This window comes from Myodes glareolus, chromosome 14 (genome assembly GCF_982192425.1).
Source record: "Myodes glareolus chromosome 14, mMyoGla1.1, whole genome shotgun sequence".
Taxonomy (NCBI): domain Eukaryota; kingdom Metazoa; phylum Chordata; class Mammalia; order Rodentia; family Cricetidae; genus Myodes; species Myodes glareolus.
In genome coordinates, this window is record NC_142039.1 from 37,581,753 (window position 1) to 37,703,648 (window position 121,896).

At 40.3% G+C, this 121,896-nt stretch overlaps 3 protein-coding genes across 3 annotated transcripts; 1 reads left to right on the forward strand and 2 right to left on the reverse strand.

Annotated features, from left to right (window-relative positions):
• Window positions 1–5,926: 5,926 nt before the first annotated feature.
• On the reverse strand, window positions 5,927–37,733 carry Epdr1 (ependymin related 1). Its single transcript, XM_048460876.3, has 3 exons — window positions 37,204–37,733; window positions 8,665–8,873; window positions 5,927–7,547 (listed from the first exon to the last, which is right to left on the reverse strand). Exons 1-3 carry the CDS (start codon window positions 37,479–37,481, stop codon window positions 7,351–7,353), a joined length of 684 nt encoding a protein of 227 aa, XP_048316833.3. The 5' UTR covers window positions 37,482–37,733; the 3' UTR covers window positions 5,927–7,350.
• A 2,395-nt stretch (window positions 37,734–40,128) lies between these two features.
• On the forward strand, window positions 40,129–50,181 carry Sfrp4 (secreted frizzled related protein 4). Its single transcript, XM_048460875.3, has 6 exons — window positions 40,129–40,890; window positions 42,130–42,210; window positions 42,296–42,361; window positions 44,279–44,477; window positions 47,197–47,260; window positions 49,357–50,181. The coding sequence occupies exons 1-6, from the start codon at window positions 40,446–40,448 to the stop codon at window positions 49,546–49,548; spliced, it is 1,047 nt and encodes a 348-aa protein (XP_048316832.1). The 5' UTR covers window positions 40,129–40,445; the 3' UTR covers window positions 49,549–50,181.
• Window positions 50,182–71,550: 21,369 nt separating this feature from the next.
• Nme8 (NME/NM23 family member 8) lies at window positions 71,551–121,213 on the reverse strand. Its single transcript, XM_048460987.3, has 17 exons — window positions 121,035–121,213; window positions 120,252–120,294; window positions 120,121–120,178; window positions 119,841–119,947; window positions 118,160–118,231; window positions 115,074–115,190; window positions 114,402–114,468; window positions 107,584–107,657; window positions 104,167–104,259; window positions 102,082–102,278; window positions 100,508–100,683; window positions 85,096–85,240; window positions 84,291–84,398; window positions 83,408–83,559; window positions 79,040–79,184; window positions 77,853–78,087; window positions 71,551–71,697 (listed from the first exon to the last, which is right to left on the reverse strand). Exons 2-16 carry the CDS (start codon window positions 120,282–120,284, stop codon window positions 77,862–77,864), a joined length of 1,770 nt encoding a protein of 589 aa, XP_048316944.1. The 5' UTR covers window positions 120,285–120,294; window positions 121,035–121,213; the 3' UTR covers window positions 71,551–71,697; window positions 77,853–77,861.
• Between the last annotated feature and the right edge of the window lie 683 nt (window positions 121,214–121,896).

Genomic DNA, 121,896 nt, shown 5'->3' on the forward strand with positions numbered 1-121,896 from the left:
AACAACGCTGGCTAACTTGTAGAAAGTGCTTACTGATCACCCAGTACCAGTATTCATTCAGCCCAAGAGTCTCACTAGGCATTTGGTGTTCATTCACAGTAAAGAACTATAAAATGAGATGAAGTCTCCTGTTTAATGTCACTGAGCCAGTGAGGAATAGAACCTTTCACACAGTTCAGCCTGTGTTGACTGTTGAGAGCTGGGACATGAATCTATAGAGTTACACAGGCGTTCTGAGGACCCATAGGCTTTGGAGAGCAGGCACATCTGTGAAATCAAACACAATGAGTATCGACAAGAACCGTGTGTGACTCACACTGTCACCTTGAAAATCTCTAAAAACTACATCCGAAACAGAAAAGACAGAGTCCTCAAGTGAGTTGGTTGTATTTTTCTGAAAGGGTAAAACAGAACAACATCATAAAACATGGCCTTCGTCTGGTCCCATGGAAGCAAAACCAAAAACCTTCAAGGCTTTTCATAACATGCAAAAACAGAAGAGCATGACATCAAGATTCAGGCACTTCTAAATATATATATATATATATATATATATATATATATATATATATATACACTACTTCTTCAAACTACAAATAAAACAGGCCCTGGGGAGGCCCAAGAGGGAATGGAAGCAGAGCTCCAAGGCCACTGATGCCAGCTCAGCACTGAATGCGCAGTCCCACGGTCATTCCTGCTGCCCTTGCCTACCTGCGGACATCTCACCTTCCCTTCTGAGAGACCTTACCTGATGGTGATGAAAGTTAAAATAAAGTCTGCAGGAAAGCTTGCTCATCCTTCTATGAGGTCTGGAAGACTGTTGCCCTGGGACCACTGCCCGACTGATCACCGGGAGCAATTTGAAGAGCAAACGAGACAAAGGTGTAGCTTAGAGTACTGCACATGGAAGTCGCCAGCAGGCCGCTCTGCTCCAGTCACGCTGACAGCTCTTTCTCCTGGGCTTCTGCTCTGAACGCACTGTGTTAAATGACTCATTTATTCTTCACAGTGGCCCTAATTATCCCTTACTCTAAGACCACTGAGACACAGAAAGATTTACAGACTTGCTCAATTCCCACAGCCAGTAATACCTTCCACTGAGCTCCCTCTGCAGATCACTATTGGTTTCCCCTGCTCTCCAAAGGACATCAGTCTCTAACGTACAGGAGTCTGTTCCCCTATGTTTCTGCCCTTCATGCCTGTTAGTAGCTTGCACAGAATGGTGCTTATAGCTTCAAAGGGGTTGCACTCTGTTGCCTTGGAAACCTGCCATGCATTCTCTGCTTGAATCTCCTTTCCCACTTCCCATTCAGGGCAGTCACTACTCAGAATCCAGTTCCTCCTGAGGAGCAGTGACCGCCACCCCATCATCTGTTCTTACAGTACACAGCTCTCAGACTGTTTGACTGTTTTATTTAAAGACTCCTCCAGGGAAGCATTTGGTCTCACCCTCTACACTGGAAGCCCCATGCTCCTAACTGTTCACAGAGCATGGGAGATGGCTCTATCTGGGCGATCAACAGTGCTCCAGGGAAATGAGAAGCTCAATTTTCTTTTACTTATTTTCCTATTCTTGTACCTATTCCCATTTTAGGCCTGAAAATTCTGACACTTCTGCTCATAACACCATCAGTCTGATTTAGTTTTATTTAACTAACACAGTTTTGATCTCTAAGCTTACCTAGCAAGGAAGGAAATGCCTGTGTATTAAAATCCTTGGTGATTACAGGATCCCATGCTGCCATGGAATGAAAAAAAAGAAGCAGAGAAGACAAAGGGATGATCTCTATATGACCCTTCTTAATTTTATTCTACAGTCCTCCTGTTCGCTCAGAAGCAGCCGAAATGTCTTTAAACACGGTTCTTCCTTAGTTCCTCTGCCTGGGAATCACACATCATGTGCCAGGGATCTGAAAGATTGCACATGCTCTGAGCTCTTTCACAAACCGAAAAGGACTGCCATCAGAGGAAAGCAAGCACAGTCCCGCCCCCAGCCCAGCTGTGCACTAGAGAAGGGTATCTGGGCATGGCACTAAGTCTTGGAGAGTCTAAATGAGGATGCATCATTGCTTGCATGGATTATTATTGCTTATGAAGATTTGATCAAGAAACAAATGTTAAGTGCATAGCTAATGTGATTGGTGGTAGGCAGTCGCTGCTGCTAGGTCTCTTCTTCCCTTTGCCTTTATCATGGGAGATTTTGAAATAGGCAGGCTTCAGAGGCTCCTTCATCCCGAAAAATTACATCTAAGTTGGTTATATCCACAAGGGATCTTATTTTTAGAGAGAGTATGTGTATGTATTTCCCCGGGTTGTCTTAACCAAGCACCATATGTCTAGCCAACAGAAACATATTACCTTACAGAACTTCTAACATAAAGGTATTGGCAGGGCTGGTTTCTTTTATGTGGAGAAGCTATTTTAAGCTTCTTGCATAGAACCTAGTGGGAGACCAGATGGGATTCTCCATGTGACTTGTCTGTACATGTACTCCTTCATTTCCCCTTTACATAAGAACACTAGTTTTCCTGCATCAGGGTCTGCCATGATGACTTCATCTGATCACTTAAAAACACTCTATTTCTAAATAAGTTCTCATTCACACAGTTCTGAGGTCAACCCTTTCCTCCCCAGGTTGTTTTTGGCCATGGTGCTTACAGCAGCAGTAGAAGAAAAATAGGAAGATTTGATTCGCATGTATTAAACACACCATAAAGCCAAACTTGAGTGCTTACTATGTGTAACATAAAAGTCATTTAAAAATTAACAGTCTGAACATGTTTTTTTTTTCTTAAAGTCTTTTCCTTCTTCATTAAAGAACAATCTACACTGTGATATATATGGGTCCTCAGACAATGGAAATGATTCTGAACTGCTAGCAAAAGAAGCCTGTGGATGTGATTTAGGGTAGATCTTTCAGTTTGACCTACTCCATGGCAAGATACCTTAAGAGGGAGGTACCTGAATCAAAATTTTCTAAGATGCTGCTTTTGTATTATCCATTTCAATGTGCACAACTTTTCTGGACTGAGAATTTATGATGACAAACACAATGTTCCCTTCTTCATATATTTTAGATTTCTTTGCTCTTTAGGACATAGATAGTTTGAGTTGAAATCAAAGCCTTTAAGTTCCACATCAGGACTTCTATAATCATACTGCTGTCATTGATGAGTTAAGCAAGGCCACTGATGCAACTGATACCAGAAATGTTGGAATCTATCTTAATTCCTCTGCAGAGCTATTGTTCACTTGTCATGTGGTCTGAGTTACAGTGTCAGGAGTCTATTTGTGGTAGGCATGTCCTGGATAGTTTTATGTCTACTTGATGCAAGCTAGAGTCATTTTGGAACAGAGAACCTCAGCTGAGAAAATCCTCCCCAAGACTGGTTTATAGATAAGACCGTGATTTATTTCCTTGATTGATAGTTGATGTTGGAAGGCTTAGCTCACTATGGGTAATAGAAAACAGACTGAGCAAGCCATGAGAAGCAAGCCAATAAGCACTCCTCCGTGACCTTTTTATCAGCTGCTGCCTCCAGGTTCATGCCTTCGGTTTCTGTCCTGAATTTCCTTAATGATACACTGTGATGTAGAACTGTAATCTGAAGCAAACACTTTGCTTCTCAAGTTGCTTCCAATCATAGTGTTTTATCACACCAACAGAAGCACTAACTAATGCACGGTAGATGAATGGGGAGGAGAGAGTAGAGTCTGGCAAATGGACATTCTCTGTGTAAGAAACTTAATAAAGCACATACTTATGTTGGGTTTAAGTTGGTTTTCTGATTGCTTCCACAACGTTAATGTGTACAGTCACTGGCATCTCCAATAATCACATAAATCAAAAAAGACACATACATAAGTAGGTGCCTTGTCTTTTACCACTCCATGCTCTATGCCACCTCAGGACTCTGCCAGAAAGACCATGATCACCCAGGGCCTCTTATCTCTGCTCTTCTAGAACTGTAAACAAATAAAACCCCCTTTCTTTCTAAGCAGCCTGCCTCGGTTACTTCATCCTACTAATGTAGAAAAAACAAAACAACAGACCAATACACCAAATACCACTGAGAGGCTATTCATTCATGCTTGTTGAGTTTGAAAAATGATTTCACGTAGTAGCAAACAATCTTAGCTCTAACATATGCTTAAAGGGGTGGTTTTCTGAATGAAAACTATAGAAATCATGTTTTAGCAAGAAGAAAACATGTTTTACTATCATGTATTACCCTGCTGGAGGAAATGAAGATTTAGCTACGTAACTGAGCAGCTGTGTTTTAAAATATACAGCAAGTCGCCAGCAATTACACAACGGCAGTCACAGCACAGAATACAGGCGCTTATACTCAGATGGCTTGAATGCTACGTGTGCTGCACTCACTACAAATTATTCTTTAATTGATGGTACTAATCTATATCTTACAATATTAAATATGAAACAAATAGAAAGGCATGTGTCAATGTTTGCTCAAATAAAAACAACACGTATTTAAAATTAAAAATATTATAGAGATAAGTATCATTCTTCATGCATAAAATACACAATGAGTTCCGGGCCCAGCATGCTTCTGCATATGGTAACTGAGTTTGTAATTCTATCCTAAAGCAAATAAAAATGTATTTCTATTATTACTATCTTGCAATGTTTATAAAAGAGATGGCTATTGATGACAGAATGTCTATAAAATTCAATTTGTTTTTAAAGTGGCATTTAAAGATTATTCACAAATCTTGGGCTGAAGGGACTCATTCTCATCCAGCTGAAACTGGGGAATTATTTTGACTAGAAATGAATGGCAGATGCATTGTTTCTTCAGCTGAGGTACTTTTGTGGCTAAAGAAAAGCTAGATCTATGCATCTGGAGAAGTTGAAAACACCATGGGTGGTATGGGCAATATACAGGCACAGTGCCTGAAAGGAATCATGGGAATGCTGAGGGTAGAGGTGGTAGAAGAATCCAGCAAGAGTTAAGTGGGGGCTTTTGAGCGATGTGATCCTAGTGTAGTAGGCATTGTCTGTGCCTCATGGAACATTTCCACTGAGATACAACTTTTGGTCCTCTTTAAATGTTTGAATAGCTTTTAGGTGCGTCCCAAGTTCCAATTTTTAAAAAGTTACACGTGGCAGAGTTTCCAATAAGAAAGTCATCTTCGTAAGAGAATGATTGGAATCAGACTGTCCACGCAGGCACCTTGACTCCAATAGCCTGCTGTAGAAAGCAGGTGACAGCTCTACGTATGGCTTTTCATTGGTTCTTGTGAAGGGGTTTAACCACTAAAATGGATCAAATGAAAAAGGAAAACACACTCACTTCCTGTGTCCATGAGTAAGATAGGTTTTGATTTGCTTTGATTGTGAACATGGCCAGGGATGTGCCCAGAGTCTTAGGACTGAGCAAAGATCTGTGGTTCGAACTGGACAAAAGGTTTTCTGTGGGTGGGGATATGGGAAGCGAGCAAACACCGCCACAAACTGTTTGTAGGCTGGAACTCTTGGAATGCAGCAGTGCCATTCTTGGTCTTTGGCTGGCCTCCACTTCTCCTTTGTGATCCCAGGCATCAGAATGGCTACTGTAGAGGGCAGGTGCTTGGTGTTGGCTTATAATTATGAATGTATTACAGATAATGAGAACAGGGCAGTTCCTAGAAAATAGATCAGAGGAATGCTAGTAGGTGAAAATACTCTTCCCAAAACCAAGGATGGCAAGAACCCAGATCTCAAGATAGCTGAGGAGATGGATACCAATGTTAGTTGTAAGAACTACACTCTCACATTAGCGGGGATCCTGATCTGCGGTGAAGACGGAAGAAGAAAAACAGATCAAGACTGGCTTTGAAACTTCCTTCTGAGCCAGGCAACTGAAAACTGTACGTTAGAGAAGATGAGGCTTAGTGCACTCTGAAGAGAGGATAACCAATCTGGTTTTCATTATGGGAAGTGTTTTATTCACTAATTACAGAAGAGTTTTAACTTCCTTATAATTGAGTTCATCCATATTTATTACAGAAACAAATGAATGAAAGAACAATTTGTTAGATGTCATTAACCTTGTTTAAGTGTATAATAAATTACAATGTAGGTTGTTTTCAGCATAAAGCAAGCATCACACATTTCTCTTGATAACTAAAGATAATACATGGCCAAATAAAACACAGATATAGAAGAATCTAGAATAGTAAGTCTTCCTAGCAATCAGAAAACCCAACCCTGCTTAATAGATGAGGAAACTGAACACCAACGGTTGGTGAGCTCCTCTACAAACGTTGAGGGCACTGACTATGTGCCAGGCACTTGCTTGGTGCTGGAAATATTAAAGTAAACAGAAAGAACATGGTACCCGTACTCAGGGAGCTCTTAGCCAGGATAGTGGAGAGCTTAATGAGAATTGTGAGCAAGGCATGCCAAACTGCAAGATGCAATGAATGCAGGCATGGGAGCAGCTTGTACAGGTCACATGGGAGCTGACCTTAGATGCATGAGCAGAGGTTATGCTGACACAGCTTTAGTGTAAGAGTCAAGGCAAGAACAGGCATAGTGCATTTAATACTTAAAGGAGTTAAGCGTAAAAGAGAATTCTAGTCCTGACTTAGGGGGTCTCCCAGCTCAGTGCTGTTTTAGGAGCCTGTCTCCCGTAAGAAAATATATGAAGGTTCACCTCACTAATCAGTACTCTAGCAAGGCAACACACACGGCTCTCACTTCATCTCACATGGGAATACTAAGATTGCCTAAGCCTCCTGCTTAAAACTTGCTTTTCCTTTCAGAGCAACCATTACTCCCTATTACAAATTTCTGCTTCCTTGCAGAGCATCTACATTCATTGGGTCATGCCACAAAATTCAAGTCTGGAAGGAATCTTAAAGGATCATTTTGCAGTAGCCAAAGGTAGGGGTGGGGTCAGCGGGAACTGTTGCCATCCTGATGCAAGCAAGGGACTTCCTTTGTAAGGAGAGAACTGATCTAAATCATTCTATACTTTGCTATCACCTTCAGTTCTTTGTGGCAGTAACAAATCATTCATCCCTGCAGAGGCAAACTCTGTGTACCTACTCTCATCCCTTCCTTCTCTACTGCATGTACTACATACACACCTGCACAGAGAAAGGGTGGCCCCAGATGGCACTAGAAGTGTACCAACTGTCGCTGCCAGGCAGTGGAGGCTAACATGAGTTCTCCACTGAAAATGGAGTTGAGCAGTTGGCATCAGATGTACAAGAAACCCCATATCAGTGTTTATCCTCCTAAAATGATCTATTTCTATTGAAGAGTTGCATCCAAAGCAGTCTCTAATCCATTTCCAGACAGATTCACTAAGGTCCGAGATGGTCGCTTCTGTCCCAGCAGCTTCACCAGGAGCAGTCCTCGCTCATCTTCTCTGGCTGTGCTGTCTGGCACGTCTTCGGTGGGGTGAACACAGAGGGGTCCTTAATTCCTAGCTGTACATCAAAAAACCGAGTTGACAGGACGACCGTGTAATTCCTGATGAAAGTCTCCTGGACTGGGTAACAATCCTTGGCTGTATACACGCCGATCCAGGTTTCATCTAAAGAGGAAAAAAGTTGGCCTTTTCAGAGAGAGGATAGGCAAAATTCCTGTGCGTTTCTATTTGTGATAAAACACAACTGACATAGAACGCACCTTTTAACTTTGTAAGGATGCATTTTGGAGGAATCCACGCTGTTTTACAATTATCACCGCTTACTTTGCAACTTTCCCAAACTGAAAACTCTTACTTGTTCAATGGTTTCCCATCTTCCTCTCCCCCAATCCCTTTCAACCAGCATGTTACTGACTGACTGATACTGATTTGGGTACTTCATGTACACAGTATTTGGGTACTTCATGTACACAGTCACATTTGTGACTGGCTTATTTCCCTTAACATAATATCCTTAAAATTTATTCATTTATTACACATGCCAGAATTCATATCCTTTCCTTCCAAAGGATGAACACTAGTCTACCAAAGACATGCATCACATTTTGTTTATCCACTTATCTGCTGATGGTATCTGGGTTGTTTCCAACAGTTTGATGCTAGGAATGAACCTACTATAAACAGAGCTGTACAAATAACTGTTTGAGTCTTTGTAATCATTCTTTTGACTCAATCTTCGGAGTTGGATGCTCTGGACCATATGGCAATGTGGTTGATGTTTTGGTTAAATTCCATACTATTTCTCACAGACTGAATGTCTACTCTTCGTGTTTTAAAACAACTTCAGAATTAAAAGGAATCACTTTGTCTTAAGGCAGGCCTGTTTGTATGTAGACTAATGGAGCAAGTCTGGATATTGCGGCTTTAGGAAGGGATGGTGGGGAAGGAAATGTTGGTATCGAATTCAGGAGTATTCTTGGAAAAAAATCCCTTCAGGTCACAGTCGTCATGGAGATCACGAAAAGTCTACAGCAAAGGGTGAGGCCAAATGTTTCAAAGTGCCAGAGACATGAAAGTAACGCTGGAAGATAGAGATGTCTCAAGAACCCTCTAAGAAAGCAGTTATACATAGTTGTAAAACACACAAGGGGACTTACCTGGGCTTTAAAACTCATCTAAGTATGCAAGTTCCCAAACAACTACCTTGCTGAAGTAGTATCAGAAGATACTACTCCCCCAACATACACCCTAAAATGAAATACATGAATTCTTCCATCCTTACAGGATCTGGCTGTCTTTCTGTCAGACCACTCCTGGACTGTGATCTGCTCCTGTGGCCCCCCAATGGAGTACTGATCTTCAAAAGTAGAATTCTGGGGAATGTCGAGAGGGTCCCAGGGTTCTGTCAAGGAGATCTTTGCACACTGTTTGGTGGCTTGTTCAATCTGAAACATCACTCCATCCTTATAGAGCAAAATGTATTCAAATAATCTGAAATGTGGATTAAAAGAGAAACAGTTAAGGGCTTTTATGTTAAAACCATCATGGCTTCCATCAGCACAGATCCCAAAGGCTTGTGATACAAATTATTATATAAATTGCTTTAAAATTATTGCAAATCATTTGTTCTCTAAAACTTCATTCACATCAAACAACCAACTGTGGAAAAAAAAACTTAGAAGTTAAACTTGACAGTTGATGAGGTGAATTCTTGTCAGTGAACAATTGCATGCTTAGTTGTTCACTAGGCTTAGGCTACCCCAGGCTTAGGCTACCAACACGAGGAGGACATGTGGGTTTCACAGCTGCTTATGAGAATTTGTTTAGTCGGACAAAGAATGACTTCCTTTGTTTGGGATCCTGGAGCATTATATCAAGAAATTAAAGAAATATCCAATAAGACAGCACTCGCTGCAGATGAGTAGACCAAGCACCTACACTCACTGCCCAGAAAACCTTCACAGTTATTTGTTCTGCTGACAGAAGGCACTCTGTGTAGCCTGAGGAGCCTGGTGCAGTAAGGACAAAGGTCATGGAACCCCTATAGTAAAGAACTCATAAAGCAAGCTTGCCTACCTGCTTTCTATCTCCTCCAGTGACTTCATGCACTGAAGGTGCATGGCGCGAGGAAGGTGTCCTGAGCCTTATCCCGCCTTACATCTATATCTGAGCCAGAAGTCTCTAGGTATGCTGTGTTGTATCTCTTAAAGCTAAGCAGTTTTGATACTTTGTAAAGCCGCTGGGCCATGGTCAGTTCAAAACTCAGGACACTAGTGCTGCTTGAGCAGAATGGGACATGGAACAGGGCATTACAGAATGTATTTAAAAAGTGAAAGGAAACTGCCAGCTATGGTAGAAGACCCTCCTGCCATGGGTTCAATCCCAGAGCCACAAGGAAAATGGGTGGCCAACCAATGATCTCTACTGAATGAGCCTTAGGCTGTAGCATGAAGGCTGGCTTGTTGGGGTATCTATCCCACCCAGTACGCCACAGTCGGCAAGCCCCAAAGAAAATTACACACAGGACTCCATAAGATTATAAACTGATTGGCCCTTAGCTCTGGCTACTTATTAGCTCTTATAACACATATCATCCCATTATCCTTATCCGCATTAGCCACATGGCTCAGTACCTTTTCTAGCTGTCAGCTCACATGTAGCTTCTTCGGTGATCCGGGCAGGAATGGCGGAGGGAGCTTCCTGCTTCCCAAAATACTCCCAGTCTCTTTGCTCCACCTCTACTTTCTGTCTGCTTTCCCGCCTATACTGCCTGCCTGCCTGGCCAATCAGTGTTTTATAAAAACGTGATTGACAGAATACAGACAATTCTCCCACATCATTGCTTTAAATGGAGCCAATCTCTTATGATATGCATGTAGGGTCCACATAGAATGGTCAGCGTTTTGCAGTGTGGGGTTGGAATACCAATACTATCTCACATTCACTTAAGTCTCCAACACAATAGAACCTAAACATTCATTGGCTAAACTTAGAAATGGCAACAACAGATTTGAGAACACAGTCCAGGACTAAACACAAGAGCCTCTGCCCATAAGCCAATCATAATCTATGGTGTGTACCCTTAGAGACATACAGCTGAATCATTTCCCCCCACTGCTAGCTTCGTTCTATGTTTTCCAAGGCCTGTAGTGTGCAAACAGTGATAACTCTTTCCCGAAGGGCTCATTACCATGTGTATGGTGATGTGTCCTTAAGACCACTGACATCAACCCCCAAACCCACCCTAGCATTCATATTTCCCATAAGGACCTTGCCACCCACGCCAGGGCTTACCAGTCTACCTGAGAATATTTACCTTGTGTGCCATAACCAGACTTTCCCGGTTGTGTAGTATTGGGACTGAATTCCTACTGGTCAGATTCTCTGAGTACCTGAACTGTCATGTGAACTCAGAAGCTATGGAGGTAATTTCCACCATGTGAGACAAATAAGACTGAAGAACAGTGCAGCAAAAAGAAAGAACTAGGAGGTTGGCTGGGGTTCTAACAGTTGCATTATTTATTTTCTGGAGTGTTCAGAGATGCCCCTGGAGGATTATGATAACCTTCCTTTGTGCTTATAAAGCTTCATTTTTTTGGCCTGTGATTTTGTGCTGCCCATGACCAGTGCACATTTCTGATAGAGTCAAAAAAAAAAAATGGGAGCTCCATACAGAGTCCCCAATAAGAGCTATGTTTAATCAGCTGTCAGTTGCACGGTGAAGGTCTGAGTCAACACCTTGTGAGAAAAAAATGGTCACTTTGGCTCACAGCTCCAGATATATCAGTCCAGTCAGTATACCGCTGCTCTGGGATCTGTGACGAAGCAGGAATCACAGTGGGAGCATGTGGCTCAGCAACTCAAAGTTTAGAACAAGGACCACTTCTACAGACTCGTGGCAAATGGTCTCTCCATGGAACATCTACAAAGAACACCCCCAGAGTCTACAGTCGCCTGACAGCATCTCTTTTCTGGATTTCCTGGACAGCTCCCTTGAGCATCATTAAATTTGTGCCTCTAGTTTCTGTCACCCTCACACATGACATTGTGTCTAAGTTTCGATGAGAGTTTGGCTCAAGAGATTAGGAAGGAACACATGAGTGCTGAGGCGTGTGCTTCTAGCATTAAAACATCAGAAAACAAGCGATCCAGTTTCACTGTTCAGTTGCCGACTTTGATCACCAAGATAGGCGATAAGACAGATGTCTCCATGAGAAATTAGCCATCAATGTTGGATTATATTTTGTGATGCTAAGAATGTCCTTATCCAGTGTTGGTTTTTAAATTTTATTGCCCATTAGGTGCTTTAACCAATTTTAGAAGAGTTTATCTTATTTATTGCTCAGGTGCAGCATGCATGTGTGCATGTATGTGTGGTATGTGTGTGTGAGATGTCTCACATGCACACACAGAGGGAGGGAGGGAGAGAGACAGAGACACAGAGAGAGAGAGAGAGGAAGGGAGAAAGAGGGCTAGCTAGGTAGTTTGTACGTACAAATTCATGTTCCTATAGAGGTCAGAGGACAACTTGCTGAAGCTGGCACTCTGTGAGAAGTTTCCAGTGAGAAAAAGCAAGGGATCAGGCTTGGTAGTAAATAAATGCCTTTAGCTGTTGTAATACCTTGGTACCCTTCACCTAGAAATTTTGGGTAAAAATCATTTCCTAGATCAATTATTTTGTGAGAAGTTGGTATAATAAGACCAAGGGCAGAATAAATGACAGATGCCTATGCTGTCTAATCCCTGCAGGATAACACTACTCTCAAGGCTCCGTGTGTTAGGTGTATCAAGCACCATCTCCAGCTCAGCCACTAAGAAGTCCTTCCAGGCAGTGTCTGCTCACACTGACCCCGTTGACCTTCGAACGCTTGATGACGTTCTGAGATAGCAGGTATCCCAGGCTGGCTGTGGAAATTCTGGTCAGACTTGATGCGAAGCAACCTAGAATTCAGCGTGAGGCAACAGACATCATTGCTGGCATGGCCTTTCAGCTATCAGAGCTTCTTATGCTGACAAATACATATCATAAATATGTATTGCTATTTCCAGTTGAAACTTAATATTGTAGATTTTCATTACCGCTTTTACATTTATCTTTTCCATTAAAAATCACGTTTCCAGAATTATTAACAAATCGATGTATGTGCTTTAAACTATAATCAAACTATTATAAAAACAAAAATGTGGAACAGAGTTGGAATTGTCATTACAGAAATTTTGTCCTTAGACTGGAGTTTTGGGGGCCTTGAAATCAATACTGTGCTAAAATGTTCAGGCAGAATAAGTCGACTCCCTGTGTGGTTATGCTTCCAGATTAATAATCGTTAGCTTCCTTTGTTTCAGCTTCTTCTAAATTTAGGGACTCTATACTCCTCTCTTTTGGTTTAATTTTCCTATTTAAACATGATAAAATGTCATGTTTTGAAACTCAAACTGCTCTAGAGAAGCCTTCTGAGGGAATCTCTCTTCTATTCCAATCGCTCTCCTTCACATCCCTACGGATAACACTTTTCATCAGCGTCCATCTTATTTTCTGTTTCTTTCCCATTCTTACACAGACCAAAGCACGACTTGGCTCTCTGCTGTTTGGGAGATGCAACGTCATCTGAAACAGAACACCCGGGTCAGAAGGTAAGAGACCACGAGTGGTTATTTTAAACATTACCAGATTTCTCTCCTGAGTGCCTGCTTCCTTTACAGTCTTGCCAAAAGAGGACGCTGCCAAACTTGTATTTGTGCCCATCTGATAAGTCAGGGAATCAGAATCCCAAGGCTATTTTTTAGACCTTAAAAATGTAGAATGTCCTGACAAAAGATGACACAAACCTAAAGGATAACGCTTCAGAAAACTTACACAGTGCATAGTCTAGGAGCTCAGACCCAGATCAGGGCAACACAGCTCAGAAGTCAGGTTCCTCCTCATCCCAGGCTCTGCCCTTCTGAGGAGCGGGATGCTTTTCACTCACACAGAGCAGCTGCACAAACTTACACCTGTCAAAACATCGCCCTTTGTTTTCTCGTGAAAAACAAGTCTGCTATCAAGTTTGAGGACTTTTTATCTGCTGTTTTCTGTCTGTCTGTCTGTTTATTACTTTACCTTTTATTCCTAAATTATAGATATTCTTGGCTATCATTTTACAATGGAAAGAATTTTTACAATTTAAGTAAGATTTCTTTGATTGTTTCTGAATTTTTTTCACTCCTAAAAAACTATCCCTGACCTCATGTTTATGAAGCGATGACTCCATGCTCTGTTTTTATATTTATAACTTTAAACCAAAGTGCAGTTTATATTTATATATGGTGTAATATCTAAAAACTAAGCTTATTATGTTACAGTTGCTCCAACAGCATCATTGAACAGTCTATCTTTCCTTGGCGATGGGAGGTGGACCACCACGTACTCAGTCTCCAGCTGTACCTGGATCTACTTCAGGGTTTTCCCTTTTAGCCTGCTGGATTGCACGTCTGTTCACCAGAACCACATTGGTTTATTTAGGAAACTCAAAGTAGGCATCAGCTATTGCTTTCTTCTTTGTCAGAGTTTTGATGGATATGTGGGATCTAACACTTTTCCAAATGAGGTGAGAATGAACTGTTTAGCTCGAATCAACTAAGCCTCAGCTGCTGGCATTTTTATCTTGCTTGACTTAAACATACAGATTGTTGTTAAAAGAATAATACCTTATCATGTAAATTTATCCTATCCTTTCCAAATATATATGCCCACTTTTTATATTTATGATTTAGTAATTTAAAAAATTTTCCCTAACAAGTCATTCATTTTTCTTTTAATTCCTTTTTATCTGTTGCTAAAATAAATGGAACTTTCCCTTGCCTGTTATTTTATAGCAAGTCATTGTATATATATCCATATATATATGGATTACAGGTTTTTTGCTTGTTTCGGATAGAGTTTCTCTGTGTATCAGCTCTGGCTATCCTAGAACTTGCTCTGTAGACCATCCTGGCCTCGAACTCACAGATATCCACCTGATTCTGCCTCCTGAGTCATGGACAACCACCATACAGCTAAAATTATAGGTTTTTATTGTTAAATTTATACTTAACCATCTTACTGAATTCTCTTATTGCTTAAATTCAGTTTTAGTTTTTATTTTCCAAGCTGAGTACAAGAATTTCTTTGAAAAATATGTCTCTTTCCTAACTCTCATCCTCTAAGCATTTTCTCTGACTATGCTGTCTATAAAACCAACATTATTAAGCAGAGTAGAAGTGATGGGTGTCTTTCCTTGTCCTTAGCTAAGTGGGAGAAAGACTACGACCCCAATACTAAAATACATGGGTTTTATTTGTCATGATAAGAAACTGTCATTATTTCCTACAAAATACTTTCTACCAATCATGTTTATTGAATTTGATCAACTGCTTTTCCATCAGACTGAGAATATTTTCATATGTATCTTGTCTTAAATGTTTTTTTCAAGAAAAAGAAACTATTATTGCATCCCCATGATAAATGTCTCTTGATTATGTTATATTTTTAATGTACTATTGGACTCTATTAGCTAGTTAGGAATTTTGATAAACAGTAATTATATATATATATATGTGGGAAATTGCAACACTTTTAATAGATTCCCATTTATCTTGTATATAATCCATGAACTGGTTCTTAATTCACTGTCATTTAAATGATTCCCATAGTTCTGTTGATATCAATGGTGCTAACTACACTTTGGAGGTTGTAATTTGCTTTGCCTTCTGTTTTAAAACCTCTAATGGGAATACAGAAGGATTGCTGAATCATAAAAATCATCCTTTTTATAAAACGTTACTGCTTCTCCCAAATGGGTCTTAGAGTTTCGAATTGGATGTAGAGGCTTACACATATCTCTGCACCCAAGTATGTACTAGAAGGTTATCATATCAAGAGGAGGGAGAAAACTCGCTAATGTTTTCCTTTGGTGTAAAGTTGTTGAACAAAGTGAAAGGCCTTGCAGAAAGCTGAGGCATGGAGCTTGGCTGTCTGGTTACAGTTTTAGTCTCCTCATTTCTAATATCTGAGTGTTGCAAAAATTTGAATCTCAGCGTGCTTTAATGAAGATTATGGAAACAATGGACATTCAATGGTTGTACAAGTGTCAGCCATCATTATTCTGATTAAAAAATAATGGATTTGTGTATACTGCCACTAGATAATATCCAACAAAGAAATCATTCTAATAACATGCACAGGTAAATAACTTACAATGTGGCATTGGGTGTTAATTGGTGTGGGTGGGATTGAGGGCTGGAGGAACAATTCTTGACTGCTTTGGCAAATATCTTCATAAGAGGTACAGCAGGCATTTCTGCCCCTTCCTCTCATCTTTTCTCAAACTGGAAGCAGAGGGAATCGTATAATTTATTCTTTGTTGCCTTTTGGGCTCTGGCCAAAGACCTTAGGGAAAACCTATAAAGAAAGGAATACTGACGCTTTCTCTCAGAAAGAAAGAGAGTGCCTGTCAAATTCTGCTTTATGTACTTCTTGTCTTTGAGTGTAGTCGGATGCAGACATGGGGCATGAAAGTCAGCGTGCCAGCTGGCAACTCTGAGACAACATTCTGGAAAGGGCCTAGCAACAGACAGGAAAGCTTAGGGTTTAGAAGAAGTTTTTACGAGAAACTTAGGAACATGTGTCACAAATACAACCCAAGGGTTCTTAACTGCAAATCTCTCCCGGTGTCAGCTTTTCTGACGTCAGTTGATGATCACTACTGAGGCAGTTAATAACCCCACATCACAAACACTGTATATGGACCCTTCTGAAAGCTGCATGAGCGTCTTCCCTTGCAGAATGAGCAAGGTTCAAGTACTTGGCGAGTCTTAGAATCTAAAATATTGAGGTCTAGCCTGAGAGCGAGCTGACATAAGTAGCCACTACTTGAAGAGTTAAAAAGAAAATTATTCTCTGGCTTGAACTGGGGTCCTCAGGAGAAAGGGAAGTGACCTGAGGTGGAGCCTACAGATCGACAGATTCAGCTGGCTTACTGTCACTAGCAATTTTATCTTTATCGATGTATTAAAGTATGTATGTTTCTGTATCTGCTCCCATCAGCTGCTGGAGGAAGCCTCTCTCATGAGGACTGGGCTAGGCACTGATCTTATGAATGGAGCAGAATATCATTAGGAATCATTTCGCTGACTTTTTTGTCAGTGTGTTTGGTTCTACCCTAGGTATCTGAGCATCCCACTTCTGGATCCTGGCCCTTTAGACAGTGTCGGCATGGGCTCCTTCTTGTGGGGTGGGCCTCAGGTGAGATCAGTTGGGCACTCCCACCAGATCTGAGTCACCAGCACATTTTGCAGGCAGGGCAGGTTGTGGGTCACAGATTTTGTGGCTGGGTTGGTGTTCCAGTACCATCACTGGAGGTCTAGCCTGGTCACAGAAGTCTGGTTCAGGTTCCTTTTTCTCCATTAGGAGTCCTTGCTAAGGTCAATCTCCTAAGTTCTAGGATGCTTCCACTGCACTAGGTTTCCACATTGCCTCCTAAATGCCCACCTATTTTATTTAACTCTTCCTGTACTATCTTGCTCATACTTCCCTCCCCCACCTAATACTTCCTGTTCTCATGTCCCCTGTCCCAGGTTCAGCCACAAAAACCTATTCCATTTTCCCTTCCCAGGAATATATATACATCCTACCTAAACCTCTTCTCTTCATCTAACTTCTCTGGATCCACAGTCGAACATTCGGTGGCACGAACGGATCCTTACAGAAGATGGAGAGGATGGATTATAGAAGTCAGAGGTTTTACAAGAAGATGGCCCATAGAGTCAGCGAAGGAGGGCTCATAGGGGCACAGAGACTAAAGTGACAACCACAGAGCCTGAATGGGTCTGCACTAGGTACTGTTGTGGATATTTTCACACTGTGTGAAGATCTATAGCTGTGATTGTTCCAATAAAGAGTTGTACGGCCAATAACTAGGCAGGAGGTATAGTTCAGATGTACAGGTAGAGAGAGAGGAGGAGAAATCTAAGCTTGCAAGAGAGACACTAGGATGCATGGAAAAGACAGGGTAGGCAGTACATGACAGAATTCATTAATGAATAGAAATGGGTTAGTTTAAGGTTTTAGAGCTAGTTTTAAACAAGCCTTAGCTAAGGTTAAACTTGCATAATTAATAATGTCTCCATGTTTCTATTTGTGAGCTGGTGGCCCAAAGAAAATTCCAACTACATATGGCGTCCAATGTGAAGACTTGAATATCCAAACATAGAGTCTGAGAAAGCTAAGAGAAATAATGGACAAGGAACCAGGTTTGAATTTGTAGTTCTGCAGTCTCTGAGGCAGGCCAGTGCTCAGTAGCACACAGAGATACAGCTCTTAGGCACTGCCTGCATGCTAGAGAGAGCACCATGCTCCAGTACCATGTGCTAAGCTAAGTTGTGGGGAGAGTTACACGACAGTCTAAGATTTGTCTCCCACCTTCAGAAAATGCCACAAATGCAAGGGTGAAGATGCATCAAAATACAGTCCAGATGCAGAAAACCTCTTAAAAGAACAGTATGTTTAAAAATGTGTTTAGATGTTGTAAAAAAGGAGGGAAAAGTGGGCACAGACAGTCATAGAAAAATATTTTTAAAATAATAAAATAAAGTATTTAAAGAGAGTAAAATAATATTAAAAAGCCATGAAAAGTTGGGAAATATAGAGAAAGTATAAATCCTGTATTATGTTTTAATGACTTTGAAATTTTTAAATGTTAATGTACAAAAATAACAATAGCTGCTGAGAGACATTGAATTATGGAAACTGCCAAATTAAACCAGCCTATATTTTAAAAATATCTTGACTTGAAGTTGGATAATGTGTTGTTTGGGGGGAGAGGTTATTCCTTTATTTCCACAGGAAACAAAAAGTTATGGCAATCTTCAAAAATAATAAAGAGCATACTTGATTGGGAAAACCACTTGAAAATCTTGGTTACAGACACACACACACACAAACAAAAACAATAAAGATTACAGGACAGGTAATATATATGCTGATCCCTCTACTATGGAAACAGCTCTGAGACTGAATGAGACATAATACATCTTGTTGGTTATAGTGTCCTCACGACAGTTTGGTTAAGTAGTCCAAATGGACTTATGAAGTTGACAGATGCTTTTAACCTGCTCAAACATAGAACAAAAAAATCATTTTTAACTGACTTGTGCACACTACATACTCCATACATGTGTTAATATAGTATATATATGTGTGTGTGTGTGTGTGTATGTATGTATGTAAAGGATATATATCCTTTAAAATTTTATGTGTTTTCAAAAAAGAAACTAGAACCAATAAAGACAAATAGCCTAGGTGATTCTGTGCAGTTTGCTCAAAATTATGCATCCAGAACAACTTCAAAGCTGCTAGCTGAGATGGTCCAGCCTCACAGACTATTCAGCCATGACTCCAGATAAGCTCTCCACGTTCTCATCACACATAGACCAAACAAAAAATAATAAAGCTACCTCTCCTGGTACTTAACCATTATCTCAATTTTCTCAGGGTCCCCTAAAGGTGATGTCAGACAATAGGAAGCAGTCTGGAGATCATAATGTCCTCATTCCCAAGAGGTGGGGTAGTTTATGGTTTATCATTGTTTAGAGGGGTTCGTTACAAGTTGTTATCAGTTGTGGTCAGAACAAAAAAAGCTGAAAAATGGAGATTAGATTCAGGGACCTCTTTCTGAAGAAAAAAAAGGGGGAATACAGTATAGAAATGGTGGGATAAAGGGATGGATCATTGAGTCTACTTTTGAACAACTACTAGTCTCAAATATTTTACATTGGAATGGGTTTTTGTAGTAGCTTTGAAGTTGTTCTGGATGCAGAATTTCGAGAAACTGATACAAACGGATACAAATTTAAGGTAATTTTTGTTAGAACATACTCTCTATATTGTTTTTTACTCTTATTTAAGATATTTTTGTTTACTGATACAAATTTAAGGTTATTTTTGTCATACTGCATGTATGTTTCTATTTGTGTTTAAGGTATTATACCTATGCAGTTCATTTAACAATGCAAATTTCTAGTCCTTGAAAGTTATTACTACAAACTATTTAAGATAATTAAGAAATAAAGATTAGTAGTTAGTCATCTATAACAATCAAACTTATAGTCATGCTGTTTAAGGTCAAACAGAGATATGTTTTAAATAGATGATAGTCTCCTGATGGAGGAGGGTTAACTGTCCATGTGTTACTTTCATTGGTTAGTAAAGAAACTGCCTTGGCTTTTGATAGGACAGCAGCTTAGATAGGTGGAGTAGACAGAACAGAATGCTGGGAAGAAGACAATGAGGTAGTCACCATTACTCTCCTCTCCGAGACAGCTGCAGGTTAGAATCCTCCTGGTAAGCCACCACCTCGTGGTGCTACACAGATTATTAGAAATGGGTTAAATCAATATGTAAGAGTTAGCTAATAAGAGGCTACAGATAATGGGCCAAGCAGTGTTTAAAAGAATACGGTTTCCGTGTAATTATTTCAGGGGTAAAGCTAGCTGGGAGGCAGGCGGCGGGTGGCAGTGGGAAGCAGCCCACTGCTCCTTCTACAGTCTCCAAACCTTTCAAAGACCCATAGAATATGGCATTTAAAATACTTAAATAACATAAAACTTTTCATGACAGTGAGATATGTCTGCTTCTCACAGCACTAATTTATCTTAGGAAGGATGATGGAAATCAAAGACTATCCATATGGAGTCTGTTTTATTACGGCAAAGTTAGCAACTGGGCAAGAAACGGCCCTTGCTCATCTATTGACAGTACACCTGCAACCTGGAAAAGAGGGGCAAAAAAGAAGGCAACTGTCAAACTCTGCCAAGAAAAGGGAGAACAGTCCTTCAAAACTGCTGCTTCACAGAAAAGTCTATCAGATATTCTAGGCCAAAGGTCAAAGACTGATTCCTCAATGTTATGGAGGAACCCTAGGCGATTGTTCAGGCAGCCAGCTGTCTCTGTTGTTTCTATAGTTTTGAAAGTTGTTTGCTCTGCACTTGCTGTTTACTCAGGTAATATTATATCCTTCTCAGATCTCTGATGGAGTTGAAGATGAGATAGTTATAGCTACAGTTTTCCTTGTTATGAAATTTTAAAAAAACTTACATAAGAGATATAAAGTTTATAAGGTTGAAAAACATAAAAGTTTAAGGTATTTATCTAAGAAGATGTTTTTAGGTCTAAAAAGATACTTTTAGGATGGTAATACAAGTTATGCTAAAAATGGTTTAGGTATAAGACTTTGTACTCATTAAGATAGGATAGATCAGACATATTATCTGAATGTGCCAAATCCAAATGGACTAGGCATTGTGAGTATACTTTTCACCTGGCATTTGCTCTTACTGTATATAGTTTTATGATGCTAGAGTTAAAACCTTTCCTTTTTATTTAGACACAAAGGAGGAAATGTTGTGGAATAATTGTACACTGTGTGACGATCTATTGCTGTGATTGGTTTAATAAAGAGCTTAACAGCCAACAGTTAGGCAGGAGGTATAGGTGGGACTTCTGGGCAGAGAAAGGAAGTAGGAGGAGATAAGAGAGATGCAGGGGAGACACCAATGAAATGGAGAAGAAGTTGGGCATACAGAATGAAAAGATGGGTAACAAGTTACAGGGTAAAATGTAAATTAACAGAAATGGGTTAATTTAAGTTATAAGAGCTAGCTAGAAACAAACCTATGCTATGGGCTGAGATTTCTTAATTAATAAAAAGTCTCCATGTCATTATTTGGGAGCTGGATGACAGGACAGAAAAAGACTCATTACAAGGTCCTCTGCATACATCCTGTGGTTTAGCTTGGGGTTTTTGTTGGACTCCTAACAATGGGAATGGGAGTATCCCTGACTTTTTGCCTGTTTGTGGGACTTTTTTCATCCTCTTAGGTTATCTCCTTGAGCCTTAATGTGAGGGTCTGTGCCTAGTCTTATTGTATCTTGTTATGCCAAGGTTGGTTGATATCACTAGGAGGTCTGCTCCTTTCTGAAGGGAAATGGGAAAAACGGGGAAGTCGTGGAACTTGGGGAGAGGCAAAGTCAGAGGAGACTGACTGTAGTTAGGATGTATTATATGAGAAAATGAAATAAATAAATAAAATTTAAAGTGTGCATTTTACACTAAAACTTAATAGTGAATACCAGGGTCAGGATTAGATTCAAAGTCTGCTCATTTATTAGACTTATTCCCATTCTCTAATGCTATGTCCCATTCTAGTCTCCACAATGAGAGCAGTGATTCTCATCTACTCAGAAGTATGTGATCATCTCAGACACACTAAATTACAGACCAGGGAGTGCAATGATATTATATTTTGATTACAAAAGATCTTTGGCTTTTATGGAAGATATTGGTCAAATCTTGGATTGTTTAACCTGCAGTATAATAGATTAGTAACCTTCTGACTCTCAGGAGGAAAATCTGAGCTACAGCCACTTGTATTTTGGCATACATGAAGTGTGAGTTACACCCTACAGTAATTACTAGACACAAAAGAGAAAAACACTTGCAAAATTCACTGTGAACTTTCTGCCAATCATATACAACTAAAAGAAAACTAGATTACTTAAGAATGTAGTCTGAGGTAAAGTTAAATCAAAGTATAATTTATGTGTGTAATGTAAGAAGCCACAGGTGACAGACCTTCAGTACTTGGACACTAGTTCAAAAGAGAAAAAAAATGCTCAAGAAATTGAAGTGCTTTCTCTTCCAAAATTTTAGCTTGATGGATACTGGCAACATGTACAAATATTCTTTCATCTGATGGGAGACAAAGCATTTTTTCCTTGAGGCAATAGTTCAAGCTAGTTACAGATACACAAAGGAATGACCCTCATTATTACTGAGGAGCCCATGTTGCCATGAGGCATGGTGTTTTCTATAGTTATATGATATGGGGAGTAGAAAGGAGTTTGAGGCTGGGCTAGCAGTCACCCTTTCTTTTTTAAGTAGGTAAGTATCCTTTCCCATCAGGCTGAAGTAGAAACTCACACACTTTCAGAGAACATTTAATGAAATACTTAAAAAGAAAGTCAAGATAAAAATGCAGTGGTGTTAGTGTAAGCCAATCCAGAGAAGAAGAAGAGGAAGCAAAAGATGAAGAGGAGAAGATTTAAAGCCGATTATTTAGGTAACAGAAATTTAAAGATGAATAAGTGGATGAAAATGTTAAAGACAAAATAACAAACTATAAAAATGCATGTAAGAGAACCAAAATATAAGTAAAGAGACTATTCAAAGAACAAGGAAATAAGATTAAACTTCTAGAAATAGAAGATACAGAGACAGGGGAATAACTCAAAGGTAGAGCAGTTGCCTAGCATACTCAAGCCCTTGGGGTCAATCCAGAAAACTGAAAAAAAAATTTAATTTGGAAGAGAATGAGATTTAAATTTTTTATAGTGGTAGACATAACTTAGACATCAAATTCAAGAATAAAGTGAGGAAAAAGCTTCAAAATGTGGGCCAGAGAAAAACAAGTTAACTAAACTCAGGGCTAGAGAGATGTCTCAGGTGGTGAAATGTTTGCTGTACAAGAATGAGGACCTGGGTTTAATTCCCAGCATCTGCTCTAAAGAGCTGAGCCCAACAGAGTGTTTGTAATCCCAATGTTGGGGAACATAGACAGGAGGATCCTGTTAAAACTGTAGGTAATCTAGGCAAATTGAAGAGATTCAGGTACAATGGCATACAAATGTTGTCTCAAAAATAGAAAGAAAGGAAATAAGGAAGGCAGAAAAAAAGGAAGGAAGGGAGGAAGGAAGGAAGATAGGAAGGAAGGAAGGAAAGAAGGAAGAAAGAAAGGAAGGAAGGAAGGAAGGAAGGAAGGAAGGAAGGAAGGAAGGGAGAGATCAAGGAAGAACCCTAGTGTTGACCTCTACATAGCATTCACATTCACATACACACCAAAAAACTAAACTAAAGTTAGTTTGGTGTAAGACTTTGGTTCTAGAGCTGTGGATGTCATAAAAATATTTAAACAAAAAATGACTTTTACCCTCTGATTTTTATGTACCTATAGCTACCAGTATGCAACAGCAACAAATAGATACTGTCAGACATTAGCAATCACAGATGTAAGAAAACAACCACAGCTCTCTCTATGAAAAAAAGTAACCATAAATTCTTTAGCTGACTGAAACATGAATCAAGGCAGAGTTCAGATCTGGGGGAAACAGGCATGGAAGACATTTCAGTGAACAACAATAAAGTAACATGGTTCATGCTTCTCCAGAAGACAATGTGACCAAACAAGCTCCTTAGACCTGAGAGCATACATACACTACAAAAATACCTGGGCTATGTTTAATGAAGGAGCTGACCTTTCCAAATCTGGATTCATGATGGTGAAAGAGGAAAGATGACAAAGTACCAAAGCACTTTTAAATTCTTCTCAACACCCTAAGTGGAACTTAACTAAATGTCTGCCTTGTTCAATGGTAACCATTCTAATGTTAGGAAGGCAGGACCCCAAACTTCCTTTTCAGACTCCTGAAGGAGAGTTAAGATCTCATAATGATGGATTCTCTGGGGCCTCAAGAGTCTACAGATCAGACCTGGAGCAGGCAAAAGCACCACTATTCACAATCACAGAGTGTGTAACAGAGTGAACAGATAGAGGACAGGGTTCTGAAAGGGAAGAGCTCCCATAACCACAAAATATACAGCGTAGAAGATCCAGCACCTAACAGGGCATCTCTATGGATGTTAAGGCTGGGGGTAGGTTCTTCCTTCAGAACTCTTTGCTCCTACAGATGTGAATCTGCAAGATCATTATTCCTGGTTCACGGTGATCTTTTTTTTGAAACGGAACTTCCATCTTCTCACACTGGACTCCACACTTCCATCAGGACGGATAGCACTAGTGAAGCCCAATCCTTCCTCAGAAGGCAAATTTGCCTTTCTCCACCGGAACACCACAATTGATCAGCATCTTGTGTAGGCACTCCAGGCAATAAGACTTGAGATTCCAGGAGATCCAAGAGGCGTCTCATCAAGACATGAAGTGGATGGTTTGGATGCTGTGGAGTCCATGCAGATCACAACCAGCCCTACAAGTGTGTGCAAGCTTGGCTATATTATTAAAAAGAATTGTGCATCATCACTTACCCAACGTCACTTCAGGAAAGGGGAGGTGATGTCATGGCAGGCAATCTATGATACAAATCACCAAGTTGGCCATGTTTTATCCACAGATTAGAATACTTTTCTTTATAAGATCAGTGAATTACTCACGACCAATGTCCTTGTTAAAGCAGCAGCCTGCCAGAGTCAATGGTGAGTTATGACCCTACTCTCCCTAGACACCATCACACCACAACAGTGTGACATCACCCATCTATTTCTTCTTTATAGTATTACAAATCACTACACTTAATTAATCTACTTAGAGATATAATGTGAAAAGTTGGACACTCATATTCTTCTGGTGGGAATAACTTTCCGGAAAATCTTGTTGAAAACTCTAAAAATGTACAAATCCATTTCTATTATTTTCATAAATAGGAACTTCTTAATATAAAATTTAAAATATTTAATATACATTGAATGAAATGTAAGGTTACATATTTTACTGTCAATTATAATAGTTAAAAGCAGAGAATATGGAAATGCTGTGGTCCCACGATAAGAGATGAGCTGAGTAAATTATGTTCTGTCATCAGCTAGTGGTTGATTATCATTTGGTAGCATGGGAAACATGAACGGTGACTTTTTAAATTTAAAAACTGCGTTGCATACTTGCGTTTTACATTTTTGTAACAAAGCTGGGGATTGAATACATGTAATATAGGTTTTCTAAACTGAACTAGACCTTAGTCCTTCATTTTCACTTTTAAAATGTAAACAGAGGAATAGAAAAAACACTGGCAAGCACATGTGTCAGGGCTGTAAATTCTGGCTGAAGTACTATGGATAAATGAGCCTCCTTTCATTTGCTTTTACCGTTGTCTAGATTTTGCTGTCATGAACATGCATAATGCCAATAATATAAAAGTTGTTGTGAGGGGGCTGCTAAGCCCCGAAATAATCACACAGAAACTATATTAATTAAATCACTTCTTGGTCCATTAGCTCTAGCTTCTTATTGGCTAACTCTTACATATTAATTTAGCCCATCTCCATTAATCTGTGTATCTCCATGTGGCTGTGGCTTACCAACTAAAGTTCCGGCATCTGTCTCCAGAGAGGCTACATGGCATCTCTCCAACTCCTCCTTTCTTCTCCCAGCATTTAGTTTAATTTTCCATGCCTACCTCTATTCCCTGTGCAGGCCCAAGACATTTTCTGTATTAACTAATGGTGTACATAGCATACAGAGGGGAATCCCACATCAAAAAGTCATAAAACAGTATATATCATGTTTGTATTTTTTTATATCACATTTGCACTTGACACATATTTATTGAAACTTACTGTTTGCCCAGAACTTCTTAGTCCAGGGATCCAACAGTATATCATACTAAACACAGATCCTCTTACTTCGGAAAATATCATGAAGGCCAGGCAACTTAACATACAAGACAATGGCAGACCATAAATAGTAGCCCGAAGAAAGAAGCACATGATGTAATGGAGAGGGCCTTGTGGGGAGGGTTGTGCTGGGTGGTTACAGAAGGTCTCTGTAAGGCTATGATGGGCTGAATTCTGAAGCAAAGAGGAGCCAGGACCTCTAAGATGACAGAATTGGACTAGTAAGCTTGAGTGAGCATGTACATGTACTACATCTAAAAAGCAACCAGTGATGACTGGATATGGGATGCATCCAGTATGCATTGTAGAAATCTCCTCTGATGTTCAGGTGGCATGGTAGTAAATGTGCTATGTGAGAAATTCTGGACAGTTTTCATTATTGTATTTCTGTTTGTCTGTTTTAAATCCTTCTCTCATGAGGATTATAGCGTCACTAGCACTCATTTCCTTACTGACTGGTTCAAACGATTTTAGTCTGGTTCTACTTAAGATCCTGAAGCGAGAGCAAGACCATGCAGAAATCCCTGAAATTTGTTTGAGACAAGGCTGATGCAAGAACAACAAAAATAATAAACAATACCTTGATTGTTTAAGGCACTGAGGTGGGTATATGAGGATGCTGAGCGGGGAGACAAAGCCTTTGAGAGTAGAGTGGTTCTGCAAGGAAAAAGACTTTCTAGGGAAGTGGGAATGGCCAATACAAGTTCCAAAGTTATTAACACGCGGAGGCCATGGGCTGGCAATGAAAGCAAAGAGATAGGCTGTGGAGGGGCCAGGGAGCAGAAACCACATAGATGGACATCTATGAATGGGGGCATTGAAGCTAAGGCAGATGGAGTTGTATGACACAGCATTTATCTGAACATAATCACTTAGGTTACCATGCTGGAAAACAGACTAAAGAAGGCCAGAGCAAAAGTATGGGTATTAACAGGAGGACACAAAAATCAGGTAAGAAACAGGGATGGTTAAGACTAGGAAAACAGAGAACATGTGATCAGATTCTGGGTATCTTTTGAAATTATAATCAGCTGAAGCCAGGCAGTGGTGGCACATGCCTTTATTCCACTTGGGAGGCACAGATAGGTGGATCTCTGTGAGTTCGAGGCCAGCCTGATCTACAGAGTGAGTTCCGGGACAGCTAGGGCTGTTATACAGAGAAACCCTGTCTTGAAAAACCAAGAAAAAAAATTTAGTCAAGTGGTAGTGGCACACATCTTTTATCCCAGCACTTGGGATGTAGAGGCAGGTGGATCTCTGTGAGTTCAAGGACAGCCTGGTCTACAAGAGCTAGTTCCAGGACAGGCTCCAAAGCTACAGAGAAACCCTGTCTCAAAGGAAGAAAAACCAGAAAAAAAAGAAAGAAGGAAGGAAAGAAAGAAAGAAAAGAAATTATAATCAATTGGATTTACATCATGTTCCTTTGGCAAGTGTACAAGAGAGAAGAGAAGGGTGACATCATAGGTTTATGCTGACCAACCAGAGCTGCTGTACCTAAGATAGGGGACGAAGTTTAGTTTATATGTGTTTGTTTCTTTGGTTTGGGTTTAGTTTTGGTTAGTTTGATTATATGCAGAGGAGACACTCATTTTAGAGATGTTGAGTTCAGAATGACCATACATTCCAGTAGAAGACATCAACTAGGCAATTAGATCCATGAGTGGAGATGTAGGAGATTTCTAAACAGAAGGTAGAAACATGATGGGCAACTCTCATGAAGAGGTGACATTTAAAACCATGACTTACATGACATCACCAAGTCAGAGGATCTAGACAAAAAGCAAATGGATGGGATGCCCCGCCTTCAATCACTGACAGTGTAGACAAAAGAAGAAAACAGACTAAGGGCATGAAGAGAGGACAAGGAGGAGGCAGAGTCTGGGGAGGGGCTGGAGTGGGAGAGTGTTCACTCTGCACGTATGAGGACGTGGGTTTGGATCTCAACACTAACATAAAACCTGGTCATGGTGCCACACTAAGAAGGTAGTGTGTTGAAAGACAAGTAGAAGAGGTACATCTAGGTGGAAGGTAGGTATTGAGAAGAAGAATCAGGGAGAATGAAAGAGGACCCAAGAGGAGTTTGGAGCTCCTGGTCCTGCTCAGAGCATTCTCCATGGAGCTGTGTGACAACAGTTTGTAGTGTTTGAGAGAGCCTTGCAGGACAGAGATTTGTATTAGTGTAAGATATGCTGTAAAGAGGAGGAAAATGAGTTTTCAGCTGTTATTCTTCAAGAGATTTTTTTCCTTAAAGATGGATAAAACAAAAAATTGTGAAGGAATGAAACAGGAGTTTTCACTGGGATCAGGAAATATATGACTGTCACATTTTCTTCCAGGAAGAATAAACTGCTAATTGACATATTTTCAGATCTTTGGGCATATGGTCCTTGACCACCTTCTTTAAGGTCAGGACTATGAAGAAACAGCTCAAGGTTGTTGGAAAGATGTTTTCCGAACAGTAAGGTGATTGCCTCTGATTCCCATTCATAAGTTAGTCTTGACTCTTCTTGACTTTGCTTGGCTATTCCTTTATTTGCATTGCCCTTTTCTATTTCCCCATCCTTGAACTCCAAGGTCTCTATACTCTCTTGAGGCAAACTCCAGTTCTTCCAAGAAAACACCTTTAGAAAGAAAGAAAGAAAGAAAGAAAGAAAGAAAGAAAGAAAGAAAGAAACATTGCAAATCAACACGGTTTATCCTGTGAGGCTCCAGATGCTACGAACAGTATTTTTTCCCGAGTCAATAAAACAAAACACTATCTTTAGCCATCAGAGATAAAAAGGTGGAGCACAGATCCAGGGAGGAGTCAGGCTCAAGCCTTAAAGTCAAGTTATGACTTCTTAAAATGAAAGTTCAATACATGCAGAACAGGGTTCATGCCAGTCGACCTCCCTAAGACTTACAGACACTCTCTGTGGGCTTGCAGTGATTCCAGGTTGATCAATTCAAGAGAAACAAATATCCAGAGAAAATGGAACTTCTCTTCTTTCTCTGCTTGGACAATACAAACTAATGCCTTTACAGAGGAGGCCTAAGAGTAGATTTCTGCAAGGCCTCTCTGGGGGACTGAGCCTCACTGTGAGGAGGGAACACCCTAGCTGAAAAATTGGTCTTCAGTGCATCTGAGGATGAAGTCTTCATGCAATATGGGAACAGGGAACCATAAACTTGACAGGGCCAAGAGGAGAATGCACCATGTGCTGTTGAACTGGAAATGGAAAGGACATTGAAATACTTTCATGGGTAAAGATGAAAATTTAGCGCAAGAGATTTAAATATGTGCATATCTGTGGATGAGTGCTTGAGAGTATGGCTGTGCAGGTGTGTGTATATGTGAGGTGTGTATGTACGTGTGATTGTGTTAAGACCCCTTGTTTTTGCCACAGCAAGACGGGTAACAGTGCTACCTAAGAGCAACGAGCACAACTAGACGAGGATTTTGATTTCCAAGTGTTTTTCTCCAGTATCAGTAACCAGGACTACTTGAGAAACAGTTCATTCCAAGGGAAATACAGATGGCTGTGGAATATCTTACTGTGCCTCAAAAGAATAAGAAATGTTCTAAAGAGTATCAAAGCCAACTGGAAGATGTTCCTCTGGCAAACTGGGGAATCAAAACAAACAGGGAATACAATGATATCCTTGAGTCTTACTGAAATAAATACTAAGTTTATAGTTTGATGAAGAATTGGAATGAAAAGGATGCAAAACTATCTTCCCATAAAGTTACTTATTAATTATAAAGCAAAAAGATGTCACTTTATGATGAAGCAATGTGACAGACAACGTTATGTGACTATAGTGATCATACAGGTACAATATAAATAGCATTAGTTTTGAGACACCTCATGCTGAGTAACGTGAACATGCCTAGAAGGCAACAGAGGAACAGTGAACAAAACACCAAGACAGTAATCTTTAAACATAGCAGCTTTGAGAAAGACCTGAGGAATTGTTCTAGCAGAAAGAAATCAGAGATTCAGTACATCAATATCATACTTAATCTATATTTTTTTCTGTAAACAGCAAATAAAAGTTAGCCAACAAAACCTGGAGATACCTGGGTTTCAGATGGCGAAATTGAGCCAGTATTGATGGTCTGTTTTATAGTTGTACTGAAGGAATAGAGAAGGTCCTTGCTTGTAGGAAATACACAATGGGGTATCTAAATATCATGAGCATTTCCGATTGCCCATGAACTCCACAATAAAAGAAAAACCTCTTTATACAGTATGGATAAGTAGGAGATAATTTCAAAATAAAGTGAGATAATGTGTTTGGGAAATAATCACCATCTTCATTTTCAAACATACGAGAACTGATTTTGAAGGTGCTTTCTCATAAGACCGTTTAGCAGGGAAGAGAAGTGGTTTCTGAGCTCAGTGTCAACGCACTGATGGCTACTTTTCCTTTTGTTCAAGCTTAAAAGAAAAGAAGGAGGAGAGAAAGAAGTTTAAATTTACACAAAAGGACAGGGTGAGAAACTCTTTAGAATCTGTGCCAAGTTTGCCAAAACATGGTAGAAGCAATGAGCTCAGTGTAACAGACGCACCAATATGTTCTCATGGTAACAGCAATCCTGTGTCTCCTAAAGAAAAATACTTAGACACTAGCTATTATTGAAATTAAATGATTCACACCTCATGGCTGCCTAACATCATTTCCCCACTGTTTCTAATACATACAGTTAGTTTGATTTTACAACAGAGAAGGTAAATGCTATTCTCTTCCCTGGGAACGACCAAGACAGATATAAATCAATCACAACTTTAAATGAGAATCCATTTGCTACTCCATCTGTGACATACATAGCATCACTTATAAATAAAAATTTCTGATGGCATATGTTAGATCAATTCCTGAGCAATCTATTAAAACAATATATCCATGCAAGTTCATCCAACGCCTGGTCTCTTGTGTGCAGCTTTATTAACCCCAACCCTGAAACCACCGTTTGTAAGCTACGGTGTGTTATGGAGGCCCTGCAGGATTCATTTGTGTCTACTTTGCTATCCCCACATAAAGATCACCATATTGACTGAATTATAAAAACAGCCTTCGTTTCCTTAAACCTCTCCAAATATAATTCCCATGAGTTTAATCCAATAATCAGAAGAAAAAGTTGGAAGCAGAAAACAAAATAATATCAATTGCTAATATTTCCCATTCTTGGTTCAGGCTTCTCTTATCTGAAGCTCATAAAGTATTTTAATTTATTCCATCATCTCAGGGAACAGAAATCCTGGAAAATCCTAGTCATTCCCCAGTAACTCTCACTGGGATTTTCCATAACTATCTAGATGTGGAAGAAGACTCTTAAGAAGTTGATCCAATTCTAAACCTACGTCTCAACCTATTAGTAAATTAAAAAAGACAAGCATTCCTATTTTCTTCAAATAACATCTGGTTGCTTGGCCGTACTGCTGTTATCTGAAACCATTTTGAAATTTTACCAACAAATCTACATTTAATGAATCTAAAGTATATTTATGCACAAAACACTCTCTTCTACACCTGACTTAGGGAAAGAGACAGATCTGTGAGAGAGAATCCAGACAAAAACTTGGGAAGAAATAGAACGCAACTGCCCCCTACAAGCTGTACTGTGAAACCATCACATGATGGTATAAAGACAGAGATGGGAACGCACCATGAGGACATGAAATCTAGGTCAGCAAGATTGGGCTGTGGCTTTCAAGTACAGTGTCGATGTTTGAAACCCACTAATTAGTTATGCAGTTACGAAGGAAAGAGACTTCCTGACTCAGGTTTGAATGGTGCCAACCTGTGTTCTATTCAGAGTGGGAGGAGTCTAGACCAGCAGATGGAATAACAGGGGGACCCAGAGGCACCACAACTGTGAAAAGAAACGGTTTCCCCTTCAGCTCCACAGGTATTTTAGCTGGAATTGCGTCGCTGTAACAGAACACGGTGGCCAAAGCCAACATGGGCAGGGAGGGGTTTCAATTTGCATCATTCAGGGAAGTCAGTGCAGGAACTGAGGGCAGGAATCTAGAAGCAAGAAGTGGAGCAGAGGCCATGTGTTTTGCTTCCTCGCCCACTTTCTTGTTCCACCCAGGACTGCCTGCCCAGGGGTTGCTCAGCCTCTAGTGTCCTGAGCCCTCCTATATCAATAATTAAATTGAGAGAATGTCCCACAGACTTCCCCACAGGCCAGTTTGGTGTGTGGGGAGGCATTTTTATCAACCAGGGGTCCCTCTTCTAGAATGACTTTATCTTGTGTTAAGTTGAGAAAACCTAGCTAGAACAATTGACACTTATCAACAACACACAACACACCACCATTCAATTGCAACTCTTCTCATTATAATATAAAACATCCCAACTTTTAAAAGTCCCACAATTCAAAAATTCACACACTTGAGAAGGTTGGTTGTTTTAAAAATATTTAAAAACTCAAAGTTCCAAGCCTTTCTAAAATAGCCTGTCTCTAAAATTCCAAAGTCTGTAAAATTCCAAACTTCGAGCTAAAAACAAAAACAAAAAAACCAAAACAAACAAATGAACAAAACTCCACCTTCTTTCAGAAAGGGAAAGCCAGGGCACAGCTACAACAGATTAAAGCAAAACTAAAATCCAACAGTGTCAGGAGCTCAGTGTGAGCACAATTTTCAGGATTTCCTGGGTTCCTCCAAGGACTCCATATCACTACCTCTACCATGGGCGGCACATACAATGTCTCATAGGTTGAAGCTGCCTCCACTCAGCAGCTGCAGCTGTTCTTAGCATCCTCCCCCAGGGTACTGCTCCAAAATCCTGCTGCAAGTGGGCACCTCACCAACTCTTCAAGGACTCTGACCCTGCCACATGCTGCCAAGTCTCAGCTTTTCTCCACGATCTCTTTAATCCTGGTGCTTCTACTATAACTGGGCCCGAACCTTCACCAGTGGTCTCTCCTGGCCTCTCACGGGGCCAAACCTTAACTTCTCCCCATGACCTCTTCATGCCTTCACAACCAGTAAAGCCTGAGAAACTTTATCCATCACCAGTTAAGCGGCCAGCATGGGGTAAAACCTTGGCCCCTCTGGAGCACCGCTTCTGTGTGCGGAACTTGAGGAAACCCTGCCCAGAAAATTTTGTCTCAAACATGTTGGTCTCTACTTAATCACAACTGATTCTTCTGCCTCAGCTGGCCAGTATCAATTCTACCAGCAAAGCAAAAGCTCCACATTAATTGCTATTGATTCAAAATACTGAACAGCCTTAGAGTCTTTAAGGGGCTCTCAAACTTTCCTCTAAAAACGTCACAAGCCAGTCCTTCATTGTCTACACTGCTCTGCACACTATGTTCTCAGGTTCCACATCAGGTCATTAAGCTCTGAGTACCCGATAGCTCTTCCATCCCAAGGTCCAAATGCTACCACAATCCTCCCAAAAACTGATGGTCAGGTCGGTCCCAGCAATACCCTCCTCCTCGTATAAATTTTTTAGTTAAGGTCTCTTGGGCTCTGATAAAACAGCATGACCAAAAGCAACTTGAGGAGAAAAGGATTGCTTGATCTTTCATTTTCATATCACAGCTCAGCACCAAAGTAAGGACAGGAACTCAAAAAAGGCGCCCAAAACCAGGAACTCAAGCAGTAGCCATGGAAGACACTGATAACTGGCTTGTTCCCCATGTTTTTCTCAATCCAACATTTTATCATCCAAGATCACCAGCCCAGGCATGGAGCTGCCCCCAGTGCGCTGGGTCCTCCCACATCAATCAGCAAGCAAGAAAATGCCTCACAAGTCAATCGGTTAAGTTTTCCTCTTCCCAAATGATATCAGCTTGTTTCAAGAGGACAAAAAAACTAGCCCACACAGCATGATAATTGGTAAATATTATTCTGTGATGAAACATTTATTTGTAGTGAAAATCTCATTGTTGTACATGAAAACTGAGCCTAAAACAACCACCAGGCTTTTATTCATGCATTTGTGCCAACTCTTTGCTCATCATCTCCTGATTGTAATTTGGCTCCTCACATGGTTTTGAACAAAAGGAGAGAATGATCTAGTCTATCTCTGTGGAGTTGAAATGACTGGTCTCTGTGCCAGCTATAAAACTTTTTGAAATACAGTTTAGCATTTGAGTCTGTGTACTGAGTCAGTTCCCAGAGGGAGGGTATTGGTGTGTTGTTAAATCCACGTGTATAAGTTCAGAGGGGCTGGCAGTGAGTCTTTAGCATATGGAAAACAAGATGCACAAAGATGATGATGGTGGATGGTAAGCAAACCAACTGTGACCACTCACTGCACACCTCTGTGCTATGAGATAAGGCAATGTGCTATGTGCTTTATATACTTCAGCTTACCGAGTGAATCATCACAGCCTTCTGATAAATTAGTTGCTATAAGATCCCTATTCTATAAAAGAATAAACCAAGTCCCATAATACTACATTAATTTACAAAAGCCCACTTTCAGGAACTAGAATCTGGCCTAGGTCTGTGGGATTATGTAGTCAAATCTCTTAAAGAGTTAAAAAATACTTTTTGGGTAAGAATGAACCCTCATCTTGTCCTGGTTACACTGCTTAGCATCAGCAGTGAACTCTGGTCATTCCAGCCCATGTTCTTCATGTCTACTCACCAACAGATAATCACTGTAGAGTCTTCCTATATGCAGTTAAGGAGTGGTGTCCCACCCTCACTCTGAATGGAGAGAGCAAGACCTGTTCCATGCCACCAGTGCAGTTGGTGTTAGGTGCCGTAGTGGCAACTGGCTTGACTCCTCCCTTTCTCTTCACACCCTGCTACCTCTGACCGCTCACACATCATTACCTCTTCAACACTTCCACAATGCAGCCACGTGTCCAGTGTCCCTACATCAGAAACCACCAGAAATCACTTGGGTTTAAGCTTCTCTGAGACTCATTCCACGCTGCTCTCATTTTCTTAAACCTCTTTAGGATGAAACCTCATTCATGTATCTGGCAATTTTTATGCCACCAAATGATGACGTCCCATTGTTCAAACTCCTTCAGCATGAGCTCTCTCCACACCCTGTACCTTCATCTCTCAGAGTGACTTGGCTGATGTTCTCAAAATATACTTGACCCTGCTTGAAAACTCCCAGATGACAACACACTGAGCCCAGAGTGCACATATACTGATGTCTCCTTTGCAAATAGTTTCTGCATGTCACCCTGGTGGATTCACTTAGGTTTTAGGGGACCATTAAACGGGGACGTCGCTTTCTCTGAAAGCCCTGGTTCTGTGCCATCATAGCTGTCTTCATCACACCTCTCTTAATCCTTCATCTTACCACACAATGATAATGAATTTATGAGACTTCATCCTCAGACTATAAGCTCCCTTAAAATCAAGGCCCACTCCATTGATAACTGTCATGGTGTCTGCCATGAGCAAAATCTTCCTGGACGAAGAGTGGATGATGGGATATGAACTTAGTATCTTACAGATGTAAGAATCTGTGCAGCTTTCATAAGCCTTGGTTGTGTGATAGAAGGAAAGTTTGCCAAGCTCCCTAGGTCTTAGCATCTCTATGTAAAATGGAAATCATAAAATCTATCTACCCTGTGATGTGTTGACAGTTAAACAAAATTATATAAAACAGACCTAGTTTCAGCACTACTACACTATATAACACACTCAAATGATGGATACTATTATGTCTGTCAAGACCCAATGAAAAACATTCGTTGTTCTTGAAAATCTTTGCACACATTCTGATTCTTTCATAAAGACACTGCTGTGTCATGCCTTCCAGACACAGAAGTAAAGCTGTCCCTCTATATCCAAGGAGGACTGGAACCAGGGTCTCTGTAGATACCAAAATCTATGCATGCTCATGTCGTTGATCTAAGAATAACAAAAAAATTGCATGCAGCTTACAAATATCCCTCCATCTATTCTCAGCTGCTTCCAATAACAAATATAATATGCTATGCAAGTCAGTTTTATATTATTTAAAGAACAAAGACAAAAAATAGGATGTATGTGCTCAGTACATGCAATGTGATTTCACGTATTTTCTGTCCATGATTGATTGAATTCTCAAAAGTAGATTCAAGAGTAAAGTGGGTTTCCTGACTTGGTAGTGTGTGGTCTTGTACTCTAAGTAGATGGTGTGGAAGATTCTGACTTTTCCCTATTTGTAGCCCAGAAGCCCGACACTTCAGTGGCAAATGATTCTAGGTGAAATGGTTTTCCCAAGCTTTGTTCTGTGCTAGAAATTAATGGTTCCCATTTACCACCAGTCGTACTGCCCACTGCAGCCTTCCACCGTGGTCATTCGTCATACCTTCCTGTGGCACAAATGCCAAGAGGAGACGCCAGCATGGCCACATGAAGCACGCTGGGAGACAGCAGAGGGTGGGGGCAGGGAGACAGGTGGCGATCTTAATTTAGAAACTGGGTCTTAAAGGGGCCAGAAAGGTGACATCCCAGGAAAAGTGCGTTGTCTGTCATCACAAAATGGAAAGATAACACTGTCAATCACGGGTTTGTGTGCATGTGCACATGTGCGTATGTGAGCATGTATATGAGCATGTGTGTGATAGAATGCCCTCCCATTTTGAAATTGGCCTGGTCATTAAAAACAGGGAACAACTGAAAAAATGACAAGAGAAGAGGATAGGTGAAAGGAGGATTCGGATGTTAGTACTTGTGTCTCGTTGGAATTTAACGGGGCATTGAGTACATATGCTCTAGCGAAAGTTTTAAGATGGCATTCAGTACATATGCTCTAATGAGAGGTTTAGGGTGACATGTATTAATACATGTATCTAATGGCAGTTTTAAAGTGACATTACCTTGCTTTCATGGGAGTTTTAACTAGTTTTTCCAAAAGACAAAATGTTCAAGGTTTAAACAAAAATGTTAATATTGTAATGAGGTAAAGAGTTTGTATACTTTTAAGAATCATTTCCCTCTTCTTTAACAGTGCTGTCCTATGAGCCACATGGTGGAAGGAGGGAGAAAACTGACTTGGTAAGTTGTCCCTTGGCCTCCACATGGACACACACGGACACACACACACACACACACACACACACACACACAAGGTTTTGTAATTGTAAACAAAATCATTAGAGTATATTTTGTGTCTCCCTTGAAGGCGACTTCTAGAGAAAACACGCCCTAAGCTGCAGGGGGCTCCAGGTGCCAGAAGGCTGACTCAGCAGTGAAGACTTGGGGCTAAGTTGGGTGTCTGGCTGGGTGAATCCTTTCTTTGCCTGCCTCTGCATCGCCGCCCCCAAGAGCCCCTGTAAATTTCTTGGGGGTCGGGAGGAGCCAGTCGCGGCTGGAGGTCTAGCTGGGGTGCCAAGCGCCTTGACCTGGCTTCCCCTGGCCGCCGCCATGCCCTTCCACGCCGCCTACCTCTTGCAGGGGATCAGCGCCTTCCTCTCGTCCAGCACCCGCACGCGCTGGTTGAGCCCATCGTAGGACAGCAGGGCGCGGCTGTTGTGCCCGCTGCTCTGCTGGTACAGAACCTGGCGTCCCTCCCACTGCTGGGGCGCCTGGCAAGGCTGCGGGGTCCCCGGTGAGCCCGCTGTCCCCAGGCCGCACAGGCCGCACAGCGCCCAGACCCAGAGGCCACCCAGCAGCCAGGTGCCCCGAGGCCCCCGGACCACCCGGCGGGGAGCGTGTGCGTGCATCACGATCAGCCGCCCCGGGGTCAGCCGAGCCCAAGAGAGCGCGGAGGCCGGGCGTGGGTGCGTGGTTCGTTCTCTCCGCGCTGGGCGGAAGGTGAGCTCCTGGAAGCCGGGCTCGGGAGTGCTGGCCTCTCCCGCTTTTCCGCTGTAGAGGCTCAGAAAGCGGGCCTGGAAAAGCCGCTAGAATCGCCCAGGAGCTCTAGCTGCCCTGGCGGCTGCTTACTAAAGCTTGTTTTCACTGCTCTCTGCTGCCAACAGGAAACGCAGCGGCAGTGCTGCCACTAGCATCCTGAAGGGCATTGAGATTTAAAAGGTTTGGGGCGGAGAAGCGGGAACGAGCTAAGCAGGGACTCCTTTCTCCAAGAGGCGCAGCATTCGACCCGCAAAGCCTCAGTGGGGCGATTTTGCGGGGTCCATCGGGAAAGCAGAGGTGGAGCACTTTCTCTGGCCACTGTAATTTGTCTATGGCAAGACTGCGACCTGTTTTTTTGTTTTGTTTTGTTTTGTTTTTTAAAAAAAATTTTAAATGTCGTGATGGACCCTGAAGAAAAGACACTACTGGTCGCGGGGCAATTTCCAGTCTCGAGGCCTTTATGTTGCCTCGAAGTCACCATTCAGTGAGATTCCTCTCTGTTCCTGCATGGCAAAGCTTCAGGACTAGAGAGGTTTGTGTGTCTTAGGGTTTAAATCTGTGTGAACAAATTGGGTTTGTGTTTAAGTAATGTTAGGATTAATACTATACAACCAAGTCCTGAGGAGACCATTTTCTTTTAAACGCTCTGGCTTTACAATTTGATTTACATTTGCACTGAATAGCAAATAAGTTGAAGAGTGAGCGAGTAGGAAGTGGTTGAGGGTGTTCCTGAGTGAGGGCTGCCTAAGAGTGAGCCCTCCCCAGATGGGCCCTGAGCAGGTCAGGCAAACCAGGCTGACAAACCAGGAGCATGGTCCCGGGTAAACGTGGACACTTTCCCACGTGGGCGCTAGATAAAGCAAACGCGTCAAATGGGAGGGGGAGAGTGCGAATTAAATAATCCCACATTAGCTTCAAATAGGGTATACTAAGGTTTTTCTCTATTAAAAGGGAAACTCACAAAACAGGAACGGGGGTCCTACATCCAGGTGTGGAGTGCGGGAAGAGAGGGGCAAGAGGGTGGGACCTTGGCTGTTTGGTGTCCAAAGCCAAGCCTCAATCTGGTCCAGCCTTTCAAAGGCCATTGACAGCTCAGGGGGAAATGGTGGGAAGTCCTGAGTCTCTTGCTCGCATTAGGAAGTTTAGGGGTTTAAACTTGGGATTTCGCCATTGGAAAAGTCTTGAGATGTTGTTTAGGCCACCCTCTCTGCTTGATATTTTCCTGGCATGGCTTGGCATCTTTGGAACTAGAGACCCATTCTGTAGGAAACAAGAATACCTATTTCGGTTGGCCTGAAGGAATCCTGGGGCAGCTTGCAAATAGTGTCAGAACGCTAAGGTGAATTAATGTCTTGAAAATACTTGTCCCCACACCTTACCCAATAAAGAGGACAAAAGCGATTGTGTTTTGTTTTGTTTCATTTTGCCCAGCTGTTTTAATCCTCAGCCAGATTTACAGCTAAGCTAATTTATGAGTCTCAACTTTGAAGAGGCAAAAGAACATCCTTAAGCCTGGATTTCAAGTTCAACCACAGCTTTAAAGATTAAAATTCAGGAACCATGTTTTTCTTCTTGTTCATGGGGACAGCAAATTTACACTAGAAGCCTTGCTGTCTGACTGCCAGACATTTGATAGAAGCTTGCATAAGTAACACCTCTTTTCTGGGAATAGTGAGACCAGTGTTGACTTTGCTGCCTTTCTCATGCAAATAAGAAAGTAAACCCAACCTGTATACTTGCTTTCCAAAGCTAGTGAATTCTTACTCAAGAAAAATAGTCTATAGTTTATCAAAGACCAGACTGTTGGATTGGGAAAATGTGGTGTCTCAAGTTGGCTCTGTTTTCTCCTGGCTTCCACTCAAGTTGGACTCAGGAATTAGTATTTAGAGAAAGGAAGCAAGCAGAGAAACTGCTCCAACCCAAGGATGCTCTTGCATTCCTGGGCAGTTCTAAGATCCTGGAACACGCACAAACCAAATGGCTGGTAAAACTTGAGCCAGAACTAAGTCCAGAGGCCATAGAACAGCTTCAGAAGCAACAACATCAACAACAAACCCCACACAACCGGGGGCGGGCTCGGGGAGGCTTATATAAACTGTCCTTTGGTGCTGGTTCCAACACCTACTTCGCTGGGCTTTGTAGGGTCCACACTGCTCTCACTACTCTCGCCCCCTACCGGAAAGGAAAAGCAAAAGTTTCTAAATTAAAGGACGATAGCAGGGTCACGTGGCTCCAGTTCTATACTTAGGAAAACTTTAAGGACGACTGAGCCTTTTCTTTAAAGAGAGTGTTTTTCTCTCTCTTTAAAGTCTTTCCTGCAGCGTCTTGTACTGAGTGTCCCAAATGACTGAATATAAGGTGCTCATTTTCTTGATCTGAAGAAAAAGGGACTAGTCACTCTAAAAAGGGGAGGGACTTTGGGGGAATGGCTGCCCAGTGGCAGAGATGATGTCACCGCTTCTGCACGAGAGGCTGGGGGTGGAGCAGCGAAGTCGGGAGCCGACTCTGCGCTCACAGCTGCCAAGGCAGCTGAGCCCACGTCAGGGGACGAGTCTGGATAAATAGGGTCCCACAATGGCTGTGTCCGATTGCGCTCCGAGCTGCGGGGTCCGAGACTGGCGCTTCCGGCGCCGGTCGGTGCTCTGGAAGTTGAACGCTAGCGCTACTGGTGCTCTCTGCGCCCAGGGGCTGTCGGTGGCCAAACCCCAGAACTATCCATCAGTGGGGGCCTGCAGGAAAGCTCATCCGCTGCTCCTAGGTAAAGAGATAGGGAGAGCAGGGGGACTGGAAGAGAAGGGCCCTTCCTGCCAGCAGCAGCGCGGGAGGACAGTGCCATGCTCCTCTCCATCCTGGTGGCTTTGTGCCTGTGGCTGCGCCTGGCGCTGGGCGTGCGGGGCGCGCCCTGCGAGGCTGTGCGCATCCCCATGTGCCGGCACATGCCCTGGAACATCACCCGGATGCCCAACCACCTGCACCACAGCACGCAGGAGAACGCCATCCTGGCTATCGAGCAGTACGAGGAGCTGGTAGATGTGAACTGCAGCTCTGTGCTGCGCTTCTTCCTCTGCGCCATGTATGCACCCATCTGTACCCTGGAGTTCCTGCACGACCCCATTAAGCCCTGCAAGTCTGTGTGCCAGCGCGCACGCGACGACTGTGAGCCTCTCATGAAGATGTACAACCACAGCTGGCCAGAGAGCCTGGCCTGCGACGAGCTACCCGTCTATGACCGTGGAGTGTGCATCTCTCCCGAGGCCATAGTCACAGACCTTCCAGAAGGTAAGGCAAGAGGAGGTACCCCCAGAGGCCGAGAGAGTCCAGGGGTCGACACAATCAGGTGAGAACCAGGCGGCCTCACGGACAGCTGAGCAGTTCTTGTCCCATCACTGTTCACCGAACCTTGAGGTCGATGAAAGGTCGGGAAAATTATTTTGCAGGGATTCCTCAAGGAAGGGGGATGTGCCCCGAGCTTCCTGAAGGACACAGGAAATAAGACTGCTTGGTGCAAACCATTTAGGCATTTTTTTTACTTAAGGGAGATAGCAGAAACAATTGTCAGGCAAACAGATGGTGTTAAACCCCTGTCCTTCACCTTACTTAAGCCTTGAATCAGTCCCACCATGTGATGGTTAACACACTCTGGGAAGTGGGTTAACACACACTTCCACCCATTTAGTGCTGGGTGGAAGTTCTTTCTCAAAGAGCAATAGTAGTTCTCAGTCCCCGCGAGGAGTAAAGTTTGTAAATGTAGTCGCCCTGTAAATTGAATAAACTCCACTCTGCTCCTATGTTGTGGTCACTGAGCCCAGCACTTCAGCATGTTGACTAATCCGATCACTGTGTCACTTCCTGCTTTTCTCACCCCTGCTGTTTTACTGGTTTTGTTGGAAGGAGCACTAGGAATTCACTTCTTGAATGAAACCTGAGAAAAGTGTTGCATTATTTACTGAGGCTTCTCCTAAGTCAGATCGGAGCTATTAAAAGAGACTGGGTCCCAAATGTGAATCAAGGGGGCTGGCGTGGTTTATGAGCCTTGCTTTAAACTCATCAATTACTGAGAATAGGAGAGAAAAAAATTAAATTAGACAACTGCTTAAATCTCATAAATGCCTGGGAGTTATGTTTAGTTTGGGCAATGCAGCTTCGGATTGTTTCTGCATGGCAGTTAGAGGTGGCAACACGGAAATTGTCTGGTTGTTCTGATAGGAGAACTGCCAACTTGTCAATTTGGAGCAACAGAATTGGGATGGCTGGGGTGGGTGAGACTGATACAGGTCGGTGTCATGGATGTTCATTCACATCAAGTTCTGTTTGAGTAAGCAAATTCTTGACTCACAGACTTCTTTCTTAAGCCTGAGGTGTCATGAGCAAAGTAGGGGATGACCACATTTTTTTTTTTACAGTGGTAATATTGTGTTGGATGTTTGTGTTGGCTTGTAGCCTCTGATAATTCCTTGTGCAATCTGGATTAAGGGACACAGTTGTTGACTACACCCTGCCACCCTGTTTGTGTTTCAGATGTGAAGTGGATAGACATCACACCAGACATGATGATGCAGGAGAGGCCCTTTGATGCTGACTGTAAACGCCTGAGCCCTGGTGAGTTCCAACCTCAGGCACCCCCTGCTCTCTTCCCGGAGTGATGTCTCTTCCCCACTTCCCATGTATTTTATGTCTCTTTTAGATCGGTGCAAGTGCAAAAAGGTGAAGCCGACTTTGGCAACATACCTGAGCAAAAACTACAGCTACGGTAAGTCTGCTGATAATGCTATTTTCTCTGGGGACTTGGCACACCGAGGCACCTAAATCACGTCAGGCTGAATGTACTAATCATGGAAAGAGAAATGATGGTTTTTCTTGCTGTTGTGGTTGTTAATTATATGGTTGCTGGAACTCTCAACAACAACTATAAAGCTTCTTGCTCTTCTGGGTACATCAAAGAAAAAAAACTAAATAAATCACTCACATAAAAATGGTCTCAGTGACCGTTTCTGCTGCACAGAGAGTGGCAGGGAGGGGGCCACTCTCCTCTTTCTCAGTTGTGTCACCATGGGAAGGATGAGGGTGCCCAGCAGGATTTGATTGTCTGAGGACCAGAGGATGAAGAGCTAACTGTGTGCTTTTTCCTCATCAATAGCTACAGATACTTAACCCTCTTCTTCTTTACTTGAACAAATCACTTAGTACCCCTACAAAGGAAAAACAAAGCAATCATGGTATTTTACAAGTTTCAACTACTTTTAATCCTACTCTGATCCCTTGTGTTCTTTTAAAATATGCACTTGAGATCTGAGGCAATTCAGTTGCTTGCACCAGCACATACATGCACCCACCTACATGTGACACATACACACACACACACACACACACACACACACACACGAAAAGGCGAAAAAATAAAAACAAATCGAGTATCTACTTGGGTTATTTAATCTTTTGTTGCATTTCTTAAATTATTCCTCTTAAAATAACAAGGACAAAGAAATGGCAGGTAAAGTGGTTTCTTTGTCGGCTTGGTTTTCATATTTTAAATGAAATTGTGTGTCCGTGGGAAGCTTTCGATTATTTACCATGTAAGAACGTAGGGAGGAAAAGAACTCTGGAAAAATAATCTGCAGTTCAGCTGTCTGATGTGAGAGTCACAAATAACAATATGGACAACTCGGCAACAAAAAGTCTCATTTTTTCCCAAGTAGCTTTTTTTTTTCCTTGAAATGTGTTCCATGAAGACGTTGTCTTAATCTTGTCTGCTTTGTTCCTTGTCTGCCAAGATCTGGCCCTTGGGTCTACCCGGAGCTATCTAAGCCCCACTACCATTATCTCTGGGGTGCCACATTTTAGTTCCCACTTGGCGATGAGCTGCTCAGTTGTTACACATTTGGATCCTCCTTAGGCCAGCTTCCTAGGGTGGGATTCAAAACAGATTTGTGTTGGGCTGATCAGTGACTCCGCTAGAATACTAAATAGCAAGGATCCAACGAATCTGAAACTCAAAACTCGACCAAGGTGATGACCTGAACATCCACCTGTAATAACAATTTCATGTCCACTCGCCCTGGGCCTTCACCGTCAGTCTGTGTCATTAATGAACGGAGAGCAGTAGCTTTTAGAGACGCCTTACAGTTGGAAACTGTTCATGTTAGGTCGCAGGCTGTCTAAATATTCAGAAATGAGTTCAACCTGGATGGTAGGAGGATTTTTTTGGTGGTTAGAGAAAAGTCAGCATTCTGTGGGGGACCTGGCAGTTATGACTAATGTTTTTCTGTAAAAAGAAAGTCAAATCTAAGACGAGTGACTGAAGGAATCCAAGCTTTACCTTGCCTTCCAAATCAGATCATATGGTCATCCTCCAACTCATAAGAGGGAACGTAAAAACAAATAAAAATGTTTACATGCAAGTTTTGGTAACCTGTTAGTCCAGGCTAATGCTGGCCTTCTGATTCCCCTTTCATTTTGCGATGTGATTCATGAATTTCAAGAGAATGTTGGCAAAATAGGATGCTTTGCATTTAGCAGTGTGGGCTTTCTGACTGCACCGGGACTGCTCGGACATGACCATAATTACAGGAGGAGCGCTTTAAGAGATGCTCTGGATTCGGCCCTAAAGCACTGTCTGGTTTCCCCCAAAGACTTCTATAACAACAGTTACTTGAGTTTTAAATTGCAGTGATTCATGCCAAAATAAAAGTCATCCAGAGGAGTGGTTGCAACGAAGTAACAACCGTGGTGGATGTGAAAGAGATCTTCAAGTCTTCCTCACCCATACCTCGAACCCAGGTCCCCCTCATCACGAATTCCTCCTGCCAGTGTCCACACATCCTGCCCCATCAAGATGTCCTCATTATGTGCTATGAGTGGCGCTCAAGGTAGGTTCCAGGGAGCAGAGGAACTGCACATGGAGCGTGAATCTCACTTAGCTGTCATGGTTGTAAAGGACAAAGCAATGCCAGTTGTCATTTAAAGAACATTTTAGTAGATGTCTCTTTTGGGATCCTGTGTTTCCTAAATATAATTTTATTCAATATCTGAATATTCTAAATTTCCAGTTAATAGAATGAGAGAAATCTAGAAAAATATTTAAATAGAACCTTAAAAGCCTATTTCAGAATCCATTAGGTGATTTAAAATACATCAACAAGTAAATTATTCTGAGTAAGAGCATGAAGAGGTCCGAATTTTAAAGTCGTGTCCAGTGCTTAGAGGCTACCTTGCAGTCATCCTAGGCTAAAGTTCTACGTGTTTCCTACTGTACACTTTCAAGTCCCTTTCATAGAACATTGCACACACAATCACACATAGAAACTTTAAGATTATTTCTGAATCTGAAAATATATAATGTCAAATCCAGTCATTACAAAGCAAAGCACAGTTGAATACAAACACACACACACACACACACACACATCTCTACTGGCGAGTGTTCATCTGCTCAATTTTTTCCCTAGTCGTGTTTTCTAGAAAACAGAGGTGAACTTTTCAGCTCTTGTCCCATGACAGGCCTGTGATTTACAGTAATTTTATCTAGGAAAAGCACACTTTTTTATATAACAACCCCCCAACTTTTCATTCTCTGGCATTTATGCTTCGATGTTGCTTTTGGATAAAGCCTAGGAGTCCATTCCTCTAAACTTAAAAAGCAAATGCATCTTTTGAAAATGTCATCATTTCAATGCACAGTTGTGTATTCCATTAGTTGTTGATTCCCCTGCCATAGGGCTGCACGTTCTTAGCTTTCAAACCATTCTTCTCCTCACAGTTGTTTCTCTCAGGCAGTGGCCAGTGCTTCGACTCTTCGCTATGTTTATATGTGCCGTAGCAAAGCAGGGTTCAGCCGAGGACATGCCGTATTATTAGTCATTCAGTTCTTTCTGAGCAGATGAGTGGATTGTAGACTCTTCCAGTGCAACTATTTTCAGATGACTGGGATTTTTGTAAAGAAGATTTTAAAAGTAATTAGAGATCTACCTTATGAAGAGATACAGAACTGGCATAAAGCTACTCTTTTTGAAACCACGTAGTTTAAGGACAGACATACAGATAAAGGAAAGGAAAATCTTTATTTTATTTATCTTCTGTGCTGAGGAGTGTACCTAGGGCCTTGAGTGCTCAGTGAGCCAAGTTCTCTATTACATAGTTAAGCCTTCAACCCTCAATTTGCTTTATATTTTAAGACATTGTCATATAGGCTGATCTTGAGATCATTCTATAGCCCAGGCAGATGTCAGACTTACAACCTTCCTCCATCAGTCTCAGTTCCAAATAGCAGGAGTTATAGGCCTGTGACAAGCAGACCCAGCTAATGGAAATGTTCTCAAAAATAATTATAACAAATAAAAGAATATTTTATGATGGAAGTGTTATTAAACAGTAGCATATGAATACATTAGTTACAAATATTTAGAAAATATTTAGAAAAAAGTATGTTTTTCACTATATTAAGAAGCACATTTAAAATGTATTAAATTGGTGAACATTTTAAAACTCATGGTCAAAAATGGCAAAATTGGTTGATTAGAAATATGGCAAATGAAATGCAAAGTGCTTGATAATCACAAAACCAATGCAAGGAACTGCATGGGAAAACGTCAGTGCACATTGTGACTGGTTGAAATGCTGTGCACAATAGTCACAAATGCAAACAGCAAAGGGCATGCCTCTGTAATGGGTATGATGAAAATGGAGATATTATTCTCTAAAATATGCCAGTTAAAGTGTTAAGAACACACTGCATAAATGTGTGCCTAAATCTACAAAGAAAATTTCCATAAGTATAAACAGTAAATAAACATTAAAGTTTACCTTTGTATTTCCCAGGTTCAAATAAACAGAAGATTTTACTTTTAATTAGTATTTTAATATGAGTAAATTAGATGAAAAAGAGGCTACTTTTAAAATGATTGGTACTCTATTGGAAATCCTTTTTAAAAAGATTTGCTTATTTTTACTTTGTGTGTGTGGCTGTTCTGCCACATGCATGTCCATGCATCATATGTGTACCATTCCCATGGAGAGCAGTAGAGACCATTACATCCTTTGGAACTGGAGTCGGCGGCTGGTTATTGGTCTCTGTGTTGTTCTGGGAACTAAACTCAGATCCTCTACAAGAGAAGTTGGTTCTCTTAACAACTGTACCACCTCTAAAATAAAAAAAAAAAAGCCCCCTTTGGACCAGCATCTAAACCCATCAGAACCCATCTAAAGGAAACAGTGAGCCAGTGCACACTATTCTGTGCAAGGATATTCAACACAATAAGAGTGAGTGATGTGAGATAAACAAATGGAAGCAGAGAACAGCTAAGTAGGTATCCACAGTCGTACTACATATGGATTATAGTTTATTTTATGTTTTCTAATCATCCCAAGAAACAACTATAACAATGAAAAGAAATGTAAAGAGTGGTTTACATATGCAGTGTGATCAGAAAAACATATAGGACCAAGAAAAATCCATGAATTATTAATAGTAGACACACAGGTTATGGGGATAAGAGTTATTTGAAAACAAGTATGATTTCATGTATTAGTAAATGTTTTGCTTTTATAATCTAAATTTAATTGCCAAGAAATTTACTTTTTTTTTCCTAGAATGATGCTTCTTGAAAATTGTTTAGTTGAAAAATGGAGAGATCAACTTAGTAGGAGGTCCATAGTAAGTATAATTAAGAACATGGTGGGCCTGGGTAGAAACGGCTGTAAGAAAAGTCTATAGATTGGGTATTTTCCTACAATGTCTTCTTTCCGAGCTCTCACAAGGGCCAGTAATGGCAAAAGCACTTGTCTTTTGAATCTGCAGCAGAGAATCACACCTAATTTACTCAGAATTGTTATCAGCAACTGTTATCCAACTTCACTGTTGATGCAGTGTGCTCCAATACAAGGCACCAGTTATTTACAGTTTCAATTAGGCATCCCCCCCCTTTTTTTTTCTTTCCAAGACAGGGTTTCTCTGTAGCTTTGGAGCCTGTCCTGGAACTAGCTCTTGTAGTTCCAGGCTGGCCTCAGAATCACAGAGATCTGCCTGCTTCTGCCTCCCAAGTGCTGGGGTTAAAGGTGTGCACCACTACTGCCTGGATGCATTTTTCTTTCTTTATTGTATTACAACTTAGTTAATAAAGCAAACAGTATAAAAATTCAGTATTCACTGGTGTTGAAATGAACATATATTTGTAGAAAAGCAGATACTTCTAAAACTCATACACAACTAATCATACTATTTAAAATAATGTAAGCTATGTCTCTAAGTAATCATAAGCAAAAGTAATTCATTTATGGCAAATGCATAATTTTAATTTAATATTACTCTCATATTGATAGTTTTGTTAGAGTTAGAATATTATCTTCACCCCAGATGAAAATCATCTATAATTAAAAATGGTAACTGGTTTGGAATTTTTAAAGCTGCCTTGATTTTCAAAATAAATAGACATATTGAAAATTTATATTTTAATTTCAAAAAAGAAATCATTACTATACAGTTTTTCAGTTTGGATGGATAAAAAAGCTTCAGCAAGTCTAAGGAACATACTAAGAATAACATAGGGAGAAAACAGCTAAACACTTAGCATGTCTGTTAAATAGAACCCAACACCATTGTATTAGACCTGGGCTAAAACTCCTACCAGAGACTCGGGAGTTACTCAGCAAGTCTGTTCACAGTAATGAGAAAGAATGTTCTAAAAGAATTGCATTTCTAGTTCCCAAGACAAAAATATAATTGAAAAATCAATGAAGAAATTCAACCTCTGACCTCCAAGCTTCACACATGTGTGTATGTACACACCAGAATAATACATACATACATACATGCCACAAGTTTTACTCTCAGGGAAACTTAATTACCCATAAGATGATTCATTCCCCAGTGGTCTGGGCATTTTAGTGAGCTACAACAGCTCTATTTTATCTGCCTCTCTGTGTCTCATGTTTTAGCTTTTGTTTGTTTGTTTGTTTGTCTTCCTGCAGGCAATCACAGTTCAAAAATACAAAACAATACAATACAAAATAACACATTTTGAGAGAGGCCACTTTTATTATAGTAAATGAATGAATAATTTTATTCTTGATATCATTGTCTTTTACTGTGCCTAACATATTAGTTAAGCTTTACCATAGGTGCATATATACAACAAAAGTTACGGCATCTATATAGAGAGCACAGTGCTGTGCATGGTCAGCATTGTGCACATGGGGTCTTGGAAGATCCAGTGAAGAAAGGGAAATCACTAATTTTCTTTTCCTTTGGATATAGTAATTTCTTCAATGCAGTAAAAAACTAGCTTTGCCAGAAGGCTACATAGATTTCTGCTTTTCGTGATGGCAGCACTATTTTAGAATGTTGTGTAGAGATGCTGTAATCTGAGGCTGGCCATTAGAAGCACACGGGTGAGGGGCATGCGCTCTAGAAACGGGTGGAGGACTTAAAGTCTGGCAAGGACTTTCAGCGGCTCTATGGACCTCTGCAAATAATATCTACATACTTGTTTACTGGTTGTGACAACGATGCTGAGAAGATCTGTGTGAGCTTCAAAGAAATGAGCTGAGTATTTAGATTTCTTTGCATACGGAGCTCTTTCCAGTCATGGAAGCCTAAGTGCCCAACCTAGGGAATGCACGGTAATGGCCGCAATATTACAGCTACAGTGGAGCTGCGCTAATGCAAAACCTCCCGGGTCCGTTCTTGTATCAGTTACGCTGCATAAAAGGGTGACGTGCATTTGATAGTTACATCTCCAAATTGCCTCCCAGCAGTGGGAAGAGAGGCTCCGTGAACAGCAGAGGACAGTTCAGGACAAGAAGCGAACAGCCAGCCGCACCAGTCGCAGTAACCCCCCCAAGCCGAAGGGAAAACCACCCGTTCCCAAAGCTGCCAGTCCTAAGAAGAACGTCAAAGCTAGAAGCGCCCCCAAAAAACCAAACCCGAAGAAAACTGCAAGTTAAGTACTTTCCCAGATGGAGCCACATGTACAGGATTAGGCGGTACTACCCGGGACAGCCTAGAGACGGTCACATGCCACTTGCCTTAAGAACTCACTCCAGTTCTACTCATAGACACATCTTGTAGCACTTTTTTAAATGATAGCTTCCGTTTTTCTCTTTAAGCCACACAGCCCTTTGGGTGGTTGGTCCTCTGGAAGGGAAGGAGCGAGAGGGAACTCTGGTGCACCGGTTTGCCCTCAGGGTGGCCTATGTGCATACTTTGTGATCTTCATGAGGTAGGAAAGGCGCTTTTGTTTTGAGAATTTGACCTAATATGTACATTTTAAAGTTCACATAATATGTCAAACGCAACAGTATTTTTGACAAAAGAAAAATATTTTATTTCTTTTGACTTCTGGTAGGAAGTTAGTGATTAAATGTGATTAAAAATATGGTTTTGATGAAGGCAGGAAAATGATACTTAACAGATCTTCATGTGTTTGTTGTCTGCAAACAAACAGATACTTTTCTGATGAATGAGATTGTGAGAAATTAGAGATACAGGAAATCGTCAGACTTTCAATGTTGTCTTTAGCCAGAAACTTTGAAAACTAAGCTGACAATGACAAATAAAAAGGAGAGGCAGACTGGCAAGGCCTACGTTCTTATTGTCTGGATGCCATACCATGCTGAAGATGCTCTGATCAAAATGCTTCTCACCAGTGTCCTGTGAGCCGCACCATAAAAAGGATGCTTTTTCCCCTTTATGAGTCAGGCACCAAGGAGCAGGTTAACCTGACAGAAGAGCTGGGAACTCATCTCACACCCGGGACATCTTAGTACTTCTGATCCCAAATAGGACAGGATATTCTCTGTACAGTTGCAGGTTCTCACAGTTATGTCTGTGAAGCGGATGTACCTGGAATTCCCAACCTGGTTCATACTGTGCTATGCACTCACTGTTCTCTTGGTTCAGGGTGCAGAGGTCACTTAGCTACTCACTACACATGGAATTAGCAGAACAATATGAAAGCTTAAGACTTAGATTTACCATTGTCTCTGCTTGTCATAGGAAAGGTAAGTGACATGTCACACTCATAGTCATTAGACACTGAGGTGAGCACAGCAGGGGCAAGAGGAAAAACGGTTCTATCGAGAAGTATTAAGTATACACTGATTGACTCCTGAAGGCTTAGCTTTGTTTGCATTGTGACCCTAAGCTGATAGCTGAAGAAATACAAGAGCATCAATAAAACACAAAGTATGTGATCCTGCTGTGTAAAATCTGACCCACTGACTCCTAGGAAATCCGGGTGGCACTGCTGACAGCCCATGCAACCTGTTAGCACAAAGAGGATTGATTGACAGAGAACAGTTAGAAATAGAACTCAGCACACTCAGCAGAAAAGGAAGTAAAATAATTCAATAAAAATATTTTAAGTATAGTTTCTCTCCCCTGGCTCCATATTCGATCCCACACCTCTGGCTCCTTTACCAGAGGCCAGGGGAGCCCTAGCAACCCCAGGTAAGGCATCACCCCCTGTCCACTAACACTTATTAAAGCCTGCCCAACAATCCCAAACTGCAGCACTTCCCTTGGGCTCCATATTGTGGCAAACACCTTAAACAGAAGATTTCTGCTTAACCCAAGGTGAAACACTGCCCACAGCCAGGATACACTCTCTAAAGCTGGCCCAACAGCCTCCAATAGCATCCCACCCCTGAACTCCATTCCCAGGCCACAGCTTTACTAGAAATCTTCTGCCGTGAGGCAGGTATGCTGTACGAGGAATCCCCAAGATTATATAGGTACCTAGAACCCCAGAGACCACAAAGATACTTGGAATCACAGGGGCAATATTGGTACCCAAAATCCAGAGGTCCCTTAGGCCACAAAACCACCACTGGAGACATCCTGTTGAACCTGAAAAGTTACTACATTAGAACTCCTGGCCACTTAGGCCAGAAGACCAGAGAGGGAGCAGAAACCAAAAAACAAAGCACCCGTCCAAAACAAAGACAAACTCAGGAACCAACACATAGACCAATAATCATGATGACTAAATGCCAGTGTAAGAACAAAATCAATAACAGGAAGAGCAGCATGTCACCACCAGAGCCCAGCTATCCTACAACAAACGGTAAGACCTGAACAATCCAGTGCAGGTGAACCGCAAGAAAACAATCCTAAAACAAACCTTACAAAGATAATAGAAGTCCTTAAAGAGGAAATGAAAAAAAAATCCCTTAAAGAAGGACAAGAAAACCAAGGAAAAAAATGAACAGGTGAAGAAAACTGTTCAATAAAGGAGTAAGTCACAAAACAATCCCACGCCAGTTTGGAATTATGATTAATAAAAGGGTTGTTTATTTAAAGGGAAAAACTTACAGATCACTGTCTTAGACAACAGTCCTCTGCACTCCAGGAAAAGAGTCTGGTAATCGGAAATGGAGTGTGAAGCAAGAGATGGAGCCAGGGCTCCTGCGGCTACTGCTGTTTTAGCAAGCCAAAGAGACCACGCCCAAGTGGGCTAGTATCTTAAAGGCTATTGGCTGAAGGAGCAGAAAGAGCTCCCAGAGCAGTTCAAGATTCAAACTTCCGGAAAATGGAAATAGAAGCAAAAGAATCCACAGGCAGAGGGAATTCTGGAAACGGAAAATCTAGATAAGCAAACAGAAACTACAGACGTTGAAGACATGACAGGAAAAATAAAATTGTTGGTCAAAGAGAATGTTTAATTTAAAAATTCCCTAACACAAACACCCAAGAAAACTGGGACACACCAGGAGAAGACCCAACCTAAGAACAGCAGAAACAGAAGAAAGAGAAGAATCCTAACTCAAAGGCCCAGAAAGAAATTTTACTAACCTAAAGAAGGACATCCCTGAGAAGATATAAGAAGCTTACAGAACAACAAATAGATTGGACCAGAAAAAAAGTTCCCACACCACATAATAAAACATCAAACACACAGAATAAAGAAAGGATATTCAAAGCTGCAAAGAAAAAAAGCCCAAGTAACATAAAAAGGCAGACCTAGTAGACTTCCACCTGAGTTCTCAATGGAGACTCTGAAAGTCAGAAGGGCCTGGATGGGTATCTTGCAAACCCTAAAAGACCACAGATGCCAACCCAGACTACTAGACTCAGCAAAATTTTCAATCACAATAGATGAAGAAAAGAAGATATTTCATGACAAAATCAAATTTAAAGAATATCTGTCCACAAATCCCACCCTACAAAAGGTACTAGAAGAAAATCTCTAACCTAAGGACATTAATTACACCCACAAAAACAAGACAATAAATAATCTCACACAAAACTCAAGGAAGAGAAACAAACATATGTACATGTGTGCACATGCATGCATGTGAGCTCGCACATGTACACACACACACACACACAACTACTTACCACCACCACCACTATAACACCAAAATAAAAGGAATTTAAAAATCATTATTCATTAATATCTCTCAACATCATTAGACTCAATTCCCCAATAAAAAGACACAGGCTAACAGAATAACAGGAAAACATGATCTCTTTCTTCTGCTGCATACAAGAAACACACTTCAACACAAAAGATTGACATTACCATACAGTAAAGGGTTGGAAAAAGATTTTCCAGTCAAATGGACCCAAGAAGAAAGCTGATGTAGCTATTCCAATATCGAACAGAATAGATTTCAAACTAAAATTAATCAAAAGAGATAGAGAAGGATATTTCATATTCAGAAAAATCCACCAAGAGGACACTGTAATATTTAACATCTATGCCCCAAATGCAAGGGCACCAATATTTGTACAAGAAACTAAAACTTAAATCATTTATTTATTGACCCTCACATATTTATTGTGGGAGATTTCAATACCCCACTCTCACCAATGGACAGGTGTTGTCTAAGTTTTTCTGTCCTGCCCAGTTCCCACAATCGTTAAGTCCCAAAGAAATCACACAGAGATCTACGTTAACTATAAACTGATTGGCCCATTAGCTCAGGCTTCTTATTAACTCTTATAACTTATAGTAGCCCATTATTCTTGTCTATGTTTGCCACGTGGCTTGGTACCTTATTCAGTAAGGCAGACACATTTTGATTCTTCTGTAGCTGGACCAGGATTGTGGACCAAGCTTTCTTCTTCCCAGAATTCTACTGTTTTTGTCAACCCACATCTACTTCCTGTCTTATTATCCTGCCTATACTTCCTGCATGGCTACTGGCTAATCAGCATTTATTTAAAATATAATTGACAGAATACAGACAATTGTCCCACACCAGACAGGAGAGGTTGGACTTATGTAAGTGAATTACCCATGAGTGAGACAAGAAAATAAGATCTAACGGCTTATAATTTTTGGCATCCCAGAAATTAAGTGAGGATCTAATTTTGAGAAGGCACAAGCTGCTAAATGATTTGTGAAGCACAGAGTAGGGGCCAGGGCTGAGCCCAAGGGATATGAGAGTCCGAGAGACATTTGGGTTGCATGGTACCAGACAAAGAGGGCTGAGATATGAGAAACTACAGCTGAGAAACAAGGCCTCACTCGTGGGTAATGATCAGAGGTGCTTGTTGGTGAAGGGGGCCAGCCATAGCCTTAAAGATGATGGCTGGGGGTTTCTCCACCTTCAAGAACACCAGTGGGGTGCCTGAGAATCTACTGTTGTACCCACAGGTCCAGGGAAGCATGTACGCCAACCAGGAAGAGGGAGATTCACCAGTCACAGCCGATGTTGTTCAGAGGGCCCAGTGGTCAAGAAGTTAAAAATTAGGCCATCAGGGCTGGATTGGGTTCATGGTGTACCTCACGGCACCAGGAGTGCCTGCCGAGTCTCACGGCATCAAATGTTGTAGTTTAGTGGCAAGGGGAACTGAACCACAACAAACCCATATGGAAGTTTATTAATAGAAGGTGTAAACAGAGGGGTTCGTGGAGGCCTGTGCTGGAAAAGAAAGTGGTGGAGAGAGAGTAAATGAACCCACTTTTTTGTTGTTGCTGTTTTTGTTTATTTGTTTGTTTGTTTGCTTGCTTGCTTGGTTTATTTTGTTTTTAGAGACAGAGTTTCTCTGTGTAGCTTTGGTGCTTGTCCCAGAACTCGCCCTGTAGACCAGGCAGGCCTCAAACTTGCAGAGATCACCTGCCTCTGCCTCCCGAGTGCTGGGATTAAAGGTGTGAACCACCAACGCCTTGTAGGAGCCTGCTTTTAAAGGGATCTTGACACATGCATACAGACATGTGACATTTACACAGTCATGCAGGGCGTGCACATAGATTACATAGTGATGTACGGCAGTCGGGCCTTGGGCTGACTAAGCATTTGCCTGAATACTGACAATTCATATGGGGCCATAGGACCCTGAGGCTGGCTATAGGGTGCCCGTATGCTAACACTCAAAGCCAAGCATTAGGGGGACTTTGGGAAATCCTGTGGAAGAGGGGGAGGAAGAATTATGAGAGGTAGAGGGGTCAAGGACACCAAAGGAAAACACATAGAGTCCACTGACCTAGGCTCATGGGGATTTACAGAGACTGAACTGCCGAACAGAGAACTTACATCGGACCGGCCTGGGAACTCTGCACACGTTGCAGTTTTGTGGCTTTGTTTTCTTGTTGGACTCTTGGGCAGGAGATCTCTGACTCTGTTTCCTGCTTTTGGGACCCATTCCTCCTATTGGGTTGCCTCATCCAGTCTTAATAGGAGAGGGGGCACCTATTTTTTCTACAATTTGATATCCCGTGGCTCACAGATATACTTGAAAGGCCTGAACTTTTCTGAAGGGAATGGAGAGAAAGAGAGATGGGAGGGCAGATTGGGGAGAGAGACTGGGAGGAGAGGAGGGAAGGAAGAGAAACTGTGATTTGGCTGGGAAAGTTAATAACAATTTTTAAAAAGAAATTATTTTAAGTATAAAACTGAATGCAATAAAAGCTGGGGAATGCCTCTATAAATCTAAGTAATATTTATGTCAGATATTTAGCTGAAAGTATGTGTGAATATTACACAAAATACTAAGTTATGGTCTGGGGAGATAGCTTAGTAAAGGTCTAGCTGTGTAGGGCATGATGACCTGAGTTTGATCTCTGGAACCCATGGAAAACAGCCTAACCTGGTGAACAGTGTTTGTAATCCCAGGGCTTGGGAGGTAGAGACAGGCAGATGCCTTAGACTTATGGGGGTTCAAGACCAAGCAGATAATCTATCACCTGCAGAGAAACAGATAGAACCATTCCATTTCTCTGCCCCAGTCAAGGTATTGGCCACTGCTAACAGATAGCTCAGTTATTCTCAGAAGGCAAAATAAATACTTGGTGACAGAATGAGTGACAGTGTCCTTTCAAGTTTACAAGGATGGCTGTAAGGACGCTGATTCCTCTACAATAAACCCAAGGAAAATGACTGTGTTCAGCAGTCTGGGGTAGAGGTCAGTTCTATAAGCAGAAATGCCTTGCCTTAAGGCAAATTTCTTCTTAGATCCAATCTGGGTCTCTTACTAGACCTTGCCCACAACCTAGTCTCAGTGGTTACATTCCTCCCACACCCGCTAAGACTGGACCTCACTGCTCTCACTGCTAGTCGCTTGTTTCCTTGGGACTATACCCCAGTATGGTAAAGGAATCAGCCAAAGAAATACACCCTGACACTAAAACCAGAGTCAAAGAAACACACCCTGATGCTGAAACCAGAGCCAAAGAAACATACTTTGGCCCTGAAATGAGAGCGAAAGAAACTCCCATTGGCCCTGACCAACTCAGCATGAAAACCAGCCAATCCCTGAGCATGAAACCAACCAATCCCTGAGCATGAAATCCAGTCGATCTCTAAGCTTGTCCAAGCTTAGAAATTGAAATCCAACAAATTTCCACCCTGAAAATCTTCACCCTGGAAAAACTCTACCCCTAAGAAGCCCTATATAAGTCCTGTACCTGTTCAGCTGTGAGCTGCCTTTTTTCACCCTGGCAGAGGCAGCTGCTCTCCTGGATTCCTCTGTCCCAATAAATGTCTTGAATGAGGTTTGGGTGCTGACCTTCTTTTGCAGGAGTAGAGCTGGACAGAGACATCAACAACTTTTGCTGGAACAGGAGCAGATCCGCTATGTTTCTGCATGAAATCCCCTTAGTAGAGTGGAGCAGAGAAGTAAGGACTCTCAGAGAAGAGTAGAACTGCTACATTCCTGCAGGGAAACCATTCCCCACCAGAACAAAGCTGCAGGCATCTCCTGGCTTCCAATGGCCAGGATACCTTTCTCCTCGAGCTGTAACACTTACAGGTATAGACTGGCCTCCGAGGGTCAGGATACCTTTCGCTCCAGAGCTGTAACATTTACATACACAGCACCGTCAGTGATATTATGCTCCAAAGAGAACTGAGGGCTGAATGTCCTGCTTTGGTCTTAGCCAGGTTTTCTATACTCTCTACAATCAAATTAATATCTCTTCTTTTCAGTCTCACATAAGCTGACCAAGATTAGACCTTCTCTCCAAGCTCCATGCCTCTAACTCTCCTTGAGTCAAACCTACCCTACCAAGTACTGTAGTCAATGCAAACCAGCCATAAAGCTACATTCTGAGCCTCTTGCTAAAAGGACAGAGATAAGCAGCAAGGCTCCAAACCACCATTTCAGTGGAGACTGCACAAAAGCAAAGGAGAAAAAGTGGAAACACTCGGCACCCTATAAAATTCACTGGGGGTACCACCCCACTCCATCTCTGCCTTTGCCTCCATCCTCCTACTCCCAAGTCCCTTCATTCCAAAATGTATTTACAAGCAAGTCCAAGGCATTAGCTTTGACTCCTAGAGTTCTCTACATAGCAATAAAATGTACTTTTGTCTACAATTCTCCCAGCCCACCCCAAGTCTCTGAAAGGATTTTGCTGCCAAAATAAGAAGAAATAGCCACACACACACACACACACACACACACACACACACACACACACAAATCCTGGGCATTAACAAAGATGCCCTAATACTCTTGTTGTCTATGTCTTTCCTGAAACTAGTGTATTAATCTTGCTATGAGAAAACAAAGAAATCCCACATTTCAACTTTTCCCAGTTTCCTCTGCTTGGAAATGATAGAAAAACAAACAACTAAAATCTGCTCAAGAGCAAATATTTTAGGCCACTATACAAAAATAAATAAAAGAGCACAGTGGAAAAATTATTAATCAGTAAATATTTTCTCTAATCTATGCTGCTAAAATCTCTCCCAAGTACATAATGTAGACCCCTGAAGAAGTGTAGAGCTCACCTTTTGTGATGGGGCATAATTCCTTTCGAGGAATGATCTTAGAAGACCACTCCTCTCCTGTCTTAGTCTCTCCAAGAAAACTGTGAAGGAGAAAGGTTGGCCACCAGGTGGGGGCTAGCACCATATGTTGGGCCAGCAGCCACTAGTAATCACCCATGCACAGAATCCACCAAGAACTATGATGTTCTCTGATCACCAGCCACCAAATCAAGAAAACAATTCATTTCTCCCTTCTGTTCATCTTCTTCCCCTAACTACAGTAGACTTTCTGACTTCTTAGAAAACTATATTACCTCTTTCTGGTTGGTGGCTTAAATACCAAGAAAGCCACCACTTCCATTCAAGATGCAGAGGGATATGGTAGAGAAAATTCTGAGCACAGGAGTAGGTTTGGAATTCTGTTCCTTCTCCTAGGCTACCAGATCCAAAACAGGGCATTTGGAAAACACGATCTTCCATAACAAGAAGGAAGGGTGAACGCCTTAGGTTCACTGTTGGTAAAAGTTCAGAGGTGAGGTATAAATGTCATTGCCCCCTAAAAGTGGATATACCCCAACATACACACATTCCTAACCAGGCTGTTAAACATGCCCACACCGAGCACTTATGCAGCTGGATCATGTTACTTGACCTTGTGGGCTGTATCCCTCCAGTTTCCATTGTAGTCGTCGAAGAAAGAGCTGAAGCAGTTCCCAGAAGTACGGGAATGCTGTTGGCCTCCAAGAAAAGCCGCGAGGGGATGGAGGGGAGAGGGATCTCTCAGAACAGTCTCAGACTGCTTTGCAATAAATGGATATTGTGTCTTTTCTGTGCCCTGGAGACATTGCAGCACAGCTGCCACCTAGTGGCCATCCAAAAGCTGTTTCCAGCATCTGGTAAATAGTATTAGCATCAGGATTCCCTGGAGTATCCTTTGAACAGTTAGCCAAATTCATTACAAAGTCCATCAGGCCTGGCAGGTCACTTTTACACTCCATCCCATCCCTGGGTGCAGGAATCGCCTGCTATGAGAGCTCTAGTGAAGACCACACACTAGTTTGCCTCCAAATACTACCCCAGCATTTCAGGTAGATTTGCCCCCAGTCTCCCCAGGAGATGCTTAAGGAAGCGGCCCATTGTGGCATGTAGTAGAGACATGGCCCACATCTGAAAAGGATTGTGAGTCTCCAAACTCTCCTCTCCTCTTTTGTCAGAGCTGTAGTCCAGAGGTCAAATGTACTCCAACACCTCAGAGAGTCACATCTGTTGAAGGCTCCAATGCGCAGAGCATAATCCCATAGCCAAAGAAACTCTGCCCGTAGCCCCTCTTTAAGCCATGCCCAGAAAGAAGCTGGACTAGTATGGCTCTCATGGTGAACTCGAGCATGGAGTTCACGTGGCTCTCATGGTGAAGACTCAAGTGTGCATCCATCCCTAGAGCACCAGGAGAAGGGAAGCACCAAGACCTGGCTGCAGAGACACAAAAAGTTCCCCAGCATGGAAGCTTTGAGAGAGGACAGCTCCCTAACACTCAATAGAATGAGGCAGTAGGATTACGAGTTTGAGGCTAGGGTGGGCTATATAGCAAGACCCTGTCTTTAAAAACAACAGAAGAGCAAACACAATATTCTCTAGAGCGGGAAAATTAACTCTAGTGATGGGGACATTAAAGCCTATTCTTGTTGTAAGGAAAAGCGTAGAGAAAGTGTGTGTGCTGGGTGAGGGAGTGTGAACACATGTGTGAAACAGAGGGCTGTAAAATTTCTATAGTTGGTTCTGGCTGCCGTACCAGAGGCCAAACTATGGAAACAAGAGGAATAAAAGTTCAAGGCCAGGCTGGGCCTAATAGTGAGTTTCAGTGCAGCCTGAGCTGCATATCAAGATCTTGCCTTGAAACTTGTCTCGAAACAACAGAATGGTTGTCTTTTCTCTGCCTCAGTATTCCCATTCACACACCCAGAGGAAACCCTTGTACCCAAAGTCTAAGTGGTCCCTGAGTGACCTCCATCTCCCTGGGGCTCAGGACTTGATCTCTATGGACACAATAGGAGTACAGAGGGGAGAGCGGGGTTGCTGCAAGCACGGTACCAGGCCAGTCATGACAGAAAGGGACTGAATTTTCCAACATTGACACCCAAACAAAGCCTGATTCTAGGTTCATTGCAAAGGGTCAGTCAGCAGATCTTCCCATGGATTGGTTGGGAGCCAGGAGGGCAAAATGAGACTCTGGAAGAAGCTGCCTGAGATGCTGAGCCTGACACAATTCTATTTACATAGCTGGAGAGAAGCAAAGAGGGCAACAAGAAATATTTTAAAGGTTATAAAAATTCAAGTCAAAATGCAATGGTGAGCTGAGACTTGTACTCATATAGAAGACACAGAGGCTACAGGCAGAAACCTGAGAGCCAATAGCACAGAGCGGACACACACAGCCTATGTGGCATATTTTACAATAACTAGATGGACTTTTTAAATTAAAATTTACATTAATGTATTACATAACACTATTTTAACCAAGGAGTTGTTGTATTTCCATGACTGTCCCATAACATTGCATTGCGTAGTGACTGTTCCAATAAGAATAAGCATACTCTGAAGAGACTGTCACAGTACCCAAACCATCTCATCCATGGGGTTTTCAGCCTTTTGCCAACTGAGCTCCCTTCCCCCTAGCAAAAGTCCCCCCAAGACCCTTTCCCAAGATCAGGACCCAAGGCCAGCATTGATATAACAGGGATCCCCAAAGCAATGTGGCTCCAAAGACAAGGCCACATTTCAGTCCTGCACCAACCTTGGTGGGGCTACAGAATGCAAGAAGCCCTATTAGAAAGTGAGCAAGCTAGCACCTGACCCTGTCGACCCAGATAGATATGAAAAAAGACTTGCATCATTAAGATCCTAGGAAGGATGAAAAAAGTCCCAGAAAGAGCAAAGGACAAGTGGTTTCAGGAAGAGATCTGAGCCCTGGGGAGATGTTTGCAGGAAAGACACTATCCGTAGGGCTACTAAGAAAACAGGGCAGGGGATGAGAGGGTTCTGGATTCCAGTATGGACTCAAGTAGGCCCCCGAAGTAGAGATGCAGCGTGGGTCAAGGACGTTCCCAGGGTTATGGGACTGCCACGCATGTTTCGGATGTTGGCAGCAGGATGGCAAGGGTCTGAGCAAGAACAAGTGCACAGTTTTCAGGAAAGAGTGGGTTTGGGCCTGGCAGGCAGCTCAAGCAGTAGAGCAGTTCAATGTGGGGAAGTCAGAAGCTGTTAGAACCCAGGAGCAGCAGCTGCCTCCGGAGGAAATGAGGTGATGTGGTTTGTATCCCATTACAGAAGCAATGGTCCTTAAGAAGCCCTATCTACCTGCCAGTCTCACCTTACTCCATTCTCTTTACCTGTTGAGCTGAAGAGAGGTTTGTCTTCACAACAACGCCAGACTGCCCAGATAACAGAAACAATGGAGTTACAATCACCTGCCCTGCTTGGGAGGATGGGTAAGGAAGGAGCAGGGAGAGCCAGAGAACCAGATGTCAACCCAATAGAGCAGAACTTGTGAGCAGGTTATACAATGCTCAGCCAGGACATGAGGACAGTAGCTTCTGTGGACAGAAGCAGGCAGCCTTGCTGCTGTCTCCAGTTCCTGCACCTGCCTGGGCACCGAGATGGGCTTGCAGTTTCCAGGTACCAGGACTGTGGAAGGGAATAGGCTGGGATCCCTTCCCTTCATCTGGAACTCTGTTCTCCTTCACAGGCCACTACATCATTAAGAGAGTTCAAAGTACTGAACTAAAGAGCAGAGGAAGGGAGACAGAAAGAATTGGGAGAGGGCGAGGGGGTGGGAAGGAGGCAGGGTGGGCACTACAGGATCATGAGAGGCTCTTCTGAGCAAGCTGGGTCAACCCTGGGATGTTGTACAAGGAAAAGAAGACAGGCTGACATGAAAAGGAACCAAGGACAGAAGGAAGGGAGGAGTCTAGGACATCAGATGCACAGACAGGTGTCCCGGCAATTGGTCCCTGGAACACCAACTGCTAAATCTCAGAAGCTCCTCTCTCAGTATCTCTGTAGCTTTCTGTGAGGCACACAGGTAGGCGGAATATGGTTCCCCACACCGCAGTCTGAGCTCGTTCTCAGTCTCCAGGGGCACCATCTTGGAGAGGCTAAGGACGGCCTGCTGGAATTCCTCCAGGGGCAGGAATTCGAGCACATGTCTGCTTAGGGAGGCTGGGTCCTGCATTGTTACTGTGAACAATGCTCATTAGAAGAAATACAAATCCTTGTTTCACCCACCTGCAAATCTCCATGCCCTGGATCCACTTTGAAGGCAGGGGTGGGGTAAGAAGGGCAAGCAAGAGTAGGGAAGGTGCTGATACTGGGGAGAGTCAGGGAAACCACAATGCCTCTGCAAAGAACAGCAGGCCATGGCTTTGAGGATGGAGTCTTCATCTCTACTAGATTGGCATCCTTCTGAAGGCTGATGATCCCTGATGGCCTGCTTACTCTTACATTATTGCCACCTTCTAATTCAGGATGTACTGCCTGCATCCAGCCCAGAGGAAAAGAGAGCTACCTGCAAGCTGAAGCAGCCCCTTCCTCAAGCCCTTCCTCTCTGTCACTGTGCAAGTGCATCCAGTCTCTTGCTTTTCCTTCTTGAAGTCTAGGAGGAAATACTCAGTGTCCAGGGCTTCCAGTCGAAGAGTCTAGAATTTGCACCACAGTATGCTACAAACCTTGGTAAGTTGGTAAGTTTTCAGGAGCACAAGAGAAGAGGCCTTTTCTTCTAGCAAAGTCATCCTACTGACGTGGGGGAAATGATGTAAGCACATTATGAGGGGTGGTAAGGGTGGGGGCACAGCAGGTTCAAATGAGCTCCACTACCATAATCCAGCCTGTTCAACAGCAGACCTGTGCGGCTATCAAGGTGGATCTCCCAGAGCTACCAACTACTCCTCCATCTTCAGCTAAATGGCTGACCTAAGTCAGATGTCTCCACCCTGCTACACTGCTCACACATGACATTTCATTTTCTTAGGTGTATGTAATTCTCCCACTCCAGCCTTCTAATGGTGGAGGTCTGTCACCTATAGCAAAAACCTGCAGCCCATGTTGTCTGAGTGACATGGATATCCATGAATCAAAAGGACGTCATTAATCTTCATTACCTAGTTCTCCATCTCATTGTCTCAAAATGTCCTGATAGCTAGGGGGTGGAAAAGCAGCTCAGGACACTCAAGCATTAAAGACTACTAAGTGGGTTTGGTTGAACGGCAGCTCATCCATTTGAATCTCACAGCCCCAGAGAAGAGGGCTGGGGGAGCCAAGAGGAGCCAGGTATGAAAGCAGACCACGTTGCCCAGAAAGGTCTTTTTCCACTCAGTGCCCAATGTCCACATGTGGAAAACTAACCCTCCTCCCTCAGACACCCAGGAAAATGTTCCCAGTAGAAACCAGTTCAAGATCCAGAAATGAACCAGTACTCATGAGAATGACATCCATTTTAAAGGGCAAATGTTCAAAGTTAAGGTTTATTTATCCTTGAGCACAAATCAATGAATCAACTGATGTCCAATGACACGCAACCCACAGAAAATGTCTGCTCCTGTCAGTTCATGCTATTGGCCAGCCTGGTCATGGCCTCCTTTAGAGTCATCCCTCCCTATTCCTCCCTCAGTTATTCTTCTATTCCTCAGAAACATGCTGAGTCTTTTGCTTTAGCTCTAATTAGTTCAGCTTGAACCTGCTGGGATGCCCAGAGCCCTCTCCCTCTCCTCCATCCACACTGCACAGTCATACCTGACGCCGATGGGGGAGCACCTCAGGCTGTTGCTAGTAACACAAGTGTCCAGTATCCTCTGGGTTCACTGAAGGTGATAACGGATAAGTCTCCTGTCAATCACTAAGTTCTAGCCACTGCATAACAGAAAGGTAAAGTGAAATCATGCCTGCCATGGGACTCCTTCAAATCCTTGACCTCTCTGCAGGGACTCCGATCCTGGCACACCGTTCTTTAGCTTATCTCCATGACTCTTTCAATTCTGGGGTCTTCATTGCTACTGGAGCTGCATGATCACTAGTGGGCGCTCGTGTGCTCTCACTGCTCTGCAGGATCTGTCATCAAAACTTATACACACGACCAAGTTTGGCAGCCAGCTTGAGATGCAGCATTGATCAGCCCCCACTAGATGACAGTTCTGTGCTGACCCCGAGGAAATACTTCCAGAAGATTTCAGCTCAGTGACTCTGGTCTCTTGTTAATCCCACTGGATTTGTCATCCTCAGGTAACCAGCAACAATCGTCCCTGGAAAGCAGAGGTATCACTCCAGTGGTGCTGGCCTCTTGCTCATCATAACTGATTCTTCAGCCCCAGCAGATCGGAAACCGTTAACCCGCACACAAAACGCGAGAACGCTCCTCAGTGAAGCTCAGGTCAAGTCCTTCATGTGTCACCAGTGGAGGGCAAGCTCATGCCAGAAATGACTCTCCAACCAGGAGAAAGGAAGAGTCTGGTTTATAAAACTATAACTATGTCATAGCAGGGGCAGGCCAGGGAGACAGGAGTTTCAAGTTTCCATTAACAAAGATTTTTAAAACTTTGATGGGTTAAAATAAATTTTGTATCGTAAAACAATGAATCCTTCAAAACTGCAAGTAAACTGCAGGAGAATATTCTGTTTAGCAAGATGTGGTTAGCAGGGATGGGGAGCTGTGGGGAGGGAGAGGGAGGAATTAATGTAGAGGCCAGAGAGGAATGCTGCTTGCCATATTTCTCTTGCATGGGTTGCTCAGCTTGAATTTTTATGCAATCTATGAACCTACCCACAGTGACTGGGCCCTCTCACATCAATCATTGCAATCAATAATCAAGACAAAGTCTCACATACTTGCCTACAGGCCAATATGAGGAAAGACTCTTCTCCATTAGGGAATCCCTCATTTCAGGGAACTCTAGTTTATTTAAAGTAGAAAACAAAACAAACAACAACAAACCAAAAGCAAACAAAGCAAAAATCTCACACTAACAGCCCAAGAAGAAATGGTCTTTCTATGTGCTGTATATGAAATCTTTGTACAGACAGCACCATGTATATATGCAACTGGGCTTAGCTTGCCATCTGCTGGCAAAATGTGATAGTAGTTTTAGGGGAGCTCTCATATTTTCAAAGTTCTGGGCCACCTTTCAGGCAATTACAATATGCTACAGAGTAGGATCATGTAATAGCACCTGAACATATCCAGGCTGTGAAACAGAGGTCAGGGGTGCCCAATGTGATGAGGTGCGTAAAAGAAGTGTGGAGAAGATTTTTACTCTACTTCTTTCTCAGCGCAATCCATAGACAGTCAATGTTTGATTTGCATTGTTTTTTTTTTTAAAAAAAATGTACTTGGTGATCCAGAGGGGTGGTTCAGCAGTTAAGATCATTTGCTGCTCATTGCAGAAGAAATGAGTTCTGTTTCTGGGACTCACAGTGACCTGTCACACTACCTTGAGAGCATCTGACACTCTCTGGAAACTCATTTGGGCCTTGTTGGAAACCCATGTACATTCACATACACATTAATAAAACAAATCATTTATTTATATTTACCTCTTTCAAGAGAAGGTTTCTCTGTGCAGCCCTGGCTGTCCTGAAACTTGTTCTGTAGGTCAGGTTGGCCTTGAACTCAGAGACCTGCCTGCTCTGCCTCCTGAGTGCTGGGATTAAAGGCATGCACCACCAAAGCTGGCTAAAACAAATTGTTTAAAGTGCACATAGGGCCTTTTAATCATTTGATTAAATGGTTTTTCTGCAGGGCAATAGATGGGGATTTAATTGCATCCTTCTACATGTAGACATAAAGTTTTCCAGCACAATGTGTAGAAGATGCATTCTTCTGTCCAGTGTGCATTTTTAGCATCTTTGTCAGTTATCACATAGCTGTTGTGATGGGCACTCACTCTTGGGTTACATTGATCTACATTTCTGAATTTCAGTTCACTTCGTCATCTTGCTTAACCAGCAATTCTGAATCCTTGAAAAGGTTGATAAAATGCTGTGCTTGCATGTTCATATTTCTCACCATGTCACAAAAATTTATTCATTAACTTGTTCCATTGCCTAACATTTATCAATTGCCTATCTGTTGAAAGCAAGCAATCCAATTAAGAAACAAGCTATATTCAGCCGGGTATGGTAACAAATGCTTTCAATCCCTGCATTTGGGAGGCAAATACAGGCAGATCTCTGAGTTCAAGGTCATTTTGGTGTGCAACTTGAGTTCCAGGACAGCCAGGACTACACAGAGAAACCTTGTCATATAAAACAACAGCAAAAAGACTATAGTACAGAATAGGATACAGCCATTCTATATGACCCAGCTATGTATGCGGAGACTGCTCTTTCATTTCCCAGCCATCCAGACCAGAATAATCACACAGAAACTATATTAATTACAACACTGCTTAGTCAATGACTCAGGAGTATTTCTAGCTAGCTCTTACATTATGAATTAACCCATTTCTATTAATTTGTATATTACCATGAGGCTGTGACCTACTGGTAAAGGTTCTGGGCATTTTCTCCTTCAGAAGCAACATGGCGTCTCTCTGATTCTGTCAATTCTTCCTATATATCTCTTCCAACCTGGCTATATTTTACCCTGCTGTAGGTTGAAGCAGCTTATTTCTCAACCAATGGTAATAAAACATATTCATAGCATACAGGGGGAATCCCATATCATTTCCCCTTTTCTTTCTAAATAAAAAGAAAGGTTTTAACTTTAACATAGTAAAATTACATATAACAAAACAGGTTAAAGCAAGAATTTCAGTTACAATATTTAGTCTATCTGTACCTGGCAAACCTAAAGAAAATATACTATCATCTATTTTATCTTTGTGAGTCTAAAGTTTCATATCTAATTTATCTTTTATCACAACTAAGGAAAACTATAATTATAACTATCCTTCAACTCCATCAGAGTCTCCAGAAGGGTATAATATTACCTACGTAAACAGGAAGTGCATTGTAAACAACTTCCAAAGTTCTAGAATTGACAGGGACATCTTGCTGCCTGGACAGTTACCCAAAGTTCCTATGTAATGTTGAGGCAACCATCTTCAGCCTACAGACTCATAGTATCTGGCAGGCTTTTCCATGAAGTAGGAAATTTGAAAGACTGTTTGCCTATATTTGCAGTATGTCAGTCACTTTCCAATTCTTGACATATACTCAAAGGATTCAGTATTCTGCTTCACAGATGCTTGCTCAGCCATGTTCATTTCTACTCTGTTCACAATAATTAGAAACTGGAAACAACCAAAATGCCCTTTGACTGATGGATTGATAATGAAAATGTGACACATATACATAATGAAATACTATTCATCTATAAAGAAAAATGAATCATGAAATTTGCAAGACAATGGATGGAACTGGAAAATATTACATTGAGTGAGGCAACTGAGCCCCAGAAAGACAAGCACCATATGTTCTGTCTTACTTGAGTATCTTAACTCTGCTGGTTAGTTTTATGTCAACTTGACATAAGCTGGAATCATGTCAGAGGAGGGAACTTCAATAGAAAAAAATGCCTGTATAAAATCATGGTATAGTCAGGCCTATAAGGAAATTCTTAACTAGTCCAGGAGGAGCAAAGATTTTCATATCAAGCCATGAGGAATAAACCAGTAAGCAATACTCTTCTCTTACATCTGCATCAGCTCCTTCTATAGAGATGAATACTCTGCACTGGAATGGATCTTGATTTATTGACACACATGTTGTTATATGTATAATTTCTGCTCTTGATTAAGAGTTTGTGTTTGTGCAACTCATTTAAAATTTAATGTATAATTAAAACTTACAGGTTAACAAATAATCATCTATACTAGTCTAGCTTGTAGTCATGTTAGTTGGGTTTTCTAGATGCATACAGATATATTTCAGATGGATAGATAATCTTCAAATCTTTCAAAGACTAACATTTAAAAATGTTTTAAGACCCTAGGACTTTTCATGACAATGAGACACATCTGCTCCTGGCAGCACCAATCTACTTCAGGAGGATGATGAGCATCAAAGAGGTTCCTTTATGGAGTTGGTTAGCCATTTGGGCAAGAAACTGCTCTGGCCTGGACTGCTTGATGTTATACAGTATGAACTGGACATGTAGGACCCACAGAAAAATGACTGCTGAAGTTGCCTAAGGAAGGTGAGACAGTCCTTCAGGGTTCCTGCTTCATGAAAGAGTCTGTCTGTTGTACATTCTGCAGGACACAGAAGGAAGTTACTGACAAACTGCCAATATAGGCGGAATTTTAAGATTTCTTACTTCATGGAAAAGTCTGCTGATACAATGGGCCTGTAGGCTGAAGATAGATGCCTGAATGTTACAGAAAAATCTTGGGTGACTGTCCAGGCTGCAAGATGTCTCTGTCAATTCTAGAGTTTTAAAAGTTGCTTACAATGCACTTCCTATTAACCTAGGTAATATTATATCCTTCTGGAGTCTTTGATGAAGTTGAAGAATAGTTATAATTATAGTTTTCATTAGTTATGATAAAAGATAAAGTAGATATAAATATTGTAACTGTAAATATTGCTTGATATCTTTTTTGTTATATGTAATTTTACTATGTTAAAGTTAAAACCCTCCTTTTTATTTGAACAGAAAAGGGGAAATGGTATGGAAAGTCGTTCTGTCTATGTGTTGCTTTTACTAGTTAATGAGTAAAGCTGTTTTGGCCAGTGGCTTAGCAGAATAGAGCAAGGTGGGAATTCCAATCAGATAGATGTAGAGAGAGGGTAGGCAGAGTCAAAGAGAAGCCACAAAGCCTCTTCAGGAGACAGGTGCCAGACACTGGATGGAACATTGTAGGTAGGCCACAACCATGTGGCAATACACAGATTACAAGAAATGTGTTAATTTCAGATATAAGAGCTAGCTAGAAATATGCATAAGCTAATAGACCAAGCAATGTTTTATTTAATACAGTTTATGTGTGATTATTTTGGGTCTGGGCAGCCTGGAAACAAACGAGCAGCCTTTGTCTACAAGCTCTTGGCTCCGGGTCCAAGCTCCATTTCAGTTCCTGTTTTGGCTTCCTTCACAGGACTGTTACTTAGGATATAAAAGCCAAATAAGCCCTTTCATCCCCAAGTTGCTTTTTGCCATGATGTTTCAGCACAGTAATAGTAGCCCTAACTAAGACACTAGTTCTGAATAGATGTGAGTATAGAAGCTGGAGTAATTGCAGAAATCAAAGAAAAGTAAAAAAGGACCAGGAGATAGTAGAGCACAGGTGACTGGGGAAAAGGAAAAGGGGCATTTTCACTGGATGAGGAGAGGGAGAGAGTGGACACACTGAGGGTGTTTGGAAAAGCCATAGGGTAAATTATTTTATGTTTACTTGAAAATACATACCTGTAAATCAATGTATGTGTATATACATATATAATATATACATATATTCAAACAAAGTTATAACACTTGGAGTGATAATGCTTCCCCCAAAAGTTGTTGACCATCTAATAAAAATGAATCGTACCAGATAGAGAAAACACCCCTTCCAGTTGTGATCAGGGAAGTCCAAGAGACTCCTAGACAATAATTGCTATTATCCTTGGCTACCCCCCAGAATTTGGTAAGACACTAGTGCTGAAGAAACTACAAACCTCAGACATAGGCCTTGAAGGAATAGAGCTGGAACTGACTTGAAAGTCTCTTCCCTGAGGATTCTTATAGCATCTATAGGTGCTGTATAAGTTACCACGGGAAAAAACTAATCAATAAACCCATATATAAAGTCTATGAACCAAAACATATGCCCAAGCATGTGACACTGGCACTTAAATTTTGGGGGTAGTCAATAACCCACTAGTTAAACTTAAATCCCACTCAATAGGTGGGAATTTATGCCTGCTACTATAAACCAAGTCAGGAACTTGTAGATGGACAGGTCACAGCCCCTAGAGGAGAACTTGAATATTATCACTCTCCTAAGTCAGTATACTTCCTAACTGCATTCTAATATTCAATATCCAATGACTTATACTTGTGGACATAGATAAGTGAATTTGTTACTATTCACTAATCAATGAATCTTCTTTTTGCAGAAGATGGAGATCATTACAGAAAGCCACAAGTAGTCAAAATTCAAAGAACAAGTAATGATGGGTGTCCGACACCAACTGATATATCTGAAACTAAATCCATACACCTAAGTCTCCAGGAACATCTAATCCAGTAAGGGGGGTAAAATACTTGTTAAGAGCCAAAGGACCAGCAAGCCTTCTAGAAGATTGTATCTTCTAGATACAACAGAGAATCTGTATCCATTAAAATTACAACAATATCGTCACCTAAACTAGACCTGAGAAATGACATCAACTGACATGCCAACATATATGTGGGGGGTATATCACAAGCCCTACGCTACTCCAGGGACCAGCACCCCGATCTGTCATCCAACCTCCAGTGGTCAGCCCCAAACATGTATACATCAAAGCAATATCAAATGGAACCAGCAGGTTTTATATTTATAATATTTATAAATTTATAAGTATACATATATATATATATAGTGTGTGTGTGTGTGTGTTTGTGTGTGTGTGTGTGTAGTCGTGATTGTCTTGGAACTCACTCTGTAGACCAGGCTGGCCTTGAACTCATAGAGATCTGCCTGCCTCTACCTCCCAAATGCTGGGATTAAAGGTGTGTGCCACCATTGCCCAGCATATTATGTACAAAAATTAATGAAGTGGTCATGAATTTGAGGTGGAGTTGGGCTATCATGAGAAGAGTTGGAGGCAGAAGAGGGAGTAGTAAGAATGATGTAAATACAATACTCATGTGACAATATAAAAAATAAGTTAAAATTCACTTGAAATTTAAAAACAAGAAACATTTTCCTTAACAATTCTCACATAACTCTATTTTACATAACGAAGTACCACTCACAAGTATCACTCAGTAATATCAAGCAGTGCCGGAGCACCAGTTTTCAAGTGAGTCACCTATTACTAACATCAGATGGAATGGGTCATAGAACCTGCTAGCTCACTTGCCAGGGCACTCTTGAGTGGACTGAGAAGGGGGTACACCTAGCGGCTGGGAGCTACAAATGAACCTGGGTGTAAGCTCGGGAGCCATTCACTGCAAGAAATACCAGGCCGTTTCACCTGAGAGAGGAAAAGAATAGATGGAAATTTTTATTTACTTCTGTCTTTTCTCTACAGAATAGTGTCAGCATCATACCTTCAGGGAGCTAAGAGCACTGTCTGCACAGTCCCCTAGTGACATTGCAAATTAAATAAGTCTCTGGCACTGGGGAGATAGCTCAGGGGTTATGTGCGCTAATTGCTCTTGCAGATGACCTGGGTTTGAATCCCAGCATTCACAGGCAACCATTTATAATTCAAGTTCTAGGGAGCCTGATATCCTTTTCTGAACTCTGCAGGCACCAGGCATATACACAGTGCACATATAAGCAGGCAGGCAGAATGCTCACGCACACAAAATAAAACAAATCTTTTAAAAATTGGGGGGGAGTTTTTTAGTACATATTCCAGCTTCTTAGACTTTCTGGCTGCAACGTTTATTGTCAAACATATGGGCACCCTGCAACTGTTGGAAGCTTGCAGCATTCTCTCTCAAGTCTCTCCTCTTTAGGCTGCATCCACACTAGACTTCTTTCTAGCTCGTGTTTTTCCTTACCTTTTGTCATATCTAGCCATACATCCTTATAAAATCCACGCTTATGGATTTTATATATGTCCTTATGAAAAAAAATAAACATTGAACTTGTTTGGGGGGCGGTTACAGTTTTATTGTTACCAGGCATAGACATGGCAATTTTCATCATGACGTGTTTCTTTCTTGGAGGAATTTAGGTAATTAGTTTTCATAGAAAGCTGTGTTTTATGGTTTTATGTTGATGAAAACTTTATTATCTTCTCAAACTTCTGTGAAAAGAAAAACATACTTAATAATATAAATGCCAATGTTCTAGACATTTGTAGGTTTTTCTGGCCCCTTCATTTTGGTTGGCTCTCCTTCCCACTCCATCTCCCTATTCTCCCATATTCTCAACTTAAAATTCTCCAACCCCAGTGTTATCTCCTCTACACATTACCTACGATCTGATCTACTATCCGATCTTTCTTAAGGCTCCCCCCGCCCCAGAGGCCTTTTCCCAGCTTCCATCATCTGCAAGAACTCTAAACTGAACACACAAAATAATGCTATAAAGCTGCAATGACGTATGGGAGAAAACACGCGCTAGTTTCTCTCTGCCTGGGTTCCCTCACTCAGCATAACTTTTTTCTTTCTGGTTTCACCATTTGTCTTCAGTTTTCATATTTGTTTACAACTGGATAGAAACCCTACTGTGTATACATAACCACATTTTTGTTATCCATCACCAGTCGGTGGAAATCCACACTGATTCCATTTCCTGGCTACTTTGAATAAAGCAGCAATAAGTGTGAGTGAGCACGTATCCTGGCAGTAGGATGTACAGTCCTTTGGGATATGCTCAGAAGTGGAATAACTGTATCTTATGGTAGCTCTACTTCTACCTTTTTGAGGAATCTCTACACCGTGTTCCCATGGAGGCTGTATTCCTATCAAGAGTGAATGAGGACTCCTCTTTTCCCACATCATTGCCAACATCTTTAAAGATTTAATTTGTTGATGATAACCTTTCTGATACGGGTGAAATTAAATTTTAAAGTAGATTTCATTTAAAAATGGTTACATCTGTTGAACATTTTCAAAAGTGCTAGTTGGCCATTCATATTTCTTTTTTTGAGAATTCTTTGAAAAAAAATCTGTAGCTTGTCTTTTAATTAGGTAGTTCATTTACTCATTTACTTTTTTTTTTTTTTTAGTTTTCTGTATGCTCTCGATAGTAATCCTTGCAGCAAGCTTTCTTGCCAGACTATCTAGTCCCTGAGTAGCTATTTTAACTCAAATTAAGCTAATTCTATTAATCTGTTTTCTCACTATGGCACATTCAACTTGCTCTGAGACTGTTGGTGAAATCCCCACGCCTAGATTCTTCTCGAGTTTCTCTCTTTCTCTGGAAATTTCACCTATTCCTTCCTGCCTAGTCATTGTTCATTTCATTCTTTATACAGTCAGAGGCGCTTTAGGTAGAGACACATCTTTCCAGTGTAAACACAAATTCCACAGACTCCTCTGCCAGCTGCACAGCTTGTGAAGATTTTCTCACATTTACCTCTTTCTTCTCTTACTGCTTCCTTTGTTGCACAGAAGCCTTTTTGTTTCATGAGGTATCATTTGTTAGTTGTTGGTCTTATTCCATGAGCACCAAGAGGCCAAGTTAGAAGGTCCTTATCTCTGCCTATATATTGTAGTATGTTCTGTACCCTTTCTCCTAGCAGTTTCAGTCTTAGGTTCTACATTGAGGTCTTTGATCTACCTGGAGTTGCTTTGTGTGCAGGATGAGAATCAAGAATCAAGTTTCATTCACCTACATGTAGACATCCAATTTACCCAACATCGTTTGTTGAAAGGGATCTTTCCTCCAGTGTGTATGTTCGTTAAAAATACTGTTGTTGTGATTTCTTGGGCTTAGGTCTGGATCTACTATTCAAGTGATGTATATATGTCTGTTTTTCTGTGCAAGTACCATGCAATTTCTCTATTTATTAATACAGCAGTGTGGAGGAACTTAAGACTAGATATAGTAATAATGCCTAAAACATTGTTCTTTTGGTTCAAGATTGCTTTAGCTATTGGATCTCTTGCATTTCCATGTGAGTTTAAGATTGTTATTTATATTCTATGATAAATGGCATGGAGACTTTTATTGTGATTTTATTGATTACATAAATTGTTTGGGGCACAATGACCATTTTTTACAGTATGGTTTGTAACAATCCATGAGCAAGAGAGTTCTTTCCATTTTTTAGTGTCTTCCATAATTTCCTTTTTCTCAATTTTAAAGTTTTCATCACAGAGGTATTTTCCTAACTTGATTAGATTTACCATAAGGTATTTTTTGTCTATTATAAATGAGATTGTTTCCCTGATCTCCTTCTCATTGAGTTTAACCAGTGGAATATAGAAAGGCCTTTTGTATACTGGAATTTCACTGCAAGTCTTTATCAATTCTAGGAGTTTTCTTTATCTCTGAGATGAAGTCAACCTGACCATGGTTTGATCGTTTTTTTTTTATTTGTTTCTGTATTTTGTTTTCATGTACTGTCTTGTGGATTCTTGCATTTATGTTTATTGGAGACATTGATCTGTAATTCTCCTTTATTGTGTCTTCATATGGCACTATAATTAAGACTGACTTTGTAAAGGGAGCTTTGAAGTTTTCTATTTTTATTTTTTGAAATTCTTTTGAGGATGATTGGCTGTAGTTCTGATTTTTCTGAATTTCTTCATTTTCTTCAACTCTTTGAGTGTATTTATAATTGTTCTTTTGAGTTTCATGTCTTGAGTTTTGTGTGAGTCATGCTTGTTAGAGACCACTACTATATGAATGGTAGTTTGTTTAGGGGTATATTATCTAATATTTTCATATTGCTTGTGTTTTTCCATGGGATCTAGGCATCTGGAATTAGGTAGGTTGTGTCGTTGATGTTTTTTAATCCTACTGGACCTGAAATGGGGTGATTGTGGGTCTCTGCACCAAGTGGAGGAATTTGTTAGGATTATTAATCTGTAGATCACTTTGGTTACTTAGTTTCATTCTAATAGTAGTTATAGTAGTTTTTGGAATTAGTGACCTTAAGATACCTTCCAACTTTTTTGGATTGGTAAAAATTTACTCTGTATTTATCAGTTTGTCAATGTTTCCTACAAGTCAGCTTCAACAACAGCAACACAATTCCTCTCTGTGTCTCCAAATTACTTTTGGGCTTAAACTCAAATATTTTTCAAGCCATTGACACTTTTGCTTCTGTAAGCCAAGACACTTCTTCTTCCTGCTTAAACTGAGTGCACAAATCAGCCAGGGGTGAAAATTTAGGCTATTCATGCCTTTGTTGGGCATATATACTGCACTGGGTGTCTGTAAAAAGTTCTAAATTTCCCAACATATACTAGCACGTCTGCAAACTGTGATTTTATTAAGATGCTTTTCTTTAACCCTTCTCTGACTCCAGAGTATCTATTATTTGCATTTGAGCCCTAAACTTTAGCTGCAAACAGTTGCAGCTTCTCATTTAGGGAGCAACATTTCCAAGCAATGCTCCTGCTTTTCCAGCAGACTGGTTTTCAGCTTAGGTGAAATATACATACAATTATTATTCCGATGGCATCTAGAAAAGCAAAGGCAGGGGAACAGAATAATTTGTAAATTCTGCTCTTTTCTCTGTGGAAACAAAGACTAGGGGCTGACACTGGGAATTCAGTGTCTTCCCATCATCATCCTCTTGAGAAGTCAAGATAAGCAAAGATGTTACAGCATTCTAGAGCATCTTATGTTGCTTTTATAGTGAATCATAATTTTCCAGGTTCCTGCAAATCTTTTCTTTCAAGATTCATAAAAAATCTTTTTTCTGGTGGTTTCTGGTTATGTTCTTATGTCCCACCAGCAGGATAGACACATGCTCCAACATTTTGTTGACATCACTGCATTGGTAGTCCTCTGAAGCTCTCTAGTTCCTGTAACCTGATTTATCTTCAGTTCTGGATATCATTCACCCAATATGACCAACACAGAATCCATGGTGCTTTTTAGAAGGACTTCCCTCTTTAGAACCTTCTGTCTGAGAATTATTAACTTGCTTATGCAGTGACTGAAGACAGAAGAATATCTTTTCTCATTTCTTTGGTACTGTAGCAACCAATTATCAAATCCCACAGGTGCACTGCAGCCTTCTCAGGATCTTCTTCTTCTTTTTTTTTAAGTAAATTTTATTAAATTATAAAAGTTTCCATTTCCGCCCCCCCCCAACACCCTCCCACTCCCCCCACTCCCCCTCCTCCTCCCTCTTCGTCCCCCAGGGCAGTCAGGGTTTCCTGCCCTGTGGGAAGTTCCAGTTCCTTCCCCCTCCCTCCAGGTCCAGGAAGGTGAGTGTCCAAACAGACTGGATCCCCAAAATCCAGTATATGTAGAGGAAACAGGTCCCAGTGTCATAGTCAATGGCTTTTCAGAAAGACATTTCCTGTCTTCTGTTCTTACCGCCATGAACTCATTCAGCATAGGGAACTGTGTATACCTAGCTCTGCAGCACACAGCAAGAGTTGAAATAAAAATGAATCTTAACTGTCTGAAAGAGGCTCTTAATATTTTAATACTACCCCCATAGTAATATTACATAGCACAGAAGGCACAGGAATGCAGCATCCAACAGAGGATATTGGCACACAAGCACCGTGTGTGTGTGTGTGTGTGTGTGTGTGTGTGTGTCTACTTAGAAACTTAAAAAAAAACCCGAAATTTTCTTTTTCACCTCCATATTTCCAGGTATATTTCAATATTATCTTGTCTGATTCCTACCCATGAAACCTATATACCTCACAGTTCTGCCCTGAATTACACACTAGATGGATATCTCCAAATTGGTCATAATACTGCTCCTGGCACCAAAGGAAGGCGATCCAGATGTTAGGAGAAAGACTCACTCTCAACAGAAGCTTTCAGTAGGACGTTGATCTTCTGAGAAACCTCAAGCTCCTCACTCATTCACACAAGCTAAAATCATTTGAGAGGAACCTCAATTTCAAAAATGCCTCCATAAGATTAAGCTGTAGGCAAGTCTGTAGGGTATAGGGTATTTTCTTAATTAGTGACTGATGGGGGAGGGCCCAGGCACTGTGACTGGCGCCATGGTTGGACAGGTTCTGTAAGAAAGCAGACTGAGAAAGATACGAGGAGCAAGCCAGTAAGCAGCACCCTTTGGTAGCCTCTACATCAGCTCCTGCCTCTAGCTGCTGCCCTGTTTGAGTTCCCATCCTGACTTCCTTTAGGGACGGACTACGATATGAAAGTGTAAGCCAAATAATCCCTTCCCTCTCTGAGTTGCTTTGGTTGTGGTGTTTCATCACAGCAATAGAAACCCTAACTAAGACAGAGTGTGTGCTCTTCTATCCCTTGAGGGGCCTTTCTGAAAGGTTTTCTTTACCTCACAGAGTTTTCTCACTTTCTTGTGGACACAGAACCTCATCTTGGCCCAGGAATGTGAGGACAACATTCTACACATAGATTAGTTTGTTACTGGAAAAATCTATGGCATCTATAGTATCTACATCATACAGTAGATACTCAAAGTCTACTTTTAAATATAAGGAGGGAAAGCAGGTTTTATTTTTTTTTAAAAAAAGTCACCAATTTCCTACTCTGTACGTCACATGACTCATGTTCTTGAAACAAGGGAATTTAGTGCCCATGCATATGAGGTAGTGTATTGCACCTGTAGGGTTATCACTCTTAAGGTTGGATTCAAGACCTTTTTAAGAGGAGGGAAACAATGCCTGGTACTGGAAACCTAGATAACTCTTCAATGCTAATGAAGTCATGGTTAGTGAAAGAGAATCAACAACCATTAAATTACTAAAACAGCATAATCCCTAACAACAGTTCTATAAACATTTGTCTTTTTACCCACAGATAAGTGTAGTCTTTACCCCTCATTAAGGAAAGGTTTTTTTTATTTTTTACAAGAGATGGGGACCGCTGCAGAAATCCATAGCCATAACCAACCAAAATGCAGAGTTATAGAGCCTAGTCCCAATGGGTATGTCCACTAAAGACTCTTGAACCTAAGGCTCAGAAAACATTGTGAAAGAGGGAGCAGAGGATCAGAGAATTTGCCTTGAGGTTGTGTCTCACATGAATTGGTTGTCCAGTGCCAAATGGTCAGCCCTGAAAATATATGTACAAGCAATATTATATGTTCTAAACTGCCTATATTTAGGAATACACACACACACACACACACACACACACACACGTATACATACAAATAAGCATGCAATAACAATTAGCAGAAAAAAGATGTCATGAATTTGAAGGAGAGTGAGAAGTAAGTATATGGGAGGGTTTGGAGGTAGAAGAGAGAAGTTGCAATTATAATCTTTAAAATAACATTTAAAAAGAAAACAAAGGTAATTAAAGTATACTCTTTATGGCACATACTCTAGTGTTCTAGTCTTCGGGATTATCTTCTGTGAACACATTATTGATGCTGATTGATGCTTCAGATACATTAGATGCCCCATGGACAGCATTTCTCAAAATGTCTAGTCCATATTTGGCTCTGAGGGAATCTGGGGAGATCAGTTTTGCTTCTTCTGGGTCTACCGGACCCATCATTCGTCTCCATTCTGCAACAGCATTCCACTTGGTCAGGACCATGACTAAAGATGTGCCCCTGCAAACAACAATTCTTTCAGAAGGCAGGCTCCTTTAAGGGTATGAATTGCACACAGTGCTAAAGACAGAATACTTTTGGTCCATCCAGAACAGTTTTTCCTAACGGTATAATCTTGTGCTTTCTTTGTTTTCTCCCTTTTCAACAAGTTTTGTGTTATTTTCTTTAATTCTAAAGAGTGAATGTGAATGGATTTATAGTTTCACTACTTTGGGGACCACACAAACATTGTCATGGACCAAGGACTTTTGTTTCCTGTTCAGCCTTCAGTCTCTAGTCCTTTAAGAGTTGCCTCCATTGCAGAAAGTCACCTTTCACAGAACACCCTCATTCCCTAGATGTGCTCTATCCAGTGACTGTCTGGTACCTGAGGCAAAATGACTTAGCTCAGCTCAACGCACAAACACTTGAATGGACAGTCTAGTTGGTCAGCAGACACTTTGGTCATCTGTAGAGCACCCTGACCTCTTCCTCCTGCCCCTCTTACCTCTCTTTCCTTCCCCTACCCTACACAATCCTCTAAATCCATAGCCTGAATCATGAACTCTCCCCAGGTGCATACAGCAGATGCACCTGGAGCTTAACTTTCTTAGTGTTCATGGTGCAGGTTCTCAGTCATCTTTACTTCCTGTGAAGTGAGTCTCACGGTTTTGTCTCCATTTTACAGGAAAGGAGATTTAAGCATAGTTTTGCATTGGTTAAACAAGAACCTAAACTCTGATAGCTTCTACATGTAGTGTGAAGAACTAAAGAAATAGAAAGAGGAAGGAATGGAAAGGAAGAAAAGATGGAAAGAAATTGTAAAAATAAATGAACTTTGAAAGATAACAAGGTGTCTTTCCATGAGTCAGATTAGATAGAACGTTGTTAAAAATAATTTCTGTTTCCCAAAGTTTCTATAGTGTACAATTACCACTTCTACAATATAAGCAACCACATTTCAGACACTTACGAAGATAAGACTTCCAAGACGTTTTTATAAAACTCTTTTCCTGTTATTTTGAAATAAATTTTGCTGGCATGCTCGGGAATCAGAAGCATTTCTTTCAGCATAGTCAGCTCAAATCCTGCCTCTTTAATAACCTTCAGGATCTCCACTAAGGAAACAAACATTAGGTAACATTGAAGAGCATTCTTTCCATGTTCATGGTAGAGTAAAGATTAAAATACCGGAGGAAAATTCAACTTGCATCTTGTAGCTTATAAATATGCGAAATTGTATAAAATTAGAAGCACCAAATAACGGTCAGAAGATGTTCAGAATTTTAACATGAATGTGCCACTTTGATCAATTGATGGATTATCAAAGGAAAATGGCGAACTCTTGGCATGCTAAGCATGAAGATATATTTTCATCTTTAGGCCCCAATGTCCACGAATGCCTCATATGATCTGTACTGGGAAATAGCCAAGGCAAAAATTATTTCCTGAAGTTGAAAGGCGCTGCTGAGTGCATCAGTACAGTGAGTCCAGTAAGAATCTAATCAATAGCTTGAGCGCTGAAGTCTGCATTCTCCCCATCAAGGGGAACCAACTTAAAGACTCCGAGCATTCTTCTAAAGGAAGAAGAAGAGTGGGGAAAGATGGGATGTGGGGGGAAGGGGGCAGGGGAAGGAAGAAAGACACAGCCAAAGGAAATGGGAAAGAAATGATTTTTCTTTTACTCCAAGTAAAAAACATTCAGAGGTGTTGACCTGAGAGGAAAGGAGAATAAGACCTAATTTATAGAAAACTTGAAGAAGGCTAGGTCTTTCCTGCTGGTGAGAAGACAGCCAGGATCTACTCCAGGAGACCCTCTAAGTAACAAATGTGAGAATACAAAGAATACAACAGAAATGGGCCAGTCCTATAAATTTATCATGAGAAAATGACATTTTAAAGAATAATGTGTATGGTTCCTAAACCACAGTCCAGGAAACAACTATCTCTGGACTCACATGTACCCTTATTTTTAGAAATGCTGACTTTTGAGTTAGGCATGGCCAAAGCAAGGTGCGGTCACAAAGCAATGTGTCATAGTTGGTGTTTCTACTGCTATGATAAAATACCGTGATTAAAAACAACTTGGGGAGGATAGGGATTATTTTATCTTATATTTCCATGTCACAGTTCATCATTGAAGAAATTATGGAAGAAATTCAAGAAGCAGAAAATGAAACAGAAACCATGGAGACATGCTTCCTTCTGGCCTGCTCCCCAAGGCTTTCTCCGTATCATTACAGTTCTTATAAAACTTAGAGCCACCTTTGATGTGGGAGTTCCCTCTGTATGCTGTGATTACCATTGATAAATAAAGGAACTGCTTTGGGCCTATGGTAGAGCAATAGAGGAACAGAACTAGTCAGGGAAAACCAAACTGAATGCTGGGAGAAAGAAGGAGGAGTTTAAGAGAAGCCATGTAGCCCCACTGGAGACAAGTGCCAGAACTTTAGCCAGTAAGCCACAGTCATGTGGAAATACACAGATTAATAGAAATGAGTTAAATTAATATGTAAGAGTTAGTCAATAAGAAACTATAGCTAATGGGCCAAGCAGTGTTTTAATTAATACAGTTTCTATGTGATTATTTTGGGGCTAAGCAGCCGGGAACAACCAAGCGGCCTTCTCACTACACATCTTCCCTGGAGTGGCACTTCCCATAATGAGTAAGACCCTCTCACATCAATTATCAATCGCAAATAAAGAAAATGTCTTACAGACTTGCTTGCAGTCCAACCTAGTAAGGGTATTTTTCTCAGCTGATATTCTCTTCTTTTAAATAAATCTGGCTTGTGTCTAGTTGAGAACACATATTGGTACAATTAACCACTTGCCAACTTGATTCACAAACACAGCACTGTCCAACTACAACCTTCCTGGTTTCTTCTGTCCTCCAGACATCATGGTAACACTAATATCACAATGTCAAATATCTCAACTTTTAAAACTCCCAGTCTTCAAAAACCCAGTCTTTTAAAAGCACCCAAAGTCCCAAAGTTCAAGCGTCTCTAAAGTATCTGCTCTCTCTACAACTTTAAAGTCTCTCTAAACTCAAAAGTCTCTTTAAAAGTTCAAAGTCAGCGGTGAGTGCCCGTCAAAATAAAAAATGAGGTAAATACTTTTTGACTCCAAGAGGGAAGAATCAGTTCACAGTCACAGTTAAATCAAAACAAAAACAAAGTTTCATGGTGTAAAAGTCTCAGTGTTTGATGTCTTAAAACCTATTCACAATTCTCTGGGCTCTAAAGAGACCCTTGTCTTCAAATTTGCTGTTTGCAACACAGGACAGCTTGTTTTATAGACTCAGGCCCACTCCACTCTACACCTGCTGCTGTACTTGGTAGTTGTCCCCTGGTACTGATATCTCCAGAATACTGCCGTCTCTCCTGCAACTGAGCTTCACCTTCACCAATAGCTTCTGAACTCTTTCAGGGACTCTTACCTTGCTGCATGGTAGCAAACCTCAACTTCTCTCAATGACCCCTTCAATTATCACCCTTCTATTGCAGCTGAGGCTGTACTTTCACCAGTAGGTTCTTACTATGCCATGGCTCAACTATTCTTCACGACCCCATTCATGCCTCCAAAATCAGTAACACCTGGAAGACTCCTACAGCTTGTCAAGTTCAGCTACCAATACAAATTACAGCCTTGGGCACCTCTGGACCATGTGTGCTGACCCTGTGGAAATACCTTTCTGAAGATTTCACCTCGATGATGCTGGTCTCTTCTTAATCACTGCTAATTTCTTAGCACCAGTTAACCAGCAGTGAGTCGTTGCCCCAATAAAGCAAAGGTTTTCCTTTTGTGTTATTGGTCTCTAGTCAATTACAGATAATTCTTCAGCTACAGCTGACCAGATGCCACTGATTCTTAACACAAAATATCATACAAACAACCACAGCAGGGTCTTTGTTTCCTTCTGACATTTCACGGGCCAGACCTTCATCATCTACATTGCTCTCAACATTCTTATATGCCAAGTTACCACAGAATGGATTACTAAACTCTGGGCTCTTGATGTTTCTCCAGACCAGAACTCTAAGGACCTTTCACAATCCCTTCTGTCAAACCAATAGTCCATTCTTTGGTACTGATTTCTGTCTTAGTTAGGGTTGATTTTATTTTAATAAAAACACAGTGATTGAAAATAACATGGGGATGAAAATATTTCTTTCACCATATACTTCTGGATCACAGTCCATCATTGAAGGAAGTTAGGGCAGGGACTCAAGAGGTAGAAACTGAAGCAGAAGCCCTAGAAGAGCACTATTTACTCACTTGTTCTCTATGGCTGACCCATCCTGCTTTCTTATACAATTCATAAGCATCTGCCATCTGCCTAGGGGTGGTAATACCCACAGTGATGTCATCCCATTTCCCTCAATAACTAATCGATAAAATGGGTTCTTTTGCATTAGCATCTTTCCTGACCTAGTTATAGACCCACATCCCAAGAGCCACCTTTTCTAGGTAGGTTTTTTTTTTTTTTTTGGTAAAGATTTATTTATTTATTTATTTTGTTTACAGTGTTCTGTCTGCATGTGTGCCTGCAGGCCAGAAGAGGGCACCAGATCTCATTATAGATGGTTGTGAGCCATCATGTGGTTGCTGGGAATTGAACTCAGGACCCCTGGAAGAACAATCAGTGCTCTTAACCTCTGAGCCATCTCTCCAGCCCCCTCTAGTTAGGTTCTTGAACCCTCTTTATGCCAGGATCACCTTTCCTGGGAAAATCACTTCTTCCCATTGGCATGCCTTGCCAAAAACCTCTGTCATCTTCAAACCACCAATCCTAATTCTAGACCTGTGTCTTTGAACCCTTTTCAATGAAAAACCCATTTTTCTGGCCCATGATTCAGGAGTCAGCTTCTCTGGTCCAGTTAAACAGCTCATCAACCAACTTTACCAGGCCTAACTCAGACCACACATCTCCTGCACTTGCCCAATCTAAGTAAAGCTAGACTATCATATGAAACACACAACCAAAAAAAAAAAAAAAAAAGAATTCCACATGCCTGGGATAGATCACAAAAGCAAAGGATCTTATAATTATAAGAATATAATTCACTAATTATATTATATATTAAGGCCACGTTGATAAAGATAATTATTTGAGTAACGTCTAGGAAAATATAAATACATAACTGAGGGAAAGAATAGAGATAAGTCAGGATTTGAAGACTGAATTCAATAAAGAGAAACACTGAAGGGACCACAAGCCAAAATGAGGATAAAAACTGAAAATCAATATCTCCATTAGAAAATTCAGGGGGAAAAGATTCTTGTAGAATGAATCAAGCGGAAGATGTCAGGACTTGGTGATGTAGTACATGCTTACATCTTTGTTCCTGAGACACGTGGGGCTTGATTAGTGCCAGTGTGCTCTGAGGAGGGAAGAAACACTCTATTTCCTTCTCGGCTGCTGCCCTTGAACTGCTTCCATAGAACTGGTTGATAGGGAAACTTCCTGTGGCAAACTGTGCACATAAACTTTGAAAAAGAGGCCAAGTCAAAAATCAAATGTAACAATCTAATGCAACGCAACACGACTTATTTAATTTGCTCTTAAAAAATCATGCAGCAGCATCCATTCCATCTCTAGGCACTATGCAAAAGGAAGTAATTAGCCAGTGACTTGGATCTACTATATCCTTTTGTGAGGTAGCAGACATTAGAAAGGAAACATGTGAACTTTTAAATCCCATTGTTAATGGATATTACCAAGGAAAACCAGAAGAGGGACTCCCTGCATTGAGAAGGCCGGGGCTAGGATCCTGGCTAACTACATGACCTCACTTGGTCAAATTAAAGTTCTCTGTATAGTGGTGTTAAGTTTCATCTTGATTTTTCTCAAGAATTTTAAAGCTCTTATGGTCAATTAAAGATGTTGCAGCTATGAGCACAACTTTAATTGGGGTTATTTGTCATAAAATATGGTTATGGTAGATATTTCTTTCAGTAAGTAGAGATGAACCATTAGTTTGCTTCTTAATTTCTAGGCCCAAGTCAAGCATCCCATTTTTTTCTGGCAAAACCATGGTCACCTTCAAGAGATATGGAGACCATATCTCTATAATAAATAGTCAATAACGCCACCAGAAACAGGAGCTTTCCTGAGAAGCCAGCTCAGACTGAAAACTGTACTTCCTGTATCTTAGACTTAAGAAGAAATTAAACTGCATTACATGAGAAAAGGTAGGGAGCCATGCTGTAAACAATACCTCTCTGTATCAGATGCGAATGCTTCCTCAACAGTTTTTGGTCCCATTAGCCCTTTCCAATATTCCAAAGCATTCGCCCTCAATAGAACAAGAGCATAAGATGGACTGCTGTTAGAAAAAGCAAAACCAAAGGTTAATGAAAGAATGTCTGAGTAGATAATGACATACATAGAACACAAGTGTGTTTGTTGTTAAACAGACTGCAGTATGTCAAACGATTTAAAAGGAGTCCAACATTAATATGTTAGCATCCACTCAAGAGCAATACTTACATGAGCTGGGAAGAAAGACAGAAAGGGAAGGGCAGAATCCCAGTTATTTAGAGTGGTTTCTTCTGGCTGTCATGCTCTGGTTGGATTGTGTAACCTTGTAGGACTTTTGCTTCAGCTGCATTTCAGTTGCTCCTCTAGATAAGAGGCCACTTCTCAGCATCTCATTTCTTCTCCAGGATGCATGATATTCAAGGTTATCAAAATCTCCCAAAGAATAATCAGTCTGCTCAAAGGGTCAAACAGTTCTCAGTTTGGACTTGGTGATGTTGCCCACTCTAGAAGTCTGCATTCAACTCAACTGGAAATTGTCTGTGTCCATAGAACCTATCATTTGTTCTAACAATATTCCAGGAATGGAGAGGAGACAGATATTTGAGCAGAGAATGAGGACAGTAACAAGGTTGACAAAGACATATCCAGAAACTGTTTATAGAATTTAGAAGTTTGCCAACGCCCAAAAAAGAAAGCTTAAGAAAAGACTGAAATGAGTGGACAATAGATCACAATTCTTTCAGACTTAGAACACTGCTTACCTGCACATGAATGCTAAAAGTTTATTAAAATACTCTTCATTCTCATAGTTCTTGCACACTGTTCTGGCTTCTTCCTCTGATAATAATATTTGCCTCTGCATTAGTATGGTAAACCCTTCCTTCTGAATAATGTCCAAAACATCATCTAAATAAAAACAGTCATGACAAAGTAAGTTTCCAACATGCAGATCCCGGCCATAAACACAAAACAGAATTATGAGGTACCTTATGTGACTGATTAGCTTGGTAAATGTAAAAGTTCACAAAACAGCTTCTTATATTTCAATACAGATGAAACTTCTTGATTTATCAATTATAATTTGCTTCAAATTTTCCTATCACATAGCAATTAGTCATAAACACTTGCACAAAAGAGCCTCAGGGAGTAGTTTCCTTTGCCTCACATGTGCCATAGGTATGCAGATATGTGGTGACTTGAATGAAGATGGCCCCTACAGGTTCACAAGTTTGAGTGCTTGGTCCTCAAAGATGGAACTGTTTGTGAAGGGTTAGGAGGTGTTCCTTGTTGGAGGAGGTGTGTCGCTGGGTGTGTGTTCTGATGTTTAAATGCACATGCCATTGGCAGTTAGTTCTCTCTTTCTCTACCTCCAACTTCAGGATCAGATGTAAGCTCCTAGCAATTGCTCTAGCACCATATTTGCCTTCTTGCTGTCATGCTTCCCGCCATGATGGTCACGGACTCACCCTCTGAAACTCTAAGCAAGCACCCAATTAAACACTTTCTATTATAAGTAGCCCTGGCATAGTGTCTCTCTACAGCAATAGAAAAGTAACTAAGACAAGATGGTAGCCTAAATATTTAAATAATTCCAGTATAAATATTGAATGTGAACAGAAGCCTATATTTTTTTTACTTGTCTATTTGGGAAGAAGTAAATTGACTGAATATCCAAAAGTATTTCTTAATCACATTCTCACTAGCTTGCTTCTCTCTGTTGAAGACCAGAAAAATAAAATATTTTTCTATCCTTCCTCAAGCACAATATTGAAATGAACCCATATGAGGCATATGACGTATAAAGAGAATATGCTGAGATGTTGCTGAAAGAGGTACCTAGGAAAATCTCTGTGCTTTACACTGGTTTTCTGCTTTGGATAGTTGAGTACATAATGCCGGGATCTATAGGCACAACTGATACACCAAAAATAAACATCTTAACTTAGAGTCCAGTCAGTATTATGCCTGGCTGATAATTTTTTATAATAAGATTCAAAATAAAAAATGCATACACAAGGACAACCAGCCAGCACTCCAGGTAAGCATAGTTTCATTAGCTGCACCAGTATGATGGGTTGCCACTATCAACTGTCAATCATACAAACCTAAAATGATCAAAAATTGAGACTAAGATTCAAACCAAGGACCAGTAGAGTGGGATGTCTGAGAAACAGTTTCAATTTTCTCTTCCCCCCTTTATCATCATCCCTGCAGCTTCAAACTGCGCTATGGTCCCTGAGCCATGACAGCAATCTGTTACTATCTTAGCTTCTATTAAAATTCATAAAGGAAAGAAAATAGATTTTGTTTAAGGAAAAATATTTCATAAACTCTTCAAAAGGATGAGATTTCTGGCACTGACTGGAATATATTTGCTTTCTTTAGAAAAATGAAAAGAATGTCTCCATTGTCCTGTAATGGGAGTCTGGGACTCAAGTGCAGACCGTACCAAGGCATCTGGTGTGGACAGAGAATCACTGAACAACATTGGACACATGTATGTATGTATGTATGTATGTATGTATGTATATGACACACACACACACACACACACACACACACACACACACACATATATATATATATATATATATATATATATATAGAGAGAGAGAGAGAGAGAGAGAGAGAGAGAGAGAATATTTAGGGCAAGTCTGCCTAGGAATTCTGATAAGAGCACACATGGGAGGAGAAAGAAGTGGAAAAGTTAAGGAGCTTTCCGACACAATAATCAATCAGCTGAAGAGGAGTCATTGCAAGGGAACAAAGAAGCAAGAATCAGCTAAGGGTACTGAGATCCCATGGATGTTTTTGGTTATGTGAATGTACCATTGAATCATGTTTGTTAATGTGTTGGATTATATCCCTGTCGTAACCAGAAAACTTCACTCTCAAGGGAGAAATGTTAGAAGAGAATAAGCAGCACCTGCAGATGAACATCCTTGAGAAGCAGACATGACATACATAGAATAAGGCATCTATTGCGTCATGTACAGCAAAAGTTAACTCCTTCAGTCAAGGATGACGCTTTGTCATTTATCGAGTAATGAGGCATGGATAAATGAAAACTCGTTCAGCTTTCTGCCTCTAACACTATTCTAATCTGCAGATCCTGAAGATCTCTTACTACAGAGGGCATAGGGTTTTCTCTCTGAGGCTAATTCTCACTCCTTTGCTACAGAATCATTTCTACATGGCTCTATTCATGGTCAGTCGTTCAGCTAATTAATCACAGGGTACAATTCTAATACAAAAAATTCGGAAGTGTAACTCTAAGATGGATGATATAATGGGAAGCAAGTAATCCTGGTGAAGCATGTGGTCAGTCATTCAGCGAATTAATCATAGGGTATACTTCTAACACAAAAAATTCGGAAGTGTAACTCTAAGATGGATGATATAATGGGAAGCAAGTGATCCTGGTGAAGCATGCCACAGCTTTAACTTCACAGCATTAACCTTCTCAGAATATTCCTACCACTGGAAGAGTATTACTGGCCAAATAATCAGTGTGATCAGTCCCCAAAGCATCAGCACCTGCAGATTCGACCAAATACAACTTGTAAGACAGTTAGGTAGGCCTGAGGGTTTCTGGGTGTATACTGAACACATACATATTTTTATTGCTTTTCCCTAAACAAGCTATAAAAATAACCTACATAATGATATGGGATGGCCTTCTGTGTATGTTTTACTCTTTTTGGTAAATGAATAAAGCTAATTTGACCTATACAGAGCAGAATATAGCCTGGCTGAAAGAGAGAGAGAGAGAGAGAGAGAGAGAGAGAGAGAGAGAGAGAGAAAGAGAGAGAGAGAGAGAGAGAATAGGTGGAGTCAAAGAGACACCATGTAGCTGCCAAAGGAGAAAGATCCTGCCAGAATCTTAACAGTAGGCCACAGCCTTGTGGTGATATACAGATTAACAGGAATGGGTTAATTTAAGATATAAGAGCTAGATAGAAAGACACCTAAGTCATTGGCTAAATAGTGCTGTAATTAATATAGTTTCTGTGTGATTATTTGGGTCAGGGCAGCCAGGAAACTAACTAGCAGCCTCTGCTTACAAAATGGCACTAATGTACCATCCACAGAAAACCCGAGAGAGCTTGGTAAGGAATTCTAAACACAAAATAACTGAGTTGAGTACAGCTTCTTGGTAGTAGCAATGTCTCAAGTGGGCTCTGTTTGCTCAAGGCAACCGAAAGCGTGATTTCTTTAAGAGAAGGCTTCCTGACTCAGCATTAGCAGCAAAAACTGTATGACTCCTTTAAGAGCCAGCTTCCTGGTTCGTGCAGGTGCATTAAGGAGCACTTAAATGGGGTCTGTGAGTATCCTTACAAATTGCTTAATAGTAACATAGACCACCTGTGTCCCTGAAGCTGGGGTGGTGAGAATGGCTTACAGAGGTGGTGAGCATGCCTCCACTATTTTGGACTGGGTGGAACAAACAGGCAGGGCCACAGAGTTGGTCCTAGCCACTTCTGCTTAGCATTTTTTTTTAAAAAGGCACTTCTGGTCAGAAAATGATTAGAGATATACAATAAAGACAGATTCAGATGAAAAAGACCTCTAAATGGGTCATAGTTTTAGATAAATATATATGGGGTTATGAGAGAGAAGAAAGAGTACAGAAAATCTTAAATTAAAGGAGTAAAGATAACTATTTAAAAGAAATAGAGTAAAAAATAAGTCACATAAAGTTGGAAAATACACAGAGAGTCTGGATTATGTGTATTTTTGTGTTTTCTTTGATTTTTTTTGACTGCAGAGAGACATTTGATTCTGGGGGCTGCTAAGTTAAACCAACATAGAACTATATTGACTTCAAAATTTGAGTCTAGGGATATGTTACTTTGGAAAAGAGGTTTTTCTTTTGTTTCCCCAGAAGATGCAAAGCTGTGGATTCCTCCCAGGATAATGTGGTTTGATGGAACAAGACCCCTTGAAAGGTCTCCATGAACCCTAAAAATACTTCACCCAACAAGCAGCAGAAAGCAGTTTGGAGAAAACAACACCCAAATTTCCAAAATGATTGTTTACAAATGTTTGTTTTCACTTAAAGGGGGATATGATATAAAGATGAATACTTTGCTTTGGTATGGATCTTGGTCAATTGATACAAATTTAAGGTGAAATTTGCTATACTGTATATATGTATTTCTGCTCTTATTTAAAATTAAGGTGTTGTGTTTGTGTAGCTCATTTTAAAATGTAACATAATAGATAGTCATCTATAATTGTCAAACAGTAGTCATGTTAACTTTTCTAGATATACCGAGATATATTTCAGTTAGATAGATAATCTTCAACATTTCAAAGACTTACAGAATATGGCATTTAAAAGGTTTTAAGAACTTAGACTTTTTTTAATAATGAGACTTGTCTACTTCTGGCAGCACCAATCACTTCAGAGAGGTTGATGGGCATTGAAGACACTCATTATGGAATTTGTCCTCAATGTGACAAGACTAGCCATTTGAGCAAGAAACTGCTCTTGCCTGGACTGCTTTATTGTATGTTGTATGAACTGGATACGCAGGTCCAACAGAAAAGTTACTGTTGAACTTTCCAAAAGATGGGATGGTCCTTCAGGGTTCCTGCTTCACAAAAGAAACTGCCAGACATTCCGCAGGACACAGAAGAAAGCAATTGAAGTACTTAGCCATTATAAGGCAAAACAGATCTTCAAATTTCCTGATTCATGGAAAAGTCTGCTGGATACTATGGGTCTTTAGGTTGAAGATGGATACCCCAACATTACAGAAGAACTTTGAGTGACTGTCCAGGCAGCAAGATAACTCTGTCAATTCTAGAACTTTAGAAGTTGCCTGCAATGCATTTTCTGTTTACTTAGGTAATATTATATCATTCTGCAGTCTTTGATAGATTTGAAGACAGATAGTTATAGTTTTCCTTAGTAATGGTAAAAGATAAATTAGATATGAAACTTCTAGATATGAAACTTCTATATATAAATAGACTAAATATTGAAAGTGTAATTCTTTTTTGATGCCTGTTTTTTTACATGTAATTTTACTATGTCAAAGTTAAAATCTTCCTTTTCATTTAGACATAAAAGAGAAGATGTTGTGAGATACCCTTCTGTATAAGTTTTCCTCTTATTGGTTAATGAATAAAACTGCTTTGGCCTATGGCAGGGTAGAATATAGCCAGGGTGGTAGAGATGTATAGAGAGAGTAGACGGAGTCACCAAAGGAGAAAGATCCTGCCAGAACCTTACCAGTAGGCCACAGCCTTGTAGTGGTATACAGATTAATAGAAATGTGTTAATTTAAGATATAAGAGCTAGATAGATAGATGCCTAAATTGTTTACCAAACAATGTTGTAATTAATATAGTTTCTGTGTGATTATTTGGGTCTGGGCTGCTGGGAAATGAATGAACAATCTCCACTTACAGCATTTGTTTTGCCTTACATATTGCATATAGATATCATATGATATACACCGTGGCATGGATGTATGTCACAAGCAAAAGGTACACCATTTATGTTGGGGTTAAGTATCCTGGGATTTAGCATTCAGAAAAACTCTGTAGTTAACCCCTGAAGATACTAAGGGAGGAGTGACCTCAGGAAATAACATTTAACCACTGCCAGAGCAAAACAAACAAACAAGCAAACAATTAATTAATTAATTAATGAGGTGAGATTCTGAAGGATGAATTGTGTGATATGAAGATCACATCATATCTTTCAAAAGATGCTCTAAAATTTATTTATGCATTTAGGAATATATATTATATTATATTATATTATATCACACACACACACAACTACAACTTCTAGAATTTTCCGTGAGTCACCCTCCCCACTATTTCCCCCAGCCTCCAGTAGTCAGTATTCTCCTCTCAGTTTCTGAAAGGTCATCCATTTAAGACTCCACATGCAAATGACAACCTTCAGTACTTGCCATTCTATGCTTGGCTTATTTCACTTAACATAATGATCTTTACCTTCATCTACATTCTTGAAATGACACACTTTTAGTCTTTGAATGGATAATACTATTACACTGTGTCACATTCTTTATACATCCATCATTTTATTGACAGCTGTTTCCCCTTCTTGGTTCTTGTGGGCAGTGCTATAATAATACAAGAGTATGCCTGTCTCTTTGATATACTGATTTCATTTCTCCTCCCTACATTTACATTCAAGAGGGGAATTCTGGATCATAAGGTAGTTCTTCCAGATTTTTTAATTAAAAATGCAATTTTCACTTTTAATCATGTTTCTGTGTATATGTCTATGTATGGGTTTGTGCACTTGAGTGCCAGTGGCAGAAAAGGCCAGTGGTGAAGGATCCGTCCAGAGCTGGAGTTACAGATAGTTGTGAACTGTCCAATGTTTGTTCTAGGAAGTGAATCTGGGTCTTCAGCAGACACAGCACACACTCCTAACCACTAAGTCATCTCTCCAGCCCTTATTTTCAAATTTTAAAAGCACCTTGGAACCCTATTTCATGATGCCAACATTAGATCTCATTTCCAGGAAGAGTGCCACGGTCTTCCCCACTTCCTCAACAGCAGTTGTAACTTTTTTTAATCAGAAAAAAAAATCCTACTCTTTATTTCAAAAATAGTTTACAAGGAAGATACTAAACACACTTCTACTAGTTTTACCTAAAACATACCCAGAATGCAGATAGCAACCCTCTGAGGACACTAGAAATTAAACGATTGCAGATGGTTTGGGGTGTGAATCAACAAAGCAGGGTTCTCCAATGGAGTGACACCAAGTATATTACAGACACTTCAGAGTGGGCTCCATGCTCAGGAGGAGCTGGCCATTACAAAGCAGACTCCATGCTTTTTGTGTGTTTTTTGTTTATTTTATTTGGGGTTTTTGTTGGAGATATTTTTGATTGGTTGAGTATTTTGATTTGTTGTTGTTTATAAAGAAAGCAAAAGAAAATGAACTTGAATGAGGAGGGAGGCAGGGAGGATGTAGGAAGGGTTGAGAAAGAGGAAAGCAAACGATCAAAATTATGTATGAAAAGAATTTAAATCAATAAAAAAACTCAAAAAAAATGAAATGCTTAGGTGAGTTTTCTGGGATTATTTTGTCTTCTGTCTTTCGGATGAACTCTAACAATTTAGCATCAAAAGTCAAGACAAAACCAAAACCAAAATCACTGGAGATAGTACTGACTGCTGGCCAGTCGGGATCAAAGTAAGGTCTATGGAGTCTTTGGAGGTTCACAGCAATTTCCTCACAACTTTTGTCAAGTGAAAAGTCAAAATAATGCTATGTTTTGGTGAAGTGTTCAATATGCATACAGGTAACACAGGTGAGAACAAATGAAAAGCCTTTGAAAACAATATTCTGGATTTTAGCACTATTTCATCTCAAGTAAGAAAATATAGACTGTTGATCATTTTAATATTGTTATATATATATATATATATATAATGTGTAGGCCACTCATTAAAAGTAGTACATAAATTATACATACATGCATACACTTAAATTAAAATGAGGCACTTAACATTCATGCAAATTTTAAAAAGAAAGAGGAAACACATTACAAATTGATAGTGAGATTTAATTTAAATGCCATAATCACAGCAACTAAAAGACGCTCAGGCTTAATCTGGTTCTAAGACTATATTCTGTGCTAATTACTGGTGAAGAGACCAAATGTTACGAAAATGGTTGACAAGCTTAGGTACAAAATGTAGAGAGGGAGCTGTGATGCCTCTGAGGAAATAGAGAAAATAAAAAGAAGCAGCAAACAAAAATGCTTTCCATTTATGTGACTGCACTTGCCCCCTGCCACCCCACCCTTAGTGGACTCTTCCTAGGCGCTCAGTTGTGTCACTCTCCTCCAAGCATGACATGGCCATTGTTGTCTCAGCATTGGAGCACTGTGGTCATCAACACAAGACCTTCATTAAGACTGGATCACTAATATTCCCGTGTGGAACAGGGGAATTCTCATAAAGCTCAGGAGGCTCATGGGGTCCACATGATACATGATACCTTCCCTGCATCTAAAAGGTTCTATTACAAGTAGTTAACAAATTTGGGAAAGGGAGGCTCTCTCTTGTTATAGAAGCACATGAGTTGCCTATTCTCCTGTAATTAATACCAATAAAAGCCACTGATGCACCAAGTTAGACTTGGTTGTAACCATTTATTCTGTCTGTAATTGGTCTCTTTACCAGGCGCAAAGGGAAATAGAATGCATAGGAGAAGTTACGAAACACCAGGGGATATCTGAAACCTTGGGTCCAGCTGAGCACTGTGTATTGTTTCCTACATGTAAACACATAAGAGATAGCAGATACTAATTATAAAGTAGAACAATTGTATTGGGGAGGGGAGTTTCTAGACAGTCTCACTCTGTAGCCCATGCTGGCCTTGAACTCACGGTACTCTTCCTGCCTTGGGTTCCAAGCTGCTGAGATTTCTTGAGTTAGCTACCACACCCAGCTAAAATAGAACAAACTGTTTAACAACTTATTAACAGTGCAATAAATGCTATTATAAGTGATTTATCTCCAAATGTATTTGTGCACAGTGCTCTCTAAAACATTCCAACTGATCTGAGATGGTCACTGAAACATTAGATGGCAGGCAGTACTGGAAAACTGAATGCATCAAACTATGTCCGAGGGAAAAGTCAATCATTTTGAAATATTACCAGAAAATTCTCCCAAACAACATTTAACAGGAAACCAATTTATCATAGACTTACCCAATCTAGAGAAAGGACAGTCAAACAACTGTAGCTTGGTCTGGCCTCCCTGTCTCACACGGGAAAGGTTATGTCTAAGAAAGGCTTTGAATTGTTCTGTTCAGGGACTGGGGTCCAATAGAACCTCAGTTCTTATCAGAAGGTGATCAATCGAGAGCATCTCCTCCCAGAAGACCATCATTAGAACTTCAGTGCACGCAGAAGCTTCCAGTTTAGAATTACAGACCATCTAATGAGTTCTTAGGAAAACCTGACTAACCCTAAACTGAAGAAAACTGAAGTACCCATGTGCAAACACTGAACACAGCCCAGCTCCTGACAAGAGCAGCAAAATAGAAAGAAGGGGGGAGTATAAAAAATAAAAACTAGGCACCGAAGCTAGCTGGTACACTGCTACATCCACGGCTGTCACGCCAGTGTAGCAGAAATGCTGACTGGACGGACTGTTGTTGTAGGATTGGGATTTGCGCTTCATGGAGCTACGTCCCTGGCTGTCCCTTGGCAATCAGCTGTGGTCATGATGCCACCTGAAGTTGCTCCCTGCACTGACTCGACCTCCTGTCCTTGGCGCCATATATCTGTCTTTTTCCTTGTCTTTGTGTTCTTTGTGATTCTTGCATATTGCTAACAGATCAGACTATTTTAGGCAGTTGCGGATACAAACAAGACTGCTGAGGACATTTTGAGCTCTGTCCCACCATTCATTAAAGCCTTAAAAGAAGTAGCCAGTTCTGGGAATTGGCAGGGTCATCATTAGGATAATTCCTTGATGATGTGGAACAAAAGGAGTTAATTTTACTAGGAAAAACCTTAGAAACCTTCTATAGGAAAACAGTATTAGGCATTTGCCTGGGAAGTATGTGCAGTTGCAAACAGAAGGCCTATGAAACCTTTCTTATGGGCAGAAAAAGACCTAACCTAAGGTGACAACATCTGAGCCTGAGAATTGTGAAGGGAGGAAAGTTGAGGTCAGTGATATGGAGTGAGTTTCAGAGAGGTTCGAGATTATGTCTTTGAAATTTCCTAGCAGAAAGTTTTCCCAGGGAGATAGTAGCCTTCTTCTTTCCCACTCAGGAGCACAAGGTCACTTAGCTCAAACCAGCCAGCCACCTGGTGCAAGCTGATAAAGATGGTCTGGCTCAAGGGCAGTGGCCTCTCTGAAGGCAAGAAAAAGGAGTTTAATTAACAAAATATGAAAGAGCAAAAGTCCTTGTACCCATGCCAAAGCATCTTCAAAGATTCTCTTTGTAAAACTGTCTTATGCTGATCTTTTCTATTTTATAATCTGATGATGTATGCCTTTGCCAAGTTCTTTGTTTGAAAAAATATATAAACCTTGCACTGATTGAAGTAAAATTGCAGCAGCATTTTCAATCATGTTGAGAGTGACTGTCAATTCCTTGCCGGATTTCTGAATTCTCCTGAGCCTTCGCCCTGTTTTCCCTCGGTCTAAGTGCCTCCACGAGAGGCGGTCCATGGCAGTACACACAGGATTTAGAAGCATCAAAGGATCAGCAAAACTGGTAGTTTTGTCACAAGCAAAGAAGAACTACTGAGTCAATGATACATTGATAAGAACAGCCCGAACTGAAATCTGAACAAATGAAGAAACAGAGGACTATGTACCAGAACTGTTGAACAATTAAAAAGTGAAGCAAACCCATAATAGCTGTACCAGAAATAAAGAACCAGAAGAAAGAACTAGAACAAAAAAAATAAAAATATAATAGTTAAGACTTCCACATCATTTAATTAATGATTGCAAGGTAGAGGACACAGAATATGGTGAATTCCAAAATATTTACACCTTTGCATCCTTTGCATACTGTCTTCTAATTGTAGAAAAATAAACATAACAAGAAAATCTTGAGGAAGGACCCAACATAACTTAACTACAGAACAAGCTAAGAATTACATTGTTGTTCCCTTGGGTACTGTGCCAGTAAGAAAGTAGAGACTACTTAAGGTTCTGAAAATAATGTGCCAACCTAGAATCCTAGATTTAGTGTAATTTGGCGTCAAAAGAAAAGTACAAATAAAAGCATTCTGATGTTGTGGAATATTTGTTTACACTGTGTGAAGATGTGTCATTGTGGTTGGTTTAATAAAAAGCTGAATAGTCAATAACTAGGCAGGAGAGGTTAGGCGGAACTCTGGGTAGAGAGGGGAACTCAGAAGGTTAGAGTTCTCATCTAGGCATGTGAGAGATGCTAGTGAGACACTGAGAAAGTTGGACATGCATTATGGAAGAAAGGTGAAAGGTCACGGGGAAAAATGTACATTAATAGAAGCATGTTAATTAAGTTATAAGAGCTAGTTAGGAACAAGCCTAAGCTAAAGAATTTTCATAATCAGTGAGTCTCAGTATTATTATTTGGGGGCTTGTAGCTGACAAGGAAGTCTGACTACATTCTCAGATGTATAAACACAGAAAGCATATCCCATCAATAGGTAGGACTTAGAAGGAACGTTTAAGGCTTTCTTCCAGGAGAAGGGAAATGATGCATTAAGAATGTAAGTGCATCTGCATTGTAAAAGAAGAGACACAAGAGAGTACAAGTGAGGAGGCAATGACAGCTTTTACTTTCCAGGTCCTCGACTCACTGTCGTACTTAGTGCAGTGTTCTTATGGTCAAGGGGTGAATAAGATAAACTGCTGCCAGGTCAGAAGTGGCAGAATGGATGAACGTGGAATTCTCTGATATTTGAGTTACCCATTAGAAGCATAGGGTTATATAAACACTGGAGAAATAGCTTAGCAGGTAAGAACACTTGCTGCTCTGGCAGAGAACAAGGGTTCAGTTCCCATCACCTACTTGTTGAGCTACGATCATCTGTAATTGTGAAACTCTAGCAACCAAAGTCTGAAGTCCTCTTCTGGGCTTCATGGGCAACAGGCATGTAGGTTGTGTACAAGCAGGCAAATTTATATACATAAATTACAAATAAATTTAAATTTTTAAAAATGAGCTTAATATTATTTCAAGGCAGACATCAATTAGCTATTGATAGAAATTGCAGACTAAGGTAACCTCTAGGATGTGTTTAACAAAGCATATTTGAAATGTGCTCTGATCAGCTTGAGGCACTATCAGAGATTCAGTGGATTTAACAGCAGAAATTTATTTTCTCATTGTTTTAGATGTTCTTATAGAAATGTAAGATCAACATGCCAGGACGCTTGCTTGCAACTGAGGTCTCCCTTCCAGCTTCCAGCTTAGGGGCACGTACACTTTTCCTGTGGATTTGTATGGACTCACATAGTCTGTCTTGGGTGTGTGCAGGTGGAGAGAAGCAATTCGTTATGTTCCTTCATATCATGGTAACATTTCTGTGGAATCCTGACATCAACTCCTGTGTTGACTCCCCTTTATGATATCACCTAACTTGAACAGCATTCTTAAAGACGGTCACCACACACACTCAAATTTTTGAGGTGAGAAGAATAAATTCGTTTCTTACAAAATGCTAAGAGAAGAGGGGAAAATCTTTAAATGCTCATTTAAAATAAAAGAAGACAGAAAAAGAGATGTAAAAGAGAAAGAAGCCAAAAAAATTACAAAGAATAAAAACCAATTACAAACATGATACATATTCATCTGTTTTATCTATAATTGTTCTATAATAATGTAAATGATGATAATATGTCATTTAAATTGAACTATATTAAAATACTTTTATAAAATACATTACCACCAAAATCTTCAAGCAAAACCTCAGAGAAAATATTTATAAGCCACATACATGAAAAGGAATCTGGTCCAAAATACACACAAAAAAAAATCAGAAAGTTTAATAATAAGAAAACAAAAATGAGGTACAAGCTAAAGATCTCATATAATGATTAAATTAGAACATTTTTATTATTTGAAGTTTTAAGCATCTCATTGTGGTCAAGCACATTTGGTATCCACTCTTGTAGCTAATTTTAAAAAATCTACAGACACAAAGGAAGATATAGGCATCACTAGTACGCATGTCAAAAAATGCTGAGCCACATACACATTATGGGAACAAGTAAGGACAACAGTAAGGTGGCATTTCGTGTCGACTAGTTCAGAGGGAAATCGACAGTACAAAGTCTGACAAGGACACAGGCTAAGAAGAGCTCTTATTCCTCGATAGCGAAGTAGAACATAATATAGTTACATTGAAATGCATTCTGGCAGTTCTTTGCACAGTTAAAATACAACTTTACACATGGTCCTGGAATCAGGGTCCCAGCTATTTACCTAGTTAAACTAAAAGCTTATGTCAACACAGGAACCTCTGTAAGAATGTCTATGGCCATTCATTCATGAAAGTGAAAGAAACTGAAACTGGGGAAAATGTCCTTCAACAAGCCACCTGCTGAGCTCCATGGCATTCTTACAACTGAATATTATTCAGCAATAAAAAGAAATGAGCGATGAAACTTCAAAGACATGTGGAGCCCTAGTGGACACTGACAAGGGGTCAGTCTGAAAGGGATGTATGCTGTGTGATTTCAATGGCATCGTTCTGCAACAACAAACTGAAAAGAGAGCACAGAGCTCAGATCTCGTAGGGCCTGCACAAGAAAGAGGAGCACAGGGACATTCAGACCTGAGATTCCACGCTGACCTAATCTGCAACGGGATCAATGCTGTCATGTGTTTCTCTCCACACCTGAATTATTTAAAACCAAGAGTGAACCTTCAAACACACTATGAACTTAGTTCATGCATAGCACTAGTATTATGGCATTAATTACAATATATCATAATAATACAAGATGGCTAAAACAAGAAAAATGGGATGGGAGCACAGCTGTGCACACGGGAGCTGTGAAGTGGGTTCTTGTCTGATAAGAGCATTTTAGAGCATAAAGCCTACTAATTTAAAAAGGCAGCATGTCCATGATAAAAAAAAATCCAAAAGGATAAAATACAAAACCCAGTAAAACCCCTCAAACAGAAAATTCCAGGACCAAATGACTTCTCTAACAAATCCCAGAAAACATTTAGGGAACATTTGAAGTGAATAACATTCCGCCTCTTCCAGAAAACCTGGGAGGGAAGACTTTCTTTTCCCTCGTTTTGTAAGTCCCACCTAAACTTGAGTGTTATCTTGACACCCAAGCCAGATTATCATAAAAGAAATAAGAAATAAGAAATATACTGACACTAAAGTGCTTAAAAACACACAAAAAGCAAACGGGGTATGCAAGCCTGGATCAAGCTTCAAAAATTAAAGTATTCTACCATATTATCAAATATAAAAAGTACACAGTTGTAATAGAAAAATAATGAATTGTCTGTAAAAAGACAACATTTATTTACAATAAGATATACTATCTACTCAGTCCCCAGTAGTGCAAAATAAAATCATTTACCACAAAAAAAGAAAATTCACCTTAAGTCACTTAAAATGTCAAAATTTCCTTAATCAAAAGCCAAAAATACACCAAATGTTACAAAAATTAACCTTTTGTTTTAAGATATGCTGCCTCATTACTCCTGTTCAACATCAGCTCCTATTTAGCATCACACAGACACTTCAGCTTGTACAAGCACAAAAAACAAAAGAAACCAAAGTACATGGATGGAAAGGGAGAATGTACATGTCCCCCAAGGCAGATACAGAATGGCTTTCTCAATGATTCTCAGTCCTGTTCAGGGCATTTGACAATCAATGTCTAGAGATATTCGTGTTGTTACATTTTAGCTTGGGAGGGATATCCCTGACACCTAGAGGCCAAGAGTGAGGGTAAGCATTTGACAATGTAGCATGTGATGAACTATGCACTCACACCGTTAAAAATAAAATTAGCTGGTCCAAATATAAATAGAGCTATGGTTATAATACAGTATTCTTTGATGATATCTCTGATACTGTGTTCCTATACAAATGCCAATGGTGTTTCCAGGCACCAGGCATAAAAAAATGAATGAGTGAGTGAATGAATGGATAGATGGTATTATCTAGGACCTATATTCTCGCTTTGTGGCATTTGCTCAGCTGCATAATGATGGGATGGGTTTTAAATTGTCCAACATTTAGAAATAGGACTGTAGTTCCGTGTTAGATAGCTTAACTATCGGTATTAGAGTCCAAGTGCTTTCCTCAGTACTGAAAAACAAAGAAGCCAATAAAGACCAACATTCAGGCACTCAGTGTATGCTTTCTCATCTCAGTCTTCAGATTTTTACAAATAAAATAGACCTGGCACAATATCTTACTCAGGTCACACTATTGATCAACCTCTCCCAGAGTTCTGTACTGAGGTAGTACCAACATGAGATTGTTGTCCTGACTCCTTGTGCTGTTTAATATGTACAATGGTGAGGCAGATTCTAACAAGTCACAGATTAGAAAATCATTTGTAAGTTCTTCAGCTAAAGAGATTTTATCCACTATTATTGAAAAAGTGTAACTCAACATTCCAATCCTACCACCCCTCCAAGTTTGTATTTTGTGCTTTCCTTCCTACCTTTCCTGTCCTCATAGACTTCTGGCCGCAGTAATGCCAGGGTCCTTTGTATATTCATGCTTTTCATGGTTTTGAAATCAGGGAATAAGATGTCAATGAATTTAGAAACCTTAGATGGATCATCCTCAACATCACAAAACTCAGCTACATGTTGTCTTTCCAAATAGCCCTGTAAACTGTTGAAATCCAAAATATAACATAAGATTATTATAAATTAAGGTATAAACTTGTATGAAAACTTGTATATTAATGAATTAGATCTTAATAATACAATGCAGAACTTCTTTCTCCCCACACATTATCACTCTGAAAGTAACTCCCACTGTTCCCAAAACCCTTTAGCATCCACTGAATCCCCTTTCTGATGTTCTATCCTGCTTAAAACTTTAAATTAAATGACATCATAACCTTGCTCAGGGATAGAGCACTTGGGCAGCATACAAAAGGCTTTACATTCTAGGCCCAGAAATAAAATAACAAAACAAATTCGAGAATTACCTGCTACCTGAGAAATATGAAGTGACCAGAAACCACAAGAAAAACTCACAACTTATAAAGCAAGATGTTGTGGGAAATGCTCTTGTACACTACAAAGATTTGTCACTCATATTGGTTTAATAAAATTCTGATTGGCCAGTAGCCAGGCAGAAAGTATAGGTGGGGTAACCAGACTAAGAGAATTCTGGGAAGAGGAAAGGCAGAGTCAATCATTAGCCAGACACAGAGGAAGCAAGAGGAAAATGTCTCACTGATAAAAGGCTAAACATAGATAAGAATTATGGGTTAAGTTGTAAGAGTTAATTAATAATAATCCTGAGATAATAGGTCAAACAGTTTATAATTGATAAAAGCTTCTGTGTGTTTCTTTGGCACTGAATGGCTGCATGCCTGAGGACAAAAACTTCTGTTTACAGCAAGGAGGAATCATCCTGTAATTCTCTGACAGAAAATGGAATAGTACTGGGACACAGAGCATCAGGGGACCAAGATGCAAAGCCTTCTGCTCACAAAACTCATTTGGGCATGTCCTGCAAAACTGTTGTATTAAACTATGGCTCTCAGTCTTCAGCAGAATAAAAGTCACAGATAACAACACCTAAAACCAACATTCTAAAAATTGTTTTCTCATTTTGAAATATTTAGAAATTTACTACCAAAATGTACATGTGTTTTGCCACCATCAATTTTATACCAGTAACCGTCTTAAAGAAAACACGGAGCCTGAATGATGGACGAAAACATGCAGGGCTGGGGATGGACAGGGTGGACTGGGACAATGCATGGTTCCAATACACCCTCAACGCCTGAGAAAATGAGGCCAGATGATGGAGCAGGCTCAGAAAAGTCAACAGGAAAAGCTGTTCCCTTTTTAGTTTTCTTAGTACAAACATTTATGGTAATCCTCATTTTAGATGATTATAATTCTCATTATTATAGAACATATAATATTTTAGATTGACTGAAAGGAAAATTTGCAGTATCTACATAAAGCACATTAGGTTTTGAGACATTTGAGCATTATGCTCTGTCACCTAGTGACACATTATAAGTGATAAAGTTCTGGCCTTAGCTACCTGTCCCGTTTCTTATTCACCACCATGGGAGCAAATTTAACGTGAGGCTCTTCTGGATGCTCAGCTGATTCTTCCTCTTCTTCCTCAGACTGAGGTTGAGCTTCTTCCTGGATAACCTCTTCCTCTTCTCCTTGAGATACAATGAGCACACAGCTTAGGCCGCTTGTTACAAAAGCTACAAACTCTTCAAAGTCGGGCTACAAAAGAAGATGAGAAACTATTTCCCTCAGGCTCCTAATTCAGGGGCATGAAAATGGTGGCCACTGTGAAATCTTCCCTTTCATGGTCATTAGCAATGCTATGTCATCCTTATAAACCTGCTTGCAGGAACATTTTGGCACAACAGACATTTACAGTCAACAGAACATAATTTTAAAGATGTGTAGACAACTACTTCCTGACACTTAGCATGTTGTAAATTCATCTGCAGGGCTAGTTAAAAAGACATTCAGCTGCTTATATACTCTTGGAAGTCTTTTACTGGAACATGGTCCAAAGGCCATGTTAAAAGAAAACCAAATCTTTCCCAATAGCTGTCATTGCTAATAACTCCTTAGCTAAGAGTGAGACTTCGTGTTCACCTCCCATCTCCATGCTGGAATTTTGTTTGGTTTCAGCTTGAACAAGTCTTATGCATGGTGTCACAAACAAACTTGATGACGTTTTGTTTTCTTTTGTCTTGTTAATGAGGACACAGAGTTGGGTAGGTAAGAAAGGGGAGGCAGATCTAGAAGCTGGGTGAAAGGAGGGAAAGGAATACATACATTGTACAAAATCCTCAAAGAACATACATAGAAAGATGAGAGAGAGAGAGAGAGAGAGAGAGAGAGAGAGAGAGAGAGAGAGAGAGGAGATCTTTCTTTTTGTGCTCAATCCCTAGAGTATCTAATTCGGTAACTGTCACAGTTAAATCCAAAATGTCCCCCAGTGGCCATGTGCTAAATAAAGGCTTGGTCATCAACATGTGACTGCTATTAAAAGCGATGAAACACTTAGGTGGAAGACTTTTCAGTTACTGGGTATTTTCTTGAAGCAGTTATCAGGGTTCTGATATGTCTTCTCCATCACTCTGTTTCATGACTTCATGAAGTGAGTAGCTTAGTTCACCATGATCTCCTGAATATAATCTGCCTCACCACTGACAACAAAGTGATAGGTCCAGGCCACTATAGAATAAAATGTCTTAAGTCATGGCCCCGAACTAAATTGTCTTCCTTTTCAGTTGACTTTCTCGGGTACGTTGGTCACAGTGATAGAAATCTGAGTGAGATAATAGCTTCTGAGTGACATTCCTAAGATGTTTTTTCTTAAAAGTACGCAGGTATTGGGAACATAGCTGGCAAAAATCTTTATTTTTTATGTGTGGAAACTGGGACCAAGAGAGATAGCTAGAATGGTACATCAGTTATCAAAGTGCTGACCAGTACAAGTACTTTCTGTACAAGTAACACACTCAGCACTCTCCAACAATATTCCTGGATATGGCTATTGAGCTCCTAAAATGTGGCTAGTATAAGTAAGACTCCAATTTCTAATTGTTATTTAGTTTGAATGGATTTAAATTCAAAGAGCCAAATGCATTTACTGCCCATCACATTGACAGAGCGTTTGTAGAAGATAGATCTCCTTTTTAAAGTCACACCTCCCATTTACAGTGTTTTGAAATGCTGCCTTTACCACATTCTTCCAGGAAGAAGACAGCCTGCTGGAGTCTAGCCCTAGAGAAAGGGTGCAGACAAAAAGTGGGCTATAGCGTCCCTATGTACCAGATGGAAAGAAGTACTTTCAGCCAAGTCTAAAAATTGATGGAGGGGAACTGGTTATTCACTTCCAGAGAACATAGTAGAAAGAAGTCTTCAACAAAACAAACCATTTTATTTAGCGTGGGTGCTACTGCTTTTATTTGCATCACCCAATTGTGGGCATCATGAAGGCACCACAAGTTTATTCAGTTAGTTAGATTTACTAATCTAATACGCTATAATACGCTATAACAAAAATCTAATCACTGTAATTGAATGTGTGTCTTTCTGTGTGTGCAAATATGTAAATGAATGCATGGTGGATTTTTAATGGCCTCCTTACCTGGTCTGCGAAATGAACATAGAATTCCCTCACTAGCTCTTCAGGGAGAAACATGTTGTTCTGTGCTTCTATGACAAATCCTTCTTTGGTAATCTTCAATTCAGACAAGGTCAGAAGCAGACACGACACATGGAAACACATAAAACAAATTAGGGCTATTTACTTCAGAATTTAATAACTACCTAGTTTTAATCTTTTCATGTAAAGTATACAAAAAATATAGAGTTTGAAGTGGTTCATAAATGCATAAAAAGTTTCCTTTGATACTCCCTAGAAATCCATGTTTTTAAAACCTCAATAAAAGATTTCAAAAGTATTTTACTACAATTTGAAATGATAATATAAAAGGATAGGGAAAATAGGAACATAATTCCAAGAAAATACATACATACACATAAGCGGTCTGAATTATTTGGAATATTGAACTTTAAAAGTACTTCTCAACTATGCTCAAAATTAATTTGGATTCTTTTGTTCCCATGTTTCCATTTTTGAAAGATAGCTCAATTGAAACACTAGATCCCATGATGTATTACCTCCAGGAAACACATCTCACTAGTAAAGACATCCACAGACTGAGAGTCAAACGATTAGAAACAATTTATTAAGCAAGCAGAAACTGACAACAGCCTGACATAGCAATCCTGATATCTGATAAGGTATATAAAAGTTAGTAAGACTAGATTTCTTAAAGACATTTAAAAAAGGGATGATTCAGCAGGAATATATGTCAATAACAAATACACATGCACCAAAAGTTCAGCCACAAATTTTACAAAACAAGCACTAATGGAGTTCAAAAGTTAGTTTGACCATGCTATAGGTGATTTTTAGCACCCCACTCTCAATTTCAGATTCATCATTCAAACTGAAAATCAACAATGCAACCTCAGAGCAAACACACATGCAACAGACAGATCCAGAATACTCCATTTGACAGATATAGAACATGTTATTCTGAGTAGGCCAAGGAACTGTATCTAAATAGACCACATCCTAGATCTTAAATAAAGACTCACAAAATACATAAAAACAACTTTCTGTATTTTATAAGGTCATGGTCCCAATAAACTAGAAATCCACAGTAAGGAAAAGATGGCAACTACATAAATTCGTTCAGACTAAACAATATGCCCTTGATTGTAAATGAGGCATTGAATCAACCAAACAGGAAATTTGAGAAGTTCCTGGAAATGAATGATTGTGAAGGCACAATGTACCAACATCTTTGGGATATAGTTAAGACAGGTGTAGAAGGAAACTTTATAGCTATGGATGTTTCCAATGCAAGTATCTGGGGAAGGGAAAGAAAGAAATACCTGAGAATTCTTAAGAAAATAATTTACAGGGGCTGGAGAGATGGCTCAGCGGTTAAGAGCATTGCCTGCTTTTCCAAAGGTCCTGAGTTCAATTCCCAGCAACCACATGGTGGCTCACAACCATCTGTAATGAGGTCTGGTGCCCTCTCTGGCCTGAAGGCAGACATGTAGGCAAATATTGTATGCATAATAAATGAATAAATAAATAAATTGTTAAAAAAAGAAAATAATTTACAGTTGGGCCTTAAGCACAATCTAAATGATAGCCAAAATGATAAGGATCAGGACAGATAAAACTAACTTAGAGACTAAACAAAAATATACAGAATCAATTAAACAAAGACTCAGTGCTTTGATAATATAAGATGAGTAACATCTTACCAAGATAGTTAAAAGAGAAAACATAGGAATAGATAGAAAAGGGGAAATTACTACAGATTCCACTGAAATACAGAGATGCATCAGTGAGTTATTTGAGAATTTTGTATTTCAAAAAGTGGAAGATCTAGAAGAAATGAAAAACTTCTTAGATATGTATTACCTACAAAAATTCAATCAAGAAAATATAAACAACTTAGATGAATACATAAGTCAGCAAGATTGAAGCAATAACACAAAAACAAATACAAATTCAGGTCCAGGATGACTTTTGCTAAATCGTTAAAGAAGAGCAAATATTGATGCTCCTTAAACCGTCTTATAAAATAGAAATGGAAGGAATATTATTATTAAAGTCAGTCTCTAATGCCAGCATTGCCCCAATACCAAAACAGGATAGGGACACAACAAAGAAACAAACCTAGAAATCAGTTTCCCCAGGGAACATAAACACAAAAATTCTCAAAGTCTTGTAAACTATATTGAAAAATACATTCAGAAGTTCATACATCATGACCAAGCTGATTTCACTGCAGGATGCAATGTTTATTCTACTGACACAAATAAATAACTGTAATTAAGCATATAAACAGAATAAAGGACAGAAACAGCATGATCATTTCAACCAGAGTAGATATTTACTTTGAGAAGTAAAATATTCTTTTATAAGAAAATCCCTGAAGAGACTAGAGATAGAAGTAGCACATCCAAACATAATAAGGGCTTTCTATGGAGAACCTACAGCCAACACTGTGGTGCCCCACAGACAGAGTGAGAGAATTGCCTCCAAACTTTGAAATAACACAAGAGTATCCACTATCTCTACTCTTATTCAATGTAATGCTAGACATCTATAGCTTGAAATCTTAGCTAAAGCAAGAAGGCATGAGAAAAAAGAAACAATTCAAATAAGAATGAAGACGTGCCATCCCCATTTGTAAATGGCATGACCTTATGCTTAAAACAACCTTGCAGACTCTACTAGAGAAATTAGAGCTAACAAACTCCAGCAAAGTAGCAGGGCGCAGAAATCAACATAAAAAAATCACTAGCATTTCTATACACTGATAACAAACTTGCCCATGCCCCCCAAAACAGAGAAAACCTCATTAAAACAAAAAGAAAATGCCTAGGAATAAAAAACTAACCGAACAGGTGGAACACTATCAGCACAAGGAACACTTTAAGATACTAAATAAAAAACTAGAAAGAAGACAATAGTCACTTGGACGTTTTACAGGAAGTGTCTGCCCATCTGAGTTAGGATCAATTTCACATATATGTAAGGAACTATGAAAAGTATATCTTATAAATATTTCTATAGGGTGCATGTTACATATTCCATACATATAAATACAGATTGGGTCAAAAAGAAAGCACTGAAGGCTTCTTAAACTATCATGTATTGAAAAGTGCCATCATCTATAATACACAAGAAAAAGGAAGCTAATGTGAGTTTATAACAATATTGCATCACTAATAGCTAAACGAAAAGAACATTTATAACACTCTCATATAACATCTAAGATCCTGAAAGTTTCTGTGCAGGGCTGGTACAGCAGTTAATTCAAGAATGATACAGGAGGAGACGGGGTCTTTGTAAGACAGAGTAAGCAAACTTCTTTAGAGGGAGTTAGGAATATCAATTTACTGTGTTATATTTTATCATAAGGTATTATTTTGCAATTAATTTGAATAACTTTTGGTAAGTATAGCTTACTTTTTCCTTAACTTCTATATTATTTCTCCTGAGTACAGCATCAGGTTTGAAAATAGCCATGCTGTAGTATTCACCTAAGAGAAAAACCAAAAATTAATTTTCTTAACTCAGAATCAGGATGATGAGAGGACTAACCATTTGAAATATGAATTGATTATGCCTGGGTTATTAAGGAGACGTAATATAGGTATGTACAGTTTTGACACAATTCTCATGCATTTGAGTCACACAGATGCTTGCTACCAGTCGGTATTAACAGTGAGTGAAGTTTCAGTCATGTGCTTTGTAAGTCCAAATCATAAACCAAGAGCTACCACATATGAAATGCACTCTTACCTCAAACTTGAAGTAATCATTGTCTTTGTTACCTTTCCAGTTACTATGATAAACTACCTGACAAGAGTGACTTTCAGAGGAAAGGGTTTATTCTGTGGAAACAAAGACTGCTTTTCCTGTTCCCTGCACCTAGACCCAAATAATCACATAGAAACTATACTTATTACAATGCTGTTTGACCTATTAGCTCAGATTTCTTACTAACCAATACATCTTAAATTAACCAATTTCTATTAATCTATGTATTGCCACAAGGTAGTGGCTTACTGGTAAGATTCCGGTGTTTCCTTTGGCAGCTACATAGCATCTCCTTGACTCCGTCTACTCTTTCTATATATCTCTGTTCAGATTTCCCACATGGCTTTATTATGCCCTGCCATAGGCCAAATCTGCTTTTTTTTATTAACTGATGGTAATAAAACATATTCAGAGAATACAGAGGTGAATCCCACATCATCTCTACTTTTCTGCCTAAATAAAAGGAAGGTTTTAACTTTAACATAGTAAAATTATATATAATAAAAGTTATCCAGAAAGAATTACAGTTACAATATTCCTTTGTGAGTCTACAGTTTTATATCTAATTTATATTTTTATCATAACTAAGGAAAAGTATAGCTATAACTATCTGTCTTCAACTTCATCAAAGACCCCAGAGGATATAATATTACCTAAGTAAACAGGAAGTGCATCATAAGCAACTTTCAAATCTAGAATTAACAGAGATATCTCATTGCCTGGACAGTCACCCAAAGTTCTTCTGTCATGTTGAGGCTTCCATCTTCAGCTTACAGGCCCATAGTATCTGGTATCTGGCAAACTTTTCCATGAATCAGGAAATTTGAAAGACTGCTTTGCCTATACTGACAGTCTGTTAGTCACTTTCTTCTATGTTCTGCACAATGCCTGGCAATTTCTGCTGTGAGGCAGGAACCCTGAAGGACCACACCCTCTTTTGGAAAGTTCAGCAGTCACTTTTTTTGGGTCTGGCATGTCCAGTTCATATAGCATATCATAAAGCAGACCAGGCAAGAACAATTTCTTACCCAAATGACTAGCCTTGTCACATTGAAGGCAAATTCCATAACAAGTTTCTTCAATACCAATTAAGTTCTTGAAGCACATTGGTGTTGCCTGAAGCAGACATGTCTCATTGTTGAGAAAAGTCTAAGTTCTTAAAACCTTTTAAATGCCATATTCTGTAGATATTCTGTAGAAGTTTTGAAGATTATCTAACTGAAATATATCTCTGTATTCTAGAAAAATCTAACAAAAATGACTAAAAGTTTGGTTATTATAGATGACTATTTACCTTTATTTTTAATTATACGCTATATTTTTAAATGAGCTGCACAAGCACAATACCTTAATCAAGAGTAGAAATACATATACACAATGCAACAAAATTTACCTTAAATTTGTATCAACAGACCAAGATCCATACCAATGCAAAGTGTCCATCTATATATCATATTTTTTATAAATTGACTGAGACTATTAATCATTTGTAATCAACCCCCTTTAAATGAAAATAAACATTTATAAACAATCATTTTTAGAATTTGGAAATTGTTTTCTTCAAACTGCTTCCTGCTGTTTGTTGGGTGAAGCATTTTTAGGGTTCATGGAGACCTTCTGGGGATCTTGTTCCATCAAGCCACACGAGCCTGGAAGGAATCTGTAAGTTCTCATCTTTTAAAGAAACAAAAGCAGAACCTCTTTTCCAAAGTAGCATATTCTTAGAATCAAATTTTGAAGTCAGGATACCTTTATGTTGGTTTAACTTAGCAGCTCCCAGAATCAAATGTCTCTCTGCAGTCAAAAAGTGCAGAGAAAACACAATAATATACATAATCCAGACTCTCTGTGTATTTTCCATATTTACATGGCTTATTTTTCTTTACTCCTTTAAACTATGACTGTCTGTACTCTTTTATATTACTTTTACTGTCTCTTTAAAGACTTTGTTTGAGTTTTTAAAACTATTTCTTTCTTTCTATACTCTTTTTTGATCTCTCCCAAACCTACATGCAGTTTTTAAAACACACTATGTATGATCTGTTCAGAGGTTTATTTCTGTCTGAATCTGTCCTTATTGCATATCTGTAATTACTTTCTGACCCCAGGAGCACCTTTACTTAAAAATGCTAAGTGTTTGTGGCTAGGACCAACTCCATGGCCATGCCTGTTTGCTCTGCTCAGTCCAACATGTCAGAGGTATGTTCACAGGCTCTGTGAGCCATGCTTATTGCCCCAGTTCCAGGGATGCAATGGGTCTATGCACCCATTAAGCAATTTGTAACACGCTGCTCACAGACTCCATTTTAGTGCTCCATAACAGGACCAGCATGAATCAGGAAGCCATTTCTTAAAGGAATCACGCAGTTTTTGCTGCTAATGCTGAGTCAGGTAGCCTTCTCATAAAGGAACTGTGCCTCTAGCAAACAGAACCCACCTGAGAAAAGTGCTTCTACCAAGAAGCCATGCTTAACTCTGCTCTTTTATGTCTAGAATTTCTTCCCAAGCTCTCTCCAGTTTTATGTAGATGTAGCTGGTGCACATTAGCGTCATTTGTAAGCTGAGACTGTGCTTGCATTTTCTGGATGCCCAGACCCAAATAATCACACAGAAACTATATTAATTACAATATTGTTCAGCTTATTAGCTTATATTTCTTATTGACTAACTCTTACATCTTAAATTAACTCATTTCTATTAATTTATGTATTGCCACAAGGTGGTAGCTTACCAGTGTGATTCTGGTGTCTCCCTGACTCTGCCTACACTCTATATATCACTATTCGGATTTCCCATCTGACTTTATTCTACCCTGACATAGATCAAAGCGGCTTCTTTATTAACCAATGGTAATAAAACATATTCACAGAGAAGAAAAGCTATGGATACCATCAAAATTAATCAAGATTAGGTTTGAAAAGGAGAAACCTTTTGATAAAGAGAAATGACAGCTCATGCACAGTGATAATAATCCACAGGTTGCAAGGAAACTTCATAAGGGTTGGGGCAGGGTTCTGGTTTTGCCTTTACAAGAAAATACCCATTTTCAAAAAGTCAAGAGATCTTAGACATCTAGATCATTAAAGGAGAAAAGATACCTATCCAGAAAGAATCACCAAGTAAAGAGAAATCTGATTTACAATACTAATATCCTCTACAGAGTCAGATCTTATTTACATACATATAATGGTAGCTGCCAATTATTAAAAATCAAACTGGCTTTGGAGTGGGACAGTGGCTATCCTTCTCTAAATCCATGCATGTTGTTAAAAAAATTTAGAGTTTTTGTCTCATATCAGGAACCACCTGGTGTAAGTCAGAGGAATATAAAATCTAAGGACTCTGCTTTCAAAAAGTTTTTCTTCTCCCCATACATATTTTTGTCTCTATGGTACCTTTTGTTAAATATATGTCTATAGAAATTCAAACTTTCCATTTTGATATAAATAATGTCTAAGTTTTCTACAATGAACAATAGATTTTCCTGAAGTAATCTTTGAAGTTTCCAGGAAGAAGATGGGGCCCTACAACAATGATTTCACCTGGTTGATTTGATGCCATTGTGCTGATAGTACCACCTTAAGATTGGTTTTGGATTACAAACTGCTGAAGATGATTTCAACTTGGCTTGCTGAGATGGTGCACCTTCTTACAATAAGTTCTTACTGGCCAGAACTTCAAATAAGAATTTCAGAAAAACCCTACCAACTACCCAGAAACTATTTGCAGTTGTACCAGACAGTAATCTTGTAACTTAACCATTGTTTTAGTTTTACAGGATCCCATAGAAATAACAATGCCCCCACGACAACTAGAAGTAATTCTAGAAAATGATGTCCCCTCTCCCAACAAAGTTTATCCTCAAGGTTAGGAACTCCTATTAAGGATTGATTATAAAGGCTATAGGGTTGGGGGTGGAAATGAAGAAGGCTCAGGGATCTCCTTTGAAAGAAAAAGAAATGAACGGGATGGGATAATAGGTAAATTAGTGAAATACTTGTAAGCTATTATAGACAATTTACATTGGTATTGATTCTTGTATATTGATTCAAATTATATTTGTTTTATTGAATATGCTTCTATTTCTGTTTACAATATTTGTCCACCTATGCAAAGTTATTTTTGTCATATTGTCCGCAGGTATGTTTCTACCTCTGCTTAAGATATTTTGTGTACTGATGCAATTTAAGGATATATTAATCATATTGCACTCTACATTTCTACCTCTGAATAAAATACTTAATATATATTGTCTATATTTTTAGGTCATTGTCCTCATTTGTTGCACATTTGTTTTAAGATTGTTTAATTTTTCAATAAGAAACCTTAGTCTTTAAACTATATTGGTATTAAGAATTACAGGTCAATAGTCATCCATGTTTGTCATAATCATAGTTAGACTAGCTAAGTTCTTTAAATGCATAGAGATTATATTCTGCATAGATAGATAGTCTTCAGACAAGTTAAAGAACTGTATAATATGGCATTTAAACAACTTAGGGTTCTGTTGATGTGAGACACAACTGTTCCTGGCAACACCAAGTTATTCCCAAGAGAATGTTGGACACCAAAGATACTCCACATGAAGCTTGTTTTTTCTTGACAAAACTGGCCTTTGAGCAAAGAACTGGCCCTGCCTCAACTACTGACAAAATGCATGGTGTCCAGACTGGACAAGCAAGATATAAACAAAAAGATTGCCAAACCTTGTCGAGACAGGGTAAGACAGATTTTCAATTTTTCCTGTCTCTACAAATAGTCTGTCAGATACTCTAAGCCTTAGCCAAAGTTGGTTGCCCCAACATTGCAAATGAGACTTTAGGTGATTGCCCAGGTAGTTGGTTGTCTCTGTCATTTCATGCACCTTTTGAAAGTTGCTTGATTGTACTTCCTGTTTACTCAGGTAATATTATTTCTGTTTTCAGGTCTTTTGTGGGGTTGAAGACTAGATAGTTATAGTTACTTTCCTCTCATGGCTTAACCACACCATTTTTTAATATAAGACTTAGACTCCTTAGGATAGGATAACTATTGAAATATTTAGCGTATGTTTCTTGTTTGATGATGTTCATGCTGGTTGTAATTCTAATTTTTATGTATGCTTTTTACCTCTTCTTTTCCCTAGACTATACTTGATATTTGTTCTTATTGAATATATTTTTATGTTAGTCTTAGAATGCTCTTATTTAGACAAAAGGGGGGAAGTATTGTGATAGCTCCTTCAGCCAATAGCCTTTAAGATACCAGCCCACTTTGTGCCTGGTCTCATGTACTATAAGTGCAGACGAAAAACATGCATGAACCTCTTTTCTGTTAGATTCAGTTCCAGTTCCCAGTGCACACTGAGGACTGCAGATTAATGCCCTTACTGTGAGTTTATCCCCAAACAAATAAACCTTTGTTATACTCCATTTTGGGCTATTGTGGAATTCTTTTGATACTACTACAATTCTGGCTCACAGATCAAGTAAACTGTCCCCCGTGGTGCTGCGGAAGTCAAGATGGTGGGATATTGAAGCAACTAGTCATATAATTTCCTCAGCCAAGAGGCAGAGTGATAAATGTGAAGGTTATTGGCCTCCTCTTACGCTCTTCAAGATCCAATCCAGACAATGGTACCACCTATAAGTGGGCGGGTCTTCCCACGTCAGATAACCTGATCAAGGTGATCTTGCACAGACACCAATGCCATGGGTGATTCTAGATTCTGTTAAATTGACAGTTAACACTACCCATCATACCAGTTCACTGGGTATAAATAACTCCGCACCTTTACAACCTCACAGAGAATAAACATACACACTCATGAGTATAACACAAGTTATAACTCAAGCACACGAACACACGCAAATACGTGCACATAATCAAACAGATGCACACACAAACCCATAGAGCAATGATTCTTAACTTACTAATGCTGTGACCCTTTAATGCAGTTCCTCATGTTGTGGTGACCCCTAAACATAAAATTATTTTCATTGCTATTTCATAACTGTAATTTTACTACTATTATGAATTATAATGTAAATATCTATGTTTTCTGATGGTCTTGGAAAACCCCCATGAAAGAGTCCTTCAACCTCAGAGGGGTCGTGACCCATCAGTTAGGAGACCCTGACGTAGAGACTCTAGGAAAGGTATGAAATTTTCAATTGAGATTAAGTCAAAAATACTGAATTCAAAGCTATTATTTTTGCAGGGTTTGGAAGGTGAAAGATGAACTGAAAACTGGCTCTCAGATCAGCTGCCGAAGATAAGAACACACGCTCCTGGGTAGGCTTTGAAGGGTCTTTAACCAGAAATCAAAGGCACAAGGCAAGAGGAACAAAAGATGTGAGCCACTATGCAGTGGAACAACTGTGTAGTGACTCTCACCAATAGAGCAGTTCTTCACTGCTGCAGCAGTGTCGTAAAGAAGCACACATGCAGAAACAGTTGTTGGACCCACTTGCTTTGTTACTTACCAATACTGTCATAATGTGACTCCCCTAGCTCTTCTTCAGATTGGTCAGCTAGTGTGATTTCCACGTACTATGAAAGTAGAACAGTTACTTTAGTGTGATATCCAAAAAATGCCTAGACATTTTATTTATAGTAAATAAAGACAGCAGGGGATAGAAGGTAATACACAAAAGCCCCTTTATTTTGCAGTGGCCACATGCTTCCCGAGCAAGCTGCATCATGTCAGTACCTAGCTAGATATAGAGCACTCATTCAAATAAAGTGTCCCAAAGACCCTGTGTCAGCCCAAGTCCGTGATGCTATTGAGTGGTTGAGGACAACTTTAAAGTAAAGCCTGGTTGCAATGACATAATCTGTTTTGGGACACGCCTGTGGGACACTTATCTCCTTTCCTCTTTCTTTTCCACTTCTCAGCACCCATGAGTTGAGTCATTTGGTCCACTACAAACTGCCTGCCATGTTGTGCTACTTTGTCACAGCCCCAAAGCAACAGGAAGGAAAGACAATGGAATGGCACCTGTTAAACAGGACACCTCTTCTCTTTATAAGTCAACTGCCTTGGCCATTTGATCACAGTGACAAGAAACGTCTTGACACAAATAGTGTCAGGCTTTAGAAAAACATAAAATATGATGCATTTCCAAAGTCATGATAGCCATTTATCATAGTATTACCTGAGGACGAGCCATTTCACCTGCTGCAATCTTCTTCTCTTCGTCTATCAAGTTAATGACCTTTCTATTGATAAGTGGTGCATTTGCACCCTGAATCTTTGCAATAATTTTACCATTCTACAAGAGATGGGAAAGTATAGAGACTTTCATTTTCCTATGAAATCAATAATTAACATTTACTCGGGACTAACTTCCCTCTCCATGATCTCACAGCCCATCAACCATCTTTCAGATACTGTAATCAGCCATTTGAAACTAGTAGTGGTGGGACAGTTCACTCTGATTTGGTAGCATCAACAATTAGAGTCCCATACTTTGTCTGCCCTCTATAGAAGTATGGCTGCACCCCCATCTTCTTACAGCATCCTTATGCTACTACCTAGATCTGGCTGTACCTCCATCACTTACAGACCATCACCACCCTACAGGAGCACTCCCAGGACACATGACCCATTCATCCTTCTTTAAATGTAAAGGACTCTAGACAGGGCCTTTAATTTGATCTAATGGTGTTCTGATTCTCTTTCTGTTGTTTTGCACACTGACCAAAGGCAGTTTAGGAAGAAGAATATTCATCTGGACTGTACTTCTCTCTCACAATCCATCATTAAAAGAAATCAGGACAAAAACTTGAAGTAGAACCCATAGAGGAACACTGCTTGCTGGCTTGCCCCCAAGCTTTCTTATATGGCCTAGGACTGCATGCTTAAGGGTGGTGCCACTTACAGGGATCTGGGCCCTTCTCCATCAACTAATAATCAAGCTGAGCATCCACAAACATGTCCACAGCACAATACAATTCAGGAAATTCCTCAATTAAGACCCTCCTGCTAGATGACTGTTGTGTCAAGTTGATAATGAAAACCAGGAAACATGTCACACCCCTTTTGTCTGTCTTTTATCTTATATGCACTAATCATCTGTTTATGGACATAGAATCAGGCATGATGGCATGGAATGGAAGACCTTGTTTCTAACCCTATTAAATAACAAAAAGTCAAAAGATCCACAAAAGTACAGATGTTTTTGGCATAGCAACTCCACAGTGACCATTAAGAAAGGCTTGGACCACCCAAAAGATCCATGAGAACTTGCCCCATCAGGGAGCTCTGCTGGGGTATTACTCAATATCAGGAAATGTTTCTTACTTTAAGATATGAAAGATGATAAAAGAACATGAAGGTGAAAAGAGAAAATATACTATGCAGAAGGAATAACAGGCACAATGTCATAGGGCCTGTAGGAGGCACGGCAAGTGAAGAGGCCTGGGAAAGTGGGCTGAGCCCAGTGTGCACGGCCTCAGTACCCACAGAAATCCAGAGGATATGGAGCCTTGGGCATCTTGGAAAAAGAAAATCTCCCTCCCTCAGCCAAAACCACTAAAAGGCTGGAATATAACATAGACTGTAGACATGACTAGCATTCTATTTTAAAATTTGTTTTATGTGTGCATGAGTGTGTGTACATGGATTCGACCTTGTGGGTGATGTGCACTTAACTGCTAAGTCATCCCTATGGCTCCACAATCAAAATTCCAGTTGTGAAGGTTGCTTTTCCTACTTTGTGGAAAGGATCAGAGGGAGCAAGAGAAGATGTCTGTCTGCAATTCAGTTGTAGGTCTAACTTTTCTCGGCCCAATGCCAGGCTGGCAATTCTCCTGAGCAGAAAGAGCTGTCCCTGCTGAAACTTACTGGAATGCTCTTTTTGTCAGCTGAGAACCCTGACTAGTGAAAGAAGTCAAGATTAGCTGGAGGGCGGTTTTGCTAAGTTAGGGAAAATTATTCTTCCATAAGCGGCTGTTGATACGGTTTGTTTCAGAATAAAGCGCCTAAGGTATGAACACAGTGCTTAGTGGATGAGGTATGCTGGGAGGGGAAATCCTTGATGAAAAGGAGACTAAGAGTTCACAAGCCAGGGCAGAGTGAAGTGCCATTGTAGACAAGGAAACCCCGAGGGACAGGAGAACTTGGGTTTGAAAAGCAAACTGTGAACCACATGCCAAGCTGTGAGACAGAATTTACTTGAAGATCTGAGGTGACAGGAGTGGGGTGGACAAAAAAACAAGAAAATTCACCAAAACCAGTGGATTCTAACAACCAAAGGAGAACAACGCAGCTAAAGGGTGAGCATAAGAAGTAAGAGAGACATCTACTGTGTCTGCGGTGTCACAAACATCTGAATAACAAAATTGCCACTTCTAGGTGAGCAGCAAATCCTTTCCTTTATGGAGATTCTCATTCTGGTTCCTTAAGCTACATATAGGCTAGCTGGCATCAAAACTGCCACTCTAAACAAAGACCATATTGCTTCAAAAGCCGAAAGTACTATACATCTGAGTGCTATGCATTCAATATAATTCAAGAACATAATATATTTTTATTCAACTAAATCAATATTCATTTTCTTGAAACAGCTGTAAGAGTGCCATTTAATGAAGCTGAAAGCTTATACAGAAGAAGTGATGCTAATGATTATTTCCACTCTTGAAAACTATGTACCCTGCACCAGAAGATGGACCATGTGGTATTTACCCTCCACTGATGCTTCTCCTTACTACTACAGGGTTAAGAAATTTGTGGACTGGTTTTAGGAAAAATTATTTATTATATTATTTTCTGATTATTATAGTTGTGTGTTCAATGCAAAATATAGGTGAAGTACAGACAAGTGTAAACAGGAACTAAGATCCGCTCCCCCCACCCCCATGTAGAAAACAATGAGCGGAAGTAGGGAATAAACATCCTCCGCTATTTCTGAGCATTTGTAAATGTAGAGATGGGAGCAAAAGACATTAGAGGGAGTAATCAGGCAGACACTTTTGCACAAATCTGTGAATACTTAGAACCACTTCTTTCCTGCAGCTCATCTGAGAACGGTTCCTTACTCCAGTCTTTTCTCCAATCAGTTCAGTATGTGATATCTTAACAAGCTCCCCAAAGGCAAATTATTAAATTTATTGTCAGATAGATAGAGATAAGGCAAACACTGTGCAATTACTACCAGTGGCAAATAGCCCCATGGCGATTCTCAGTGCTACCTGCTACTTCAAAAGAATCTGATAGCGAGACCACAAATGCTGTACTTACGAGACTAAAGAGGAACACAGGCTCACATTTATCTCTAAATGACTGCAGAGTCACAATGTTGTCCGCTTCAGCCTGAAGGATATTGTAAATATTTTATACAATAATTGAGAAAGCATTACCCACCCTATTCTGTATCCTATGTTAAAATGTTATAGAGATAAGCACAATTTTTCTGGGATGGCAACATTTCTGGGTTTGTAACAGTCGTACTAAGGATCAAACTGCATGCATTAGCAACTCAAGCCCTGTGCTATTTGGTGCCTGTGGCCAAACTCACCTCTGTGTTTATACCTTCCTTGCTGCCTGGTCCTGCCATTACTCCTCCAATCCAGCCCAAGAGTCCCTGATCCAAAGAGTGTTTCTTATTCCTAACGGACAGGTGACTTATGGCTCCATATTGCACTTGGTTGTCCCTCACCCAGGCACATTGTCTCTTCCAATAGTGTACTAGAGGCAGGTGTGGGGGCTGTCTCACTTGCTTTGTTAGGAAAGCAATGGTTTTCCAACTGCATGTAGCTCCAGCCCCAGGGGATCCAACACCTCTGGCCTCTCAGTTAACTTAACACTTAACACTCAACATGCATGCACCCAGACACAGAGAAAAAGACACAGACATAGACACACACACGGAGATATACACACAAATACAGAGATACACATGTGCAAAATTTAAAATGATTTTTTTAAAAAAAACAAGAATGTTTCTGCAAAGGGGATGGCGGGTTGAAACCATGTGAGGTCAGGAAAGAAACTGGCTCCAAGGGCGTCTTGAAGGGCAGGGAAGGCCTACGCCCAAAGCATGCAGGGGGTGGGGGTTTCATGTCTGTTCACAGACGATGTAGTTTATAGAGATCTAGGATACACTGTTTCGGCAGTTAACAGCTGGTGGACTCAGGCATGGCTTTGTCTAATAGAAATGTATTTTAGGTTCTCTGGGAGTTACATAAAAGAAACAGGTGAAACTAAAGTAATGAAATATTTTCCTTGACTCAATGTATTATCAGTTCAACATGAATTCAATGTAAAAAAAATATTGATGGTATGTTCCACGTAATTTTTCATAGTAAATCTTAAAATGTGTTATTATATGAAAGTTTATATTTAAAACATATTTGAGTGATTAATATTCAATAAATAATTGATTAATAATTAACCCCTAATTAAAAATAGGCTCATGTAGCCAAGTATTAAATTTCACAATAATTTAAGTTAGCAAAGTCAGGTTTAAAATTTTTTAAATTTATTTGTGTGTAAGAGAGACAGGAAGGCAGGCAGGAAGGCAGGCAGGCAGGCAGGCAGAGAAAGAGAGATACTCTGCCTCTACTTCTGTTGTAATGAGAAACAGCAGGCTGCATACCGCCATCGGGCTAGCGTATACCCCGAAATAACAACACACAAATTGTATTCATTTAAACACTGCCTGGCCTATTATTTCGAGTCTCTTCTTGGCTAACTCTCACATCTTGCTTTAACCCATATCTAGTAATCTGTGTATCACCACGGGGTTGTGGCTTACTGGGAAGATTGTAATTCTCAAACTGATAGAACCAAATATATAGTAAAACTGCCAAATAAACATTGTTTAGGGTGAAGATTAACAGGTTGATAATACTTGAAGTACTGGGGAATCCTTAAGTCCTATTGTAACAGGAAACAGGTTGAATGAAAACAGAACTCTTACAACAGCAAAATGAAGAATCTCATCTTCGTTCAGTTCATTTTTCAGTTTTCTGAATAAAGGCTGCACGGCTTTGCAAGGTCCACACCAGGCTTGGTAAACATCAATCACTAGAAGGTGGTGATGTTGATGAAAAGGCAGAGTCAAAGAATCTCCAGACTGGCACATTCCCATCCCAGGAGAGGAGGAAGGCAGCTTTTGAAACATAGAATTGAATTCTACAAGGTGTCCCCAGATGCTTGGGGACAAACCCTGGATGGAGACAGCCAAGAGTCCCCAGTACCTGTTAGGCCTTTGTTCAGCAACATCTCATCCCACAGGTTCTGACTGTTGATGATTGTCTGTGGAAAACAAAACACTGTAAGATGTAGCAAGTGTCACTGCACCAAAGACCCGCTGGCAGGCCAGACCCACCTGGAGCTGGACTTCACGCTTTTTGCTTGCCATTTGTCCGATTCTGCATGGGAAAGGAAAAGAAATATAAACATGGGGGAATTTAAGCATTCATATCTTTGTAGACCCAGACAACATCTTAATCTACTGTCCAATTTCCCTTTAGAAAATACTGGCCTGCTCAGACTAGCCTGTAGAGAGGATTCGATGTCCCAGGCAGACTAGTGCATGCTGGGTACAGATTCTCCCAACAAACCAAAGCTATGTAAGAATGTTACGAGGTTCTGTTTAAAGTCAGTGTGTGTGTGTGTGTGTGTGTGTGTGTGTGTGTGTGTGTGTGTGAGAGAGAGAGAGAGAGAGAGAGAGAGAGAGAGAGAGAGAGAGTTTTAGTACTGTAAAGTCATATAGTGTGTGTGTGTGTGTGTGTGTGTGTGTTTTAATATTGTGGTGGCCTTTTACACCTTGAGCAGAACATGTTAATTGTCTGCAAACATGCTCTTTATGTCTGCTCACATCAAGGTTATTGAGCTTTTATTACAAACTCACTAGTGTTCTCTGAAGCACAACATAAATTTTCCATGGGTGTTACCATCAAAGATGGGGAGTAGACATTAAGGTGAAAGAAAGGAATAGCCCCTAAGATTACATCCTAACAAATTGCTATACATATAGCAAAATGGGCCCTCTCAGCTAGACTGGGACCCTTATGGACTATTTAAATTGGCTCCCTTGCGGGGCGGGGATTTTTTTTGGGGGGGGGGATATCTATGACCCTTCGCAGCATGAGATCCTGAAGTTTAGTACCTGAATGGCTGGGTCAGGCGCCCGGGCTGAGGGTGTCTCCTGCTGTGCTGTCTTCCCCAGCAAGTCCAGCTAAAGGATGGATGAAGGATCACCCCCTGGAAGATGAAGAGTGAAGAGCAAAGACGCCAACGTTCAGCCCCCCCTCGAGGCCTGGCCTGCCATTTCCTTCCTGTGGTGGAGGCTCGAGGCTCCTGCTCGCAGCGGGTAGAACTGGGTACCAAGCCCAAGAACAGTTGACGCCTAAAAATCCTTCACCACTCCTGCCACAGCGCCGGAAATAAGATTTTCACCTCCTCAAGACCCCTCTTTCCGTTGCCTCCTGCTGAGTTGCAGTATCTGAGCCTGTCCTGGGTGTTCCGCACCACCCTGCACACTCGCCTCAGCGTTTCTGATTTCCAGGGAAGCTTCTCAAGAACAGAGCTGACCATATTTCCTAGGCTTTGGAGCCTTTGTGATCAGTCACGCATTGCAGTAAAGGAAACAAATTCCTCAAATTGGAGCACAAGAGGCAGTTCCTTCCTGCTGCGCTGACTCCATTCCCTGGTGGTTTGTCCCTCACCCTCTTCTTCCTCTTCTTCCTCTGTTCCCTCCTAGAAACTGGGCTCACAGAACGGTTTTAACTATTTCATTTTTCAGACTTACAAATATGTTGCCAAAATGATGTTCAGGGTTGCCATAGACCCTTCTGCCAGCTCCAAGTTTAAGTCTAAAATCCCCAGGAAACTAAGGTTCAGCAATCCAGTCAGTAATCAATTACTGTGTATACATTGTCTCAAGTCTGCAGTTTCCCTACCAATGCAGCTTTCTTTGGACCAGAATCCAGGTCAGAGCCCAGGTACTGTCAAAGAGGCATGTATAAACT

Bases quoted from the DNA above. Each gene is read 5' to 3' on its own strand.
- Epdr1 (XM_048460876.3), bottom strand. From the start codon at position 37,481: ATGCACGCACACGCTCCCCGCCGGGTGGTCCGGGGGCCTCGGGGCACC. The intron at 8,874-37,203 runs GTAGGCGGCGTG...TCCACATTTCAG, and splicing joins GCGCTGATCCCCTGCAAGAG to ATTATTTGAATACATTTTGC. The intron at 7,548-8,664 runs GTAAGGATGGAA...TTTCCTCTTTAG, and splicing joins CAGAAAGACAGCCAGATCCT to ATGAAACCTGGATCGGCGTG.
- Sfrp4 (XM_048460875.3), top strand. From the start codon at position 40,446: ATGCTCCTCTCCATCCTGGTGGCTTTGTGCCTGTGGCTGCGCCTGGCG. The intron at 42,211-42,295 runs GTGAGTTCCAAC...TGTCTCTTTTAG, and splicing joins CTGTAAACGCCTGAGCCCTG to ATCGGTGCAAGTGCAAAAAG. The intron at 44,478-47,196 runs GTAGGTTCCAGG...TTTTTTTCCTAG, and splicing joins TGCTATGAGTGGCGCTCAAG to AATGATGCTTCTTGAAAATT.
- Nme8 (XM_048460987.3), bottom strand. From the start codon at position 120,284: ATGGCAAGCAAAAAGCGTGAAGTCCAGCTCCAG. The intron at 104,260-107,583 runs GTAAGCTATACT...TCTGAATTGAAG, and splicing joins ATATAGAAGTTAAGGAAAAA to ATTACCAAAGAAGGATTTGT. The intron at 78,088-79,039 runs GTAAGTGTCTGA...TGTTGTTTGCAG, and splicing joins GTCTTGGAAGTCTTATCTTC to GGGCACATCTTTAGTCATGG.